The 121,896-nt window shown below is 34.7% G+C and overlaps 1 protein-coding gene across 1 annotated transcript; it reads right to left on the reverse strand.

Moving 5' to 3' along the window:
- Nucleotides 1–9,646: 9,646 nt before the first annotated feature.
- Nucleotides 9,647–121,465, reverse strand: dph1 (diphthamide biosynthesis 1). Its single transcript, XM_051128691.1, has 12 exons — nucleotides 121,331–121,465; nucleotides 118,840–118,989; nucleotides 101,901–101,964; nucleotides 60,392–60,513; nucleotides 51,799–51,953; nucleotides 47,908–48,029; nucleotides 42,519–42,587; nucleotides 41,016–41,172; nucleotides 36,523–36,623; nucleotides 23,414–23,492; nucleotides 12,821–12,955; nucleotides 9,647–10,342 (listed from the first exon to the last, which is right to left on the reverse strand). The coding sequence occupies exons 1-12, from the start codon at nucleotides 121,425–121,427 to the stop codon at nucleotides 10,262–10,264; spliced, it is 1,332 nt and encodes a 443-aa protein (XP_050984648.1). The 5' UTR covers nucleotides 121,428–121,465; the 3' UTR covers nucleotides 9,647–10,261.
- Between the last annotated feature and the right edge of the window lie 431 nt (nucleotides 121,466–121,896).

The following is a 121,896-nucleotide window of genomic DNA, read 5'->3' on the forward strand; positions in this document are numbered from 1 at the left end:
TCACAACATAGGCTTATAACTATTTTGAAGTGGTGAAAATCAACCCCTGTCAGCACCATGGACAGCACACACAACAACATGGTTTCAAGCAGAAAACCAACCATAATATTCACTTGAAATTTAAAGAGAAAGCTCACCCAAAAATGAAAATTCTGTGATCAATTACTCACAAATGACGTGTCATTTCAAACCTGTGAGACTTTCTTTCTTAGATAATTTGAAAAAAGATAATTTGAGATATGCCTTAGTAACTTTTTCATACAGTGGAAGTCAATGGTAACCAAAACAGTTCTTCACGATATCTTATTTTATGTTCTGCAAAATAAAGAATATCATACAGGTTTGAAATGACATGAAGGTAAATAAAAGATGACAGAATTTTCATTTTTGGGGTGAACTGTCCCCAAAAATGAGATTCTCATGTATTCTCAAAAATATTTACTTTCAGAATTATTTTGATTTTGTCATACAAATAAAAGTAAATGGTGATTGACTCATTCTGCCTCGAATCTGGCTTTGATCTGAAACAGCCTGATGATGAGTAGATTATGAAAAAAGCCAATGATTAGATTACTATTTCTTTAAAAACAGATTTAGTCAGCCTATCTAAAATAGCTATTGTTTTCTGTCAACTAGCAGTCATATTTGTGACTACAAAATCAGTCATAAGGGTACATTTTTTAAAATTGAGATTTATACGTTATCTGAAAGCTGAATAGATAAGCTTTCCACTGATGTATGGTTTGTTAGGATAGGACAATGTTTGAGATACAACTATTTGAAAATCTGGAATCTGAGGGTGCAAAAAATAAAAAATAATAATAATAAATTATATATATTGAGAAAATCACCTTCAAAGTTGTCCAAATGAAGTTCTTAGCAATGCATATTACTAATCAAAAATTAAGTTTTGATGTATTTACGGTAGAAAATTTACAAAATATCTTTATTGTACATGATATTTACTTAGTATCCTAATGATTTTTGGCGTAAAAGAAAAAAATTGACCCATACAATGCATTTTACAAATATACCCATGCTAGTTAAGACTGGTTTCGTTAGAACCACCATCTCTGAAATAAAGAAGTGCTCTATGATTTGACAGCACTTTAAATCCCTCGCCTATTTGAATGATGCAGATGAAGGCCACTTATAAAAGTAAGAGTTAGTCACTGAGCATTGCATAAACAGAAAAACTGAGTAACACAACGACAAAAAGGAAAAAAGACTACAGGGTCACACCAAGCGCCACCTCTAAGTGACACTTAAGTTTTTCCTCTCTGCTCCAGCGGCAGTCAGTTTATGATGTCACTACACACAACATCAACAGCATGGACGTCAGAGCACATTACTGAATTAGGCTTGCATAACCCTCTTCCATCACAACCACAAACAGCTAATATCCTGGCAGTGAGTCAGCCTGATAATCTCCACTGCAATCAATACAGAGTTGTGGAAGCGGGCCATGCCATTATGGACTCTGGTGGTGTCATTCCAGGATGGGAAAACTGCTTTCCTATTTATAGCAGCAATTTGAGATGCTAGCTTATTGTTTATAAAGACTTCCAGATAGTTATTTTGTGGATCAAAATACTAAAATTTAAAGATCTCACATTTAAAATGAACCTAAGTGCTTCTTATTTTAAAATTCTTTTATTTATTTTCAAGGCTCAGACTTACACAAGACTTGTACTAGTAAATGCATGGAAAAATTACATTCGAAAAGTGCCAATGCGTCCAAGGTCAGTGCATCAATACCTTGGCTCTAGACTGCTTACTGCTAAATGTGTCTGAAAGTACAGTAACAGTCTACAGTCATGGCTACTGACGTCTGGCAACCATCCACAGGCTATTCAACCGCTGAAAGAATATGGAGAACCTTGTAAAGTCCACATGGGGCCTGGTTAGTACAGCTTTAAGAATGCTGAGCAGGAATCTGTGTCATCTACCCTGGAAACCCCTGTGCTGAATATGTGGGCCGTGTCGTAGCCGGCCAGCCAATCAGGTTAGCTCGTCTACAGTTTCCATTGCAAACCCTTCTTTCCTCTCTTGCTGTCTCCATGGCGACCGTGGCATTAGATTGTTACTGTAGCAACAGCACTTCTGGTAACAGTCTACAGCCATGGTCGCTAGGGGGCAGAAACTTCAGCATCTCACACATCCTTTCTCTAAATGTGTTTTATTAGCCACAATTTGTCTCAGTCCTGATAGAAATATGTTTTTAATTAATGTTTTTTTTCTGTTTTTAGTACATTATTGAATTATTGCCAGGGAGAATTCTATATATATTTTTTTATTTATTTTAATTTTATTTATTTATTAACTAGCTCTGATCAGTGAAAATGCCTCTGTTTTTTGTTAATTTATTTTATTTTGTATTTAGTACATTCACCCCAGGGTGAATTATAAATTATTTTTAAATTTATTACTATATATATGTATATATATTATATAGCTTGATCAATGGAAATGTCTCTTTTGATGAACCAATTTGCATACACTACACACTAAAACAACACTTGTTGTTGTTTTTTCTGGTGATATGAAGGTATTTATTTCTGACTTCACTTGGTCCTTATGCTATTTGTATGAATTACTTTACAATCTATCAACTTTGGTATCTTATTTTCATCACACTTAGGGATGCCCTAAATTCATTTTGCATATTAATTAGGGTGGGTAGTGTGAGAATTGGGACACAGCCAGAGCAATCCTTCGAGCTTTCATCTTCTGCCTGTGTTAAGGTGCTATATTTTGCTGTAAACTTTGTTAGAAAGGTTAGTTACAGTAAAATATATGTTAACTCGAATGTCAAACCTTAATTCCTCAGATTTGGTCACATATTTGTTAAGTTCTGGAAGCCACAGTGCACAGCTGTTTACTATGAATTTAACACTATCTTTAAAGTATGTAAATAAAATGCTATGTGTTTGTCAGTTGTTAAATGGAAAAGTGCATGGGTAAAATGTGGGGCATGATTTGAAATATGTTTCTGAATTAAACTGCCTAGACTGTAATCAAATCTTAATCATTTTAATTAGCCAGTATTTTGTTACTTAGTTGATGTAACTTTTCATACTGAGACATAAAACATACTCCAACAGTCTTTGAAAAATCATTTTTACAGTGAATATGTTAACTATTTATCACAACTCTAAATTTATACTTAAAAGCAGGGACGGGCAACTTAACTCTTTCAGCTATCTAATCAAAGATGACAGAAAATGAAGTTGCTGGTGTTTGTTTAGGGCCGAAAGTAAAATCTGTGTGACGGTGGCCTTTCAGGAGCAGAGCTGAGTTGTCCGTTTCTGCTGTAAGGTGTGGAGTTAGTCAGAGATTACGGACGTAACTGTCTGATGTATTGAGATTTATGGATTTTGAGATCAAATCAGGCCTCTATCTCTGTTAAAACAATATTACACACTGTATATCGAGCACTGGGACATTAATATTGGCCATAGCCACATATCTGAATGTATATTGTCAATTGTTTTTTTCATATGAACGATGTATATAATATTTGTAATGCAATGCAATATTATTGGTTATATGTTTTTGTAAGAACTATACTGCAATGTATAAATTACATGGTTATAATAAAGTAATTTCATAATTCAATGACAATCTCTTTTGTTAATGCAAAAGTGATTAATTTGTACAGGCAGGTAAGTGTTTGGTAAATCATAATAACTCCCTGTGAAGCAAATGTCACACACACACTTGCATATGTTGTTTACAGGGACTCTTCATAGACTAATGATTTTCTATATTGAGCTTTTTTAAACTACGTATACACACACAGCTGTGAGTTGTTTTTAAATGTGCTTTATAAATACATGTGAATCATCTTACAAAATTCTTCCCGGGAAAGGGAATATTAAAAAGCAGTTATACTAAAAAAGAAGCATTTGGGTCTAATTCATTTCACTGATTTTCATTTAACTAAAGAATTGTAATTGGTTTTGATATGTAGCCTGTGTTTCTCTGTTAAGTCAATTAATTAAAGTCAATCTGTGAATCTGCATATTAACGCTGGAGTGAATGGCCATAGGCTTTTTCATGCATATATTTAATTAAGTAGACACAGCAAAGGCATTTTAGTAAATTAAACTATAAAAACATGGTTTGAGATTACAAAGTTTACATATTCTGTACCTTTGAAGGAACAATTAATTTAAGGAGAATTAGATGTGGTTATATTTACTCAGATGAGTTGATATAATTTAAAATAATTATATTTAAAAGTCACTAATCACTAATATATTTTATATTAAAAAAAGTCTCACAGGTGTTTTTCTACTAACATGAGTTATAATAAAGGTCATGCATTCTGACTGTATGGAATAGGCTACTTTTCCTCACTCAGATACACAGTCATCGTCACATGCCGATGAACAGATTTTCAAAGCATGTCCGAGAGAAAACAGCCAAATCATGACCAAACAGGGACCTTCTAATCGGACCGTCCTTCAAAATCAAAGAGCTTCAAGAAAGATTCCTAATAGAAATACAGTATGCATGATTCACCAAGCTGGTATATCCACCAGCCAGCAATAATGTAAAGGAAGATGCTAGAGGGAAAACAAAGCCAGCGGTGGTAAAACTCAATTGTAATAATACATGTTGGATATTGTAGAGGTGTTTTTGGCAGTATCATACAGGACAGACTGACCTCCCACACATAATTACTCATCTCCTTTCAACACTTGATATTTCTCCCTCGCATTCACAGTTAATTTTTTTATCCTTCTTCTCTTTTGTACATCTCCAACTCCCCTCATGCTCTATATGATTCACTTTAGCAGATTATAGTTTCTCTGAAACTATAACCTGAGGCTATAACCCAATCTCACATTTTATTAACTGGACTGTCATTTTGGTCACTTTTGGTTCTCTTACTATATTAATACTATTATATCAGATCTTACGAAATATAACCATAGTTTTACTGCAAATACCATAGTTAAATTATGATTAGTGTAGCAAGACCATGGTTAATTTGTGGTTAACACGATTTAACTATAGTAACCATATTTTTTTGTTTTATTTGTAGTAAAACCATGAATAATTTTTGTAAGGGATATTTTATGTTCTCTTTCTAGAATAAAAATAAGAAAGCAATGTTTTAGGTATAACAGCACCATGTCTTTTGTAGTTCATAAATGTATGTCTATCATTAAGTAATGTAATATAATATAAGTTATTAAGATTTAATATCCACCTTCTCAGGAAGTAACCGATGAACGCCACCAATGATGGATTCCAAACTTCCGTTTGGTTGCTCTCGTGTTTCTGTCTCCATAGAAATGGGGTAAGAAGATTGCCTTAATTAATTAAACTAACTTTTCCAATATAACTAAATATAAAAATGAAAGCAGGGCTAAGCTGTGCTGTTGCTTCCCGCCACAGTAACAGTTATAAGCTTAAGGAAATGCTGTAAAGTACTGTACTTGCTTTGCTTACGAGCAAATCTGTGTCCGTCGCTGTATGCCTTACATAAACAATGACAACAGAAAACGAGCATGGCTCAAGTTAAAATACTGTGTGTGAAACAATAAAACAATGTGTGCTCTTATTTTGTGGACAAACTTACTACAAAAAGACTGCTACTATGACAGTGTAAAGTGATAAAACTATGACGCCATGTGCTTTTTAAAACCATTTTCCTATATGTAACATTATATTGTCGGCTGAGAAAATACGTTAATTTGACTAGAAACACCAGAGACCGGATGTAACACACCATTCCAGTCAGGTGACACTTCCGCGTTCAGGAAAAAAGGTAAATAGGCCTACCAACGTCCTGAAACTAGGTCAGTAGTTATTAACATAACAGAACATAACTTACTATAATAAAAACACCATACTTTTTAAAAGAGTAATATAAAGTATTGTCATATTAAACGTAATATACATGATCATTTATAAACTAAAAGTAGTAATAGGTATATGCTATAGAAATGTAAACAATTCTTAGTGTGCCAGCTGCTTTTCTAAAAGCAGTGAAGATGTCTTACATTCAGATTTTCAATAACATCTTTCACTGAGATATTATGTACTTATACTATTATGCTTTACATGTAAGATGCAAATGTTTAAATAACACTGCAAATAATGATTCCCCTATATATTACCAAGGACATGGTTTCATCTGATTCCTGGAAGGTGGTCTTAATGGTTTAACTAATAATCTAATTAGTCTGGAATACAGATAAAATGAGATGAAGTGGGTGAATATGCAGCGAATATGGAGTGGTCCCGATGTTCAAAGAGTTCAGCTGGTAAAGAGTGTATCTCAGGGTCGCGAAAATAAACTCAGTGCTTCTGTTTCTCATGGCCGCTGCACCATATCTGCCAGGCCTGTTAATAGATCCATTTCATCCTTGTTTGTGGGTGGGTGAAGTGTGTGAAGATGAGTATACAATTAGGACGTAGACGTATACAGAAAAGGGAATTTGAGAAAATGGAAGTGAGCAAGAAAATAAAGCTCAGAAACATGATAGCGACAGAGGTGACTCAACGTTTCCTGTAGCAGGAAGATAAACACTTTGCCAGGCACTTGACGAAAGCGGCCCGCTCTTGCTCGAATTCGTTTAGAACGGAAACAAAAGCTCACAGATGCACACAAACACACACTGCACAATAAAACACACTGCCAAGATATATGGCTTTTCATAGGCTAAGCATAGGCTGGATTAAAAAAAAGAAAAAACAAAAAAAACTCATTTTATATGAGTCACAGCTTTTATAAAACCATCATTTCTCTATTGTTACACTTACTGTCACATTGTTGGCAAAGCACAATTGATAGTGTGACGTCTTCTTGGCCGCAGCTGTTTCAGATATAGAGCTCTAATTCTAGAGACTATTCTTATATCCTATATATATAATTTAAATTTAAAATATAATGAATGTAAAAACTAAATGCCTAGATATAGTTATTGGACATGTAACTTTGGAGTACATGTAAATTACATGATATATGAATATTAATACTATGGATTGTATCATGAACAATACATTTAAAAAAAACAAAACAAAAGAACTAAATGAAAAAGTAGATAATCTGTGCAAATTTACTCAAGAAGTCTGGTCTTCTGAGGAACAGATGCACATATGGTAAACATCATGAGATTCTTGATGAACTTTTGCTAGTCCTCATGAGCTCAGCGTGCATGCATTGGCAGACAGACAGAGAAATTCGAGCATCTCTCGGCTCTTCTTGTCAATTCTCGTGCCCTTCCCATGAGACAGGAAATGAGTGCCTACAGCCACAGAAATGTGTGAGTGTGTGTGGAGGAGAGACATCCTCATCACATCTGGAAGTGATCGGCACACCAGCAACTAAAGCACATTGGGTTCTCATACACTGCCATGCAAAATAAAGCTATAAATCAATCACCAACAGCAAACTGCATTGGCTGAACTATCAGGTAACGCTCGTTGTATGATCAGGCAGACAGCATCACCTAGTGGACACTGATGAATAGGAATGCCTAACCTGAAGAAATACTGATCACAAGTACATAAGTAATCAAATAAAATCCACTAACAGACATAAATTGATACAGAGAGACTCCACTGATGGAGAAAACCATTAATCACTGCAGAAATCTGAACATCAGGCAATCACAATGGTCTATGCCTTCCCCGCCTCTTGCATGTTTATTTATTATTTTGGCCAATTTCATTATGCTAAAATACTACTACTACTACTAAATTACTCCAGAATGTATGGAATAATAATCATTACTAATATAAATAAGAATTATTATTTTTCACAAGCAACAACAACAACAATATAGTAAAATAACAATTATTCCTATTAATTATGTTGGACTAATTTATAATATTTTATTCAATACATTATTTATATTTGACTGTTATTTTATTATTATTTTTGTTATTATTTAGAAATTAATAACTAATAAATAGTAAATAATTAATAATTACTCCTAATTATATTCCTAATAATTATTATTCCATAAATGTTGGACTGATTTATAGTAATGATGACAATAATGATTATTATTGTAAATAAATAAATGTTAAAACTAATAATTATTCCTAATTATATTCCTAATAATTATAATTACATAAAATAGGCCTAACTTTATAATAATAATAACAACAACAACAACAACAACAACAAAATATATTATGTAAAATAGTAAAAATGACAATTATTCCTATTAGTTGTTGTTATTTAGAAACTAATATTTAGAACTTATAAACAGTAAATAATAATTACTCCTAATTATATTGCTGATAATTATTATTCTATAAATGTTGGACTGATTATAGTAATAATCACTATTATTATTTAAAAATTAGCAACCAATAAATATTAAAACTATTAACTATTAAAATGATATATTCCTAATACATATAATTAAAGTGTGCCTAACTTAATAATAATAATAATAATAATAATAACAACAACAACAACAACAATTATTCCTATGAATGATTTTGGACGAATTCAAAATATTCATTTTAATATGATTTCATTATCATTGTTATTTTGAAATTAATAACTAATAAAAAGTAAATAATAAATAATTACTCCTAATTATATTCCTAACAATTAATATTCCATAAATGTTGGGCTGATTTATAGTAAGAATCCATATTATTATATATTCTTAATAATTATTATTCCATAAATGTTGGATTTATAGTAAAAATCACTTATTATTATTATTATAAAAATAGCAACCAATAAATATTAAAACTAATATTTATTCCTAATTATATTCCTAACAATTATAATAAAATTAAAATGTGTCTAACTTAATAATAATAATAGTAATAATAGCAATAATTAATAAAACGATAAAAATATATCAATTATACCAATAAATTATTTTGGACTAATTCATAATATATTATTCAGTAGATTATTTATATTTTACTATTATCTTATTATTGTTGTTGTTTTTATTTTGAAATGAATAATAAATATTAATTGAGAATTACTCCTAATTATATTCCTAATAATTATTATTTCGCAAATATTGGACTGATTTATAGTAATAATCACTATTATTATTATTATTATTATTATTGTAATGAAAATAGTACAACATTTATAGTTACATAAAAGTGGATCTAACTTACTGTAATAAATCCTATTATAATAATAAAAATACCTAAAAGAAAAAATAATAATAGTAAATTTGTCCAATTTTTTAAAAAAAACACACGCAGACTAGAAAATAGAAGTAAATCCTTCCATGTTTAATCTATTTACAAATATCTTATTGTGATTTAAAAAAGACAAGACGAAACAAAACCACTTGACTAATAAGAGAAGACAACAAAAAGGGTTAAACTAGTTTGACAGAGGCCTGTGCTGATAGTCTTACACAGAGTCAGCATCTTCAGTGCCAGATTCACAGGAACATGGCTGCTTTCCTGGACGCAAATCATGTTTAGTCTCAGACTATAAAAGATTTCACTATGAATAATCACTACTGACAGCCAAAGTTCGTCAAAGACTCTGCCTAATCCGCTTTAGGGAAATTGGCTCCATGTGTTTCAGTTGACCGCTGATCCATCCTGGATTTCATTGTTCGGTGATTACAAAAGACAAAATATATACTGGCATTCATACAGCGGCAGTTAATCAAAGTCTGACAGCAAATTGTAAACATTTAATTTTATTTTGCGCGTAACTAAAACATATCCTGTACAAAACATTCGAAGAGCTCCTTTTCTGTTGGAGAACCTCTCATCCCGGCATAATGAGAAATAAAAAAAGTCAGAGTTGGAATTCAGAATGAGTATTATCTTTCTCTGCAGAAGAATAATTCTGAACACGCTCTCATTTCCCGCTGTAATTTGAAAGGATGAAGGTCACTTATGCAAAGTGGCTGGCAGCTCCTTTCTAAGTGAGGGACAAGACAATTACGTTAAACTAAAGCCACCCACACGCTGCAAAACGAAACATTGTGCATTCAGGGTCAGCATTTTTTTTTTTTCCAATGGATTATCTCTGTCTCACACACACCAGTGACATGTCAGCACACAAAATACACACATATACAGACTTCCTCATATTTTGTCTCTCTCTCACACACAGACTTATTCTTTCTCGCTCACATGGGTTTTTTCCGTCTCTCACTCATAGTGCGTGTCAACCGAGGGCTGATTTGATGAAGTGTGTTGAGCTGAGGTGTCCATTGTGAGATCTGATTGGCTCGCTTGTCTCCTGCAGATGTCTATGATGATCTGTGGTTGGTCGTGCTGTGGGTTGTGTTTATTCCGGCTGGCAGCAACAGGAGGCGCTCTGCTCGCGGCCACAGCTCCTCACCTGCTGACCGGCATCTGAACCCGCCTTCTGTGAGAAAAGGAAGAGGGATCAATGGAAGTGTAAGCGAACTAGAAAACAGAAGGTCATCACCCTATGCGGATTTAAACTCTGACAGTTTCTTGTTTCTGTTGTATTAGTGTATTTTACACATATAATCACACAGCTCTTTCCGCTTTCTGACTAAAGCTATACAATCCTGAAATAATTCTGGGTAATGAAGTGAAACAACCTCAAGAATGAGTTTGTGGTTATTTTTAGGAAATTAAATGTCATCTGTCACTAATTATGGCAAAACACACATACACTCACATTACATACAGTTGAAGTCAAAAGTTTACATACACCTTGCAGAATCTGCAAAATGTTTATTATTTTACCAAAATAAGAGGGATCATACAAAATGCATGTTATTTCTATTTAGTACTGACCTGAATAAGATATTTTCCATAAAAGATGTTTATATAGTCCACAAGAGAATATAATAGTTGAATTTATAAAAATGACCCCGTTCAAAAGTTTACATAGGCTTGATTCTGAATACTTATTACGTGAATGATTCACAGCTGTGTTTTTTTGTTTAGTGATAGTTGTTCATGAGTCCCTTGTTTGTCCTGAACAGTTAAACTGCCCGCTGTTCTTCAGAAAAATCAATCAGGTCCCACAAATTCTTTGCTTTTCCAGCATTTTCTTGTATTTGAACCCTTTCCAACAATGACTGTATGATTTTAAAATCCATCTTTTCACACCGAGGGACTCATATGCAACTATTACAGAAGGTTCAAACGCTCACTGATGCTTTAGAGGGAAACACAATGCATTAAGCCCAGGGGGTGAAAACTTTTGAACAGAATGATGATTTGACTTATTTTGCCTAAATATCTTTTTTTTTTTTTTCATTTAGTACTGTGCATTAAAAGCTACAAATTGTATGTTTCCCATAAGACAAAATAAGTTAAACCTACCCTGATCTTCAAATTCAAAAAGTTTTGTGAAATATCTTATTCATACCCTAAATTGGTCAAAAGTGACATTCAAGATTTTATGATGTTACAAAAGATTTTCATTTCAAACAAATGCTGTTTTTTTTTAATAAGCAAATAAATGCAGCCTTGGTGAGCATAAGAGACTTCTTTCAAACATTACAAAAATCCTACTGACCACAAACTCTTTTAACAGTACTAAAATAAATAAATTAATAGTTCTTTAACATTATTTACACATTTAAAAACAAATTATCAATGGACGTGAGATTTATCATTGGTAATAGTCTTATGAATAGCCTCTCGTGTGAGACAAGATGTATTTGAAATATCAACTGCAATGAGTTTCAGTCCTGTCTGCTTGGCTTAAAGGGATAGTTCACCCAAAAATTGTCATTAAAATTCTGTTATTCATTACCCTAATGTTGCTCCGAACCCGTAAGACCTTCGTTCATCTTCAGAACACAAATTAGGATATTTTTGATGAAATCCAAGAGCTTTCTGACCCTGCATAGACAGCAACGCAACTCGTTCAAGGCCCAAAGGGTAAGAAAACAAAAAGATTTCTTCTTTTCTGTGTCAGTCTCCGCCACCATTCACGAGAGTACATGGCAATCTTGGAGAATTCGACAGAGAGGATAACCTGCAATTTTTTGCCCAGCCTTACTTATTTGAACCAGAATATAGAGATGATGAACTACGAGAGATGGGCGTTATACATCAGAACGCCGGTTCCTGCATCAGCAGCATCACACATATGCGTCGTGATACTCTTGTGAACGCACGTTGAAGACTGACACAAAAGAGAAGAAATTGTTTTTTTTTTTGTCTTTGCACACAAAAAGTATTCTTGTACCTTCATAACATTACAGTTGAACTCCTGATGCCACATTGACTATTTTATCAATGTCCTTTCTAGGCCTTGAACATGGTAGTTCCATTGCTGTCCATGCAGGGTCAGAAAGCTTTTCATCAAAAAATATCTGACTTTGTGTTCCAAAGATGACATGAGGATGAGTAATTAGTGACAAAATTGTCATTTTTGGATGAACTATCCCTTTAAGGACTACATCAGACTATCAAATAAAGAAAATATCAACACTGACATCAGCTTTTGCAACATGAAGCATATTAACAAACCAGCAGGATGCTGAATAGCCCTATTAACCCTGACCCTTCAATATTTTACGACAGAAATATTTCACACATGCTGCTGCTTTTCACTGATGAGCCATACAGGTCTTGAGAAACTAATAACACCAAACACTCAGTAAGTACACAAGATAACAGTGCCTTTTAATGCTCAAAACAGATGCCCAGATTCAGTTAGAGCTTCATCACTAGATGGCACTGTGATATAATTTTCACCACAGTACAGATCAATGTCAGGGACTATATCTTAAGCTCAATGTTCTCTAATTCCACATTGCTTCAACATTATACAAAGTGAATTTTAATGTAAATGTTTGTGAATATGCATATATTACACTATTTCCGGCCCCCAAAAAACTCAAAAAACACACACCTGCATGGGTTTGCGTGAAGGCCTTTTCGGTTGGTTGTCCTGGTGATTAGGAGTCCATGCCCCCAGGCTCTGATTGGAATAGAAATCCATAGGATACACCTCCTGCCATTCCACCTGCTGCAGCGCTACTGCTGCCTGAAAGAGAGAGGGATTTTTAATTAAAGCCATCAGACTGCAGCATCAAACACTGTAGCTGCAAGCCAGAGAAACAGCGAGAATCTTGAGAAAACAACATGGCAGGGCTGCCAACAGCTGACGGGTCGATACACACATCAGCGCAATCGGATATCAAGGGAGCTGTAGTCAAACACAGCGCTTCTAGTCTAAGAAGGCGAGTCACCTGACTCTCACACCGCATACGATATCTCAGATGACTTTATGTTTAACCGACACGCAAAGATCTTCCCCACTGGCGAAATGCACCGAGCGGAGCCTCCGAGTCGAGGTGAGATCCGTGCTGTTCCATGTGACCTACAAATGCAGACGAACACATTAGCGGGCCTCTAGAGGAATGCACGAGTTGCTCGTGCATGTGGCTACATTACATAAACTCCGGCAGGATCTCACCCGTCAGACTGAGCTGCTTATATGAATAATCAATGCGCCGTGTTCGTCTCCGCCCGTGGGCACGTATATACCCACTTCACAAGGGAGACGCGCTGTAACGTACGGCTCTAATACCGCGGGAAAAATGACAAACGCCCCCACCTCCGGTGAAGGACTGTCTCTCTCCGCTGACAATACCACAATACCTCACAAACAAACGCTTCTTCATAAATCTCTCTTAAATACCCTTCAAAGCCTAATACTACAGTCACTCGCTTTTATTGACTGGAAAAGCGACAGTCGAGAAGTTCTCGCCTGAATGTTTTTCTGTGAAAATCGAGGCTTCTGAAATACAGCAGGCTTTGTATTTAATAATGTACACTCTTATAAGCCCTACACAGAAATTTTATAAAATAAAAATATGGTAATATTCTTTGGTCAGAGTCGTGACTAAACCATAAGTCAGAAACCTGGACAGACTTACTCACACTTTATTATTAAAGCTTTAGAATAACAGTTAACACCAAAAATAACACAAGTGGAAGTAAAGGAATTATTTAGAGACCAAAAAGTAAAGACATTTATACGTAGGCACTACTATTTATTTTGTGAGCAACTAAATGTATGTTAATAATTTTAATCTTTTTATTATTATTATTTTTTTTTTAATATATAGTATTCCATATAACTACACACACTCACACACACACACATACAACATTATAATACTAATACTAATAAACAATACTAATGAAATAGTCATTAAATTATAATAAACGAATAAAGTATGGACCAAAAACTCAAGACATTTATAAATAAGCACTATTTTTTTTTTACATTCGTTTATGAAACTAACAAACTGTAATAATTTTAACTATAATTAAAAAATGATTATTAAAATAAAATATTATTAATTGTATTAAAAATAAAATAAGCATTGTGCTGTAAATGATATATTAACATAGATCTTAGTAATTTAAACAATAATCAAAATAATAATAATAAATCAATATTCAAACAAGGAAATGACACAAATGAAAGAAAATGAATTATGCAGGGACCATAAAGTCAAGAAATGTATAAATAAGCACGATTTAACTACTTGCATTTGTTTATAAAAATAACTAAAAAAAATAGTAATAATTTTAACTATAATTTTAATATGTAAAATATTGAATATTATTAAAATATATTATTTATATTATTAAAAAAAACAAAAAAGCATGGTGCGGTAAATGATATATTATCATTGATGTTAGTAATTTGAACAATAATACTAATACTAATACGCTGTATTAGAGACTAATAATAAAAAAAAAATCAATAATCAAACTAAGAAATGAAACTAATGAAAGAAAATGAATTATGTAGGGAGCAAAAAGTCAAGAAATCTATAAATAAGCACTGTTTAACTGCTTACATTAGTTTATGAAACTAACAAATGTTAATAATTTTAACTATAATTTAAACAATATATTGTTTACATTTTTAAAATAATATATAAATATATATATATATAAATAATAAATTAAAATAAAAGCATTGAGCTGTAAATGATATATTAACATTGATGTTAGTAATTTGAATAATAATAATAATAATAAGCAATAATCAAACTAGGAAATGAAAAAAAAAAAAGAAGAAAATGAATTATGTAGGGAACAAAAAGTCAAGAAATTTATAAATAAGCTACTTAAATTAGTTTATGAAACTAACAGATTGTGATAATTTTAACTATAATTAAAAAATATAATATACTTTAAAAATATTTGTTATTAAAAATAAAATAAAATAAAATAAGCATGGTGCTGCACATGATATTGATGTCAGTAATTTGAACAATAATAATAATAATAATAATAATAATAATAATAAAATCAATAATTAAACTAGGAAATGAAACAAATGAAAGGAATTATGTAGGAATTAAAGAGTCAAGAAAAAATTATAAATGAGCACTATTTAACTATTTAAATTTGTTTAAGAAATTAACAATTGTAATAATTTTAACTACAACTTTAAAAATATGTAATATTATTAAAATATAATATGATTTATATTGTTAAAAAACAAATACAATAAGCGTGACGATATAAATGATACATTAACATGAATATATAATCATTTTAATAATATTACATACATATATATGAATTTCTGTGTGAATACAGTCAATTAGCGATGAAGAAAATGAAGAAAAAATGTCTTTCTATGAGATAAAAAGATCTTGGATGAGCATTCTATTTGCTTTGGACTTGCTGCCAACCCCAGTCTTTGGTTCTTTCTTCTTCCATCCATCCTGTTCTTATTAACCCTGGCACATCCATCTCTCTTTCACTGGCTTTTCATCAGAGCTGTGCATAAGCTACCTGCTAATCCCCGCACTGACATGAGAGGCAAGTGTGTCATATTGACTATAAATATATCATGAGACACACTGAAAATGACTGCCTTCTCTCTCTTTCTTCGTACTTCACTTTCACACTCCCTCACGTCCTCTAATTTCTTGACTTCACAGAGTAAGCAAACACAAGCAGAGATGCATTAAGGTGACAGTTTCTGAGAAGACTTTCACTGTGAACTCCATGTTTAAGCAAACCGGCTGGGCAGGAACACCGTTACTCCTTTTATTACGGCCTGAGACTTCACAAAACATCAGCGTGTTATTGCTGCATTCTAATGTATTCTCATAATGCCATATTTGCTCTACGCTTCTACGACACCAAATGCGCCGAGCTCCGGCGTGGGCCAAGCGGCAATGAAAATGGATTACGGCGACGTGTAGAATATGAGAGCCACATATGATTATGCAGTGCTTCAATATGGCTCTACTGAGCATTATCATTATTCACTAAGAGATATGATGCCATAAAAACTCAACATGAATGAGCTTCTCCTGGTACAGTGGGTACATTGTCGCTATAGACCGATATATTGAGCAGGATGATTAATAGGCTGATATTTAGTCATTTTGAGAGGCATCGACAGATAACTATGCCTGCTTGGCCGATAAACAGAAGTGGAAGACTCCCCTCATGGCAGTACTGTAAGTCAACAGCACTGGCAATGGATAGTGCATTTTGTGAACTTTGAGTAAGAACTGCAAAAATAAGTTTTTGCTGTGAGCAATTATGTTTTAGACTGTGGACCTAATGATGTACATACACAAATAATAATAGTCGCTTCGAAGTGTGTTACGTACCTCTAATTCACTCGGACCTAATCAAACTCCAGTTAACGTGAAAATTCAGGTTTTGTATTTAGGATCTTAAAAAAACAAACAAAAAAAAAGGTAACTGCGACATTTTATCTCACAATTCGGACCTTTCGAAACTTGCAATTATGAATTATTAAGTCAGAATTGTGAAATATAAACTTGCAATTTTGAGGAATTAAGTCAGATTTGCACGATATAAATTCACAATTGTGAGTTACAAAGTCAGGATTGTGAGACAAACTCACAATTTTGAGAAATAAATTCACAGTTCTGAAAAATAAAGTCAGGATTGCAAGATATTAACTCCCAATTTTGACTTTTTTTCTCAGAATTGCGCAATTGCAAGTTATTAATCAGAACTGAGAAATAAACTCACAATTGCAAAAACAAAACAAACAAACAAAAAAAATTGCAATTGAGTTTATATCTCAGTTAAGAAAAAAGTCAGAATTGCGAGATATAAATTTGCAATTGCGAGAAAAAACGTCAGAATTGTGAGATACAAACTCACATTTGCAAAAAAAAAAAATTGCAATTGAGTTTATATCTCACAGTTAAGAAAAAGTCAGAATTGTGAGATGTAAATGAGAAAAAAAAGTGAGAATTTTTTTTTAAATTTTCACAATTGTGAGTTTATATTTCACAATTGAGAAAAAGTCAAAATTCGAGAAGAGAGTCAGAATTGCGAAATACAAACTCACATTTGCAAAAAAAAAAAAAAAAAAAATTGCAATTGAGTTTATATCTCACAGTTAAGAAAAGTCTGAATTGCAAGATGTAAACGAGAAAAAAAAGTGAGATTTTTTTTTTTTCAAAATTTTCACAATTGTGAGTTTATATTTCACAATTGAGAAAAAGTCAAAATAGCGAGAAAAAGGTCAGAATTGTGAGATATAAACTCGCAATTGCGAGAAAAAAACATCAGAATTGCGAGATACAAACTCACATTTGCAGAAAATAAAAAAATAAAAAAATTGCAATTGAGTATATTAGAATTTTTTTTTAATTTTCACAATTCAAAATTGAAACAATTCAAAAAGAAAAAGTCAAAATTGCGAGAAAAAAGTCAGAATTGCGAGATATAAACTCGCAATTGCATGAAAAAAACGTCAGAGTTTTGAGTTACTTGCAATTGTGAGAAAAAGGTCAGAATTACAAGATACAAACTCACATCTGCAAGAAAATTTTTTCGCAATTGTGAATTTATATTTCACAGTTGAGAACAAAGTCAGAATTGCGAGAAAAAGGTCAAAATTGCGAGATATGAACTCGCATTTGCAAAAAAAAAAAAAAAAATTGCAATTGAGTTTATATCTCAGTTAAGAAAAAAGTCGGAATTGCAAGATATAAACTCAATTGTGAGATACAAAAACCTTTGCAAGAATTTTTTTTTGAGTTAATATCACAATTCTGAGAAAAAAAGTCATAATTGCGAGATATAAACTTGCAATTGCAAGAAAAAGTCAGAATTGCGAGATACAAACTCGCATTTGCAAGAATATTTTTTTGCAATTTTGAGTTTATATAACAAGTCTGAGAAAAAAGTAATTTTGACATATAAACTCGTATTTGAAGAAAAAAAATTGTTTATATCTTGCTATCCTGACTTTACAACTCACAATTGCAAGCTTATATTACGTAATTCTGAGAAAAAAAAAAAGTCAGAATTGTGAGATAAAAAGTCGCAATAACCTTTTTTTATATTCTGTGGAGGAAATGAGCTTCCACACTTTTAAGCTAATTAATGAGCCCTTGCTGAATAAAAATATTAATTTATTTTTCTAAATATGACTAAACCCAAACTTTCAAACTTTTATAACATAACACATGAATTATAAAACAAATTTTTCAAATCTAATACCGAAAAGTAATATTAGAAATTACTAATGTTTGAAATAACATGTTATGTATTAATTTATTATATAATATAAACAGAAATATATGTATTTTAAAATATATAAGCCCCATTTTTACAGCCATCACTCTAGTCTACTAAGAGAATCCTTCTAATGTGCTGATTGGTACTCAAGAAACATTTTATTAGACATTAGATGAAAATGGTTGTCCTGCTTAATGAACTGGAAAGCCAAACACGGTCTCGTTTCTTTCAAGTCACTGTACAATTTTACATTTTGGTTATAAAACTGACCAAACACAAACACATTTCAGAAAACTCATCAGTCTGTTGTTCGTTTAAGAGATGAAGGTGATTTCATGCACAACTGTCTTGAAAAAAGACAGCAAACTGGATCAAACCAGAACAGACAGAGAAGAAAACGGCCCAGATGCACAACAACAAGAGGACAAGCACATCACAGCCTCAAGTAGAGTCTCAGCTGGCAGCTTCATTCAACAGTACACACTAAACACCAGCTTCTGGCCTTTAGGCAGACTTTCAAAGAAAAAGCCACATCTGACACTGGCAAATAAGCAGAAAAGGGTAGACGGGCTAAAGAACATAAAAATAACACATGGCAAACTATTATTATGGATGGGTGAATGTAACTTTGAGATGTTGTGGAAACTGTTTGAACTATTATTATGGATGGCTGAATTCTAAGTTTGAGATGTTTTAGAAATTGTGTGATTATACAGTAATTCAGTCACACTTGAAAGTGTCTCATGTCTGCAAAACTGCCATTGCTATGAGCTAACAATTCACTGTCAAAAAAAGTTTGAAGAATACAGTACTTATTTTTATTTTTTTATGTAATGCAATATACGGTCTTATTTTTTTTCGACAAATATAATGCACACTCAGTAAATAAAAGCAAAGAAAATAAGACAAAAATAGTGATTTTCAAGATTATATTTATAATTATTATTTTGAGAAATTTAAGGGTAAACAAATGTTATTTCAATTTACAATTGAATGTATTTTTGCTCACTTTTTAATTTATTCTAAATATAATTTTATTTATAACTCATTTGATAATTTATACATTATAATGTATATTTTATATTTGTTATTTTGCATGAATAAAACATTTTTAAAAATCATTAATATATTAATAAAATAAAATTTTTATATTACTTGTAAAGCAATAAAGTGTCATTTTTTTGACAAATATAATTCATACTCAGTAAAAAAAATAAATAATAAAAATAGTGATTTTCAAAATTTTATAATTATTACTTTTGAAATTTAAGGCAAATTTTGAGAGTTAATTCAGTTAACACATTAATGTATTTTTATTTTTTTAATGTATTGTAAATATTTATAATTTTATTTATAACTCTTTTTAAAATTGCTTTATAATGTATAATTAAATTTTTTTCATTTTGCATAAATAAAAACATTTTTATCACCACGTAAAATATAATACTAAAATTTATTAAACATTTTTTTTATTAAAAATTAATAATAAACAACTAAACAAATAATGTTTAATTACATTTAAAAAAAAATTATACTGTATTTTTTTTTGTCATTGTCATTTTTTCAAATATAATCCATACAAAAATTGTGATTTTCAAGACCATTTTCATAATTACTATTTTTGAAATTTAAGGCTAATTTTGATAAATATAAAGCAAAACAAATGTTTTTGTAAATGTATTTTTATTTAATTTTTAAATGTATTTAAAATATTTATTAATTTTTAATTCATTTATTTTGCATGAATAAAAACATTTAACACCACATGTATAACATATTATTAAAATTATTTTTTTTTATATATTATTTGTAATGCAATTTATTATCATTTTTAACAAATATAATACATACTCCATAAAAAAAATGGTGATTTAAGATAATTTTTATAATTATTATTTTTGTATTTGAAAGAAAATACTGATAAATATAAAACAAAACAAGTGTTATTTCAATTTACAATTGAATTCTTTTTTCTATATTTATAACTCATTTTATATTTATTTAGTCTTATAATTTATAATTTTATATTTGTTTATTTTGCATGAATAAAAACATTTTTAACGTCACATGTATAATATATTATTAAAATATACCTTTTAATTACATTTACTTTTTTATTTTATTAAAAATTACAGCAAAGAATCCATAATAAAAAGAATAAAAGCATCAGTTTCTTTCAAAATCTCACACATGTAAGGATTATATCAGCTATCGGAGAACCTCATCTCAAGATAACAGTATAGATTTTTGTATCTGCCACAGAAAATCTAATATCAGTCAACCAATAGTACAAATTCCTGATAGACTAAGCGAGAGGAGTAACAGGCATCTTAATGAGGTCTATCTGCAGATAAAAATCCACCAGATGTTTCTGTTTTGCATCTGGGAATGGGGAATAGGGATTTAACCGAGACACCTATCCCAGGAAAAACGCTTGGTGTGTGATTCTGGCTAAGTCCTGTTTTGGCATGACATGAATCAAGATGCACGCTCGCTTCTGGTGATAAGAGAGAGAGAGACAGAAAGAAAGACGCATTTGGAAAGGCGCTGCAGTTAGTCAGCCATTGGGAGGAGCTACTGTTCCACCCTGAACTGGACGACTCGTCCCGTCTGTCTCTGAGGAGTAGAGACGGTGGGTAAACAAACCCCTCTCCTTCACTAGCATTAAGGTGTGCGCGTAGATGTTTGTTTACGAGCACAAACACCTACATGCGTTGTCCACACAAATGCATACACAGCCTTTATGTCCCAAAGGCACTCAGACATGCCCAGAAACACTCATGACAAACATGACTGGCAGCACATGGACTGACGGGGCAGAGGTGAACACCTGCAGTGGAAGTACAGCTGTGTGGCGTGAGTTAAGGGAGATGGGGATTCATAGGTTCTGTATCCATCATAGTTAAAGGGGTCATCGGACTTCACTTTCTCATGTTGTTTGAACATTAATGTGTGTTGGCAGTGTATGTACAAATCTGCCCTATAATGATAAAAATCCATGCAGTGGTTTTTAATTAATCTAAAAATAATATCCCCTTTTTCAAATCGAGCCATTCTCAGATGCCTGTCGTTGTGGCGTCACACCAACAGAGGCCGCTCCCACGATAGTTGATTGACATGAGCGTCTTACCTCAGATCAGCTGTAACAGTCCGCCCTCTTTGTTTCGATGCCGGAGCAGGGATGTAAGTTAGATAATAAGATAATAAGTTAAATATCTCCGACTGAGCGACTGAAGTGTTGTGTTGCTAGATGTAATAATGAACATAGTGGTCATTTACTCCCGACATCTGAGCCGCTGAAGATGCAGTGGATTATGTTTGTTTGTGAAGGGAATGCGCCTCCCGATCTACATGTATGCGTCTATGTTCGCGCAAATCATTTGTGATACAGCTTCACTTACAGCAGAAGTGAGTATAAGGTTTTTTTTTTATGAATCTCTGCAATCAACGTTCCTAATAACGTGCTAGTTAGCAAGTTTCGCGGCTAAACGTGCTAAATGCGGCTAAACACGCTAAAGTAAACAATCTCTCAGAGCAGCAGCGAGAAGAGAGGGGCGGGGTGAGCAGAGCTCATTTGCATTTAAAGTAGGGCTGCAACGATTAATCGAACGATGTCGTGAGGCGCGTTTAGTCAATGAAGCCGGTACTTTGATTAGTAGTAAAGCTCCATCACGTGCGTTCAGTACACAGAGCAAGTAATACACAGAGCCTTAAAGCACTGACAAGCTACGCCAAAATCGCGCTCAAAATCGAATTCGGCTTCATTGACTAAACGCGCCTCACGACATCGTTCGATTAATCGTTGCAGCCCTAATTTAAAGGAACAATTCCTCAGAATGGGATGATTTTTGCTGAGCTCATTTTGACAAGTTAAAAAGGGTGTTATTTTCCACAACCATTGAGAAATTTTATCCAAAGTATATTATAGAATTTTCATTAAGACCCTAAAGAATCATATCAACTTGTGGAAAATGGGTATCTGAGGACCCCTTTAAAGGAGAACTCCACTTCCAAAACAACAATTTACAAGTAATTTACTCACCCTCTTGTCATCCAAGATGTTCATGTCTTTCTGTCTTCAGTCGTGAAGAAATTATGGTTTTTGAGGAAAACATTTCAGGATTTTTCTTCATATAATGGACTTCATTTCCGAAATGTAGTTTAAATGCAGCTTCAAAGGGCTCTAAATGATCCCAGCCGAGGAAGAAGGGTCTTATCTAGTGAAACAATTGGTCATTTTTTTCGAAAAATAAAAAATTTGTATACTTTTTAAGCACAAAAGCTTGTGTAGCACAGGCTCTGGGATGCGTGTTCACGACGTACTATTGAATCATGTCGAATGGTCACGTGGAACTACAGACCCAGTGTTTACAAAATGTGTGACAGCCCCATAAGATAAACGAACGACTCGAAAAACCCGAAGACTCGAAACAGGTGAACTAATTCCAGTACAGAACCTAATAGGATGCTGCGCATGCGTGACTGAACAAATCACTCCCTGAGACGACTTGTTTTTCTCGAGTCACATTAAAGATTCGTTCAAAATGAACGAATCGTTCAAGAACGACCCTTGGACGTGCATCCGAGAGCCTGTGCTACACGAGCTTTTGTGCTTAAAAAGTATACAAATTTTTATTTTTCGGAAAAAATGACAGATCGTTTCGCTAGATAAGATCCTTCTTCCTCGGCTGGGATCATTTAGAGTCCTTTGAAGCTGCATTTAAACTACATTTCAGACGTTGAAAATCAGGGGCACAACTGAAGTCCATTATATGAAGAAAAATCCTGAAATGTTTTCCTTAAAAACCATAATTTCTTTACAACTGAAGACAGAAAGACATGAACATCTTGGATGACAAGGGGGTTGAGTAAATTACTTGTAAATTGTTGTTTTGGAAGTGGACTTCTCCTTTAAGTACAGTAGATAGAGGACTGTGCAAGACTCGTGTACCTCATACGGAGACAGCAAGGGTTTGGAGAAAGCCGTTCCCCAGTCAATGGAAAGGCGAGGACAAGCGATCTGCACCCACCTATAAAGGAAGATGAGAAGAGAGACCTAGTTAAACAAAATGAATCAAAGTGAAAATTAAAGTGTTTGCCAACCAGTTTACTTTATTGAGATATTTGATTATATCAGAGTGAGAATAAAATGTAGGGATTTTTATTCAAGAGGAGATGATTGGTTTGCTAAACGCTGATACAGACAGAGTGGGTGTTTTATAAAATGTTATCAAAAAATGAAATATAAAGTCTCCATGGGGAATGTTCCGATAACTAAAAATGGGTCTGATGTCCTCAATGTGATTGGTCGAGGACAAGGTTTTCAAAAATGACATCCGACAAATTAAAGTTGAATAAAGAGATTAAAGGACAAGTGTGAATCGTGCACATATGAATCTATCACAGTAAGACCAGGCATTTAAGTAAACAAAATTATGATTTTATGTTCACTAGAATCTGCATATTCTAACATTTAATTCAAAATTAGATTTTTTTTAAACAAATTAGTCTATATAAACATAAAAACTATACATAAAAAATAAATCTATTCAACCACTGTGACCCAACTGTGAATATTTAAAAATGAAATCAGATCAGCATTATTTTAGTATTATTTAGTTTATATTATTATATTATACTATTATTACTTTATATTACAGTAATTACCAATATTTTTAATTACCTTTTAAATAAATAATATAAATACTTATGCATATATATATTGTAAATCATCAGATATTTAAATTAACTTAATTTGTGCTTTTACAATTGTAATTTGAGTTTTAATAATTTTGTTATATACTTTTGTCATTTTTAGTTTTTTGTTTAACATTTCTGACCACTTTGACCCATCTGTGAATATTTAAAAATGAAATCAAATCAGCATTATTTTAGAATAATTTTATACTATCATTAGTTTATTATATTATAGTATTATTATATTACTATTTTTAATTAATTTTTAAATAAATAATAAAAAAGTATTAATATACATCATAATGTACATAAATATTTGATTTAACTTAATTTGCGCTTTTACAGTTGTAATTTTAGTTTGTTTTAGTAATTTTGTAATGTACTTTTGTCATTTTATGTATTTTTTTTTATTTTTTCTATGTAGATTGGAGCTTCATTTTTATTTTATTGTTAGTATTTATTTCACTTTGCTTCTAGATAATTTTCATAGCTTTTTTAAAGTTGAAGTTTTTCTATTTAATATTTATATTTTTATTCTATTTCAGCGTTAATTCAATTAATAATTATCATCGATTTTAATAGTATTAGTTACCAACAGGGTTTTGTTTTAGTTAACTAAAACCATAAAACACATTTTTACTAAATTAAATTAAATAAAGTAAATGTTAACTAAAATAAAATATAAAACTATAATAAAAACATTTTTTTCATTTAGTTGCCAAAGCAACATTTAGATGAGCTTGATGTACTAATAACTAAAACTGAAATAAAACAGAAAATATATACATGAAAAAGTCAAAATATAAATGCATATTATAATAGTATCTCGATACAACAATAACACTGGTTAAAAATAACAATTAATAACATTAATTGTCAGTAATCTGAACAATAACCAATATAATAATAATAAATAAACAATAATCAAACTAGGAAATTAAAAAAATGGACGAAAAGGAATTATGTAGATACTAAAACATAAAGAAAAATAAAATACGCACTATTTAATTACTAACATTTGTTTATGAAACAAATTTTTATGATTTGTAGTATAATTTTAAAAATATTGAATATTATTAAAATATAATATTATTTATATTATTAAAAATAAAATAAGAATGGTGATGTAAATGATATATTAACATTGATATGTAATCATTTTAATAATATTAAACACATAAAAGTGAAATAAAATATAAAAATTCATTTAGATCTGGATACAACACTAGCACTGGTTAACAATAACACTGAGCAAAATTTATCTTATAATATTTAAGACACGTGTGAAGGAAAAGCGAGCACACACACACACACACACACACACACACACACACACTTGAGGAAGCAGAGCACAGCTTGGCTCGCAGGAAGAATGTGAATGTGAATATGAACTGCATTGATGTGCAGTGCTGATGCTCTCTCCTGTAAATATGAGAGTAAATCTGCACTGGCCTAAAGCCTCCCTGCAAAGCATTATTATTTAGACAAGCGTGGAGTCAAATAAAATAAAGAAGGAGTGGGGAGAGAAGGAGGAAAAAGGAAAGAGAGCTGAGGTGAGAAAGAGGCAGCGATAAGAAAGGGTAGGTGAGCAAAAACAACTGCACTGCAATGCCCTAGTCTCCACGGAGCTACCCTACATAGCAGCCAGACTGGGCGGCAGAGAGAGAGAATAAGAAAGAGAGAGAAGGAGGGACAGAAAAGAATAACAGTGACATGAGAGGTGAGGGAGGGCTCAGAGAGTCACATGAGGAACACTATGAGTGATCGTTGGCAGGCAGAGCGAGAGAGTGTCTAGAGAAACTGCATTTGTCTTTCCAATGTGTGTTATGAATACAGAAGCACTGGAGGTGGAATTGTGGGTATTCGGATGCCTAATGTTAAGTAAGAGAACATTCACTGGGCTTTGCATACCTGCAGCTAAACGCCACACTTGGGAAACCAAAAAGACAATATAAATGTATTACAAGTGGGAGTTAAAGGGACAGTTCACCCAAAAATAAAAATTCTGTCATTAATTACTCACTTACTTATGACATTCCAATCCCGTAAGACCTTTGTTTATCTTTAGAACACAAATTAAGATATTTTTGATGAAATCCGAGAGCTTTCTGACCCAGCGTTGACAGCGGGGCTCTACGCTTACTTTCACAGTCGAAATTTTAATCAATAAGGAAAAAATCTGCCTTCCCATAACTCATGTTGAGATTAATGTTTTAAATATAACATTTTGAATATAGAAATATTAAATGATTTAAATAACTGAAAAGATACTTTAAAAATGAAACTAAAACTGCCACCTGGCTGCAAGTCACTGAGATAATTAGTGAATCATTCATTCATTTGATTCATTCGAACAGTTGATTCATTCAAGAATAAAGCAAGTGTCTTAATGAATGGGAAATTGAATCATTGACTCACTAGATTCGCTTAACAATACACATTCATTCATAAACAAAACACCACTGTGTTTAAATGGAGATGCGCAGCGGATCAGTGGTGACTTTTCAAACTATTTTTGATGCCAAAATAGAGCAAAATCAGGCAATAGTGTTATAGTCGGACAATGTAAGTCAAGTAATATTAACTTCTTGTTTATTTAACTTTTGTACTGAATCAATATCTCATTTACAAACTCCCTTAAAATCCTTAAAAGCTGTCACTCTTAGTTCATCACGATCTCACAAAGTTCCATTATAATCAATGAAGCTCTGCACTACACTGCACAATTAATCTCTTATTTACACTCTATACTTTATGTATGAAGGAACTGGTGAGATATGTCTGTGATACATTACTCAACGCTGATAAACATGTTGAAACCTTTGAAGCTTCCCTCAGCGCAAACATAAATATGCTGATTGGGTCAGTCGCAATGGCGCTTCTAAATATTTTTTCATAGTCGTACACAGTAGTTTTCAGTCGCGAATGCGACACATTGGAAAACTGCGTTTTCGTTTCAACACGCTCTCCGTCCACACTAGCATTTTTAATTGTTCTCCAAAAGTTTGAAATTTTCCAAATTGCATGGACGCTTTTGAGGCGTATATCGTGCGTTCTCAGCAATCACATCGTCCTGTGAAAATTCATGTCTATTTGCACCTTTGCATTGACTTTGTATGCAATATACTCGCGCAAAAAATTAAATCTGCTTTTGGTGAGTGCACACCATTAGGGTGGACAAGGCCTAAGGCATACGTTTTGTTTACATTTTACTTGGATTGAACAAAACACATCTTAATACCAGGTATACACAGTTTTTTTTTTTTTTTTTTTTACACTAAGTGTTTATAGAGGTTGAAGATGTGGCAATTTTTATTTTAATTGTCTGGCATGTCTGACTGTAGCTTTACTTGGAACACTTATAACTGGGTTAAGAATGTCTTAGTGAGTAATAGATCCATAAAGCAAATCATGGTGTTACTGATATAAATCTCTGTCAGTTGATCCAAGGATGTTTGCAAATGCAACTGGTCCTCATGACCCCTTTAATCTCGGCCTCGAGCGTGACTCTTAATCCTTATTTGCTCCAGGGGGTTGCATCATGGTACAGTATTCTTCTGTTGCCAAATGATCCACACACCCCTAAGGCAAATGAATAAATGACAGTCATTCAAACCCTTTCCCTGGATCAAGATTTTTTTTTTTTTTTTTTTTTAAAAAGGTGATTAAACGATGGACACATTTGTTTAAATTGGTCACAGACTCATGCAACAGCTGCCTTGCTTGAGTACTGTGTGTGGGAATTTGGTTAGTTTCACAGTGCCAGACGTTTGATCAGAATAAAGTCTGGCTCACTCTGGCCAAAAACCACCCACTGGAAGGGGCTGCCTGATGGACAGTTTTTGATGTGATGTTTGGCAGTGCACACAGATCCCAGCATAACAGGGCCATCTGACACTAGACACTAGTTTTAACTACTGTGTGCATTTGTGTGGGAACACCGATGGGTCAGAGTTTGGCTGGTTAGCGTGACCCTGTAACCCCTGCTGGTAGATGCTGTAACTACACCATCTGGACTCAAAAAGCTTTTTTCATTGACAGCGATTCAACAGCCATGGATTCTGACAGAACACAATTTACTTCATTATAATACATGGATAGGGAAAGCTTGTCAAGGCAAACTTTGATGTTGTCATGACAAAGTCTTGTCTGAAAGTTCATAATTTTAAAAGCTTAGGTTTTACAGCCTGTACTGTGAGTCAGACAAATAAAGACAGAAAAAAGATAGAAAAGATAAAAAAAAGGATAGAACGATAGATGGAATGACAATGATTGATGGACAGAAAGACAGACAGACAGGTAGACAGACAGGCAGGCAGGCAGGCAGGCAGACAGACAGACAGACAGAATGACTGACATATAGAACGACTGACTGACAGACAGAACAACAGAAAGACGGATGGAAGGACATACAGACAGACAGAGAATGACAGAACAATTGACGGACGGACGGACAGACAGACAGAAAAATAGACAGACTGACAGACAAAGAGATGGACAGACACTCAGACAGAATAATAGACAGATAGAACAACAGACAACATAGAAGGATAGAACGACAGACAGATAGACAGACAAACAGACAGAACAATAGAATGACTGATTCATGGGCGGACAGACAGACTGGCAGAGAGAATGATAGAATGATTGACAGATGGACAGACAGACAGAAAGATAGAATTATTGACAGACAGAATGACTGACAGACAGACAGACAAACCAATAGAATGACTGATGGACAGACAGACAGAGAGAATGATAATACAAAAAATAATGGACGGACGGACAGACAGAAATATAGAATGACTGACGGATGGACGGACTAATAGATAGGTAGATAGAATGAGAGACAGAGAGACAGACAGAACGATAGTACAACTGACAGACAGAATGATAAAACATCTGATGGACAGACAGACAGACAGACAGAGAGAACGACAGAACGACTGACAGACAGACAGATGGACAGACAAAAAGATAGAATGACTGATAAACAGACAAAATGACTGACCGACAAAGACTGATGGATGGACGGAAGGACAGACAGACAGACAGAGAGAACTACAGAACGACTGACAGACAGACAGATGGACAGACAAAAAGATAGAATGACTGATAAACAGACAAAATGACTGACCGACAAAGACTGATGGATGGACGGAAGGACAGACAGACAGAGAATGACAGAACAATTCACAGATGGATGGACAGACAGAAAGACAGATAGATGGATAGACAGACAGAAAAAGAGATGGACAGACAGTCCAGATAGAACAACAGATAGAAGGATAGAACGACAGACAGACAGACAGACAGACAGAACAATAGAATCACTGATTCATGGGGGGACACAAAGACAGGCAGAGAGAACAATAGAACGACTGACAGATGGACGGACAGACAGTTAGAATGACTGACAGACAGACAAAATGACAGAACGACTGATGGACAGAGAGACAGAGAGAACGATAGAACGAATAACGGACGGGCAGACAGACAGAAAGATAGAATGACTGACAGACAAAGAGACAGACAGACAGAATGATACTGAATGACTGACAGAGACAGACAGAATGATAGAAAGACTGACAGACAGACAGAACAACTGACAGACGGAACGATAGAACGACTAACAGATAGACAGAATGACTATGGTATGGACAGACAGACAGAACGATAGAATGATTGACAGAATGACTGACAGAGACAAACAGATGGAACAACAGAATGACTAACAGATAGACAGAATGACAGAACAACTATGGTACGGACAGACAGAATGACAGAATGATTGAAGGACACATGGACAGACAGAACAACAGAATGATTGACAGACAGAATGACAGACTGACACACAGACAGACAGACAAAGAGACAGAACAATAGACAGATAGGCAGACAGACAGACAGATCTATCTAAAACAGCTTCCTCCAGGTAATATAGACCACCTTGGATCACTCTGTGTGGTAACAACCTTGTCTAGTTTTAGAAAAATCCCAAGCAAAGATTATACAAAACACAGAGCAGCAGAAAGCAAAGGCAGAGAGCTGAAGGCAATGGGAGTCTTCCTCAGAAGTGTAGTTCCAGACACACACAGAGGGAAATAAGGAATGGGCGGTAAATGCAAATATGAACTTAGTATCTGTAACAGAATCGGATTTCTAATATGCAAGAGGGTTGAGGCTGCATCGGGAACCTCAGCACGCCACCAAATTCAATTTACAGGCTTATCAGAGCCAGCATCTGTCCCCTCGCCTGAGACAGCCCTCGCTGCAGGGAGCCATACGGGCAGAGACACACTCCTCCGTCTGGCCGCATCAAGCCCATTCTCCCAATCCACTTCTGCTTCGCGGAGAAGAGGAGAGGTCAAAGACGTGTAATGATGCCTGTTTTGCTTCCACTGAAATGGCCCCATCAGCATGTGAAGGCAGACCTGATGAGGCCACGTTCCTGCTGATCCTCTAACCGTCGCCTGAAGGTGGGGGGGCTACACTTCACACCAAAGAGTCTAATTGAAGGAGGAAGATGAACGGGAAGTCTGCAATGACTGCAGGGAGGGTTTTCCTCGTGCTGGTGGGAGCAACAGCCCCAGTCGGCTCTTCTCTCTCGGAGTGGAAATAATGGATTTTAATTAGCCACTCGACCTGCAGCATACAATAGCACAATTAACCTTTCCGATCCACAGGGAAGTAGGCACCGGTGCCTTCCATCACTTAAAGCCGACAGAGTTGTGTAATTACATTAGGCTTACAATACAGGGCACGTATATGTGACGGTGAACGCTGGAAGGAAACTTTCTGAAGTTTTCCCAAAGACAGCCGACTGGATTTGCTTCAGATGTGCGAGCAAGGAGACGCAGGTTAGCTAATAGCCTTTAAACATTCAATCTACTAACTGCTAAACTGCTTGTCTTAAATAGTCGCAATACTGTCTGACAAATTAAATCTTTGACTGGCTGATGGTTGGCAGGTCTTAGCTGGTTTAAGCTGGACCTAGCTGGTTTTAGCTGGTCTCCTAGCCTGGGTGAGCTGTGCTCAAAGCCTGACCAACAAAAGAAGTGGTCAAAACCCCTCTAAAACCAGGAAGACCAGCAAGGAAATCCTTAAAAACTGTAAAAACTGTGTAAAAGCTAATCCATTCTGATATGTTGTGAAAAATACTATTTCCTTGGAGCCTAAAATGTAGCTGCTAGTAACAAAATCCTGTCACACTACTCTGTAGTTTAGCTGTTTTTGTTAGCATTTTGCTAACATGCATTGCCTACTGTTTGTGGTTAGTTTGCTAACTGCAAGCTAAAACTAAGTTTAGAAATGTTTAGATTGACTATTAATAGGTTTGGTTACATAATGTGATATGTAATGTATAATTTTGATGTGGTCTCGTGTCTGTGCGTGTGTGGAACCACGATTTTTCAGTGTGGGCAGCCTCACACAAGCTCTCACAGTTTCTCAATATATCTGAAATCCACGTTCACAGAGAGTATACAGTATATGTGCTGTTTTACACTACTGATAAGATCAAACATCCAATGCAGGTATCTTGGCATGTCTGGAGTGAGATCGCAGGATGTATATGTCTGCCTGCCCGGGTTGCCTGCTCTCAAACAAAATGTTTTACGCAAGATGCTGAGAGGGTCGAGTTCAGAGCAAACGGGTCATTCTCCCCACATTTCTTTGTAGCACCTCTGTTGAACTCTAGTTTCAGGCTCCGGGGCCAATCCTGTTATGCAGTACATTTTCATGTCCACCAAAACGTACACTATGGTTCAAAAGTTTGAACTCAGTATTCCATTTATTTGTTTTTGAACTGGAACACACTGTTGTATACGCCGATCCAGAGCATCCCAAACATGCTCAATGGGTGACATGTCCGGTAAGTATGCTGGCCATGCAAGAACTGGGATGTTTTCAGCTTCCAGGAATTGTGTACAGATCCTTGCAACATGGGGCCATGCATTATCATGCTGCAACATGAGGTGATGGTCGTGGATGAATGGCACAACAATGGGCCTCAGGATCTCGTCACGGTATCTCTGTGCATTAAAATGCCATCAATAAAATGCACCTGTGTTCGTTGTCCGTAACATACGCCTGCCCATACCATAACCCCATCGCCACCACGGGCCACTCGATCCACAACGTTGACATCAGCAAACCGCTCACCCACACAACGCCATACACGCTGTCTGCCATCTACCATGTACAGTGAAAACGGGATTCATCCGTGAAGAGAACACTTCTCCAAAGTGCCAGATGCCATCGAATGTGAGCATTTGCCCACTCAAGTCGGTTACGACGACAAACCGATTGATGCAGCAGCTGTCCGGGTGGTTAGTCTCAGACGATCTTGGAGGTGAAGATGCTGGATGTGGAGGTCCTGGGCTGGTGTGGTTACATGTGGTCTGCGGTCGTGAGGCCGGTTGGATGTACTGCCAAATTCTCTGAAACACCTTTGGAGATGGCTTATAGTAAAGAAATGAACATTCAGTTCACGGGAAACAGCTCTAGTGGACATTCCTGCAGTCAGCATGCCAATGCATGCTCCGTCAAAACTTGCGACATCTGTGGCAATGTGCTGTGTGATAAGACTGCACATTTTAGAGTGGCCTTTTATTGTGGCCAGCCTAAGGCACACCTGTGCAATAATCATGCTGTCTAATCAGCATCTTGATATGCAACACCTGTGAGGTGGATGGATTATCTCGGCAAAGGAGAAGTGCTCACAAACAAAGATTTAGACAGATTTGTGAACAATATTTGAGAGAAATAGACCTTTTGTGTACATAGAAAAAGTCTTAGATCTTTGAGTTCAGCTGATGAAAAATGGGGGCAAAAACAAAAGTGTTGCGTTTATAATTTTGGTCAGTGTATTTATATTCATATAATTTATATTTTATACAATTATTTTTTAAGATATTCTTCTTAAATATATACATGCATGTGTGTGTGTATTTATATATCCATTATAAATATGCACAGTACACACACATATATTATGTAAACAAAAACTTTTATTTTGGATGCGATTAATCGCGATTAACCGCTTGACAGTGCTAACTTTATTCACTCTTATTTATTTCTTTTCACTATTTTATTTCCATCCTGTCAGGCATCCTGATAAATTCTTGCCATTGTGCAAACACTTAAAACATTTTAACTCCATCACTTCAACTCCATCAACTTTCCAAGAACATACTGTATTTTTGAACGTCTGGTCTACCCACCTCCATATATTACAACACGGGCATATTCATTTTTCAAAAGTTACACAGTTCAAAAGGCACTGCAAAACAGGAATGACCCTCCTAGCAGACATCAAACACTTCACACCAGCCAGAGGACCCACAAACACCTTACAGTATTAAAGTTGAATTGTATTTTCAAGTGCTGCGGTCCGTTGGTTTAGCCTCCACATTTCCAGGCCCGACACCAGCGCAAAAGGCCTCCTCCACGGTAGAAAACATCCAATTGAAGTATTACGGCTGCACAACCTGACAACAATCATAACCGACAATTATTTCCCTTGATACTGTATCTGTAATTACTAATTCCAATGAACAGAATTTGCATTAAAATGCTTATTTTATGTCCTGTTTTGATGCTCCCGTCTCATTGTAATCAACAATGCAGTCTAGTCAATGCTTTGTTGATAATAATCCGAGCATTTTGCTGCAAGCAAATAACATTTACAAATTACTGACGATGATTATCGCCTTGTTTTTGACTGTCTACCTCTCATTTTCAAAAAAGCGAAACCTCGCTCATTAGGACCGACTGTCATTACTATAGATTTTTACGCTTTGCCGTTGCACACAACGTACATGTGTGTGATTAATTAATTTGTCAATTAGTTGTGTAGCCCTACCAGGAATCATACTTGGGTCCACTCCTGTCTGGGCTGGTAATTCAACGCTGGACATTTCGATTAACCTTCTCATTACGGTGATGACCGCTGGCAGACTGCAGCTCCGTTCCTTATCTTACCGTCTCCGGGACGTCATATACATCATCAGTGCAGCATTAATCAATGCTCACGTTACGCTCTGAAATGTCTTCCTCTGCTCGGATCCTCATGTTTCTGCCAAGATGACATGAATCCGCAGCAGTTGCAGCACAAGCGACTGACATTAATGGAGAAAATGAGAGGAGGAGAGATTGAGGTGTAACTTTCCTCTGGTCATGGTTATGCTTCGATTACATATGCGGTGTCACTCACGTGGCGGGAGAGAGGCACGACTGATGGGGGCGGTTGATCTCTCTTGCGTGCTCACTTTGAGTTGTTTCACTCTCGTTCCCTATTTTAACAGCCTCCACGCCTTCCTCCTCCTCCTCATCATTTTCTCTCAGAGCTTTCTGTCCCGCGTTCACCCACTCGTTCATTTTAGGGGGGCCGTCGTGTCCGTCTACCGTCCACCGGATGCAGAGGGCAGGCAGTGGGGGAGTGTGTACAATGCAGGGTTCCCGTAAAATAAGAAGCAGTACGGGCGGGCGTGTTCTCTGTTTAACAGAGCTTTAATAGAAAACAGCGGACAGTTAAAAGTTTACAACACTTGAAAAGTGCCATAACAGTGGTCTAAAACAGGGGTTTGCGGACTGATTCCCTACGTTGTAAAAATGATTTTACGAACCATGTAACAAGATGTTTATAGGAAAATGCTATTACAGTCCTTCTACTCCAAAATTTTATGTGTTACTTGTCGATTTGGGAAATTTAGTAGCAATTTCTGAGTGTAAAAAAACAAAAACAATCTTACTGCAAGTAAAACAAAACTTAAGTTTTATAAATAATATTTAAAATGAATAAGTTAAATGAATTTAATATTTCGTATGAATTAAACTATACAGTATATATCAGAAACATATCAAAACTAAATATGTTTCTGATATATACTATGTAGTTTATATACTGTATAGTTTTTGAAAATGTCTTAGAAACTTATATAAACTATATATATAGAAACTTGTATATAGAAACTTAAATAAACTATATATATATATATATATATATATATATATATATATATATATATATTTAAATAGAAACATTTTTGAAAATGTCTTCTTTAGTGTTCCACAGAATAGATTTTATATAATATTAAATATTATATTTATATTTAAACATAAAATATTAACAATCTATAATTTAGTAAACAGTAAATTTCTTTAGTGTTCCACAGAACACATTTATATAATATTAAATATTATATTTATATTTAAACAAAATATTAACAATCAATAATTTTTGAATAGAAACTTTTTTGAAAATGTCTTCTTTACTTTTCCACAGAATATTTTGTATATAATATTAAATATTGTATTTATATTCATATTTAAACATAAAATATTAACAATTTAATTTTTTTGAACATAATCATATATCAAAAGTACATATATTCGAACAGAAACATTTCTGATAATGCCACAGAATATATTTTACATATTAAATATTTTATTTATTTAAACATAAAATATTAACGTTTTTAACAGAAAAACTATATATTTGAACATAAACATTTTTGAAAACATCTTCTTTAGTGTTCCACACAAAATATTTTGTACAATATTAAATATTTTATTTATATTTATATTTAAATATAAAATATTAACAATGAATTAATCAATATCAACAAATAATCAACAATCAATTTTTGAACAGAAACATTTTTGAAAATGACTTCTTTATTGTTCCAAAGAATATATTTTATATATTAAATATTTTATTTATATTCATATGTAAATATAACCTAATAATAATAATAATAATACATAATTTTTCAACAGAAACATTTTTAAAAATGCCTTTTTTGTGTTCCACAGAATATTTTATTTTTAAAAAATAAAATATTAATAATCTATATTATAAATAAAATAATTTATAAATCACAGAAATTACGTTTATATATATATAATAATAAAGATTTTATTATTTCCATTACTTTTCCAAGCCTTAAAACAACCATTTCAAACTTTCCTGATATTTCTAGGTTTTCCATGATCATAGGAGATCCCAATCACACTGCCCTGTGAAACATCAACAAAAATGACTTACTGCTTCCTGCAAATACACCGAAACAAAAAAAGCCCATTCCTTTGTTCCACTGAACTTCAATAATCTCAAAGCCCACCACAGCAATAACACACATGCCACACAGGAGCTGCTCACTAACAAAACCTGTGACCCCGTTTGACATACTCGTCACTGTCAGTGATATTTCTGTCGATCCTCACCTTGTCCTCAGGGTGTGCTGAGACTCAGATTAATGTACAACTTATGGAGGAGCTTCTTCACATGATGCACAGGAGTTGATGTTTAATTGTGAAATAGAGAGCGTGACTGTGCATGTAGATGGAGGAGAGACTCACGCGTCCACGTCTGCCAGGAGCTCCAGCTTGCCGGGAAAGATCTCAGACAGGAGCACACGAGTGAACGAACGCCCCAACGACTCCAACCGAGACTCTAAGTGCTAAAGAAAGAGAGAGAGGAGATAAAAACAGAGGAGCTGAATACTAAAAGTTACACATATTTACATAAAAACAACAAAATTTCATGCATAGTGCTCAAGGTCACCGAGAACAGCCTACATCAAACAGATCTGACAGTGTAGGAGGAAAAAGAACAGAAAATTATTACAACCAAGAATTTTCCAAATTTACTGAAGAACAAGAAACCCGCTTCCTATCGCCTAATGAGAAATCTTCACAGGACCGCTGAAGCTGAACGCATGTAAACAGCTTGTGTAAACCCTTTATGTTCTTCAAAGCTTTAGTAACCACCATCAGCTCTGTGTTTCTAACATGAATGGCCAGTTTAGCTAAATTTTTTCCATTAATGATGTTCGGCTTTGTTGTTGCCTTGATTTATTAGTTTCCCTAGAAACTGTCTAATTTGGAGGGACTTGCCTGGTCTGCACAAAGACCTGAACCCCACTTAACACCTTTGAAATGAATCACAACAAATATTTTGGTGGTTATACCAGTATTGGGTACTTTTTAATGTATCCCAAAACATCGAATTGTATACATATTTTACCTCTCATGCTCATTTTCTCTATTTATACATTTACAGTATGCCATCATCTAATGCTAACTTAATGTTTTATGCACTAATAATTAAAAGGGACCTATTATGCCCCTTTTTACAAAATGTGACATAAGTCTCAGGTGTCCCCAGAATATGTCTGTGAAGTTTCAGCTCAAAATATCCCATAGATCAGTTCTGAAAATGCGTATTTTGAGTGGAAGCAGAAACATGCTGTTTTCGTGCATGTCTCTTTAAACGCAAATGAGCTGCTGCTCCCCGCCCCCTTTTCCAGAATAGAGCTGCACCTTTACAGCTCATCGCTCAGAGACTATGTTTAAAAAAAAAAAACTTGATAATTTGATTATCATGTTTTCTTACAGGGTTTTCTGAGCGCACACAGAAACAGAGCTCTCCGCTTACTTTTCTTTTTAGGACCACTTGTGCTCCTAACTTCGAACACAATGAAAATTTCAGGAGCACCTTCTGATCAATAATCAAAAAATCTGATCAAAAATTAGACTTCCCATTACAAGGTGATATTTCTTAAAGTGATTTACCGGGGAATTTTGTTTTTACCTTTGTAATGGCATTTTCCTAACTTTATTAAAAGTATGCCATCATTTTTTTTTTACTTATATTTTATAAGCTTTTTATAAATTTCTAATTAAAACAACAGAATTTAAACAAGCAGAATAAGTTGCCAATCAAATGAAATCATTTGGTAGCACAGAGGTAGCACAGAAGAACACAAAAGTGGCTTGCAGGAGTATTTTCATGTTTAATGAGGCTCAGAGGTGGCATGAGTGCAATCAAATTCATAAATTCATGTTGAGAATAATGTTTTAAATATACAAATTTGAATGCAGAAATATGTAATGATTTAAATAACTGAAAAGATACTTTAAAAACAAAAACTGCCAGTAGGTGGCGGAAAGTCAGTGATTTAATTACTGAATCATTCATTCATTTGATTCATTCAAACGGCTGATTCATTCAGGAATAAAGCAAGTGACTGTCTTTATGAATGGGAAATTGAATCATTGCCTCACTAGATTCATTTAAAAACGCTTAAGTCACTTAATATTAGTTTCTTGTTTATTTAACTGTTGTATTAAATCAATATCTCATTTACAAACTCCCTTAAAAATCATTAAAAGCTGTTACTCATCTTAGTTCATCGCAATCTCACAAAGTTCCATTATAATCAATGAAGCTCTCTACGCTGTATAATGAATCTCTTATTTACACTCTCTCTATACTTTGTTTATGAAAGGATTTGTCAGATATGTCTGTGATCCAGTACTCAACATTGCAAAAACATGTAGAAACCTTTGAAGCTTCTCTCAGTGCAAACATAAATATGCTGAATGGGTCAGTGGCACTGGTGCTCCTAAATATGTTTTCGTAGTCGCACGCAGTAGTTTTCAGTCACAAATGCTGAAAAAGCAGCTGTAACACAGCATGTGAGTACTAAACTAAGTTCTCTTTCATGTCTTATTGCACTTAAACTGTCACACAAGTTTACGTTAAAAAGTGTAACCACAAAAACAGCTGGTTATGTATGTGAAGGTAAACAGCTGCGAAAGAAATTACATTTTTAATTGATAATTTAATTTTAGATTCATTTAGACTCATATTTGTATTTTTAAACAAAATAGTACAGAATTTTATCACCCATAACAAGAAAAAAAATAAAAGCTTATACAATGGGCCAAAATTCTAATATTGATGCATCCCAAATTTAAGTGTATTGTGAGAGTAAGAGTTGTCTTATTCCTTGTCAATACAAAATAGATGTTTTTGATATATCATGTACAACGGGACACTTTACAGTGATTTATCACTAAACATTTCCTACAGCTCATATCATCTCAGATCATAATCCAGCTCAATTTTAGCCTAAGCCTGTAAAGGACATTTCTGTCCTGTTTAGAAGATCTGTCTTATCTGACACTCTACTAAAAAAGATATTGAGATAATTCGCTGTCTTGCAGTTTGTCACACAAAGACATATTCTGATGTCAGTTCAGTTCCTACCGTGGCATCACTATGATAATGTCACAGCTGAACTAGAGATGGGAACAAGACGAACCACTTGAAAGAATATGAATAAGAAAACTTGTAATGCTTTATATAGTACATATATACATACACACAACTAGTCAAAAGTTTTTGAACAGTAGGATTTTAAATGTTTATCAAAGAAGTCTCTTATGCTCACTAAGCCTGCATTTATTTAATCCAAAGTACAGCAAAAACAGTATGAGTTTAAAATATTTTTACTATTTAAAATAACTGTTTTCTATTTTAATATATTTTAAAATATAATTTATTCTAGTGATTTCAAAGCTGAATTTTTAGAATACTTTTAGCTTTGTAAAAGTGTAAATCAAGCTGCATCCATAAGAAAAAAAGTGGCAGTATTTTAGTGTTTAGTCAAATAAGTTCTTGACACGCTTTCTTTGCAAGTTTGCAATATTTTTGGCCATATTTAAGAGAATAAAAAAAGTGTCAAGAGTAAGTGTGAAAAAAGGAAGTCCGAAGAATAGATATCACATCATTGTGTGGTAATAATTCACACTTTCACAGATCTCTTTATTTCACCTAGAACTTCTAAAATCTACAGCTTACTGCTAAATTGTGAAAATTATTGTCAAGCACGAAGAGTGCCGTTGTTAAAACTTACCCCACTAACAGTGATGCTAGTGGCACAAAAATTACACACTCCACCTTAAATTTAAAAACAACAGAAGTCATAGGAGGTCCCTATTACATCATGAAACAAGTGCAAGTGTGTGTAAATAAACACATTCTAATGCACTTTTCATTAGTTCATTAACCATCGATGCTAATTATTCATTCCCTAGTGATAGGCAGGAGGAAAGTGAATAATAACACAATTCTTGCTCACTTCAGGATAAAGTAATGCATTACCAGGCTCTCCCCACACACTTTGAAGTGTGAAACCCAGTGGACCACAAATATTACCAGCAAAAACCTCCAGACATCAGTGAGGAGGTGTTCAGGTGAATGGTCGGCTTCAAAGCACAACCATAAAAAAAACTGGAAGTGGGGGGGTGGTGGAGAAAGTAGAATCTGCTCTTCTCCTCCAACCAAAGTGTATTAAATAAGCTGGCTTAGTTAACCTCGAAAAAGGTTACAATTGCTCTTCACTGTTAAGCCTGTATGTTTTATATGACAAATATAACATGCAGGAATGTGTTACACAGACCCAAAGATGTTTCTTAAATAAATGCACTTGATTTAATACTCTTTTCCACTTATAAAATATTGATGACACTGTTAATGCTAAAATTTCAATTAATAAAAAAATAATAGTACACTGTGGTCATTTATTAGTATTCTTATTATTATCATTAACAGGGAAAAAAATAACCTCACTGACGGGAAAAGCAATTGACAAGCTAAAGAGATCTCGGACAGAATCACTGTCCACTGTTTGTCTAGGTGCTGAATTCATCTGGCTCGTCGTCTCTATGCATACCAATTAAAAAAGGATGAGATGAGAAAAGGGGAAAAATCTGCCAAAACAAAGTCCAGTCCAAATACATACAAATGAACAGATGAAAAGAGGCAGAGAACAAAGAGAGAAGGATTTGAATGAGAAGAAGTAGAAGAAGAAGAAGAAGGGAGACGACCTGCCCCTCCCCAAACAATCGATTAACGCTCCTGGTGATCTCTCCTCCCGGCCAAATGCCGCAGGGTGTGTGTGTGTCTTTCAGCTCAGGTGCAAGGCAGAAATGAGCAAAGAAGAAAGACATCTTTACACTAACTGAAAACATATTGAATGATGAAGGGTAGCAGACGGTCTTACCTCCAAGATTTTTGGGTTGCCCTGACGGCCAAGGGTGCCTAGAATGAGACCCCATCTCTGGGCAGAGCGGGCGCTCTCTATGGCCTGCAGTCTGGTTGCCCGCATTGCCTCATGGTCATAATACTCTCGAGAAAACACTTTATTGTATGGGTCATACCTGCAGATATGGAGGACAACAATTTAACAAACAATAAGATACTAACAAAACAGAAAGAAGAACATTCATAAACTAGACTATCGAATTTTTGCTTGGATCCATGTTTCCATGGGATTTACTGAGCAGGTTCAAATGCTCACTGATGCTTCAGAAGCAAAAACCATGCATTAAGAGCCGAGGGTGAAAACATTTGAGAATATGAGAATATGTTGCCTAAATATTGTATTTTTTCATTTAGTACTTCTCTTCAGAGGCTACAGAAGATAGTTACATGTTTCCCAGAAGACAGAATAGGTTAAATTTACCCTGACCTTCAAATTCCAAAAGTTTTCACCCCCCGCCTCTTAATGCATCGTGCTTCCTTCTGAAGCATCAGTGAGCGTTTGAACCTTCTGTAATAGTTGCATATGAGTCCCTCAGTTGTCCTGAGTGTGAAAAGATGGATCTCGAAATCATACAGTCATTGTTGGAAAGGGTTCAAATAGCCAAAAATGCTGGAAAACCAAAGAATTTGTGGACTTGAAGGATTTTTCTGAAGAACAAACTGTTCAGGACAAACAAGGGACTCATAAACAACTATCACAAAACAAAAAAACACAGCTGTGGATCATCATTTGGGTAAAAACAAGGGGATGTAAACTTTTGAACCAGGTAATTTTTATAAATTCAACTATTATTTTCTCTTGTGGACTATATGTAAAAATCTTTCATGTGAAATATATTATTTAGGTAAGTACTACATAAAAAGTAACATGCATTTTGTATGATCTCTCTTATTTTGGTAAAATAATTAACATTTTTAATTATTCTGAAAGGGGGATGTAAACTTTTGACCTCAATAATATAATATAATATAATATAATATAATATAATATAATATAATATAATATAATATAATATATTAGTCTCTCTCAAACTAAAACATTACAATAGAGTCAAAAAGGATAATCTGGTCTAAGAAAACTGACATCTACACCCTCAAACTTTTATTAAACTTTTTTGTAAGCATACTGCTTAGCTGTGCTTAAAGTGTCTAAATAAAAAAAAAACACAAAACATGTTTTAATTGCTTAATTTGTGATAACACAATGAAACCTGCAGAATTGTGGACATCATCTTGGCCAAGCTGTCATACAAAGCTTGCACTCATTATCCCCAGCCTATAATTCAATCAATCACTGTGGCAGGAGTTAGATATATTATTATATGTTATTTATTGAGCTTAATTTTAAAAAAAGGGCCAAGAGGAAGGAGCTATCCTCTGCAATCAAGAAGGATATGAGTAATAAAATGTCTGAAGACTATGAGCTATAGCAATAAAGATGCTTCACTTAGCAGTGGGTTACCTGTAGGCAGGTATATCTGGGTTAGCAATCATGATGGATTCCAAATGAAACCTTCCATCTCCAAGATATCTAGAGAAAAACACAACATTATCAGAGAGATAAAAGACAGTCCGAGTGGGCAGAAGGAATGAAATTCTGCTAACTAACTCTGGGATTCGTCTCTTTATAAGAAAACATAAAGGCCAATGGGTCTCGGCCTAGAAGACTCATAAACTAGATCACAGTCTTCCTAACACTGAACAAGCAATTAACGCAAGACCTACTCACTCCACAGTCAAGGCAACATTAACCAGCCAGAAAGCGAGTCATAGACACGCAGGCTGATGGGCTACAATCCAGCTACTCCATAAATAAACCTGCGTGATATGATTAGGTCATGACGCGGACAGCACGCAAACAGAACTCAACACGCTGATTATCCTCTGCCGTGCCGACAGGAGAAGACCTGCCATAGTTAATGGGAGTATAGATTAACCTGGCAAACCTGATGGATGCCCTGGGGAACACAGCCACAATTAGAAAGGCTAATTAAGACACGTTTATGAAACACTATGGAACATACTGTGGGTGGGATCCCCCTGGGCCCACCGGAGCAAAGGCTAAACCAGTCATGCTTCACTCTCACACACACACGGTGACAGAAAAACGCTCCTTATCATTCATGCTCTTTGTCCCTCCAACAAACTGGCTTTGTTAGAAAAAAACACTCATGTTTTGCTGCCTTGTACCTGCTAAGGAAACAGAAAGTAATGACACGTGCGTGTGGTGCTGCTGACGCAGGGGCGTTCTGACGTAGAACCTGGTTATCTGTTGTCTTCGTAAACGTATCTGAAGATTTCAATAGAGAGGATGACTTGCAATTTTTTGCCTAGCCTTACTTGTTTGAACCAGAATATACAGACGATGAACTAAGAGAGATGGATGTTCCACGTCAGAACACCAGCTCCTGCGTCAGTGAACAGCGGAGACTGACACAGAAGAGTAGAAATTGTTAAATAAAGTCTTTATTTTTGCTTTCTTTGCTCACAAAAAGTATTTTCATAGCTTCATAAAATTACGGTTGAACCACTGATGTCATATGGACTTTTTTAATGATGTTTTTACTGTGTTTCTGGGTCTGGGAACATTTCAATTACATTGCCATCTATGAAGGTCAGAAACCTACTGGCTTTAATCAAAAACACCTTGATTTGAGTTCTGAAGATGAACAAAGGTCTGATGGGTTTGGAACAACATGAGGGTGAGTAAACAAAAATTTACAGATAATGTACTCAGCCCCTTGTCATCCGAGATGTTCATGTCTTTCTTACTTCAGTCGTAATGAACTGATGTGTTTTAGGAAAACATTTCAGCATTTTTCTCCATATAATGGACTGATGTGGTGCCCCGAGTATGAATTTCCAAAATGCAGTTTAAATGCGGCATCAAACGATCCCAAATGCGGTTGTAAACAATCCCAGCTGAGGAAGAAGGGTGTTATCTAGCGAAACTATCGGTTATTTTCATAAAAATAATCCAACTTATATATGTCAAACGCTCGTCTTGTCTCACGCTGCCTGAAATAATAAGACCCTTCTTCCTCAGCTGGGATCGTTTACAACCGCATTTGGGATCGTTTGATGCCACATTTAAACTGCATTTTGGAAATTCATACTCAGGGCACCACATCAGTCCATTATAAGGAGAAAAATGCTGAAATGCTGAAAAATGCTGAAAAGATTCTTTTTTCTGACATGATCTTGGATGACAAGGGGATGAGATTATCTGTAAGTTATTGTTTTGGAAGTGGACTTCTTTAATGTCAGAATTTAAACTTTTGGGTAACTATCCCTTTAATGAGACTGTTAAATGCCAAGATTCAATTTGAGTACTTGATTTAAAAAAGATAATCGACTACATTATGCCTATGTTGAGTAACCCGGCAAAATACCGGATGTGGGGCATTCAAGGAATGAGAACCCATGAAACATATTATTTGACCGTTTTCCAAGGCTGCATGAGCTTCCATTTATAAGCTTTATTTATTTACAGGCATGTACGTGCGTGTCAGAGTGGCTTCCTTTACAGTAAATACTATTTCACACAAAGAGTTTTCATTTACATGTGTGGAGCGTCTTAAACTCCATCTCTGCATGTCGTTGTGAGTTCGGGTTTATTATAACGTTCATTTGGGAACGCAGCATTTACCACTTCATCAGATTTGTAATGCAAATTATTTATAAACCTACACAAACACAGGAAAATACATCATTACCTTTCTCAATATGCTAACAGTTCATAGCGATTTCAAATTGAGTTTACACGTTTTAATGTCTACATATTCAAGAAATTACAGTGGCTGCAGCATTTCAGAATATAACAGAATATTGTTAGCTTAGGTCTATTTTTATAACCTCCAAAAGATAATTACAATTATCTGATTACTCGATTCATCATCAGAATAATCATCTGATTACTCGATTACCAAAATAATCATTATTGACAGCCCTAGTTAAATGCAGTCTTATGCAAATCTCAAAATGAAAACCAGTTTTTCATCGTTTACATTGTAAAGATGCCTTAATTTAATTTAAATCCTCAATTTTTGCTTAATTTAAACATTAAAATCTAACTAAATATCATCAACCTGCTTTTTTTTTAACAAACAGCAATTCCTGTCCAAATAAATGTTTTAGAACTTGATATAACTAGAAAAAAAAATTATAATCATTATATAAAGTTTTTTTTTTTTTGTATTAAAACTACCCTATATACAGTAAAAATAAACAGCGTTAAAAGAACGAATTACAATAAAAACGTGACTTGATTTTTAGCCGTTTTAGCTTATTTCAAAACTTGTTTTGTCTTATTTTAAGTATTTTAAACCATTTTTTAGCCCCCCCTGGAAGTGTGCTGAGGCCTCCCATGGTGGGTCCTGTCAAGTAAACTGAGTATTTCATAACTACAATGCTTTTTTCTAGAAATGGAAACGTATGTTAAAAAGGCGAAACAATTGACTTCTTTGTTCAAGAGCTCTGTCAGATGGCATTTTAATTCTTTCCACCTACCACAGAAGCAAAATCACAGAACTATGGGATATCACATTGAAATACATATCAACGTCGCCTTCAAAAACTAACGCCTTCCTACCTCTTTATAATGCACTACCCACAAAGGTAGCTGTTGGACACAGTCATTCCCCCTCCACACAAATTTTTCATTTTCCTTTATATGTCGCCATAATAAAACACACCAATTTTCCCGGATTACTGCACTGTCTCTTTCAAGGGCCTCTATTGCAAATATTGCATTTACAGCGGAGGCATTAAATTCTCAGAGGTTTTCCGGTTCAGCTTTTAACAGTATAACTTAAACGGCCACAAATTGATGCATTTCGTAGAGATGGCACTATTGAGGATACAAGATTAGAAATGGTCCAATTTGCAGTTCTTAAAACCGCTTTTCACAGCACCAACCCATTCACCCACAGTTCAGTTCATTATGCCTTCGGCAATGAGACGGAGCTCCCTCTTGTTTCAGAAGAAATCACAAGTGATAACCGGAGGTCTGTGTGAAGACCTGTAGCGTTTGTCAAATTTTATTAAATACAGAGTGCTTTATGGTCCGCCCAACTCAAAAAAGACTTTAGGAAGGTGCCGAACGGCCATGAACCAGTGTAATTTTTCAGCACAAAGCTGCAATCATTTTCTCCGTGGGACTTTATTCAGACCCCCGGCCAACATATTACTTCTTATGAGAAAGTCAGGCTCTGTATAAGCTTAATTAGCTGTTAATTATATGGTGGCGATTTGGCTTTGCAATATAACATCACATTACTACACCGTAGGTGTCAGGGAAAGTTTTTAATTTGATCGCTGAGGGTGAGGGCAAAAGTAAATGATCTATGAAAAAGGCTATTTGCATAATAGCCGTGTCATTTTGGGGGTCAGTGACATGACCGCTTGTGTATGTCTAACGTTGACAGGCGCCCCGATGAAGAGGAGATGAGTGAAAATTAAAATAAACATGCATCAATTCTCCTCCTTCCTCTCTGCCCTAACACACACACACACACACACACAGAGTCTAACATTCATCACAGACTTTGCACGCTGGATTAAGAGGAAGAAAACACAAACACGCACACAGACACACACAGACGGGAGTTTTCCCTCTATCTCACAGGAGCAGAACTTGCTGCTCACAGCCGCTGTGTGATACAGAGAATAATAGATCACACACACATATATCTGCTGCCTAATGTCTCATCTCTGTGTTACAACAGCACTTGACACGCTTCTCATTAAAGACAGCTACAAACCGCATTCGCAACACATTTAACTTACGCAATGTGACATTTCAGAGAGAAACAATATTCCGCAGGTTATAATGTCAGGTGGGTCTTGATGTTATCCACTGGAATTTGATTGGATTGTGAAAAGTACCATATAATATTATTGGTTAGTATTATTTTTCCTACCCATGTGGCCTTGGTCACATCAACAGAAAAGTTGTTTCAAAGGAAGTGAAAGTTATTCTGATGATAGCATATGTTTTTTTTAATAACATGCAGTATTCAATTTGTGAATAATAAAACCAGTGATATGTATTAAGAAGGTAAACTGTCAATTTTGATTTCATATATAAAAGGCAATGGTTTGTTGTGAATACAGGGTGTACAGTATACGCCTGCAATGTTTTCAGCTGTAACTATATCCACAATAAAGTATAACCTTGAGCACCTTATTAATTTTGTTAAATGGTTTAAAAACATAATAAAACATTTTAATGCAATTTTTCTTTTAACTGAATCCTTAAGTAAACTCATTCAAGTGCAATTCTTCCACAAGAAGACATATAACATACACAAACAGTGTAAAAATAAAATAAAATAAAATAAAATAAAATAAAATATGCTGTATTGGTTAAAAAAAATTAGGGCTGTCAAATCAGTTAATTGCATATATTGCATATATTTCATAAATATGTGATCCAGGACCACAAAATCAGTCATAAGTAGCAAGGGTATATTTGTAGCAATAGCCAAACATACATTGTTTGGGTCAAAATGATTTTTCTTTTATGCCAAAAATCATTAGGATATTAAGTAAAGATCATGACATTATCCTGTAAATTTCTTACCGTACATTAATCAAAAATTAATTTTTGATTTTGAATATGCATTGTTAAGAACTTAGTTTGGCCAACTTTAAAGACAATTTTCTCAGTATTTTGATATTTTTTTGCACCCTCAGACTTTTCTAATAGTTAGTGTTAGTGTTAGAGTCTCGGTCAAATATTGTCCTATCCTAACAAACCATATAAACCATATATATGGAAAGCATATTTATTAATCATGATTAATCAATTTGACAGCCCTAAAAATACAGTCTTACTACTACTTCCTTACATGATCGCATTGACTTGCTTTTCCAGACGAGGTGAGGTGCATCCAAGGATCTCCCCAGGAGAAAGCGGCCGACACTGAGGTACCAACACTTCGTAATCTGGCTTCAGCTCTGCACTGGCTGCCTGAGAAGAGAAAGGAAAGGGACACTGAGACCAAGTAAACTTTCCCACCAAAACATTGTTGTGCAGGAGCCAGTGCCCAATCTGGAACCATGCCATATTTTTTCACCTTTCTTAAAAGGTGGCTCTGGGCTGAAAAATCTGGCTCCACGTCAACCCCCTAAACCTGAAGGTATTGAACCAAACAGTAATGTCAGAGGTCCGAGGGCAGGATAATGTTCATGCCGGATAAAGTTTTAATGAAAGGGCAGTTTTAACTTTGAAACTTCTTTTAGAACAATTTTCACTGACAAACAAACTGTCCAAATTTGGTCTGAAACTCAGGAACTTCTTGACTTTTTTGTTACTGTTGTATAATAGCAAACACCATAATCATGCTGAATACACTGCATAATACTGAATGTCAGAGCTGCTGTTATATTATACACACTACCATTCAAAATATTGGGACCAATGGGATTTTTAATGTTTCTGAGAAAAGTCTCACCAAGGCTGCATTTGTTTGATCAAAAACATTAAAAAAATATTTAAGTTTTCTTTTTGAATATATTTTAAAACATAATTTGTTCCAGTGATAAAGCTGATATTTTAGGAGCCATTACTCTTCAGTGTCACATGATCCTTCAGAAATCATTCTAATATGCTGACTTTGGTGCATATTGGCAAATCCAGGTAATTTACCATAGAATGTTACTTTTTTTAACATTTATGGCTGTTATAGTGGCAGCTGTGGTCTGATCTCCTTAAAACTTAGCATGCCTCTATAGAATCACCCGTCACATGTGTCCACCAGGTTTCGTGAAGTTTTGAGTTTTCCTTTAGGCTTTATAGGGTTTTGGGTAAATTTAGACATGCCCCTTTTCTAAACGACCCCGTTATAGCTTCCCAAAGGGTACATTTGAATGTTTTTGGATAATTATTGACCTAGAGAGTCCAGAGAATTGTACTGCAGTGTTTTTTCCCAGATTGAGCAAAAAACATAGGGCTAGTTCGCAATAGTAGTTTTTTTTTTTTTTATATATCTTCTCAATCATTTAACAAACGACTGATTGACAGCAGTGGTTCTAGAAGCAAAGTTGTCTGGAATGAAGAAATCATATGATACGAATATTGCGTATATGCACAAAAAACCATGCAATGTACAATCGTTTACACCCTTGAAAAAAGCAATATCGCCCTCCAGTGGCTGATTTCTTTCAAATTTCTCACAGACCCTTGGGGGCCGTGAGTCAAACAGGCCCACTGAGTTCAGTTCCAATCGACCTCCCTTAAACTTTTCTAACAGGTTCTCAAAATTCTTCGCCCAATGACAGCTGTTTATTTATTTATTTTTTTTTTAGATATGCATGTCCTTTTAGACACTTTGGACCACGATTGTGCGTACCGATTTTCATGTCGGTTGGACAAATGGTTGCATAGTTATGGCCATTTATACGTTTTTCCTCTCTTATAGTGGCATCAAGCGGCCAAAAAGCAGGTTTTCCAAAAAAAAAAAATCCATAATACCCGAAAATTTTGCCAGGTATGCGCTTGAACCCCTGATTAAAGCTTAAAACAGTACTGCTGCTTAGGGGTCAAACGATATGTTTTTCAGGGCCGATGCGATACAGATTATTATTCAGATAGAGTGTTAATTTTGACAGGCATTTTTGATTTAGTCTTAGTCTTTATCTTGAGACTAAAATGCTTAATAATCGTAGTCACATTTTAGTCATTTAAGTCTTTCATAGTTTTAGTCTAGTTTTAGTTGACGAAAAGTCATTTTTGTCAACTTTTAGTCATTACTTTTAGTCAAACTGCAGTTACCAACATTTATTTTGGTAGCTATTTTAGTCTTCAAACAAAAATAATCATGAATTCTTTAGACTAAATCAAAGCTTATGATAAATTTTAATCAAGGATTGAATTTGGAAAAACTTGAATAAATATGACAATTTTCATTTTTGTGTGAACTATCCCTTTAACAGTATGGAAAAAGGAGTACTTATTATTGCACTTGTACTTTTACTTATTATTATATAATTATAATAATTATAGTTGTTCATTATATATATCAGCATGATTCCGCCTTCACTAACTTTAAGTTAATCGACAATGAATTGTGACTACCGGGGAAAACGGGACATCTGGTCACCCTAACCCTTCAGGTGCTGAGGCCATTGTTTCAGATCGCAAATTCGCGTTTTGGTAACCTATCTTTCCATTGTGGCTGCCATGCTGAGACTAGACATGCAAATGTCCCTTATCCAATTGCAATCTAACGACAGAGATGCACATTTTGAAAGAGGACAGTTAGCCTATAGGATGTATTTTCAACTTCCGGTAGTCCTCAAATAACATTTTCGTCCCGTCTTTTCTTGATAGCGAAGAGGCGACATAAATTTCGCCATACTTTTTATCATCAGAAATTAATTTTAGCTTGTCAACGTCTCATCTTCGCCACAGAAAAAAAATTTGTTAACGAATATTTTTCGGCGTCGTCTTCGTTGATGGAATTAACACTGTTCAGATACAAGACCAATAACTGATATTTTGAACCGATATATATGTCTGGTGTCAAATTAATGTCAAAATTTAGAATAAAAAGGGCTCTGACAAAAGTTCTCTTTAAAAGCTATTAAATTATTTTATCGGCAAATCAGTTTTGAAAATGAACAATACCGATAACCATAAAAATACTTAATAGTGGTGCCGATAATCGGTCGACACCTGTCACTTCATGCTTTTATGGAAACTGATACATTTTTTCAGGATTCTTTGAGCAGAAAGTTAAAAAGAATACCGTCTTCACCGTCACTTCTGATCAACCGAATGCATACTTTCTGAAAAAGATATTTTTTCTTTTTCAAAACAGTGAACACTATGAACGCCACAGTATGTGAACTGACTATTATGAATTTTATTCATTATATACCTAATCAAACTCCTAAAAGCACCTGGCGCCATAATACTGCTGAATCAAATTACTCTTGATGTTAAAGTCTGTACTTAAACTCAAGACTTATAAACAAAGGCCATTTGTTTGTGTAGTAATATAGTCAGGTTCTGAGAAAAGGCTTGCAGATCTGGCTGAGCACTGGCTCTGGAACGTGCAACGACACCTTTTCAGTGCAAGGAAAGACAGATAAAATCAGAGAAACCGTCATCCAGCACATCTCCGAACACCTACAGGCTTTCCTTTCCAACGAAAGGGAGGGAAGAAACGGTGCCAAATAAATTAAGGCAAGAAAGCCGCAGTAATGCGACGGAGGCGGAGACATTACAGTTAAGTATTGTTTTTGACGAGCAGAGAAAATAACAAAAACACATAAACGTGTTTATTCACACACCTCTGACCCCCCCTCACCCACCCAGAGCATGGGAACGGGCCTACACACACACACACAATACATAGGATGTGCTATTTCCAGAAATAACATGGGTCATTTTTAGGCAGGAGGCTGAAACCGACAGTGAGGAGGAGAGAGCGAAACGGCAAAAAAAAAAAGAGAAAGAGAAGAAAATCTCACACTTATGTAAGGTGGAGTGCCGAGTGCAACATGACTTCTGATAATTCCTCCTCTTGTGCAGTTCAAAATAACTTTAACTGCATTTCACACCCACATACACAAACACACACTATTATACACACACACGGGCAGCCTTATGTGCTGTCAGAGACCTTGAAGCAAGAAGGTAAGTGATAGAGAGAGAGACAGTAAATGAATCAGAGAACATCTTTAACCGCAGGGAATAGTTATCATTGAGTAAGAAGCAGGGGGTCAAAGGTCACCTGTAAAGCAGCCACAAACTGGATTGTGCTGACGAGGGCGAGCGAGTGGCCACGGGGAAAGTTGAACCTGAGTGTGTCCAGGAAGTGGGCAGTGTCAATCTGGATGTCCACAAACACGTACAGCATCTTGATGCCCTCGGTTGAGTCTATGGGGACTGAAGACACAAACAACATTAGCATATTTCACTCAACACACATTCAAATGAATCGTAGGTTGGCTTCACATTTTTTTCCTCTAACCTGAAAAATCTAAATTTGGCATTCAACATCGTTTGTGCTACAGACACAAATGATCCCACAAATCAAATGGTGCAATCAAATCCTTTAGAGAAGTTTGCATCTATAATTTGGAAAGTTGTAATTAGGATGCCAGATGCGTTCAAATCACTCTGGTCCAAGCAAAATGGCATGTATCTTTTCTACAAAAAGAGTATTTTACAAGAGTTTTTAACTCCACCTCTTCAAAATTTTCAGCAGCCATTACTTTTCAGTGTCACATGATCCTTCAGAAATCATTCAAATATGCAGATTTTGGTGCTCAAGAAACATTTCCAATTATTATCAATGCTGAAAAGCGTAGTGCTGCTTAGGGGTTGACCGATATGTGTTTTTCAGGGCTGATGTCAATACCGATTACTGCAGATCAATTAGACCGATAACCGATATTTTGAACCGATATATAAATATGTCTGGTGTGACAAAGGAAAATTTATGTCAAAATTAAGAATAACAAGGGCTCTGACTAAAACTTTTTTTAAATGCTTTAAAATTATTTTATCGGGAAATCAGTTTTGAAAATGATCATTAGCAATACCGATAACCATAAAAATGCTTAATATCGAGGCCGATAATCGCTCAACCCCTGCTGCTTCATACTTTTATGGAAACTGTGATTATTTGAATTCTTTGAATAGAAAGTTCAAAATAACAGCATCTATTGAAAATAGAATTCTTTTTTTTTTTTTTTCAACATTTTGCAACAAATTTCTTCGCTGTCAATTCTGATTAAGAGTAAAACTGCACTTTTCAAAAATTTCAGCAGCTATTACTCTTCAGTGTCACATGATCATCTAGATATCGGCCTTTACCTAGTTGCATTGCTGTTAAAAAGGGTCAAAAAGCTCTCAGATTTCATCAAAAATATCTTCATTTGTGTTCAAGAGATTAACGATGGTCTTACAGGCTTGGAACATTATGAGGGTGAGTAATTCATAACAGAATTTTTATTTTTGGGTGAACTCTTCCTTTAAATATTATCTTTTTGACATTACATTAACATAACTATGAATTACAGTTTCACCTGGTGGATCAAGCAGGCACAAAAATCCCTTTCACGCAAAGATTCTGTCATCATTTACTCATCCTCATGTTATTCTCATGTTATTCCAAACCTGTATGACTGTATGACAACAGAAAATATTTTGAAGAATGTTTCAACTATTACCATTAAGTTTATATCACATAAAACCCTGGTATTCAGCTGTCCAATTTTGTAAAGTTGCTCATTCTACTCTGCATTAAGCATGAAAATTACCTCGAATATAAACACAATTTAACTAAACAATTTAACTAAAACTTATGTTTTGTTTATGAACATATATTTCTAAATATACCATATGCTTAGTAGTTCTAGGCTTCCATGTTGAGTATAGGCCCAAAACACTAAAAAATGTCAACTGTGTTACCCAGTAAAAGTAACATGGTGGACAGTAGCAAACAAAGATGGTATTTTATGCACATATTCCTACAGATCCCCTTTATTTATATAGCACTTTATACAACATAGATTGTTTCAAAGCGGCTATGCAAGATCATGTTTGGGTTTTTTGGAAAAAAGGAAAATTCTTTTCTTCACATTGTCAAATTCTAAATGTACCCCTAATTATAGAATGACCTTTCTACAAAATAAAGAATTCAGGATTGGAATGACACTGAATGAGTAAATGATACTAAATTATTAATTTGAGGATGAACTGTCCCTTTTAGATCCATTTGAAATCACATACTGTGAGAGTACTGCATTTCTTGAAAAACTTTGCTTTACTCAAACTTTGCTTTACTGTACAAGTATGCATGTACTATGAGTACAACTCGCACATACTATATCCACCATGCTGGTATTGTCATGCTAAGTTCATTGTTATAAACAGTATGTCACAACAAAGTAAACAAATGTCTTAGAAACTCTTAAAAAGTTTGTGTTCGTCAGCCTACCTTTGATTTACCGATGACAGTAACTCATGAAAAGAGAAAATCGTACAATTGCTATTAATGCCATTCATTTCACACTCCATTTAAAAGACAGCAGAGCTGAAAGAGGAAGGCGGGCTTCAGTCTTTTCCCATCTACATTATCATTTACTGCTGATGGTCATAATTGCTGCTCTTCTTGTAGCATTCTCTTTAAAGCCCCTGCTCTAATGGCCATTTCACTGCTATTAGGCAAATGCCACCTTCAGGGAGTGTTTTAAACATGGAGCCCATTTAACTATGTAAGAACAGACAGCAAGACAGTAAAGCATGTGGGAAGAGAGGAAGTAAATTTACCTTTCAAAGCAGGAAGATCAACAGAGGCTTCTCAGCCAGCAAACATGTTGCATAGACGTCTATGAAAAGTACATATTTTAAGGGATAGTTCAGTCAAAATATACTCATTCTTAAGTAGTTCCAAACCTGGGATGATCCCTTAGAAGTCAGCTGCCTTTTTAGGCAATAAGCAACAAGGCAGCTAACAAGGTTTTATAACCGAGCTACTGAATAGATGTCACAGACAAGGTTTACTGTAAGTTACTAGAAAAAGTGATATATATGACTGAGGGGAGTGAGAGAAAAAGAGGCTTCTGGGAGAGAGATTTTACTGACTGTGGCAATAAAGTTTTATACTTGCAAAGTTTTGCATTTAAGTGGGTCACTGTCAGAATGCACATATATGCAGGGCTATTTTCATACACACATGAAACACACAAGAGACAATAACCTCTTTCCGCAGGTGCTAAAAAACAAAAGAAAAAGACGTGGAGGGGCCGGGGGGTTGAAGTTAAGTGGAATCGATCCATTTCTCATATCCAATTAGCACGGCAGACTGAGAGCACTTACTCACTGCAATTACAACTGTTGTCAATAAGAGTCATGGATTCAGTCACTGTCTCCATAGCCTCGTTTCCTTCTCTCCTATTGTTTTCTTGAGGTAAAATTTAAGCAGATGTAATTAAGGAGCTTCATAAAATTGGGAAAAATTACAGATTGCTCAGATATGGGGGTGTTGGTTCATTATGAAACGGTGGCGAGACAGATTAGCCGCCAACATATACACACACTCACACACACATACACAGCTATTAAACTTTAAGCCTCAATGTCATTTTTTGTTACAGCAAATGTGATAAACTACTCACCATCGCTCTGATAGGATGTGAATATCCATAAAAGTATAAAAATAGACTTGGAGATTTAAAAAAAATCTATAAATGTCAATGAATCAATCTGTGGGTACTATAAATCACTGACACAATTTTCTTAGTGACAAAATGAACACTCTCTTTTTTTGCTGCTCCATCAGCTGTTTTTTCACTTGCCAAAAAAAGTCACCACACAAAAAAATAACCGCTTTTTGCACTTGCTTTCAGAACTGCTGCTAAAGTTAACCTTTAAGACTTGAACATTGTTGGTCTCAAGGATATTACGGAAAAGAAACCTCAAAAAGCCAAACAAAAAAGAGCTAAAAGAAGTGATATGTCAATGAATTCCTAACCAAAGAAAATAATTATATGTATATGTTAGAATTATTATAATTATTATATAATTATATATAATAATAATTATAATAAATAAGCAGTGTTTATATTTAAGCACATATGAAAAAATGACATTATTTAGCACGCAAGTAACCACCTAAATCAATAATTTAAAAAAACATTTTTGGCAAATCCAGGTAATTTATCATAGAAACATTTTTTGTGAAGTTTTGAGTTTTCCTTTAGGCTTCATAGGATTTTGGGTAAATCTGGACAGGCCCCTTTTCTAAACGACCCCGTTATAGCTTCTCAAAGGGTAAATTTCACAATTTTTCTGATAATTATTGACCTAAAGAGTCCAAAGAGTTGTACTGCAGTTGTTGTTTTTTTCCAGATCAAGCAAAAAACCTATGACTAGTTTGCAAAAGTAGTTTTTTTTTTTTTTTTTTTTACATCTTCTCAATCATTTACCAAATGATTTGATTAACAGCAGCGGTTCTAGAGGCAAAGTTGTCTGGAACGAGGAGTTCTATCATATGATACGAATATATCACATGTATGTACGAAAAACCACGCAATGTACAATAGTTTAAGCCCTTGAATAATGCGATATAGCCCCGCAGTGGCCGGTTTATTTCAAATTTCTCACAGACCTTTGGAGGTGAGTCAAGCAGGCCAAGCGAGTTTTGTTCTGATCGGCCTCCCTTAACTTTGTCTAATAGGTGCTCAAACTTCATTGGCCAATGGCGGCCATATTTTTTTGAGATACACAAACGTCCTTATAGATGCTTGTGGCACTTAGGAACAAGACAGTGTTTAGCGATTTTCATGTTGATAGGGCAAATGCTTACATATGTACAGTCATTTTTATTTTTTTTCCCCTCTTATAGCACCACCAAGTGGCCAAGCTCTATGTTTTCTGTCCTGTGACCTCTGATTGAGCTCCTACATAAGTGTTCTGATTTTGGTGAAGATATCTCATTCCGTTCAGGAGTTACAGGAATTTTACTAAAAGTGGCCCCACCACTTTCTGAGTCGAAAGTTCAAATTTTTTTTTTTTTTTTAATTATTACTTTTCACTCTCCAGAGAATCTTTCTGCACTGGTTTGGTTCCAATCTGCGAAAAAAAAGGACTAGTTCGCAAAAGTAGGTTTTTCAAAAAAAAACGAAATACCTGAATTCGCCAGGCTCACAATCAATTGGCTTCTGTCCGGCTTGAGCCAAGGATTCCAACAACATAAAACACTTAAACCTGCAAATGACGGTTTAGGATTTATGAGTGATTTTGTACTTTTGATTGCTGTAGCGCCCCCTTCAGGAAGACTGGGGCAAGACTTGGTGACGTAGTTGGCAGTGTGTGTGCCTAAACTATTCCAGGTTTCAAGTCTCTACAACTTACAGCTTGGTCTGCACGATCAGTTTTACTTGAAGGTTGCTGATCCTTGGCCATTTTAACAATTACAACAGGGTTTTAGCACTGAATGCTTGAACCCGCTAATCATGCCTAATTAAGCATATATGCAGGCCCGAATCCGAATACTGTATTCGGAAAGGAAATGTCATGTCTTATATTGCTGGGCAGTTATACTGTATATAAATTGCAGGCATCCGGGAGCAGCTATTAATATGCAGGGCATTGGAATCATTTTTGAATGCGCACTCTCTTTTCACTTTCACTTTCACGATTTGTGATTACACATACTCACACGTGATCACACGTTCCCACATGTACCCACCCATTTTTACAAGATTAGATGTTTGTCAATGGTGCTCAGGGACTGCAAATCTTTCACCATCATCATATCAGTCTCTGTTTATACGGTAAGTGAAATTTTACGTACATGTAATGTAACAGGCTACCGCTAACAAGCGGCTAACCACGTCCCTTTAGTAGCTCGGTAGAACGCATAATTCATTTAACGTGCCTCTCCGAATACAGATTCACTATTCAGGCACATCCCTACAAGCAGGAGGCTTCGGCCCTCAGATGCAGGATTAATATTCCCTTGGCCAGCTCTGGTATTTGGGAGAGGTGTGATTGTTCTGCTGGAGATATACTGGCCCTATTGATTTAGCATTTCCTCTACTGTATGTTGTGGTGCTGACAAGCAGTAGGGGGTAAAAGAGCGGCTTCCTCTAGGCTGGCACGTCTAGGCCTTTTAAAGGACACCCTTAATGCATGTTCACTATTGATCTGCTGAGCACACGTGCAGGCAGGCCCATTCAAAACATCTGCTATCCCTTACACATCACGGCTCGGACTGGCTACCATACTGAGCTATTGAGAGCAGCTTTGCAAAGCACTTCAAGAGTAAATCTATACATCTCCACTTCAGGCTGACTGTCTCCAACCTTTGCTCTTAGAAACTCCCACAGAGATTTCTTGGTCTCTTTCTCAAATAATTTTTTTAAACGTGCAGTTGCCCATCAATGAAAGACCATGAAACATGCTCACGAGAAACCGCAACAAAATAAAAAGATGATAGATGAGACGTCTTCCTTTATGAAAATTAATTTGCGGGTGTATGGTCTACAAATGTGTTAAAGGAATAGTAACCAAGCTCTGAAGAATCGAAACCTGTTTGAATTACTTTCTTCCATGGAACACAAGAAAATTCCATGTTTTTTTAGTATTATTTATTTACGGTTATGGTATTTATTAATATTTTGAGTTAGCTTTTATTTTTGTATTGTCAGTTTTGCTTAAATTTTTAATGTATAGCTTTAATTAATTATATCAGATTTAGTTTTAGTAATTTTTGTACTGAAGCTTATTTATTTCAGTTAGTCTTAATGCAACCATTCTAAGTTTTTTTCATTTAATTACGGTTTATTAATATATGTAATATTTTATTTTAGCTTTATTTACATTACCAACAAATTAATTTTTAATAATTTTAGTTTCAATTAAAGGGATAGTTCACCCAAAAATAAAATTTTTGTCATTAATTACTCACCCTTGTGTCGTTCCAAACCCGTAAGACCTTTGTTGACAGCAATGCAACTACCACCTTCAAGTAGGGTTGCACCTTTTGATCTGAAGGTCAGAAGCTATAGCTTACATAAACCAAAAAAAAAAAAAAATATATATAAAATATTCACAAACATGACACTTGTCAAGTAAATAATTTTATATATACTGATTTTTTCATTAATGTGTAATATGTTATATTTTTAAAGTTATGAACGATTTTCTGAATTTTTACAACTCTTTTGCTTTGGATCATCTACAAATGTTAAATCTTGAATTAAAATGTTAAGGTTACCACCGTATCTTTATGGGGGAAAAAAGCAGCGATTGATATATAGTTTATTTATAGTTATTTTCAAAGCTTCAGTGTACTGTCATTATAAAATAACTTCATTATTGTTTATTTAATTCTAAACTAATAAGTTCTTGTTAAAAACTAATCAAAATTAAAAATAATTTGCTTATAATTTCTGCACAGGAGAGACTTGGTGTCTCAACAAAAGGAAATATATCGGTATCAGCATCAGCTAATGGCCAAAATGGGTTGAAAAATATCGGCATATCGGATATCGGCAAACCCCCAACATCATGCATTTCTTCACTTCAGTGTCAGTCTTCGATGCGCATTCACAAGACTATCAGGATGCATATACGTGGTGCTGCTGACGCAGGAGCCGACATTGAATTGACCATATGCATGGAGCGTTTCTTAGACATCCACATAATAATAAGCCAGCTCCTAAAATTCCGGTGAAGCTCATTTTATATGTGCTATATTTAGGTGCAGACACTTGAGACTCGTCTCCTGCCTCATTCTTATCAGAAACTGAGAAAAAGAATAATGGCAACATTGTAAATAATGATAGCGGCATAAACATTCAGTTTCATATTAGTTAACAACATATAATTTAAATGCCAAGCCTGGTAATCCCAGGAGAGTACCTAGACATGAGGTGTACATTTAAATGCTGACAGCTAAACACTATCATAACTTTTTAGGCTAATGTTAGCTAGCTTGCGATGCTTCTCTTCAGTGATATCTTGATAATCAATAACTTGCCTTCATACTCATGAATACATTTTAAAAATCTTGGAATATTTTAAAGCCTTGATTATTTTTTATCTCGACAGCTGTGCAGTAAAATTCACTTCAAAGATTCACTTTTCATTCATAAAGATGACATGGAAAAAATGTCTTTTCACAGAAAACGACAACTTTTTAAGATAAAAATGACATGAAATTACCCCTATAACCAGAAGAAGGCAGCAGCATATCACTTATTGGCTACAGCTGCAATTTGAAGTCTTGCTTTTTTGATTTATTATAAAATTACTAGCATAACAAATTTCAGTACTTTTACTGCACTGAAGTATATAGTATAGCAAGTGCAGAAAGCCATTAAAATAAATAAATAAATAAGCTCAGACACAAACAGCCTATAAGGGTGAATTATTTAAATACTTACATATAGTTCACTACTAATTAAATAAGTTAAATATGAATGGTAGAAGAATTAAATTTCTTTGAATTGTGAATGGATTTTGTAGAGAAAACGAGCAAAGGACACTCAGCTGACCGGAAATGACTTGAGCTGGCTTGTCTAAAACAAGGACGTAATCTGTGCATATGGTCAATTAATAACCCTTCATAACAACAATAACAACAGAGTTGTTTGATGAGAGTGAATGGTTTCCAGGGGCCTGGCAAGCTTCAAAAATAACAAAAAAGGCACCAAAGAAGTATCAAATGTTTGAATTCCAAATAAGAAAGTAAGTCATACAGGTTTGGAATGACATGAGGGTGAGCAAATGATGTGAGAATGTTTAATTTGGGTAAACTGTCCCTTTAATTCATATTAACATTGTGTGTGTGTGTGTGTGTAACTCACTGAGACAACTGTGTCCATAATGCACCATGAAGTCAGCTCCCAAAGCGCGGGCTGTGAAGTCGTCCACGCAGCAGGCCCCGTATGTCACATCTCCCATCACCAGAGTGTCAGCCTCTGTGAATCTGACAAACAACACAATCAACCAATCAATGACCTTGATCACCACCCTATTGCAATTCAAATCAATCAGGCCGTAAATAAAATGACGGGTCCACACAGTTGGCAGATCAATCACTCTCAAGCGGAAATGTCACTCAGACATCCATGTCTCCAGTTAAGTGGGCTCCCGCTAACCGTAAACTGATGCACTCTGTGCAGTCTGGAAAAACATCTAGAATAACCTTCAGAAGCACTGGACAATTAACATTCACTGATGGGAAACGCTAAAGTACCACATCAAGGTTAATAGCTATGGATGCACACTGTCCTATGAAAAGCAGGTTTATCGAAAACTTAAAGGGAAATTCTGAAAATGAAAATTCTGTCATTCATTACTCTCCCTCATGTCGTTGCAAACCTGTAAGACTCTATTTAGTTTTGACGACCCAAAGGAAGACATTACTGAGCCACTGTCTCCAGTACGGCACACTATTAAGAGATGCTGCTACAAACTGTCCTTGGCTTCCTTCCTTCGCTTTGTAGGACAGTGACAAGCATTCCAGAGAGGTGGATCTCTGAGGACCTCTTTGAAGAACCAACGATCTGTTTTTGTTTGCTTCGGCAGGGGTCGTTAAGTGTTAGCACATCTATTGACTGGCGCACTGCTGCCGCTTCTCCTCTGTGTGAAATTTAAATGCAGGATAAACATGAGACAGGAGCACATAAATTATGAGTGAGAAAAAACGAGAGAGAATGAATATGCGAGGAGAAGAAAGGAAGAAAACGAGAGTAGAGGCTGTTGTATGGGAAGCTGGCTGTCTGGAAGCAGACATATTTAGGACAGGTATTATTAATAGAACACAGCCACATTTTCTCTGCTTTTATACACACATACACACACTAGCACTTCTAAACCCTTCCACCTGATTCACCTTCTAACCTCTCATTCAGATTGAGCTCACGAAAGTGGCCAGTACAACTGCACGACACACTGAACAGTCTGTACTGATCGCTCTGTCTGGGATATCTTCTTTTTCTACTTCCTGTCTGGCTCCTAGCCTTTCTTCTTCCCCAGTTTGTCATGATACTTCTGTTGCGAGCCCTCTCGAAAAAACTCCTGGTTATTGTATATTTCACCACAGAAGGCTGAACTGCACTTTATTTCTGTATTTGGAAGGATGTTTAGGCTTATATTCTCTGTGGTCCTCCGGTCTCTGAGTGCCTTGCGCCACTGTAGTCAAGCACATGATTGCCCGAGGAAAACATTTATGTGGATTTATAGGCCAATAAACATCTAATTAAATTAAGAAAACTCTTTGGTGGTCTTGTGTTGACAAATTACGTTTATACTACCTATACCCTCCATCCAAAAACACCCGGTTCTGCAAGAATCCCATAAATTAAAATTTTTTTGCAATCAAACTGACAAAGCTGGCCAAAAGGCAATATGTTTGCAGCAGATTACACAATTTTTAGGTCTACTTTTATGTATGTTAAAATTAAGGCTGTGAATTTAACACACACACACACACTAAAACATTAAAAAGTGTATAAATCACTTGTTTTTCTAAAGAAACATTGTCCAACAGCGACACCAGCAGGTAAAGTTTGCCTCCCCTGAGCCCATTGAGTTTTAACAGACCCATAAAGTGTGCGGTAAGTTTGGTGTAGGGGGTAATTGAGAATGAATGGGGGAAAGTCACTAGAGAGGAGGCAATGCTGATTGGATATGATTGGATATGACTGGTTATGTTTGGCTGTGATTGGTTCAAGTGATAAATCCCACCTCTCGTGATCACGCACATTCACGGATCAGTCTGAATGAACAATATAATGGCGTTAATGGGAAGACTAATTAAAAAAGCAAGTAAACAACTTGCACACTTAGACATAACCACATTGTTAAGTCAAAATACAACTTGAAATGGCATGAAAACATGATCTGTGGGAGTTTTTAGTGAGTAATCAGCCTGGTGAAATTTAAAGTAAATCTCCATGTCTGTGACCAATTTTTAGCAAGCTTTGATGACTGATGATCCGAAAAAAAATCCAAAATAGTTCAAAGTTAACTGTTAAAAAGAATAGCTGAACTTAAGCTCACAAATAAAATATATTGTTTAAGTTGTTACTGCCTTGAGCTATTTTGGAATAAATATAAAATGCTTAAAAACACTAACTTCATGAGATTTATACTTCGCTTTAATAAATAGAATATTGATGACATTGTTAGGGCAAAATTATAAAACAGAATATTTTTTTCCCCTGATAGTTTAATAATGTTTAACCAAGAAAATATGACTGGGACATGAATCTATATTTGACAAATAAAATAAAATAATAATAAAAAAATAAATAAAATAAAATAAAATAAAATAAAATAAAACAAAATAAAAACTCTGAGGACTTTGCTGCCTCATTTCAGAACACCACTGCACACCACTCATTGACTTTTTGGGATGAACTGAGATCTGGACATGTTTTCTTAAAATCTCATTGGTTTTCTCTTCATAACATACTCCCTGTGTTTGTGTCTCATGCATGGCTTACTTTTGTAACCCAGTGCCCTCAAACACACCCTCTCTCCCCACACACAGTTATTCTCATGTGAAGGACGCAGGCAGGCAGCCGTCGCTAGTAAAGCAGAATGAGATGGATGAGGAGAGCTCATCTGGTAAATAAATATTTGCTGTGGTAGATTTGATTCTCATCCTTTCTCTCATCAAGGTCCCCCTCTTTCTGCCCATCTGCTACACATTTGCGCATGCACAAACACGAGTGGGTGGCATCATCACCAGCCCAAAACGGTAAGACACACACTAACAAGACGATTCAAAACAATACATGTACAGTGGCCCCAAAAGTATTTGGGAACTCAAGTCACACTTAAAAATGTATGAATGTCATTGCATCACATAACAAAACAAGCACAGCCCACAGTAAAAACTCACAGTACCAAAATCCCACTCCTCATGTTGAGCATCAAACATAGATGAGCAGACGTTGATTGTGGAAGTGGAGAGGATGATATATTATGACAAATCCCCAGAGCTCCATGAAATTCACAATTTAAAGTGGTAGTATCCATCTCCGCTGAGATTTCCTGTTCATTAGCGCCACAGAGAAATAACGAGAAGAATAACAACGTGCAGTAAACAGTAAAACTGTTTGCACTACAAACCAGTGTGTTCATAATTAAGATAACACATTAAAATAATATGGTAAGACATACCAATTTGCAATATCAAGCTGCAAAACAAGCTGTTTTGTACAGCTAAAAATAGCTGGACGTGGATGAGACAGGAAGCCAGATCCATAAAATGTACAGTTGGCCTATAAAATCAGTCCAAAACAACATTACACCTTTGTGACTCATTATAGGGACAAATAAAAAATGGAGTAAGTTAAAAAAAAAAAAGTTATAAAGAAAGTATTGTGTGTACATTTACACGTTTACAGTAATGCATTTTGCAGATTTGTGACTTTAAAAACATTTTCAAATTCTATAATTAATATAGAAAGTTAATATACAAAGAATCAGTATGTGTGTGTGTATATATATATATATATATATATATATATATATTTATATATATATATATATATATATGTGACCCTGGACTACAAAACTACTCATAAGTTGCATGGGTATATTTGTAGCAGTAGCCAACAATACATTGTATGGGTCAAAATAATCGATTTTTCTTTTATGCCAAAAATTATTAGGATATTAAGAAAAGATCATGTTCCATGAAGATATTTTGTAAATTTCTTACCATAAATATATCAAAACTTAGTTTTTGATTAGTAATATGCATTGCTAAATATTTATTTATTTGGACAACTTTAAAGGCGAATATTTCGATTTTTTGCACCCTCAGATTCCAGATATTTAAATAGTTGTATCTCGGCCAAATATTGTCCTATTCTAGCAAGCCATACATTAATAAAAATTTTATTTATTCAGTTGTTAGATGATGTATAAATCTCAAACTCAAACTCAAAAAACTGACACTTAAGGCTGGTTTTTGGTCCAGAGTCACATATATAAAATATACATTTCTAGTCATTTTAAACATTTACTTTAATGCATTTGGCAGAAGATTTACTTGATCAGATTACTTTAGAGATTTAACTCAATATTCAATTTAAAAGTATTCATTTTATGAATGGAAAACGAAATTAAGACATTGGCATAGATAAACAGAAATTGTAAATAAAACATTTAAGGATTCCTCTCCATATAATGCACTTCTATGGTGCCTCTGAGTTTAAACTTCCAAAATGCAGTTTAAATGCAGCTTCAAAGGGCTCTAAATGATCCCAGCTTAACCTCAAATGCTCGTCTTCTCTAGGTTTGCGTGAATTCTGTTTTTCCGGTTCAAGACAGTTAGGGTGTGTCGAAAAAATTCCCGTCTCATTTTCTCCTCCAACCTCAAAATCGTCCTACATCGCTGCAGAAGTACCGACCCAATATTTACAAAGTGGTCAAAGCCCTTTACAAAAAAAAAAGGTAAAACAGCGATGTAGGATGATTTTGAAATTGGAGGAGAAAATGAGATGAGAGTTTTTCGACATACCCTAACATGGCAAAACCGGAATAAAGCTCACGCAAACCTAGACAAGACGAGCGCTTGAGGTTAAAAAGTATATAATTTGTAACAATTTTTTTTTAGAAAATACCTGATCATTTCGCTAGATAAGACCTTTCTTTTTTCGTCTAGGATCGTTTTGAGCCCTTTGAAGCTGCAATCAAACTCTGCTTTGGAAGTTCAAACTCAGGGGCACCACAGAAGTCCACTATATGGAGAGGAATCCTGAAATGTTTTCCTCAAAAAACAATTTCTTTACAACTGGAGAAAGAAAGACATGAATATTGTGGATGACAAAGAGGTGAGTACATTATATGAAAATTTTTGTTCTGGAAGCGAACTACTCCTTTAAATTAAAATTTGTATTAAAATTTTGAATCCTGTTTGCCATCTCAATTCAAATTCAAGGTCTTACACACAAGATCCATAAGCAGGATCCAAATATAAAGTAGCTGCAAATCTGTCGCCACTGCGGTGACAAAACACCTGCAAAACCTCATTGTCAGGCTTCCTTATTTGCACAGTATATCCGATTACCACCAACTAGAAGGGCTTGTGGATAAAAAAGCGGAAATACATTAATATAAACTCTGAGCGTCAGATTACCAAAGCTTGTGCGAGAGAGAGATAGTGCTCGCTACCTGGGAATGGTGCTGTAATTACGGAGCAGGAGTGTGGATCAAGTTCGTGCTCCCGCTGGGACAGAGGCTCAGAGCGAGTAAGATGAGGGGTTTTAGTCGTGATTAGCGCTTCACACGCCCCTCGAAATGTTGGCCACAGGATGGAAGAGTCAATGTCACATATGGCCTGGTCTGCTTGTTACTGTAGCTCTTCTCCCATCGAAATCAAACCCACCGTCTCTCTCTCTCTCTTTCTCTGTCATGGTATCTGGCTCCAGCTACAGCATCTGAGCTGAAATGTCATTAAGATGCAATTAAGATGTAGAAATGTCTGTGATCTCAATAACAGGGCTTGTTAATTAGTGCTCTGTAGCAGCCAGCTTGCACAAAACAAAGTCACACTCACACAGAGTGGATAATTATAAAATAAAAAATAAAATAAGATAAAAACAATTAAAAAATAAAATAAAATATTCTTCAAATATTGTTTGAGGTCTAAATCTTAGATTTTTAATGTGGTCTCAGGGATTTGGGACCTCACTAAAGTCAGCCAAGGCCTGGCACCCCCTGTCAGTGTGACGGTTGTTGGATGGTTTAGTGTCTCTCAAACCTCACAGACAGTTCATGTGTCTCTCTTCCTCTTTCAGAGCAGTGAGACAGAGTCACGCTCCTGCAGGACCGGTCAGCGTCTCTGCGTGTCTCTCACTCTTTCAGTTAATGAACATTAGGGTGTGCTGTGTCTGGAAGCGGATCCATCCGTTTCAAGCTATTCCTCCTGTCTCTCAGAGGTGAAATCTTTACTTGGCTTTGACAGGACTTTCATCAAAGCTCAGCGTGAGCGAGGGGCTGCTGGCTCAAAGCTCTCCTGTTTGCGAACGCTGGAAGAAAACAGATCTTTCTCTTTGGCCACTTAATCAAAGCCTTCAAAAGCAAATGGTTTCAAATAAAATGTGCTTTTTATGACTGCTAATTGTCTGGAATAGAGCAGCCAAGCAGAGTTAGAGAAGTGGTAATTATCATTATAAAAAGATATTTCAGAAGACATGAGAAATAGAGCCAGGTTATGATTTTATAACTTGCTCATGAAAGATTAAAGATCTAAATCTGTGACTATTAAACATGGAAAGCTCAAATATTTATTATTGATTTGTGTGCACAACGGGCTATATACATGATTGACAAGATGTGGCAGTGCTATTTGCCAGAACAGTTGCTTTTTTTGAGATATGAAGGAACACTTTCGGAACAGAGTTCCATTCTAGAACCGTGGAACTGCTTTGCTCTTATTTATATCACTGTCAAACATGACACAAATTTAATATGTGTTTTACATTTTACATTTCCAACACAAACTCACCATATTCCACCAGATTTACTACCAAAAACACTAGTCAGTTATTGGACAGATATCCTCTAACCTATCCTAATTAGAAGACAGTAGCCCCATATAGTATTTGGATACTTAAGACAATTTCAATTAGGAAAATATCAAACAAAGTGGTAAGTGTTTTGCTGAAAGATACATGTGTAAATTAATACAATTAAACAGCAACACAACACAACACAACAATAAAAAAAAAATAAAAAAAAACACAAAACAAAAACCCATACAAAACACATCACAACATAACAAAACCAATCCAAACAGAAAACAAGCAACAAAATGACACGACAAATCAAAACAAAACACAATCACAACACACAACAGAAAACAAAACAAGAAATGGCACAACATGACACGAAAAGACAAAACAAAACAAATAAACAAACAAAAAGCAAAACAAAACACAACAAAATACAAACCAAAATATGACACGACAATACAAAACACAAAAAACACACAAAACAACACAATAAAACACAAACCAAAACACGATACGAAGAAACCAAAAAACCAAACAAAAACAAAACAAAACACAAACTAGAACAAAATACAAACCGAAACACAACGCAAACAAAACAAAACATGACAAAACAAAAGTAAAAACAAAAACATGACAACTAAAAAACAAAACAAAATCCAAAACACGACACAACAAAAAAACAAAACACAGCAAAAAACAAAACACAACACAACAGAAAACAAGACAACAAATGGCACAACATGACACAACACGAAAAAGACAAAGCAAAACACATACAAAAAAGCAAAACACAACAAAATACAAACCATAACATGACACGACAATACAAAACACACACAAAAAAAACCCCAAACAAAATCAAAACGCAAACCAGGGGGGTGTTTCGTAAAACAAGTTTACCAAATAAGCCAGGCTTATTTTGAGGCAAATCAACTGACAATAAGTCAGACTAACTGAAATAAGCCTGGCTTATTTGGTAAACTTGTTTTATGAAACACCCCCCAGAACAAAACACAAACCAAAACCCAACAAAACATAACAAAACAAAACCCAGCAAACAAAATACAAACCGACTAAAAACAAAACAAAGCAACAAACTAAACAACAAAAGCACAACACAACATTCACATCACACAAAAAAAAAAAAAACAAAACATAAAACAAAACGCGACACGACACGATAAAACAAAACAAAAAAACAAAACACTGCAAAACAAGAAAACACAAACCAAAATACAACATGACAAAAACAAACCAAACCAAAACACAACAAAACAAAACAAAAAAACAACACATCAAAACAAAACAAAACACCAAAACAAAACACAAACAGAAACACAAGACTAAAAAAAACATAATACAAACCAAAACACAACACAACAAAAAATAAAACAAAAACCAAAACATGACAACACAACACAACACAACACAACACAACACAAAACAACATAACAAAACAAAACAAAACTAACATAAACTAAAAGGACCAAAACAAAAGAAAAAAAACAAACAAAAACACAACACAACAAGAACAACAAGGTCAAGCATTAAAGGGGTCATCGGATGCCCATTTTCCACAAGTTGATATGATTCTTTGGGGTCTTAATGAAAAGTCTATAATTCTCAGTGGTAGTGTAAAACAACACCCTTTTTACCTGACAAAATAAGCTCTGCAAAAATCATCCCATTCTGGTCGAGGCTGCTTTAAATGCAAATGAGCTCTGCTCGCCCCACCCCTCTCTTCTCTCTGTGGAGTGACGAGCCTGTTTACTTTAGCCGCATTTAGCCACTAAACTTGGTAACTAGCACATTATTAGGAAAGGCGATCGCAAAGATTCGTAAAAAAAACCTTATACTCACTTCTGCTGTAAGTGAAGCTGGATCACGAATGATTTGTGCGAACATAGACAGATATATGTAGATCGGGAGGCGCATTCCCTTCACAAACAAATGTAATCCACTGCATCTTCAGCAGCTTAGATGTCAGGAGTAAATGATGACCACCATGTTCATTATCCAGCAACACAACACCTCAATCGCTCAATTCTTGTCTAACTTACATCCCTGCTCCGGCATGGAGGCTGGACTGTTACAGCTTAGGTAAGATGCTCATGTCAATCAACTATCGTGACGCGACAATGACAGGCATCTGAGAACGGCTCGATTTGAAAAAGGGAGTATTATTTTTACAGATTGATTAAAAACCACTACATGGATTTTTATCATTATAGGGTAGATTTGTACATACACTGCCAACACACATTAATGTTCAAACAACATAAAAAAAGTCAACTTAGCATCCGATGACCCCTTTAATGGTTTGCGCATGCCACTTGTTATCTAATGCAGTGACATTGATAGAATTTTTAAGTGTCTAAATATTTTTTTATTCACATCTTCAAATACACACACAATAAGAACGAAGCCCTTTTGTTGTGTCAGGTTGCGGATGAAAGCCCAGGACACGAGCCTCTGAGTGATTCAATGCTGTACCCTCTGCCCTGTTTCAATAACTCTGATTGTGTGTGCGTGTGTGTTTAGCCTCACACTTCACTGAGCTCAGTTAACACAAAGACTAATATTAGATCAGCAACGAGGGCCTGTCACAGAAAAGCCGTCCCTTCGGACTTTCCACATCCCTGCCCTGTTTCCCAACAGTCTACAAACTACTACTGAACCACTTAGCAGAGCACAAAACACACCATCCCACACAAATCACATTACCTGTACCTTCTCAACCTACACAATAGAAAAACAGCCCTAAATCTGGTCTGCACAGCCAACGTCATCCTTATTAGCAAAGCTTCTCTTTTTCGCCATGATACGAAAGCACCGGCGTCAACGTGATTTATGAAAGGTGAAAATATTCTAATTGTCCAGCTGTGTGCCTCTGTGGATTGAGGTTTTCCCGCAGATTAGCTCAGGGGCTGATATAATGTGCAAGGGTGTGCGAGATGAGCGCGTATGTGTTTCGCTCATTTGACGAAAAGCCGGAAAAGCTGGCTTCGAAAAACGCTTAGTGGTTTTCTTCTTGTGTGAGCAGGTCTCAGTGTCTGGAGGGGATGCATCATTGGCTGTGTGACACCGTCTATGAAATCCTGTTAGTCCACTTCAGGGCAGAAATCAGCCCAGGAGAGAGAAAGAGAGACTCTATTGAGGATGCCAGGATGCCCGTCCCACAACACCCTCAGGACTCCCACACACTCTCCCGATATTGATGCGCGACCTGAAATGAACTGTGTCCGAGCAATTATTTAAGATTTCTTTGGTAGAGAGTTCAAGAATTGGTTCGTTTACCTGTGAAAACCAAAGAGAGTTCCCTTGATATTTGTAGGCTGTTTGAACGATTTTAGACATTCTCAGCTTATAATAATAATAATAATTCTAAAAGATATCTATACACACTATGAGTCAAAAGCTTTTGAACAGTGATATTTTTAAAGAAGTCTCTTCTGCTTATCAAGCCTGCATTTATTTGATTCAAAGCAAAAACAGTAAAATTTTGAAATATTTTTACTATTTAAAATAACTGTTTTTTATTTGAATACATTTTAAAACTGAAAACTGAAAAGCTGAATTTTTTTGCATCATTACTCTAGTTACATGATCCTTCAGAAAGCATTCTAATATTCTAATTTGCTGCTCAAAAAACATTATTATTATGTTGAAATTATTTATTTACCTTTTTAAAAATTACATTAAAGCATATAAAAGAATATTAAAATATAAAAAGAAAATGTTGCAGGCCAGATTCAAACTCATGGCACCCAATGAGCACTATGGCTCAATGCATTTGTGTAAACCTCTAGGCCACAACTCTGACCCTTTTTTATTTAATCAGACACAATCTCAGACTTTTAAATCTGATGTCCTGCAGCCAAGGCAGTGTGCATTTATATCACCTGAGGGCAGCAAAAGAATGTGGCGATGCGGTGTCATTTTTATCACATTTGCCTGTATTTTTTCTTCTTTACCCCAAACCTGTTGATAAGGTGAGCACACCCTCCTCCCGTTACCACTACAGGATTCCAGCCAGGTCTATGACACGCATCAGATATTTGAGCGCTCTGTCTCTCTCTTGCTTTCTCAGAGACAGTAAAAGTGATGCATCATCCCATGAGAGCAGTAAGAGAGAGGCAGGTGAGCAGAGTAGAATAGAAGTGCTCTGGTGCATCTGTACGCGAAGAGCTGTCACGACATTCTGTATAGCACACACACACACAGACACACAGACACACACAGACATCCCCACACATACAATCACATGCAAACAGACACGACAGATACACGGACATACATAAACAGCCATTACTTAACACACTCAGTGAAACGAACAATCTCTTAGAGAGCAATGCCAATTCTGCCATCATTTACTATCGTTTCAAATTTGCAAGATGTTCATTATTCCATAGAACATGACAGGAAAGATTCATCAAGAATAACCGACACACTTTTCCAAATAATTAAAATCAAAGTCTGGAACAACATGAGATGAGTAAATGCCAAAAAATGTAAAAATTCATAAGTATAACAAAATTCAAGCTAGCATGTAATTGTTCAGCAAAATATTTCAGCAATTGGTATTTTTAATGTGATACTAATATTACAATTTCTAATATCACAAATGTGCTTTTAGTTCCACCCTCATGTTACTTTACTAGGGGTGTAGCTATTGATTATTTTAGTAATCGAGTATTCTACCGATTATTCAATCAATTAATCGAGTAATCGGATAAGAAGTCATTTTTCTTTATTAAAGAGCAATACTAAATATACAAGAGAAAATAAGGTAGGCTTCTTCTGTACAAACAAACTAACAATTATTCAGACACAAGATATAATTTTTTATATTTTTACTAGTGGGTGCAGGACACTGCAGTTCATTTATGTAAGTGAAGACAGCAAAATAAAGTAAACTGTGACATATTACACCCAAAAATTCTTCATACAGTAGACTACCAGTAAAACTGATAATGATTTGGGACCAAAAATTTGATTGACACTGTGACCTGACCATTTTTTGTTACATACTTTGCTATCACAGTTATCTGACAAGATGAATTTGGTCTGACACAGTCTAACTCCTGAGTTTATGTCATATTTTATTACCATTTTCTAAACTATAGTGAATAAACTGTGATAATGTGAGAAATTTTGAAGGTGTCTGAATGAAATTTGGTTTGACTGTAGGTACTATTGTATATACACATACACACATACACACACATTCTGATGTGTTTTTGTAATTTTTATTAGTTATTCTTGTTTTTAAATATGTATATATTAAAATCATTTTTAGTTATTTTAGTACATCAAGCATTTTAACTAAATGAAACCTAGAAAAGTTTGGGATCAGTAAGATTTCTAATGTTTTTTAAAGATGTTTTTTTCTGATCATCAAGGCTGCATTTATTTGATTAAAAATACAGAAAAAAACGTAATATTGTGAAATATTTCAATTTAAAATAGTGTTTTTATTTTATTTTAATATACTTCAAAATGTAATTTATTCCTGTGATAAAAAGCTGAATTTTCAGCATAATTCAGTCTTCAGTGCCACATGATCCTTCAGAAATCATTCTAATATACTGATTTATTATCAATGTTATGTTTTGCTGCTTTATATATTTTTTGGAACCTGTGATATTTTTCAGGATTATTTGATGAATAAACATTAAAAACAAACAAACAAACAAACAAAAAAAACAGCATTTATTTAAAATATATTTTGTAACAATATACAGTACCATTTTAAGTTTGGAGTCAGTTAATTTTTTTTCTTTCTTTGAAAGAAATTAATTTTATCCAGCAAAGATGTGTTAAATTGATAAAAAGTGATAGTAAAGACTTAAACTGTTAGAAAAGATTGCCATTTTGAATAAATGCTGTTCTTTTAAACATTTTATTCAGCAAAAATCCTCACAGGTTCTAAAAAATATTAAGCGGCACAACTGTTTGATAATAATTCTGCATATTAGAATGATTTCTGAAGGATCGTGACACTGATAAAAATTCAACTTTGCATCACAGAAATAAATTCTATTTTTAAAGTATATTAAAATAGAAAACCACTATTTTAAATTGTAATAATATTTCACAATATTACTGTTTTTTCTGTATTTTTAAATCAAATAAATGCAGCCTTGATGATCAGAAAAAAGTCTTTAAAAAACATTTAAAATCTTTCTGATCCTAAATTTAAATGACTGTGTATATATATAAAATTTTGTTTCGGTTTTATTTCTGTTAAGGTTTATTTCATATCACATAACATTTTTATATGGTTTCAGTTTCAACAGTTTCAGTAAAACTATAATAACCCTTGCTTCATCCAGCATTGTGCTGTGGGCTCTTGCCTTCTTTTTTATTCTGCTCTCGAAGTGTAAAAACAACAACAGACACTGTGATCTGGTCATCCGATATAATGAACAATATCCCATGAATTATTCCACTGTGCTACAGCAGGAATCTCTAATTTCTCTGCCCAAATCCTCCCCACTCACTTCTCTTTCCCGCCCTCATCTGTTTCGGCAGGGGCGCTTTAAAACTTTATTTTCTCCTCTTCACTTCTAATCCCAATTAGCATCCTTAACCGTGGGAATGTTTCCAAAGTAGGAAGACAGATCTTTTGTGTGTCAAAATGACGGTAAGTATTTGAATTATCCCTCAACGTGTCCAAAAATTTGCTGAATGCTGAAAACATTCTGTAAACACAACCTCTGCCTTAAAGGTAAACAAACACACAGTTTACGCATACATAAAAACCACTTTTAGTGAAATCCCAAATACACATGCTCACTCACACAGGTCCCAGCGCATAACCCGCTACACAACAAATCAGGTTAGGGATGTGAAATATTTATATGCCGCACCTGCTGATGCCTCATATTTCATTTGGTTGTGTGGCGCGTGGGCTCATCCCTCCTCTCGCTGGCAGACGCGCCTGGCGTGAGGACACGGGGAGAGGAGAGATTACCTCCAAGATGGAGAGGCTCTTCCCTTGATATCTGAGCAACTCTACAGAGGGTCTGCCTCATTATTTCCTCTCTAAACGAATTGAGTTAGAGAGCGAAGACGACAGGAAAGATCGAGAGACAGAGCAAAAAGAATAAAATGAAAGCAGCAGTGGGAAAATCGAGAAAGACAGAGTTAAGGAGACAAGCTGTGTGCTGTGAGGTTTACTGTATTAACAAATCAAAACTTACCACGGTACATCATTTTACACATTTCTGCACCTGATCTGAATGGCAATGTGCTGCTATACAGTACAGTTTGGTTTTAAATTAGTGCGTTTACCGACTTCATAACTCATTATGTTTGACATTTTAGTCATAATGCCTCATTCTGTAATTTATCTATAAATTACATCCAGAAGGGATGACTAAGAAACGTCATATGCGCTCTTTGCATGATAGAATTAATTATCATTGATGCTCAACAAGTATGAAATATCCAGTTTTGTACAAACATTAAAGAGAAGACCATCATACAAGACATCTACAGTTGCAATCAAAATTATTCAACCCCCTTGACCTGCAAGACGTTTTGCAGCAGGGAACAAACCTTTGTGAAACCACTTAAACAAAGGCATCAGTACATTATTAGAGAAAGTATATTAATACTTGTGGTGTCAAAATTAGCGAGTTGATGCAAGCGATGTATTTTTTTTCAGATACCACGTTAAAAATATTTAACGCAGTTAATACGGGGCGGGGCTACCTTTGGCCACCCCACCCACAACTGCTAAAGAGTTGCGTTTATTTAGACACGGAACGTCTTCACGAACGTCTGCACGTCAAACGGGAGATGTTTCAGACGCGCGCTCCAACTTCACCTCAGCGGCAGGCTTGATTCAAACGGCGCGGAATAGGTACCGGTGATGAGGCGCTTCAGTAGAACATTAGTGAACTGCGGTTAAATGAGATGTTGTCAGGCCATATATCGATAAAAACAAATCTTTCTGTCCTGACAGCCGTTATACTGTGCTCGTAGCACTTGCTCTTGCAGTGCACGCGCAAATGTGCCGACGAACGCTATATTAGGCTATATTAAAGCGCTTTATCATATTCAAACCTAAATGAAATTATGACGAGTACGCAGTGTCGTAGTTATGTCGTCAGTTAAGCCATTAAGTTACAAAAAAAAGGTGATTAAAGCTGCCTTAAAACTGTGCATGTAAGTGTTTATTATGTAAGATTCACATTTGAAGCATTGTCTGTTCAGCAGTGGCAGCGTTTAAAGTAACAGCAGCCAAAATATCTCAATAACCAGCTTTATCTTTATTCAATTTAGAACTCAGTGTTTGATAACTTTATTAAATTAGGCTATGTTTTCTTGCTGAAGGGCACAGGTAAGCTATATGACATTTATTATAATGGGTTTATGTGAAGATTGTTTTAAGTTCACTTAATTAGAAGTTATTTTTTAAAGTCTAATAAATGTTAAATTGATAGCTCTCAATTATACTGTAATGTTGAATGGCTATAGTCAATGGTTAAATATTAGGAAAAAAAATCATAAAGGCATCAGTTGGTATCAGTGATACTTGCCTTCAGTCATAAAAAAGAAATACTAAATACTAAAAATATACTTTCTTTTTGTTGTTTCTACATTCATTTTAAGATTGAATGTGAAATTATTGTAATATAAAAGTATAATTAAAACTTTAATGTTAGGTGGTATTTATCACGATTAATTTCAGAAAAAATGTGTGATTAATTAATTTTAATCAATTGACACCACTAATTAATACACATTTATGTATTAATTCTGAGAACACAAGTTGATTAATAATGAAAAAAATAAATCTAATTGGCTCTAAACATTCAAGTTCAAAATTATTCAACCCCCAAAAGTAAAATTTGGTGCAGAATCTTTTATTCTTTAAAACCACCAATAAATGCTGCTTGGAAGTGTTTAAAAGCCTCTGTCACCTCTCTACTGCAATCTTTGCCCATTCCTCGCCTGAATAAGCTTTCAGATCACTGGTAATCTTTGGTTTTTAAATTGCCACTGCTTTATTCAAATTCAACCAAATATTTTCAATAAAAATTAAATCTGGAGACTGAACAAGCCACTTAAGAACATTCTGTGACTGAACCTTGAACAAAGCATAAGTAGATTTGGATGTATACTTTGGAATGATTGTCCTGCAGGAATGTCCACTGATCATTAGCTTCAGTCTTTGCACCAAAGGCATCACAATTCTTGGCAAAATGGCCTGAAACTTCAAAGAATCCATAATAGCCTTCATACAGTCACGTTTCCCACTTCCTGCTATAGTAAAACAACACCATAACAGGACTGGCTCACCTCCATGTTTGACGATGGAGATGGTGTTCTTCTGTTGATAAGCTTTGCCTTTTTTTAAACATCAGACAAACCGCTGATCCATAAGCCAAAAAAGTTCCAGTTTTGTCACATCACTCCATAAAACATTCTTCCAGAACTCCACAGGTCTATCCAAACTAATTTCAGTATGCTCATGTCAGCCTTTTTGTTCTTCTTGGTCAAGAGTGGTATTCGGCAAGATGACTCAACATGAAGGCCATACTTGTCTTTTGTTCATCTTATACTCTGCATTGAAACGTTGTTTCTCCTTTTGTCGGGTCATCTTGCAAGTCTTTGGCTGTACATTGCAGGTTTTTCTCAGTTACTCTGATCTAACATGTTATGATATTATGCTTTTTTGTTCAACATCCTCAAAGGTTTTCTGGTACAACATACTTTAAACTAAGGAATAAGGCTGCCAGCTGTGTCTCTAGGAACTTTTAATGTCTTGGAAATCTTCATGTAGCCTTAGACTTTCTAATATAATCTATAGCTTTATATGGCTTTTTTGAGAGCTCTGTTGACTTTACCATATTTGCTACTCAACTTTAGCACATGCATGGTCTAAATGTATGCATGTATGTATTTATGTGTTACACCCCAAGCTAATTCATTTTTTTTTTTTACAGAGTTTCTAAAGGCTTAATTGTGTTTTAAGACAACTTTGTATAACTGTAACAGCTGTAGCGACCACAATAATCTGATATTTAACCCCTGATTGAGCTTAAATATGATTGGGCTAGATTTGAGTAGCAATTGGGTGGGTTTTGTTGTGAAAACCCGGAAACCCTGGCTCTACACGATCCCAGCTGAGGAATAAGGGTCTTATCTAATAAAACAATCCGTCATTTTCTAAGAAAATATATATATACATATTTTTATATTTTATAACCACAAATGCTCATCTTGCACTAGCGGTCACACATGACATAGGCAGAAGTGCCGACCCAGTGTTTCCACACCGAATGTGCAAAGAAAGTCAAATGCCCGTTACAAATAAAGGTAATACAACATTGTCAGATGATTTTGTAGTTGGACATGTATTAATTTTTTGCTCTACCTTATCTTTTTTAACTGAAGTACGCAGAAGAAGAATTAACCACAGATGATCTTTCCAACATGAATACATAAAGCATGATGTCATAGACGTGCAACGTAGAACTAGTGCAAGACAAGCATTTAAGGTTAAAAAGTATATACTTCTTTTTTTAGAAAATGACCAATCGTTTCGCTAGATAAGACCCTTATTCCTTGTCTGGGATTGTGTAGAGTCCTTTGAAGCTGCATTGAAACTGAATTTTGGACCTTTAAATTTTGTTTCCCACTGTATGGAGAAAACTCCTGGAATGTTTACTTCAAAACCTTTAATTTCTTCATCTTGGATGACATGGGGGTGATTGAACTGTCAGGAAATTTTTATTCTAAAAGTGAGCCAATCCTTGAAGGACAGAAATTCATTGTATTATTTACTTAAATCTCAGTGCATTTTGTACATAAAAAGAAACATACATGTGTTTATATGTATGTATATTACCTTTAAAAAGTTTGGGGTAGGTAAAATAATATTTGATGGAAAAAATAATACAATAAAAATATTCTAAAATATTATTTCAACTTTTTCTATTTGATTACATTTTTGTACATTTTAAAATATCATTTATTCCTGTGACGGCAAAGCTGAACCCTTTACTCTAGTCCTCAGTGTCACATGATCATCTACAGAAATTATTCTAATATGCTGTTTTGTTGCTTAATAAACATTATTTATGATTATTAATGTTGAAAACAGTTTTGCAGATGAATATTTTAGTGGAAAGGGTGATACCCTTTTTTTCAGGATTTTTGATGAATAGAAAGTTCAAAAGAAAAGCATTTATTTGAGAAGTAAACTATAAAAATATTATTTGAAAACTTATATAAAAAAAAAAACAATTTTGGCTCATGGAGTCTCAAAAACGTGTTACTTACAGTGTTAAAAACAAGATAAGAAATAATAAAAAACTGCTGTGTACACAGATCAAAAAAACGATTGCTGTGGACAATAAATGTACTTCCGAAGTCAATTTTTAAATGTCTTATCTTCATTTCCAGGCCTTTCTTGGAAATTACAGATATTGGACTAATTAAAATGTGATTATAAATCTGATTTTTTTTTTCCAGAAACCAAAATTTTGTGTTAGTCTGACCATATTATGCACACACAGAGTACAAAAATGACCGAAATTACCTTATCTAAAAAAAAAATAGGGGAAAAAACCTTGCTTCTACAACAGCACAAAGAGAACCAGCAGGGGGTACGACACTGCCAAGATCAAACGACCTCCACTTCAGCCTCTGAGGTTTTTTTCTTTTTGTCCTATAAAAGCAGTCTCCCTGTCCCGATAGACCGAAAGGTCTCCGTACCCACACACCTTGTACAAACCGAGACGAAAGAGCATATGCAGCACGGCCTAGCGCCTCCGCTAATGACTGGTTGAGCGATGAGTCGCGCCGTAAGTAAAGTAAACAGAACCAGTTTCCAGGACATGCAGACAGATGTTTTCTCTAATGCTGTTGGATAATCCCTTAACCCCCTGAAAAACAAGATCATTACTGCTATTCCACATGCTGGATTTCAGCCATTGGTCCTGACATGCTTTTAGCCTCCAATGGGTTTGCCATTATGCAAATAGGGGTTCTCGCACGCACACCCACGTAAACACACAAGACAACACAGCTCAATCTGGTCATATATGTCTATATGCAACTATAAAGATATTATATGGACAGAAAGATGAACTGTAAGTGAGGTAAGCTGAATTTTCGGGGTTTATCTGAGGAGCTTATCGCAGCTGGACCTGGCATAAAGGCAGAAAAGGGATAACGTATGTCCAGTGGTGCGTGTAGGGCTTGAAAGGTCGGCCGTGAGATTTGAGGGGAGATTTGCATGACTTGTAATTCGTTCACCTTCATGTTGTTCCAAAGCTGTGGAACGCAAAAGATGATACTTTAAAGAGTGTTAACTTTGGACCCCATTGACTCTTATTGTTCGGACAAAAACACATTTTTCATAACATCTGTTGTGTTCATACATGTTGCACAGGTTTGGAATGACATGACCATTTCTAATACACACACACATTCAGTCTTTGGGTGTTTGTTACAAAAGGCATGCTGGATACAACGCTTAGCTTAAGATTCAAGACTCCACAAAGAAGTCTTGTATTTAGAGATATCAAAGAAATAATGAGGTTCAAGTTCATTCATTAAGCCGCCTGATTTCAAAGCTCTATCACAGTGGAAGTAAATGACCGTTTTTATCTACATTTCGGTTCACTCAGTAAGTCAGTCGTGTCATTCTGATCACAGAAATCTATTTATCTTTCTATTCACTGATACTCCTCTGTTCTGTAAAGTCATTTTGTTCCTTTCTTCTCGTTCCTTCTTTTGCCACATCTTTCACAAATATTCTCTAATTTGGTCACTTCTTCTTGCTCGCCACTCCCCCAAGCATCATTAAATACATATTTTTCCCTTTTTCACACTTTAAAGGCTTTTGCAAACTGAGCTTGATTAAAAAATAACTGCATGAAATTATATTCAAATAAACGTTTTCTACCAGCGAATGTCAAAACATGCCAATGGTTTCAATAAATTAATAAAACGTGAGAACAATTAGATTTTCAATGAACGGGCGGCCACACTACACTTTCGTTTCATCGACAGCCATTCATACGTAGGGCCGCATTAAGACCTCACTGGGCCCCGGGGCTATGATTTACTGCAGGGCCCCCCCATCACAATAATGATAGAATTTTACAATATATATATAATTTTTGTTACCAATTTTAATATCACAATAAATAAATAAATTAAATAGCCTAAGTAAAACAAACTCGGGCCTGTTTTAGGCTTCTCCTTATTTTTATATTTTAGACATCCACCAATTATACTGATGAAAAAAAAAATTCCACGCTGGGGGAAACAACACAAGACTTCACTTTCGTTTTAACTTTCGATCTGGCTCGGAAGGCGTTTAGTGTCTCCGTCAGCTGAAACAGTTCTGCGTTCAAGTGCACGCAATAGGCTAAAGCTTGCCGAAAAGCACGGGCAAAAGTTATTACCATAAATATGTCGGGGTGAAATAGTAAGGATATTTTTGACTTATTTATTAATAAACTAGTGTTTTCTGAATCAGTGTCGCAAGGATGAAGTTGCCGATCCTGACTCGCCATCTCCTCTTTGAACATGCCTTTAGAGAGAAAAGCATCTTTGCAGATTACGTAATAAAAGAGTTTTTGTTTTCAATTTGTTTTATTTCGTAAAGTAATAATTTAAAGCTTTCTATAGATATATTAATCATGTCTGTATGTATCATGTCTGTATGTATTCGAGTTTCTATTCATTTTTGTGAAGCGCTCCTGTTGAGACGACAGAAAGCGCATATTTGTTTTCTTTATTTTATAAAAGCACCCTTAACGTTTTGTTGATTTTGTGAGTGCACACAAATAAAAGTAGACCCTTTATTGTTCTGAATTATGTATTTTATTTATCTAGGTTTAACGTTTATAACATTGTTTTATACTTGAACTATTTTACATCTATTGATTTTACAGTATTTTAATTATAATTCTATAACTCTATTTTATTAAACTGACTTTTTTATTGCAAATGCAAGTTTGTATCTCACAATACTGACTGTTTTCTCAAAAAAATGGTATGTTCTCATAAATGCAAATTCATATCTCCCAATTCTAACATAACTCACTAATGTGTGTTATAAAGTCAGAATTGCAAGATATAAACTCAGTTCTGAGAAAGAAGTCAGAATTATGAGTTAATATCACAATTCTGACTATATTTCTCAGAAATGCAACTTTCTCCGAATTGTGAGTTTATGTCTTGCAATTCTGACTTTTTTTTTTCCTCAGAATTTCTTGCATATCTGAGAAATAAAGTCAGAATTGCAAGATACAAAGTCACACGTACCTTTTTTTTTTTCATTCAGTGGCAGAAACGGGCTTCCATACATTATAAAGCTTGGAAAAGCAAGGACATTTTTTAATATAACTCCGACTGTATTCATCTGAAAGAAGAAAATCATATACACCTAGGATGGCTTAAGGGTGAGTAAAACGTGGTAATTTTCATTTATGGGTGAACTATCCCTTTAAGTCTTGCTTTCCTTGTACAAGTTCACTCAGAAAATGCTGAAAATGCCTGTCTTTAACTGACTAGTGCTAGAGGGCATAGAAGCGACTGGCCCACACATCCAATTCCAAACCGGAGGCACCTTCTCACCCCCTTCAGACTCTGAGAGGTTCCTCACGGTTCTTTGATTTGAGGCGTCTCATGTGCTCTGCACCTCCATTACCGCCAGCGAGTCTGTGAGGCTAAGGCTGTAACAGCGAGTAGGGTTTTCTGAGGACAGTGTAAGGAAAGAAGGCTGCGTGGTGTAAAACCAAGTTTAGATGCTTCCTACAACAAATCAACACTTAACTTTGCTTTTAAAACCCTGCTAAATAATTTCATATCATTAGCGTGAAAATGAATCTGAAGACATTTGTTGTCAAGCACCACAGGCACAGAGATCATGGTGCTATGTGGATGAGGAGTATATGCAAATTGGATTTGCAAAGGCACAAACAGTACGGAAAATTATAGTTAGATACTTGTCTGGGCATTCGTTCCTCAATTAAACCAAATACGATTAGCAAGAAAGCGTAAGTAGATTGTAACCTTGAGGAGAGAAGGTGAGCTAAGAGCCCACGCTGTTTCATGATCACGATCCAGAAAACCAATTTGTACTCACAAGAAGTTCAAAAATATTTCAAAATATATATATTCACGTATAGAGCAGACTAGGATGGTTGTACAGTAACACTTTTTGCTTAACACCTGTAACTCACTGATTTACCTCAAACTTTGAAATGTACACATTATTCCTAAAGTTACAAAGATTGCTATTGTAACAAACAACCTCTCTACCAGAATGACTTACAGTTACAGTAACTTTTGTACATGTACACTACCAGTCAAAAGTTTTTGAACAGTAAGATTTTTCATGTTTTTTTAGAGAATTAAGATCTGCTCACCAAGCCTGCATTTATTTAATACAAAATACAAGCAAAAGCTGTTATATTTTTTTTACTTTTTAAAATAACTGCTTCCTATTTAAATATATATTAAAATGCAATTTATTTCTGTGATCAAAGCTACATTTTTAGCATCATTACTCCAGTCTTCAATGTCATATGATCCTTCAGAAACCACTGTAATATGCTAATTTGCTGTTCAAGAAACTTTTATTATTATTATTATTATTATTATTAATAATAATAATAATAATAAAATAATAATAATAATAACAATATTTAAAACAGTTTAGTTTTTGTCAAGATTCTTTGATTAATAGAAAGATCCAAAGATCAACATTTATCTGAAATAAAAAGCTTTTGTAAGATTATACTATACTATTCAAAAACTTGGAGTCAGTATAATTTATTTATTTAATTTATTTATTTATTTTTTTTTTGGAAAGAAAATATAGAAATTAATTTTGCAATTTGCTTTTATTTTGCAAGGATGCTTCAAATTGATCAAAATTAATGATAAAGACATTTATAATGATACAAAAGACAGACAAATGCTGTTCTTCTGAAATTTCTATTCATTAAAGAAACCTGAAAAAATTCTACTCAGCTGTTTTCAACATATTAATAAAAATAAATGTTTTTTAAGCAGCAAATCAGAGTATTAGAATGATTTCTGAAGGATCATGTGACTGGAGTAATGATGCTAAAAATTCAGCTTTGAAATCAGAGGAATAAATTGCATTTTAAAATATATTCAAATAGAAAACAGTTATTTTAAAAAGTAAAAATATTTCAAAATTTTACAGTTTTTGCTGTACTTTGGATCAAATAAATGAAGGCTTGGTGAGCAGAAGAGAAAAAAAAAAATCAACAAGGATGCACTAAAACGATCAGAAGTGATGGTAAAGACATTTATAATGTTACAAATAATTTTTATTTTGTTCTTTTGAACTTACTTGTTTTTTGTTTAACAGAAATTTTTATCAATCCTGAGAACGTATCACAGTTTCAACAAAATTTGTTTTTAATATTAATAATAATAGGAAATGTCTTTTGAGCAGCAAATCAGCATATAAGAATGATTTCTGAAGGATCATGTGACACTGAAGACTGGAGTAATATGCTGAAAATTCAGTTTTGCATCACAGTAATAAATTACATTTTAAAATATATTAAAACAGAAAACAGTTCATTTAAATTCTATTAATATTTTACTATCATATAGTTTTTCTGTATTTATTATAAATATATAAATATTGCCTTGGAGTGCATAAGAGCCTTATTTACATTTTTTTTTTCTCACTGACCCCAAATATTTGACAGAGAGTTTCTTTTCTACCCCCAAATTATGCATATAATATGTGTTAATACTAACATACATGAATAATTAAGCAATCAAAATCGAAGTTTCAACATGAATCAGACTAAATTTGCAACCATACCCTGTAACGCTGCTGAGCAAGGGCACAGGATGTTTTTTTTGTTTCATAAATAATAAAACCCAACACCGAGGACCATGCCGGTGAGCCGGTCTCCATGTCTAATTAGCTAGGTCTGAATGCTACACGGCACTATTATATTTCATAACCACGCACACTAAATAACACGACCATATGTGTTGACAAACTTCGGTAAAAGTCGGTCTGTCTCCAGGACGACAGTCATGTCAAGCAGACAGCTTATGAAATTCCCAACATACCTTCTGCTTGTGCAGTCTGCGCAACGGCTCTGTAACCCAACGAGTTGCAATTTGCCATACTGACAAGACCGATCAAATCAAACTTTTGCTGCTTTCACGAGGTTTCTGTCTTCATTATTTTAAGCTGTTTTTCCTCAACCGATATTGATTCTTGTGCCTTACACCTGTTTGCCACCAACACCTAGTCAGTGCAGTCCAGTCTTTTGTCTTTATTACGACAGATCCAGAGTTTCCTTTGACAGAACTGTGATCGCAGTCAGGTGCACTCGCGCTTGAGGCTTTATTTAGTAGATGTAGGCTTCAGTAGATAGAGGTTCCCTGGGACTTGCTGGAGGTAAGGTGATGTTCAGGTACAACCTGCAGGTGCGGGTTCTCCTCTTTGCACCTCAGTGTGATGTTCACAGCATGGATCTAAAGGGCTCCATTCCAGGTACCCGAAAAAAAAAAAAAGTATATAAAACAATTTGCCCACCTGCTATCGCCTCTTTTGATGGACCCAACAGAGTGGACGGCAAAAGGAATTGAGGAAAGTTTACAGAGAAAATCTTTCAGCCGAAAATGACATGACAGCTTCCCCGCTAACATCTGTAAGCGCTGTTATGGCCATCTGTAAAAGTGACTGTGACTGCAGAGGATCTCAGGCGAAAGGTCTTCAAGAAATCACACATCTTTCAAATCAAAACTGAGAGCAGATGACTGCTGGCCATCTGGTTTAAAGTCATCTCTAAAATGGCTGAAAGAAACTCTACTTATGAATTTAACAATGTTAATCAACAACAAGAAGAGCTGGGAGACGCAAATCCCTATGCCAGTGGCCCCAAAATATTTCTGGACAGTTTTGGTCACAAAAAAAAAAATCTCTAAATGTCATTGCATTTGACACAAAATATCAGACCAAGTGGCATTTGCGAACAAATTACGCTAGCTTTTGTCAAAACTAACACTTTTCTAATCCATTTTTGCAATTACTTTTAACCTTTAAATCTGAACACCCAGAGGACTCAAATACTTTGGTCTAATTTTGAATAATTTTATTGCTATTACTTTACAATAAGGCTCATTTTCTTAACAGCATTTATTAGAATAGGTTAGTTTCTATACACTACTTTTTAAAAAGAAATAGAAGCTCAAAAGAACAGCATTTATTTGAAAGAAATTTGCTGTAACATTATAAATACCTTTAATGTCACTTTTGATCAATTTAATGGATACTATCTGAATTAAAGTGTTAAATTGTTTGAAAACAAAAAAAAGCTGCAAGCAGCGTTGAAAGGGCCCTCGCACCTGGGCTCACCACCTAGTGGGTTTAGGAAAATAGAAAACGGTAAGCAATATGCATCTAAGGTGGTAAATATACAAGGGACGTGTCAACGTCTTTTTATATGTTCCAAGCTTCCTGATTCCAGCTGGTGGCACTATGACTATAACTGTATATTGCCATGTAGGCCAGCACTTTCATAAAACATGTGAAGTTTGGTGCAGATTGAACATGGAATGTTTGAAAGCATGCGAAGCATGACGTATCCTGTTGCCAACAGGTGGCGGTATAATTATAATCGAATACTGGCCTTTAGATGTCTTCAGGTCAGGACTCTTACCAAACACGTGAAGTTTGGTGCAGATTGGACATTGCGTGTTTAAGTTAGTGTAAAACAAGACATTTCCTTTTGCCAGCAATGGCGCTATGATTATAACAGAATATTGGCCTTTAGATTCAGGCCAGGATTCTTATTGAACGTGTGCAGTTTGGGGCAGATCGGACATTGTATGACTGCGTTACAACAACTTCTATTTCCATGGCGAAACATCGAAATTTATCAGGCCGCCACGGACAGGCCCTTTAACGAAAACTCAAGATGTTCACAATTTAACATCGCAAAGGCCTTTAGATTAGACTGACCAAATATAATGCTGACGTTATTAAATTCCTATAGGTAGTTTGTTACATAGATATTGGTGTTTTACATGCGTCTACCGAATTTCGTACATGTATGTGAAACACAGCTCGAGGTGCACTTCGTTGAAATTTTATAGGTGGCGTTATAGAGACATTTTGCCACACCCACTTCTGAAACCCATATCATATGTAAATTTTCACCACTTGTGTGTATGCAAAGTTTAGATGAGTTTTCGAGCATGTTTAGGCCCTCAAAATGTGACTCATTTTGGAGAATGAGAAGAAGAATCTGAGCAATTCCAACAGGGTCATACTTTTTTCATGTTGATTTACTATAAATATACTATATTTGTTCATAATAGGGATGGGCGATATTGTTTGCGATATACCGGTAAAAATATTCCACCATAAGAATTAGTCTTCCCGAGGTAATAACGATAAAGTCTAGTTGTTGACATATTTCTGTGTGCAACAGTGCGACATGCTAAAGGCGGACGTGAAACTAGTATATCGCTAAATTTAGGTCAACAAAGATATCATTTATTGACATGCTTTTTCTCCAAATTAACTTCATAACAGTCACGTGTTTGAAATAGCCTTTGGCGATCAGACATGGCTTCATATCACAGAATGAGGCTGAAATCATACTATGCAATAGTATTATAAAGGCTTTGTTGATTAGCATTGCATTATAAATATACTTTATCACTATAAAAATACCCAAGATTGCTTGAAAAACACAGACAAACCATATGTTGTATCAATCGTATGTTTATTGTCTTTCCTCAGTTAAAATTCCTCTATCTGTGTTTTATTCAGCTACAGCGATAACTGAATTAGAGATTCCTGGAGCGTCGTCAGTACCATTACTTCTACTATAAAACAAATGTGGAGTTGCTGTGCAAGGCCGCCCTCCGGCTTCCGAATCAGAAAAACCTTTATTGCCAAGTGTGTTTCACACACAAGGAATTCTTCGAATTTATCGTCACTGATATTATCGCAATAAATACCAACAATCATGATGAATTTTTGAACCCATATCGCCCATGCCTAGTTCATAATACACTAATGTTAATTTATACAACCAGAAACGTTGAAATAAACACATAAATTGAATATTACTTTCATTATTTTATCATTTAAAGCCAGATTTTGTCAAATGTTGTGCTTGAAGTATGTCTGTGCTTGAACTATAGTAGGAATCATCAATACTTCTGGTCCATTTAGCCAATATAGAAGTACTGTATATTTAAAAATTAAAGTTTCTTTCTGCTCAAAAGTCAGTCAACTTTTAAAAGAACATTATCAGTGACCTCAACGCTAACTGACATGAACTAAAAGCCACAATTTAAGCTGTCCTTAAGGATTCCATCCATTAAGGGTAAAAAATAAATAAATTCATCTCATAAAAAATGAAACAGCCTTGAACAGTCCAACTGATGGGCATTTACCAAACAAATGCTTTCAGATCGAGTATAAAAACAGGAACACGGTACCCAGCAGAGTCCGACAGTTTTGAATTGAACTGTTCAAGGCAGTAAATTTGTTCGGCAAGCCGTTTTTGATGGCTCAAGCGCAGCACGCTCTCTGAGAAGCTGCTGTACTGAATGCATCGCCTTTAAAGCGCTCCAGCTAAAACATTAAACCTAAAATAACATCTAGGTAAACTAGATGGCTTGAAATTCTCTCACACTGAGCCCCGAGACCTCCTCAACATCAACTACTCAACTAGTCGTCCATCCACTCCATATCCCTCTCTATTTCCTTCACCCTTTCCCCCGCAGTACTTCATGCCAGCGAGACAAGGCAACACACTGGGCGTGTAGGCAGGTAACTCATTACACAGAATGGCACGGCAGCTCATTAGTCATCGACACAGACCGAGCAAGAAAGACACGGCGAGTGAAAGCGAGAAAAGGGAGAGAGAGAATTGGCTTGTTCTTCCAGTGGCTGCGGGCCTGGTGATCTCTCCTCCCAGTACGAGCTCCTTATGTAAGAACTGAGGAAGACAGACAGCTGGGACTCACGAATACACACACACACACACACACACAATCATAGCCCCGCTCCTGCCACCTACAGCTCAGCTGTGCAGTGCGAGTCGGGAATGGGGATTGTCGGCCCCATGCCAGGATCTTTCCTCCACACTAACTCTGACATTTCCCCTACAGGGGCCGTGGGCCGCGGGCCGCAGCCTGGAGATATGAATCAAAGAAAGCGAAAATGGGGCCAGGCGTCAGATAGGAGGCTCTAACAGCGGAGCGAAACTCACAACATTGTCGGATAAAGAGCGCGAGGAGGTATCTGTCCCCATCTTCATCGACCGGCCGCAGGAGCACGCTGTGTTGATGGGACTGATTCACAGGCTTTTAAAAGGAAGAGTTCACCCTAAAATGAGAATTCTGTCATCGTGTCTTCACCCTCATGTCAATCCAAACCTGTATGATTTTTTTTGGTCTTTAAAAAGAATATATTTAGGAGAATACAGAGGATGGTGATCTCAGATGTCAAGCTACAAAAGGTAGCATAAAAAGCCCTAAATATTTTTTATACAAACCTTAGTCTAGGTAGACACCAAGTCCAATTCAGAGCAAATAAAGAGAGCCTGTGAGTGACAGATGGACAGTTTTTTATAGACTGAATTGACTTTACATCCTAAGTGACATCTCGTTGTTTATAAGAATGCATTTTCAATGTTTGTCAGCTGAATGATTGACACCAAGGTCAATCCTATCTTTCACAGTCTTGTTTGCATACATATCAAACTAAATACAGCATCTACCCTGTCTAAGGTCCATTACAGGTCTTTTAAAGTCATACAACAAATGTGTGGGAGGAAAAGAGCAAAATCTCAGTCAACAGCCATCAGAAATGTAGTTATATACACTACCAGATATTAGAGGTCGACCGGTATTGGATTTTGCCGATACCGATAACTAGGTTGGACCGCACTTAATCAACCGACAGTTTTTAAAATTGCTATTGAGTGGAAAATAAATAGTGCTCTACTATTTAAAAAAAAGTAGCCTGAACCATACTTTACAAATGAATAAAAATATATGAATTATATAGCCTATTGATCATTACAGTCAGTTTGTTGTTTATTAATGTTAACAAAAGCAAATAAAATTTTAAAATATTTCAGTAAATGTTTAAATTAACTCTAACAAGGAGCAAAACTTCTATTCTACAGCTTTTATCAAACTTAATGTTACAAATGGACTAAAGATGCTAAACAGTCTAGATGCTAATGATGGTCATCTTTAAACATTTACACAAAGACCACAGTATTGAAATTACATACATATGGATATTGTGTACTTTCACAATTTAAATGCTTCTATTCTAGAACATTTGTGGTTATCTAATCACAATATCAAAATATGTTAGTCACACAACGTGTAAAAGTGCAGCACTGCATCTATAAGAACTGGCAGCTATCCGGTATCACACACACCGGGCGCGTCGTGTTCAATTCAAGCGGCTGTCTACAACACTTTATTTAATCACCAAATGGGCAAAAGTTTACTGCTGTCCTTTCTCCACTAATGCAGCATCTACTCAACAAATTCATCACTTAGTAATGATATGAAAACATGCACTACAGTATACTATACACACCGTTTTGTTGTCCATGTTTTAAATCCGCTTTTGAAGTGTCCCGCTCTGTGCAGCACGCAGTGTCACGTGTCTAAACAAACTGCACGTGCTGTCAGTGATTTCCACCACTAGAGGCTGCTGTCCTGGTGTATAACAAAGACTGTAGGGACTTTGCAGTATAATTGAGGACCTTATCAGCCGCTCCAGCAATGGACCCAACCTGGAAAAACTATCGGCATTGATTTTTGCCGATAACCGATAGTTCCGACAATCAACTATCGGTGCCGATTAATCGGCAAAACCGATACATCGGTCGACCTCTACCAGATATATACAAAAGGTTGAGGACATTGAGGTCTTTTTTTTTTTTTTTTTTTTCTTTTTTTTCATTAAGCAAGGATTAGTGTTAATTTCATCAACGAAATCTATAATGAAAAATGTGTGTTGACAAGTTTGTTTTTCCCCATAACTAAAATGCAAACTATGACTATATCAACATGAAGTTTCGTTGACGAAAAAGATGAGTCAAAAATACAATTTGATGCCAGAATCGGAATATTGTCTTCAAACTGTTGTCAAAGATGCCATCTGATGTTAAAAGCAGATGTTTAAACAGACAGACTATGGATGAAAACTGCAATGGTTTCTCTACTTTTAAAGCATAAATTTGACTTAAAACAATATGTCTTCATAATATTCACATACGCTGTTCACAGGGGACACATTGTATTAGCCCTACAGTTACAGCATGACATAATATTTAAACCTATTACTACTAACATTTTACATTATTTATTTTATCTTACAATTCTGACTTTTTCCTCACAAATGCAAGTTTATATCTGCTAGTTCGGACTTCATAACTTTTTATAACGATTTAACTCAACAATAGCGAGTTTGTCAATTCTCAGGTAAAAAAGATTTTTCAGGTAAAAAAAAATTAGAATTGTGAGATTTAATCTCGGAATTGCGAAAATAAAATCAGAATTTTAAAATATAATCTTAAATTTACTATTTTTTATTATTTTATTCCATGGCTTCATAGACTGCTACTTGAATACTATTCTTACTGGTGAAAGTGCAATATCTAAAATGCAAGAGCAAATTTCTCAAATGACAACAATCATTACAATTATCATTTTGATAAAACATTTTTTTTTTTTCAGTTTAACTATTATACAGCATGATGAAAATATGATTTCATTGCCTAAAACCTGACTAAAATGCTCATACATGTCTTTGACTTAAATTTGACTAAACAAAAAAAGTACAAAGGTTTACTAAATATGATCATTAGAATGTAAATTTAAATAAGACTAAGACGAAATAAAAAATGGCTGCCAAAATTAATTAACTAACGATTAATTAATAATGATCTTTTCGCTAAAATGTCTAATTTTCTTTGACTAAAACTAGACTAAAAAATTGAGCAACCAAATCATTTTAGAATGATTTCTAATCGATCAAGTGGAACTGAAGTAAGTAATGGCTGCTGGAAATTCAGCATTGCCATCACAGAAATAAATTACATTTGAAAGTATTTTAAAATGTAAAATTTTAAACATTTTAAAACGTAAAAATATTGTACAAATGTCGGCGCCAATACCCTATTGGTTAGTGCGTAGACATATAGCACAACTACAAAATAATAATAATGGTACAAATTATTCATTTTTTTATTAAATAAATCTAGCCTTGTTGAGAGGTTCCTTTCAAAATTATTCAAAAATCTTACTCTAACTTTATTCAGTGTCAAGGCTTCAATGTTGCTACAATGATATAGTTCACAGATGTAAAAATCAAAAGAAAAATGAGGCCGAAATGCAATAATAATGTCAAAACGAAGCTTATGTATAAAGATCAAAACATTTATTAGTATCCTCAATGTTTTAATGTGTGTTAATAACGCCATAATTAACTTTTGGCTCGAAATGAGTCACTTTTTTCTAATTTTAGGAGCCAGCGATGAAAATATTTGTACGTGGATGAGACTCAGAATCACACATGACTTCTCAGACATATTTTTGGACTGGAAATAATAAATATTTCCGTGGGACTGAAAAAAACATGAGAATGTTAGAATCTAAATGAAATATTTACAGGTTTAAGTCCCAAATACCACATAAGTGTGAACAAAATCAGTGCAGCAAAACACTTTTTTAGGCCTGTCTGATTTGACATGGACAGACCCAGTTGGTTCCCGTGTGTATTGTCAACACACTAAGGTTAAATATGCAGAAGTGTGAATAAAATATAACAGAAGCAGCCAGGATATTCTTCTAAACATATCCTTTTGAATTCTGTGGAAGAAACAGGAGAGATGTGAGGATGAGAAAACTTTCATTTTTGGGTAAACTATTCCCTCAATTCAATTATGCTGATGCACTCCGATGAACTCGGTGAAGACATTCTCTTAAACTTGCAGTCATGCATCGCCCCGTATAGAAAAACATCAGGCATATTAGCTTAATACTTAGAGTAGCACAAACTCATTTGCATAAATGTTAAAGGCTACACGGATTGAAAATCACCTTGCTCAACAGGACTGTGCCGAAAGGCTACGGTTGCGACTATATGCCAGCATTTTTATGAAACATTATGAGTGGCGATCGATACAATAAAAAGCCTAGACCTTTAAACAGGAAACTCAATGAAAAGCCTGTTGCTATTCTGAGATGTCTTAGCTGTGAAGGCAGCATTATCAAGAACATAACACTTAGCGACAGACAGCACAGGAGGAGGTTTCTCCACACTCCTTATGGGCCTCAAACATGACTGAAACTGCAGGAGTCTTGGCCCAGTGCTGCGTGCATGTTCAATGGGGTTCACATGAGATCCTTTCACGCTTTCCGAATCGGCTGTCGGTGCATCAAAGTCAGACCGACGTATGCTCGGCTCTCGTGGTTTGTCGCAGCGTCTCTTAACAAGCCAGAACTCAAAGCTGAACACCAGAAGATGTTCTTCTAAACGAGTTAAACAGCAACTCGCTACTATAGAACTCAGTGATTTTTTATTAAACACCATATCCTGTTAGCATGACTATATTTAGCTGTGTATCATGTTTTTTTCATTGGGGGTGGAGATGGTTTACTCTGTGTAGTGTCTACTTGGAGATCTCAAAGATCTGTGAAACTAAATCAAACAAAAATTTGTCAAACAAGCAAGCAAGTTTTGGGACATGCTACCACGTTACAACTGTTGTCGCATAGCTACGTATATTGTTTTACTGTAAGCTGGCCTTTACAAAATATGTTGTTGCAAATAAAATACATGTTTTCATCAGGTTAAATAGATTATTATTAATCACTCAAACCTCTCAGTCTCACACATCCACCACATCTGTAGTAACACTTTTTATTCATGTTTGTAGATCTGAACCGAATTCGCCTGGGTTGTGGGGAATATTAGCCATCAGTGTGTGCTTGGATCTACACTTTGAATTTCAACCAGAAAAAAGCAGACCATTCAAGTACCTTTCAAGTACTATTGCAATATATAATTCTAGTTATGAACACAAGTTTAGTTGACTACTGTCAGTAGGGGCTTTTGCACCAGAGGGACCTTTTCATAGTTCCTAGAACTAATGGCGGAAGATCCTGCTCTTTGTCATGTTTGGACTGCTGGAACTGGGAACGAATTTAGTTCCAGAAATGCTTTTTGGGGGAACTAAATTAGCTCCTACTTTTGAGACCACTGCGAGTTATAAAGTCAGAATTTTGAGATGTGAACTCAAAATTTTGAAGAAATTAAGTCAGAATTGTGTGATATAAACTCGCAATTGCAAAATATAAACTCGCAAATCTGACTTTTCTCCTCAGAACTGTATTATATGAACTCGCAATTCCGAGTTAAAGTCAGAACTGCGATACATAAACGCGTTATACCTCGCAATTGACCCTTCGCAAAAACCAACCCTCCTTAGTAACTCTTGCTATGTCCAACAAACAATGGCGCTCTCACACAGTTAAAAATACATTGCGGAGCAATGAGGAAATTGAAAACACGCTGACAGACAAGACAGCAGGTTTCTTCTAGTATGAAACAATGTCTCAGCTTTAAAATATGGTCATTTTTTAAGAAATTCAAACAAATACTGTTTTGTGGCTCTTTGATGTGTTGTGACGGATCACTGTATTGCCTTATTAGATCAATTATTACACATGAACCAATTGCCTATTCTTCTTTACTGAAAGCATGAGAAACAAATGAAAATCCAAACGTATTTTATTTCAACAGAGAAAAGACATCAATACGCACAATTTTTCAAGTTTAAGTCCATCGAAGTTAATCTACTTTCCTGTATGATTTGTTTTTTCGGACAAAATGGCGGATTCAGCGTTATGATTGGTCAGATCGCCTATTAATCAAGCTGTTTGGGTACGGTCTTTTTTCTCAGAATTGCAAGCTGCAAATCTGACTTTATAATAATTGCAATTTAAGTCAGAATTGCGAGATATAACCTCAAAATTCCCCCTCAAAATTGGACTTTATAACTTGCAACTGCGAGTTTATCTCATAATTGTGAGAAATAGTGAGAAAAAGTCAGAAAAAGTCAAACTTGCATTTGCATGAAAAACCTCAAAGAGGGCCATAATATTATGTAAGATTGTTTCATTTTAGACAAAACAAGCATTAAAGGAGAACTCCACTTCCAGAACAACAATTTACAAATAATTTACTCACCCCCTTGTCATCCAAGATGTTCATGTCTTTCGGTCTTCAATCGAAAAGAAGTTATTTTTGAGGAAAGCATTTCAGGATTTTTCTTCATATAATGGACTTGATTGGTGCCCCGATTTTGAACTTTTCAAAAATGTTTAAATGCAGCTTCAAAAGGCTCTAAACGATCCCAGCCATAAAGAAGGGTCTTATCTAGTGAAACGATCGGTAATTTTTTTTTTTTTTTTTTTAAATAAAAATTTGTATACATTTTAAGCACAAAAGCTTGTGTAGCACAGGCTCTGGGATGCACGTTCATGATGCTACGAATTAGTGATGGGTCATTCTTGAACGATCATAGACTAAAGACCCAGGTAAACAATGAATTAATATTTTCTGTTTCTTGTAGCATGTATAGTCTTGTTTGTAGTGTGATCAACGTTTGTGTAAGCAGTAGATGTGTTAGAGAAGTAACACGTAACATTTTAATTATATTTTGCTAAAATGAACGAAATAACTTGAAAAAAAATAGTCGTTCATTTATTGAACGAGACTCAAAGGTCCGAGTCGGTAAAATGATCCGAACTTCCCATCAATACTACGAATCACATCTAAGTTCATCGTCTGTGTACTCCGGCTAAAAAAGGTAGATTATGGCAATAAACTCCATCTTATTTTCTCCTACAACTTCAGAATCGTCCGACATTATTGTACCTTTTTGTGTGTAAACAGCGCCTGACTTGCTTGCACTTTCTTAGACTTTGCGCATTCACTTTGTAAACACTGGGTCTGTGGTTCCGCCCACGTTCGGCGTGACCTTTCGATATGATTCAACAGTACGTGAACGCACATCCCAGAGCCTGTGCTACATAAGCTGTTGTGCTTAAAAAGTATACAAATTTTTATTTTCCGAAAAAATGACCGATCGTTTCGCTAGATAAGACCCTTCTTCCTCGGCTGGGATCATTTAGAGCCCTTTGAAGTTGCATTTAAACTACATTTTGGAAGTTCAAAATCGGGGGGAACCAATCAAGTCCATTATATGAAGAAAAATCCTGAAATGTTTTCCTCAAAAACCCTAATTTCTTTACGACTGAAGACAGAAAGACATGAACATCTTGGATGACAAGGGGATGACTAAATTATTTGTGAATTGTTGAAAAATGTGAAAAAATCACAATTTTTCTAGCCATGCCAAACTAAAATATTTGTGGGAGTTTCACATGAGGGCGAAAAAGCTCCCAATGCAGATGTTGGTCAGGTCAATCATGTGAATTTGCCACGTTGAACATTAGAAACCAGATTGGTTTGAAAGTGACTTTTATATGAGCAGTGCTCCATACATTGCTACATTATTGACAATGAAAAACAGACCACAAAATTTCCCCACAAAATTTTGCCAACATAAATAAAAACGCACCTTTAGTTCTAGGATAGGCACACCTTTAGTCCTAGAATAAATACACCATCCATATTTCAATTCCATAAGAAGTTTGTAGTAGTGAGTGCACAAGCGACATATGTGATAAATTATAGCATGAAGTGTGTGGGAATCTACTTCTAAGAAGGTATACACACCTTTACCCTGCGTAGGTGTTTGCAGCAGCGTTCGAGGAAATGCAAAGACACTGCGTGAGAATACCTACAAAATTTACTGCACGTCAGATGTGGATATATACAATGTGGAAGTGTGGCTGATTGTGAGTGCGTGTGTGTGAATCAACTGCAGCTTTTGCTGTAATGCACAGCAGCTTGCTCTCATTAGAGCTTAAAACCTCATCTTGTTTAATCAGCTTATATTCTGACTAGATTTATACAACCTCTTTTCCCCACACTGACATGGAGCTCAGTCTATCACAGATCACCTGACAGTCACATCCTGTGCAGTCTCCAATCTCTAGTGTGCTTCTCAGTCCCATGAAGACCATTCTAGCCAATTCCAATACGCATTGTCATTTCTAATCCATTCTAGTTCTATTTCTTAGTCTTTTTCTAAAATGATCTTTGTGCCTGTTGCTGTCTGCAGTGTCATTTAAAAACTAATCCTTTGCACAACATGCACATAAAACATCTGGCACTGTTTACCTGGTGTTAATCTGTGGTCTCTTGCCCAGGTTTTGTCTCATCACTCTGTAACGTGCAGAACAGCACCACAGATGAGCATTTTTTTTCCAACAAGTGCTTTATGTCTAAACTGCTTGAGCCCTAAATACCAACAAGGAATAAATGTCCTATGCAAGCCAAGCTAAAGGCCCTCAGAGAAACTGCAGATCGAAGAAATCCTGCTGGCAGAAATCCAAAGCTGTGGCTGCGGAAGGAGGGGGAGAACATGCAGAAGAGGGATGGAAAGCTGTGGCTGATGTCAGGAGGAGACGGGAGCTTTCGCAAAGTTAATTAACGGACATTAATTGCTCTCATTAAACACTGACTGGTTTCATTGGGTTTCCGAACGTCTGGACATTTGTGATGCTAAGCTCTGCTACGATGAGAAAGAGGCAGCTCTTTAGCCGAGAGCACTATGGGCGTCTGATAAGAAGGGTAGAGTACACATTACATGACACACACTCAAAGCACTTCTCACACACTTAAGTGGACATAGAAAACTGAGAGAGGGGTCAAAATCCTCACATCATGATATTTCTATGGTTTATCTGAAAATATATTGATGGTAAATATCATGGAAATGATTAACATACGTTTGGAGTACCATGTTTTTAGAACGACAGACAAAATGTAAATGTCTTTTAAATGTAGTAAAAATTTTCTTTTTTATTTATTTATTTATTTTTTAATGAAAATGATGGAAGCCGGTTTTCGACACCGAATTAAAAAAAAAAAAAAAAAAAATGATGGAAGCCGGTTTTCGACACCGAATTAAAAAAAAAAAAAAAAAGGGCATGGCAACTTTTTCTCTCACAATTTTGACTTTTTTTCTCAAAATTGCATGATGCAAACCCGCAATTCTGACATTTTCTTCTCAGAATTGTGAGATATAAACTTGCAGTTCTGACTTTTTTCTTAGAACTGCATGATATTAAACTCGCAGTTGTAAGTTATAAAGTCTGAACTGTGAGATATAAACTTGCATTGCGAGTTATAAAGTCAGAATTGCGCATTTCTGACCTTTTTTCTTGCAATTGCGAGTTTATATCTTGCAATTCTGACTTTCCTTTCGCAATTCTGATATATATATATATATATATATATTTCTTTTTTTTTTTTTTTGCAGAATTGTACGATACTCAAAATTGCGAGTTATAAAGTCCAATTCCGAGGGGAAAAAAATACTAATATTTTCTCAGATTTGCGAGTTAAGGTTATAAAGTCAGAATTGTGAGATATAAACTCACAATTCTTAGGAAAAAAAAAAACAAAAAAAAACAAATCACAATGACTTTATTTCCGAGAACTGCAACTTTTTTTTTTCTCAGTATTGCGTAGTTTAAATTTTTTTTCTCGCAATTTCAAGTTTATATCTCACAACTCTGACTTTCTTCTTGCAATTCTGACTTTTTTCTCAGAATTGTCAGATATAAACTCAAAATTGCGAATTATAAGGTCCAATTCCGAGGGGGAAAAAATGTTATATTTTCTCAGATTTGCGAGTTAGGGTTATAAAGTCAGAAAATTAAGATATAAATTGCCAATTCTGAGGAAAAAAATAAATTAAATTAAATTAAATTAAATTAAATTAAATTAATTATTTTTTTCCCATTGGGTGGTTAAATCTCGCAATTCTGTTTTTTTTTTTCTTTCAATTTTAAGTTTATATCTCGCAATTCCTACTTTAAAACTTGAAATTTCAAGTTCATATCATGCAATTCTGTGAAAAAAGTCAGAATTGTAAGATAAAAAGTCGCAATTACCTTTTTTTTTATTCAGTTTTTATACAGAAATTGGCTTCCATATAAAATGGCTTTTAAATGTAGTCAATATTTTATCATGTCATATTCATTTATTTTAGTCAATTTTACTTTAAATGTCATTTGGCGGAAATAACATTTCACAAATATTTCAAACATTTGTAAATTCATTAATTTAAATGTACATTAGCATTCAAAAGTTTTAAAGTAATTTTTATTTTGCAAGGACACTTTACATTAAACAAAACAGACAGTAAAAAAGACATTTATAATGTTACAAAATATAAATAAAATACTAAATATTAAGCAGCACAACTGCTTTCAGCATCAATAATAAATAAGAAATGTTTCTTGAGCAGCAAGTCAGATTATTAGCATTTACATAACATCATGTGACACTGAAGACTGTAGCATTGACTGCTGAAAATTCAGATTTGCCATCATAGGATTAAATTACATTTGAAAATGTACTAAAATAGAAAACAGTTATTTTAAACCATAATAATATTTCACAATATTTTAATGCATTTTTGAGCAAATAAACACAGCTTTTGTGAGCATAAGAGACTTTAAAAACTTTCAAAAAAATCTTAATAACCCCAAACTTTGAATTGTAGTGTATCAACATTTAAAAGAAATTCTTTTGGGGTTATTTATTTATTCTTTTGTTGTTTTTTGTCAACATTATGTTTTAATCAAAAATGTATTCTTGTCTTCATTATCTTTGATGGAAACGCTAAAAAAACTTGTTGATGATTATTTCAGTTGAGCTTAACATTGAGCATGTCGCTAAAAGAACAACAGCAAAAAGTAGATGGGTTAGAGAAACAGGAAGCTGATGAATACAGGATGTATTTGCAAAAGCGCTGACAGCAGAACTACATCAAACAGAGGGATTTGTGTTAACCAGGAGAAGTCATCAAACAGCGAGACTTGCACACGACCCAATCAAAATATCCAAAGCCGTTCGCTTCAACTCACTGACTCTACGCTCACCTCCAAATCGAACCGGCGGCCCTGAGTGAGATGGGACCATTACAGTCCCATAATGTTTTTGTAATACAGATGAATCCTCTGGGAATGTGACACTTAGAGTGCAGTTCCCGAGGCTAAACATATCCCTCAATGGAAACGCTCACCCATCTCTCCACAGCCGAGAATGTCCCTCATTAGTATTGAGCAGACATCCGGAATACGACTCTGCTTATTCAGAGGAAAGTAGGAACATACTTTAAAGAAACAGGTGGAACATTCATCCCAGGAGATGGTGGAGGAGAAGTGCAATGTTTAGTGTAAAAGGAGGCGAGGCTCTTAATGGAGTAGCTGAGCCAAAACTGAAATTTATATCATTATTTAAGCATCCTCATGTTGTTCCAAACCTGTATGACATTCTTTCTATCCATGCAATTACAATGAATGTGGATTTTACTCAGGTTTTAATAAGGATTCAAAAGGACCATGTCATGTCATAAAAGTGGTCATTACGACTCTACATCTTCTGAAGTAGTTTTGTGTGAGAAACAAAGCAAATCTGTCAATATTCACTTAAAATCTTGACATCAATCTTTGGTTAAAGGAATAGTTGACTCAAAAATTAAAATTCTGTCATTAAGGAGCAGGTCAAATGGGTTTCAAAAAATAACTTTGCAGTTTGTAACATAGCTATCCTTCAATGTAAACAGTCTGCAAAGTTGTTAATCAAAAAAAGTGCATTATGCATAAAGATACTGTCTCTCAAAAGAAATAGTCGACTCAGATTCGCCTTAACGAGTCGTCAAATTTTCGAATCTTCTGCCTGTTACAGATCTACGTCACTTGGTAACACATTACCATAAGTCCAGCCTGCCCACGAAATACAAACACTATGACCTGCCCACAAAAACTTCCACTAGTTAGTGTGTTTACATCATGTTGAGAAGATTCTGTGTTCTACGCTGTGAAAGCAAGTTTACTTTGTTTTCATTGCCGAGAGTTGATGATATGAAGAATCAGAGGTTAAAATTAATTTTTTCCACGATACCACAGTAGCACAACTCGATCCTTTTGTTGTGTGCTTGTCATTTTATCGAGGACTGCTTCTCTAATCAGCTTTTATCTTCTTTGGATTCTAATCTTCTTTGAACCAACAAGCATCTCCGAACTACAAACTGTACGTACGATCGATACGTTATGTGTACATTTTCAAGCGAATGCTCAAAACATCTAGCTTTTTGTGCTAATATGTGATGTATACCTACTGTAGCTTTAGGTCTTTCTGAAATCATTCTCATAATTTGTTGTAAACCCAATATTTCCTAAGGCTGTATTGATTAACGTAGACTGTTGTTGTTCTAATTACTTCGTTTAATAATAAAGAATGTAACTTAGACATATTTTGGTTTACAAACTGTCTTGTTTCATCAGTTAGTCACGTTAGCACACGGCTAACGTATCCACTGTTGTTGTTTTGTGTGTTTATGCAGCTAAAATTTAGCTGTGGGCACGATTCGCTTGCATAAGTGTTAAACAGACTGTTTTAATGTCTTTATTTTAAGAACAGATTGGAGCACTATATTAATGTTTTATGTAAAGGTGCATCAAGGTTGCCAGATTTTCACAACAAAGCCCGCCTAATTGCTACTCAAAACTAGCCCAATCGCGTTTCAAGGGGCGTCCCCGTTAAAGAAAAAAAATCACGTTCCTAGGTGTAAAATACATGCTTTTTGTCAGGGTTCCTCTGGTCAATTATGACGTTATTGGGGTCACTTCAATCCACGGAGATCACAAACAACCGCAGTGTCACATGGACTTTTTTAATAATGTCCTTACTACCTTTCTGGGCCTTGAACGTGTCAGTTACATTATTGTCTATGCAGGGTCAAAAACCTCTCAGATTTCATCAAAAATATCTTAATTTGTGTTCCAAAGATGAACGAGGGTCTTACAGGTTTGGAACGACATGAAGGGGAGTAATTTTTTGGTGTACTAAGAGAAGAGGGTGTATGAAAAGAAACAGAAATGTCCAATTTACGAGCAAATCATTCGTTTGAGTCAAATATTGTCAAAGAATCAAATGATTTGGTTCACAAAATCCCCCAATTCTTCATCAGCCTTTTATGGTCACTGACTCAGTCCAAATGATTCAGGCTTGTAATTGTATGGAAAAGAAAGACAAATATATTCAATAGAATTTAGAAATCAAACAGGTTTAAAAAGACATGAGGTTTAGTATACACCGACAAAATTTTCACTTTTGAAGACACTTTTCTGTTAACACCTGTGAATGGCATGTGCCTTGTAAACATGAACATCTTTTTGTCATCACAGCACATTGTTTGTCATTAAGCGGAGCTACCAGTGTTCAGTAGCATTAAACCCAACTGAAGTGAGAGGCGTGACCATACTCTTTTTTTTACCTACACTGAACCACAATTTGTACTTTCGTATGCTGCTAGCTCTGTGGAAACTGTAACAAGATGTAATTGAGAAGAATAATGGTTTTGTCCACTTCATGTCGTTAACTAGCGAAACCTGATAGCTAGTTTGTGTCTGCAATTGTGTCTAATTTTCTGCTGAGCCCCAGATACAGCTACGGCGGGGAATGATGATAAGCGCAGAGTTTTTAATGAGCACAGGTCTTCTGCAGGCTCAAATGCTCTTCCTGTTTAACCAAGGACGTGCTTCCAGGCCGGACCACAGCCCTGAGGTGCGCTGCGTGACTGTATGCGGTACCCACCTCTCAATGATGTCGGCGATCACACAGGCAAACATCTGCAGACCCTCGGGCAACTGCAAGGCCACTGCAGGTCAAAGACAGAGAGTCCAGTCAGTGCAATATAATACAATATGAATGACAGCTGCTGTGGCCTCATATATATTAGTCTGGCGATGCAGGCAGTCTGATGCGCAAGATATAAGCTAGTGATGCACCAATATGAAAGCTTTGGCAAAACAAACAAAAAGTCCAGATCACAAGGTTTTAAATGAGAAAACTGCTTTTCTTTTATGCCACAACCATTTAACAAATGTAAGCCTACTATGAATTGAATAATAAAAATAATACAACAGAGAAGTTTCTTTTATAAAAAGCCTCAAAGGCATCAAGGAGAGAACGGAAAGAACAAGACACAGGTCTTTAGGAAGTTTTCTTCGTCCACAGGCATCTTCACATTCTTTTCTCTTCTTCTTATCGCTAGGAAAACAGTGAACAGTGCCCTTCGACTGAAAATTACAACCCCAAATTGTACAATGTGGCATTTTATTAGTATTTTATCTAGTTGTGTTATGGTAAAAATAGCAACAGGTACCACCAGTAGCTCAGAGTGCAACCATTTGACGTCATTGAAATAATGGTGCCCCCCATAGTCCAAAATATATATAAAACAATGTGGATTTTTAACATAACGCAGCTCATTAATAGGTTTTCTACTACATATTTTAGTATAAGACATCATTTGTTATTTTTCCCGAGTTGTTTTGCAGTAAAAATAGCAATAGGTAGCGCCAGTAGCTCAGAGTGCAACCATCTGACACCACTGAAATAATGGCGACTTCCATAGTCCAAAATATGTATAAAACAATGTGGATTTTTTTTAAATAACGTAAATCTTTTGTGAGTTTTCTGCTACATATTTCAGTAAGAGACATAATTTGTGTAATATTAAACCACACAGGTCTTAATACACAGGGTTCCCTTCGAATTTACTGAAAAAGTGGTGTTTGTGCGTCTCTAAACTTGGATTAAGCCTTCCTTTAAACAGTAGGTAAGTTTATTTGCATATCAAATGAGATGAGGCAAGATAAATACCTTCTGTTCAGCATCAATAATGATTTTATGTACTGAGCTTTATTACAGAAACAATTGAGCACAACTACAGCAGCTTATTTAAGGACAGCACAGCACAAAACTTTAGACAGGGTTGCCAACTCTCACGCATTTGGTGTGAGAAATGCCATTGGCCTCTGTCTTGCATTTTCACAATGCCATAACACAAAAGTCTTGCCTCATTATGAGACACTACTTACAATAAGAAATGCGGCCAAAAAACTGTATTGAAAAATTAATTGGTTCAAAGACACAGAGCACTGGCTATTTCAATCTGGCGCATTGTTGAGGTTGAACACAAACCCCAAAATTTCCATTGTCTCTGTGGAAAAACAATATTCTGCAATATTGCAGCAATGGAAAATAAGGAAATACTGGAGCATCTGCATTCTTACTGTGTCGTTCTCTACACGGAATATTGTTATTTTAATCTGCATTTTAATTATTTCAAGCAACTAGTATTTTCTGGTTTCTATCCACTGCCAGCTTGACAGTTACAGCACTAAAATGTTAAAAAAGGCAAAAGAACAACAAAAATGTTAATCTTAACTGATTTGAGGCAGTAAACAAGGAGGTCTGTGACAATTAATATAATATAATATATTAATGTGTTATATTATGCCATTCTTCACATGACCCTTCAGAAATCATTTTAATATGTTGATTTGCTGCTTAAGAAACATTTCTTGTTATTAACAATGTTGTGTTGCTTTTTCTTTTTTTCCTTTTCCTTTTTTTTGGATTGATACATGATAATTTTTTTCTTGATTATTTGATTGATAGACAGCGCAAAAGAACATTTAAAAAAATAAACAACATTTATTTAAAATAGAAATTTTAGTAACATTCTAAAAGTCTTTGTATGGAAGCCTGTTTTATGGCACTAAATAAAAAAAAAAAAATAATAAAAAAAACAAAAAGGTAATTGCCACTTTTTATTTCACAATTCTGATTTTACATCTTGCAAAACAGTTTTTTTTCTCAGAACTGCATAACACAAACTCACAATTCTGACTTTTTTTCTTCGAATTGCGTGAAATAAACTCACAATTGTGAAATATAAAGTCAAAAATGCGGGATATAAATTGCAGTTCTGACATTTTTCTCACAAATGTGAGTTTGTATCACACAATTCTGACTGATTTCTTGGAATTCTGACTTTTTTTCTTAGAATTGTGAGATATAAATCACAATTGTGAGTTACAAAGTCAAATTCTGAGATAAAAAAAGACATGTTCTCAGAATTGTGAGTTTATTTCTCATGATTTTGACTTAACTCGCAATTGCACATTGCAAAACTGCAAGACATAAACTTAAGATTTAAGGTTTAAATTCACAATTCTGAGAAAAAAAGTCACAATTGCGAGATATAAACTTGCAATTCTGAGAAAAAAGAAAAGTTTAAACCTCACAATTCTGAGAAAAATGTCAGAACTGCGAGATATACCTTAATTCTTACTTTATATCTTGCAATTGCAAGTTTATGTGTCATAAATGAGAAAAAAAAGTCAAAATTGCAAGATAAGTTGTAATTTTTTATTCAGTGGCGGAAACAGGCTTCCATATTACTGACATACATTTCTCATTTAATATATTTCTTATTTCATACTACTGGCATATTTCTTTTAAAAAAATATATTACTGACCAGAAAACTTTTGTACAATAATATAATAAACAGTAATATCATACAGTTATATATAATATAATATAATATAATATAATTAAATTCTGTGCATGTTCTGAGATAAGTGGTATTTTGGCAAATTTATATACACACATTTATATGCACACAAGATTTATTGCATATAAATCACTCTAGGCATCTGGTAAAGTTGGCATGAAGCAGAAATGCAAAGTTGGCACAGTTTGAGACAAGCTAACCATTTTAACAGCTGCAATAACTTGCTTGTCACACTAAATTTACACCATACCTAAATAATGACAAAGATGCACTTTCTATTTCTCTCGAGAGCTCAAATAGTGCAAAACAAAAAAACGTCTCTCAGGGTGGAAATGCATGTGCAGTTAAATGCTGTGAAAGAGGACTGCATTAAATCAGTGTGAAATGAATGCGCACAGAACAACAGAGAGATGATAATAGGTACAAGGATGATATCAAAGCGTGGTATACCATGGATGTTGGATCCATTACAACATCTTAATCCAAGAAAAATCAATACATTATCCCTTACTGAGGTCAATGACTTTTCGACACAGCCATGCAAACCATACCTGCACTGTTAAATTCAATTAAACGATAATAATTCAATAAGTGACTACATTAAACACGCAAACCTTTAACTTCAATGTATTAACAGTAATGAAAATATTAACATGTTACTTTGCACAATTAAAACACATATATGCTCATTTCTAGATATATTTATCCCATCTTGCATGAAATTAACTTTACCTGGACACTTAATATTGAAAAACATCCAAAAGAGCTGCTACAACAAGATCAGTCTATTCCAGTCTAAATAATAACGTATCGGCAGACATTTTCTATTATTTAGGATAATTTCATTTTATTAGTATGATGCTAAGAAGTTATTACTTTCCATGAATAGAATAATAACCCATTAGGCGAAACAGCACCAGTCTAATGAGATCATGCTTTTGCGCCGTGCTTGTTTTTAAACCATTCAAACTCTATAAATAATGTGGACGATGAACTTAATGACACTAGACATGTCTAAAGAATGCATTTTTTTTCCTCTTCCTTATTGTACGTCAGCATCATGCTTAGATATGGTGCTGTTGTCTTGGAAACAGACTCATGACCTAAAATTGGATCTGTTACATGTACGATACAGCCTAACAAGTGAACAATGAAAAAAAAGGAACAGTGAAATTTCCAATTATCACCATTCTGCATGCCTATCAGGTCATGATGATGTCATACAAGTGTGACCTATCCAGCTAGGAGCCTTTTCATCAGTCAATAAACGAGCATGAAACAAATCACAATTTCTATCCCATCAAAAAGGCTGTAGCAACATCTTGTCTCATTTAATTTTCATCATTTTTTTAATCAACTGATGCTTTCAACTTCTGACTCTGTTACACTAATTATAATATATTTAAAATCTAGCCAATGTTTGAATATTTTCATCATTTTACATTACAAATGCCATATTTTTGGGCTCTCCTCATTAGTGAAATACATGGGGCCTACAGTCTGCTGTATGAATTATTAAAATATGCTGGATCACTGCAGAAAAATCAATTACAACCATAATTATTCCATCAAAACATGGCATTCCTTTTATCGTGAGAGAGTTTTTGGCCAGTTTCTGACACATCTGGCCAGTGATGCATTTTCACGTTTTGAAAACATTTCGTTTTCTGTGAGGTTCAGCATGTTGTTGGATTTTCTGCTTGCCTAAATATATATTCTCAAAGTAATGTTGTACATCTGGTTAACTGTATATAACAGAAGCAGCGCTGTGCAATTTGTGAAAATTACTGTGATAGTCTTGTGAGCATCAGTTAAAACGGTTTTAACTGAAGTCATCTTTGTGGCATAATGAGCAGCGTTTTGCACCGCATGTCATCATTTTCCAGCAAAATGGTGTTTATGTATTTATAGCGGACATGGAATTACATGAATATTCAGCTTTCAGCTATTATTGCAATTTAGAAACCTGATACATTATTTTTTGCATAAGTTCTGTTTAAAAAAAAAAATGAAGAAAAACCTGGAAAAAATGAAAAATATATTATTATTATTATTTATTTATTTATTTTTGTATAAAATGCAGGGTCCCTGAACCATGAACATGTCATAACAAAAAAAAAAAAATAAAAGAGAAAGAGAAACCTGGAAAATATAAAAAACATGCACATATATATATACATATATATATATATATATATATATATATATATATATATATATATATATATATATATATATATATATACACACACACACACACACACACACACAGAAATGAAAAACCTGAAAAATAATACAAAAAAATATTAATTTAATAATATGAAAATTCTGATACATAAAACACAAAATTTATATTTTATATTATTAGCATTTTCAATATTATTGAAAACAATTTTATTTTGGCTGAGAGGCCAGTACAACTAAATTTGCATGAACATGTTATAAAAGAAAGAAAGAAAGAAAGAAAGAAAGAAAGAAAGAAAGAAAGAAAGAAAGAAAGAAAGAAAAAAAAAAAAAACCAGACAGACAAACAAACAAACAAACAAACAATGCAAAAACTGGAAAATATGAAAATGATATTAAGTGAATATAGTTATTTTTATACAACTTAAATATATGTTAAACTGGAATGAAAAATATGAAAAATATTTTTTTTTAAATGTAAATAATATAATATGAATATTCTGACAAAATACTAAATGTTATATTTTATAGCATTATCATGTTCATATGAAATATGAAATATTAATTAAATATTTAAAATAATTGTATAAAAGTAATTTTATATATTTTTAAACTGGAATAAAAATATGAAAGTAATAAATTAAAAATATATATATCTATATAATATAAAAATTCTGACACACAAAACATTATTTTCATTTTTTTTATTATTATTATTTTGCCAGAGAGATCTGTACAACAAACTGGCATTTTTATCCAAGTTTTTATATATATATATATGTATATATACACATACACGCACATATACATATACATATATATATACACACAGACACTTACATATTAAACTGAAATTAAAAATCTGGAAAAAATACAATTCTGACACATATTTCATATTTTTACAAATTATTTTATTTCAGCTGAGAGACCAGTATAACATAATATTTTATAGCATTATCATTTTCATATTACATATGAAATATTAATTAAATATTACAAATATTTTTTATCAAAAATAATATTTTATATTTTATATATTTTTAAACAGGAATGAAAAATCTGAAAAATAATATAACAAAATAAAATAATATAATATGAAAATTCTGACAAACAAAATTAAATGTTTTATATCATGATCATTTTCATGTTATTAAACACAATTTTATTTTGACTGAGAGACCAGTATAACATATAATGTTTTACAGCATTACCATTTTCATATTACATATGAAATATTAATTAAATATTAAACGATTTTATAAAAAATAATATTTTATATTCTACACACATTTTAAACTGGAATGAAAAATCTGAAAAATAATATTAAAGAGCCTGAACATGTCACTTTTTTTCTTGAACCTTCCTTTAAAGATGCACAGGCTACTTCAGAGTGAGCTCAGGATGTGCCCTACTTAGGATTCACACCCTCTTTTAAGAAATGGTGAAATTACATGAATATGGCTCAGCTGGGAAGAAATGAGCAATAAATGAGAGGCAAAAAAAAAAAAAAAGAACATAAGCAATTTGTTCTGAGAGCAGACGAGCTAAAGAGCGGCCAGGAAGAGTGATGGATGAAAGGAAGAAGAGGGAATACAGCTGGGCTGAGCAACACTCTGATGAAAGGTTAAAAGACTGGCCCCCTTCAGTCCGGACAGACACAGACAGGTCATTACCTGGGAAAGGGCGAGTTTATTAACAGTAAAAGGTTATTCAGCTCAGTACAGCCTTGCCTGACAAATCTCTCCATCCATCCATCCTCGACCAGCCGCTGACGAGCTGCTTCTCGCTAAGGAGGCCCAGCGCCGGCCCAGGGCTAAGTGAGCACACATTTGTACACCGCACATCCAGAAATGTCATAGAAGCTCAAGGAAATGCCAAAATGCCAGAACCCCCGACTGACGTGGAGTGGGCAAACGCGCTCACAGATAAATGTGCTTAGTGTGTTCAGCTACACCTGTTTCAAGCCACAACGACTGACAAACAAAATGTTAGCCTTCATCAAACTATCTGAATGACTGAAAGAGCACAGCTGCAACAATAAAAGCTAAACAGATGGGATGAGGTATGATATAATTAGCTAAATTATTATAAATTAGGAATACGAATATGATGCGACAAAGTCGGGGGTGGGGCTACCGGTTTGGCTAACCAATCACAGAAAGGGAAATGTTCTAGGAAACCTATTTAGAACAGTCATTACTGCCACAGAAAACACATTTTACCTTTAAAACAAAACTTTTTAGCCATTTATGTTCGCAATACAGAGCAACTCCTTGTACCTTGTCCACACGTCGTTTTTGTAGATGGTTCTAGATTGAAGTTTAGCACTGAACAAACATTTCATCTTCACTTCTGTAGTTTCATCGGTTTGTGAGTAAACAGAAACTGGCAGCCCTGCAGACAGAGTATGCATTATGATCACATTCATTTCAAAACACAGTGGACTAATTATTCAAAGACAAGAATGAATTAATCTGGGAGGTAAGTCATTTCTACTATTGTCTGCATTCATCATCGGCATCCTTAGGCCAGAAAGCTCACAAATAATCAGTCAGGCAACCAATGCATCCTCATTATGTGAAATGAACATAGAAATAGATATTTGTGCAGCTCTGATGAAGCCTACTGAGCCACAGAGGTACAATAAGGTGACAGGAGAGACTAGAATGAACCAGAAGTGACACTAGACCTGGGCAGAAGGGGCTGTAGCTCTGGCTTATTCAGCTCTAAACAGATGTTCAAAAGTCTGGGATTGGTACGATTTTTAAATGTTTTTGAAAAAAGTCTCTTATGCTCACCAAGACAGCATTAGTTTTATTAAAACACAGTAAAAGTTATTACAATTTAAAATAACTTCTAAATTTTGAATATATATTATAATATGCAGCTAATTCTCTTGATTGACCTTCAGAAATCATTATAATATGCTGATTTAGTGCTTTATTTATTTTTTTTTTTTTTTTTTTTTTTTACATTTTTTTTCAGGATTCTCTGTCCAAAAGAACAGCATTTATTTATAACAGAAATATTTCTAAATGTCTTTACTGCCAATTTTGATAAATTTAAAGTGTTCTTTATGAATGAAAGTAATAATTTAAACTTTTTACCTTAAACTTTTGAACAGTAGTGTAGGTTGTGGCAACTAGTATTTTGGGTAGAAAAGTATCAAAGTATCAAAGCTTAAAGTATTATATGGTATCTGTGAAACATTTCACAATAGTTCAGTTTTTTTCCTCTGTAAATTTGTGATTCATCAGTATCAATTATCTTTGTAATAAAAAGCTGTAAGACATATATCAAATACAGCATATTGCATGATTTTAACTAAAGCTTGGGTCCTGGGCAGAGAAAGTAAAAAAAAAAAAAAAAAAAAGCTAATTTAAATAAGTAAATTCATTTAAATAGGTAAATGATTTATAAAATTATTATTAATTCATTATTATTAATGTTATTATTTACAGCAGGGGGTTGACAGATGTGTTTTTCAAAGCAGATGCCGATATCCATTATTATAGGTAAAGTAGGCCAATAACCGATATTTTGAACCGATAATATATGTCTGGTGTAAAAATTGAAATTAATGTCAAAATTAAAAATAACAAGGGCTCTGACAAAAACTCTCTTTAAATGTTTTTAAATTATTTTATCAGCAAATTGGTTTTGAAAATGAATGATACCCATAATAATGCTTAATATCGGCAACAATAATCGACCATAGTCGGCCCCTAATTTTTTAAGCATTAACAGACAAGTTAAAACTGAACAGCAAAAAAGCCAATATTAGTCAATTATAGCCCTAAATAAAACATACAATTAAAAAAAATAATAATAATTATCTGCATATCGGTTTTGAAAATGATCAATACCGATAACCATAAAAATACTTAATATCGGCCAGGCTGATAATCGGTCACCTCTAATTTAAAGCATTAACAGATAAGTTAAAATTGAACAGCAAAAAAGCTGGTTAGTCAATTATAGCTTTAAATAAAACATAAAAAAAAGAACAATTATTGGCAGATCAGTTTTGAAAATGACGATACCAATATCAGTCAGGCTGATAATCGTCCAGCCCCTAATTTTAAGCATTAACAGACAAGTTAAAACTGAACAGCAAAAAAGGCAATATTAGTCAATTATAGCCCTAAATAAAACATAAAAATCAAAAAACATTTTATCGGCAAATCGGTTTTAAAATTGACCGACACCGATAACCATAATAATGCTTAATATCGGCCAGGCCGATAATCGGTCGCCTCTAATTTAGAGCTTTAACAGACGAGTTAAAATAGAACTGCAAAAAAGCCAATATTAGTCAATTATAGCTCTAAATAAAACATAAAAAAGAAAAACTATCAGCAGATCGGTTTTGAGAATGACCGATAACGATATCAGTCAGGCTGATAATCATCCAGCCTCTAATTTTAAGCACTAACAGACAAGTTAAAACTGAACAGCAAAAACAGCCAATATTAGTCCTAAATAATATATTATAGCCCTAAATAAAACATACAAATAAAAAAAATCGGTTTTGAAAATGACTGATTCTGATAAACATAAAAATGCTTAATATCAGCTAGGACGATAATCAGTCAGGCCCTAATTTAAAGCATTAACAGGCAGGTTAAAACTGAACAACAAAAAAAAAAGCAATATTAGTCAATAATAGCCCAAAATAAAACATCTTGAAAAAAAATTACACAACATTTTTTGTAAAATCATTGTGACCACTGATCAGAGGTGAATCCTGGTATTAGCTACAAAGGCTAGGCAAGGCTATGTGCCTGCTTTCTGTTTGGCCCAAAACACCATTGAAAATTAAATTTGACCTTTTAGAAGCCATGCTACTGCCATATAGTTCAAGTAAAGTTCATTTAATGACAGAATAAAATGCACCTTGGCACATTTTAAGTTGCGATTTTACCCGGTATATTAAAAAATGTGGATATTTAAGCTCCAGACCTTTAGCAAAATAATGGGCTGTGCAACATCACATTTTTTTTATTTATATAATCATTTAATGGCATCTTTTAGATAACAAATTATGATATTTGTGGACTACTCTCATGTGGTTTATGTCTACCGTTGCACTATGAATGAATCATAATGATTCATTCTCAAAATTTACACACAACCAGTATAGGTCGGAAGGCACCTCTCATTACACACAGGAAATGCTGGTCTCTAGGGCAATGACTACATCATGTGCAATGATCATCAATGTTATATATATATATATATATATATAAGTGTGGAAAAGTTGTGTGGAACTTATCAGACGTGACTCACTGGTCTCATCCTGTACACTAAGTCAAGTGAACATAACAGCATAACACATTACATTTGAAAGAACATCTGTTACACAAGCATCCTTATCATTACATAAAGTTCTCCTTGTTAAAGCAGGAAATGAAAGTAGATGAAGTGTGTGCTGATGCCACAGTACAAGAATATTTGATACAGATCTAATATGACACAGAATACACAGTGACCAGGCAAAGGTAATATATACAAATTCAATTTGGCCTACAATAAATATATCAATTGAACTACATACAAGTGAAATAGACAAGACCCTGCAGCTCTCAACAAGAAAGGTTTTAACAATCAATTTTATATATATAGCTTGCCAAGTAAAGGTTGGTGTTGTGCAAATTCTTACTTTATAATGCGGTCAATACATCACACTAACCAAATGTTTACATTTGGAAGACGCATGTATACAATCAATGGAAAAGAATAATGTGTATGTGCGTTTCTTTTTTTTTTTATCTTACGCAAATATTTATTAACTATTTATTTATTTACTAATTAATTTATAACATAGATTTATTCTGTTTCTTCTTCTTTGACGATTTCGATTTCTCTTTCTACTTCAGCTTCTTAGCCTTCTTCTGATTTCAGCTTCTTCTGCAACTTCTGACTTCAGCTTCAGCTTCTACTTCTGCTTCTTCGACTTTTTCTTCAGCTTTTGCTTCTTCGACTTATTTGTCTTCTGCTTCTTTGACTGCTTCTTCTGATTTCTGCTTCTTCGACTTTTTCTTCTAACTTCAGCTTCAGCTTCTTCTGCTTTTTCTTCCACTTTGGCTTCTTCGACTTTTTCTTCAACTTTTGCTTCTTCGACTTATTTGACTTCTGATTTCTGCTTCTGTGACCTTTTCTTCTACTTCTGCTTCTTTGACTTTTTGTTCTACTTATGTCTTCTTCTACTTCTTCTACTTTTTAAGAAATTCAGCTTCATCGACTTCGACTTCAGCTTCGACTTCAGCTTTTTTGACTTTTTCTTCTACTTCTGCTTCTTTGATATTTTCGTCATCTTCATCTTCTTCTAATTCTTCTATGACTTTCTTCGACTTCAGCTTCTTCGACTTCAGCTTCTTCGACTTCAGCTTCTTCGACTTCAGCTTCTTCGACTTCAGCTTCTTCGACTTCAGCTTCTTCGACTTCAGCTTCTTCGACTTTTTTCTCCAACTTTTGCTACTTCGACTTATTCATTTTCTGCTTCTTTGACTGCTGCTTCTGATTTCAGCTTCTGCTTTTTCTTCCACTTCGAACTTCTTCAAGCCCTATGATTTCCCCAATGCAGAAAATGCAAAGGTAATCGTGGGATTTAGTCATACAAATGGAATTTACTGTAGAACATGGAATGTCATGGAGTTTGGAATAAATCAAAAAGTAGGTCAGTACACCTAAATCAAAATGCGATATAAACGACTGTCTGTGAATATATCAGCCGTCTCTGAATGAATGGCCCAGTGGGTGTTGTTTTCAGCATCTGTCGTGTCAATATATCAGTACAGGAACAAATAAACATTATTTACAGAACTGCTCTGAGACTCGCTTCATGAGGATTTTATCGTTGCTTTTGAGAAAAACTATATAAAAACAAACCTAAAGGTCTTCACAGCAACCAATCAAAACAAAAATTTGGTTTAACTTGAAGAAACTGTGACTGAAATATATTACGTAAGGATAGCACTACTATTAATAAAAAAAAAAAAATTAAAACATTATTGTTTAAGGAATATTTACTAGATTTTTTACCAGAATTTATTTACCGGAAAAATGTAAATACACAGCATTTCTGAAAAAATAAATATATAAATAAAATAATAATAAATTAAGTCTGTATAGAATCAATTAATCCAATAAATTAATGGAAAAATGTTAAATTGTGTATGTTTCATGATTTCAATTAATTGGACATGCTTTTTAATAATTAGTTTTTAATTTAACCATTAAAACAGAGTCTAGGAAATTTAAAACAGAAAAAAAAAAAGAATTTGGAAAAAAATAGAACAGATTTCATAGGACCCTATCCAATACTGAGTCATGACAAACTTGTAAGATTTAGAGCAATTGCTTCATTATGATATTTCAGAAAAATAATGGTGGAAAAGACAAAAAAAAAAAAAAAAAAAAGAGGAAAAGTTAGAAAAAGAAAGCTAGAGAGAATCTGGTCAAAATGATCTTTGCCCACTGAGTCCAGAAATAGTGGGAGCTTTTAAAATGAAAACCCTCTACAACAAAGAGCCCAGCAGACTGTAGCATTCTGTCCAATCCCCATGAAAGTACTCAGCACAAGCCACCTGCTAACACATTCAGCACATCAAACACTTGTCTGTTGTCATTCACATCAATAGGGGCTTGAAATTGGGCATTTCTGCGGCTGCGGTGCATTATTAGGACTTTTTGTGATTAAAGATTGGGCATCGCTGTAGGTCTGAACTCTACAGACAGATTCCTTATGCTGAACATGTACCTAAATATACTGAAACCAACCTCTTGCCTGGTTCTCCTTCATCTTACTGTGTAATGACGCATCCTGAAGGCTCTTTGACACCTGCACTAGAATGATGGAGGACATGCTTCAACAGGCCCTTGGGACGTATTGCCATCAGACAGTGATGCATGACCAAAGCGAAAGGATACGAGGTCAGTCAGGTGAAATTTAAAGTGACAAATCGCAACTTCGAAGCCTAAAAAGGTCACATATCAATGGCATTTCTTTGGGTGTTCATACAACTGCACTACTGGCCTGTTTTGACTCAGCTGTTCTGAAATGTTAGGGACAGTGTCACTACTATAACATGTTTGGCTTGCGGTTCATAGCCATCACAACGGTTATGACAGATTAAGAACACAGGCTAAACAAGAAAACCCAAATAAACAGCCAAAGGGTTGCTGGATCAAGACCCACAAGTCTAAGCCACGGCACTCATGACAAGGCCTTCAAGTTGAGTCAATTCATCATCAACGCCGAGATAAACAGCTCTTGATTGGATGCATCAAACTAAATGAGGATTAAATTTGCATAACGATAAATTATACGCCAAATAATAGGATTAGTGAGCTGCTAGCTGTGATTTCACCATCGTTTTATGCCATGATGAAATTCTCAGAGGTTATCTTAAGGAGGTAAAGCACAAGCGTTAGAACAAGATTTAATTTCTTCCATTAAAGTAGAGATTCTACAGTAAAATGGTATAGTGAGTTGGCGTAGGGCGACCCTGGGAAAGTCTTGACCACTTATAATTGCTAAAATCTCACTAAGAAACTGTATGACATCTCATTAGAGCCTTTTCAAACAAGCCATAAGTGTTGTTTCCCGGAGGGAATAATTTCACACCAATCTGACAGGATCTTTGCAAAAATCGCTTATTGAAGTCACTACAGAGAATATAACATATTTTGATGCAAAACAACTCACAGTACTTCAAAAATCACAACAAAACAACAAGAAATGTTGTTTATCAAATAGTTCTCCAAAAAATAAATTACTGAGACTTTAATATTCGTTACAACTTTGTTAGAAATCAAGGTAACACTTTACAAGTTTCAATTACTCAACCTCATGCATTAGACATCATAAGCTAATGATGAACAACAATTTTTAAACAGCATTTATTAACCTAGGCGTTCATTCATAATACATTAACTATTTACACAGCTTAAAATGCAAAAAATTAGTGCTGGACAACGATTAATTGTGATTTATTGCATCCTACATAAATGTTTTTGTGTACGTGTGTGTACTGTGTATATTTATTTATGCATATTTCTAAATACACAATCATGCACATATTTAAGAAATACATGTTATGTTTATATATTAAATATAATAATATATTATATAAATTATATGAATACAAATATATACATGTAAATACATGTAAACATTTTCAAAATATATACTGGGTCATTCCGTGTCAAATCAACCAAATTTTATGGTTTTGATTTTGCTAATATTTTTTCTGCAGAAAGATACACATGCATAGTAATGAACACGAAAATATTAAATCTCATTGATGAATATTTAGAGTAATCCACTATTTTGTAACGGGAGATCAAAATGGCAACTTTCATCTGAAATTCAGAGTCAAGTTACAGGAGGGTAAAAATGACTTCAGAAAGATGGCAGCATCATAATCTTATTTTTACACAGAGATTAGTAGTTCAATTAGTAAAATCTGTTGACTTTAGCAATTTTTGTAGCATTATGTGTCAATGGTAACTATTCAAAAACAGGGAAACAGCACTTTTCCAAGTTTGCATGCCTGTAACTCAAGAAGTATTAAAGATATTTGAATGCCCTTTTAGATATTGGGTCTTAACCAACATTTTTAGTGCCCTCTGAGATTCAGTTCCAGAGATATCGGAATTTCAATATGGCTCCAGGTGTAAATTGTTAAAATTTACACATTCTCAGTGGTCAAAAAACAAATGTGGGTCAGTTTGCAATAATACGCAATAATATGAGACTTCTTTTCTATTAAAGAGGAATGTCTGAAAAACAAATAATGTTAAAACTAGAGATGTATCTTGTTTCTTTCTGTTAAGGCAACTGCATTGAATATACCAGTCTGAGTGAAATAAATATTCTTTTTCCAAAGTTTGCATGCCTATAACTCAAGAAGTTATCAAGAAGATATCGCAATATGATTTCATTATTTTAATTTTACATTGTATTTTCCAAATATACCTGAAACTGATTAAAATATAGAATCTTATGAATAGACTACAGACAGCAATGTAATGTGCCTCAACTTCACCATTTCAGTGCATTTTCAGCAGTCAGACATGTATGTTCTATGCAATTGTTTTGATAATTTCAACATTATTTCTTCTTCAGACATTGTTCTTTAAATACCACTGAAACGGGTAACATTCAACAATCTGGACATGGAGCCTAACTGAGATCCCCATATCTCTGGGACTGAATGATGCTGGGCCTTGAAAATTAAGATCCCAAAAGAAAAGTTTATTAACAACTAGAATCTAAAATCATATGGCGAGATCTTTAATACTTCTTTAGTTATAGACACCCAAACCTCAGAAAAAGAATATTTATGGCACTCAGACTTATGTTCAATGCAGTTGTCTTGACAGAAAGAAACAAGACACATCTCCAGTTCTAAGATAATTTGTTCTTCAGACATTCCTCTTTTAAAGAAAAGAAGTATCATATTTTTTCAAACCGACCCAGTAGTTTTTGACTACTGAAAATGTGTACATTTTAATGATTTACTCCTGGAGGCATATTGAAATTCCATTATCTCTGGAACCGAATCTCATAGGGCCTTAAAAATGAAGATGCCAAAAGGAAAGTTTGTTAAGACCCAACAAAGGGCATTAAGATATCTTGAGTTACAGGCATGCAAACTTTGGAGAAAAACTTGAAAACTGACATTTCCCCATTTTTGAATGGTCACCACTGGCACATACTGCAACAAAGATTGATAAAGTCAACAGATTTTACTAATAGAACTAACAATCTCTGTGTAAAAATAAGATAATGTGTAAAGATAAGATAAACTTTCTGAAGTCATTTTTACCCCCCTGTGACTTGACTCTGACTCTAAGTTGAAAATTGCCATTTTGACCTCTCTCTGCAAAATACTGGATTACTCAGTAAATATTCATCCATGACATTTAATATTTTGGCTTTCATCACTATACATGTGTATCTTTCTTCAGAAAAATTATTAGCAAAATCAAAAATTTGAGCCAGGGACCTCTGGTTGAGTTGACGCGGAATGACCCTACTGTATGTGTGTTATATATACACAATAAATATACACAGTACACATGTACTGGATGTGATTAATCGTTGCCCAGCACTACTAAAAATGTATCATAATATGTAGAAATTACCATTAACCAAGGTAAATTCTGTAATGCACTTAATGCATAATGAATGAACAAAGTTAACAAATTTAACCTTCTTGTAAAGCATTACCAAAATCCCAAGATAATATTTTAAGCTGCAGTGCTCTGAAGAATAAAAGTCCATCTGTGCTGTGGCAAACACGTCCTTGTTATTCAGCAAAATCAGTTAATGGTTAATAAGCTAATGACCATATCTTGTACATTTTGCAGAAGCAAAGTCCTGACAAAATTAGGTCATTAAGCCTCTAAATGTCATCGTGAATTTCACCAATTTTCCCAGCTGATTTTAGCCAGCCCTTTGCAGTAATTTTGAAGCTTGCACTTTGTTCTAGGGAACAGCAAAAAGACCACATCTTAATTTATGCCTGTGGAAACCTCCAAGGCAATTTTGCTTTTCAGTTTTCTTGACTCCATCCATATAACTAAAATAACACAATGGTGAAGAACATTAATCTATATAATGCAGCCTGTATGCTCTCATAAAAACAATGAGCTCAAGACATACATTATGTAATGCTACTGCATTATCCAGCAAACAGAGATGAACTTTAAGGCAATTTAATTCTCTATAGACAGACAATCAGAATGACTAATGTCCTGGAACTGAAACTGTAAGCCCAATAACAAAAAACACATAACAATTTTGCAGCACTCCAGCTACCTACAATATATAGCACCATTGACCCTTTTGTTAAAGTTTATTCGCACACAGTGAAAAAATTACATCTGAAGTAAATAGCTCAATATAACCTTAAATGCACATCAAAGCACTTTGGTTTTATCGTTTTATTAACTGTTTTCAACAATGTACTCACCTCTCTTGGCTTTGGCTTGTCGCACTCTCCATATTGTTTTGTGGATCTCAAAATTGTAGTTAGCTGGCAAAGCTTTAATGGCCTCACTGAGCTCTGGATCTTTGAGGATCTCGTCAGGAATCTGATTGGCTACTCGCCTTGGGCCTCGCACTACATTAAAAAGACAATTAGAAAGTTAGTTCACTTTATTTAAGTTTGGTGTAAGCATTACTGAACTCATGTTTCCCTAAAGACAATATTGTACAATACAGCTTGTGCAATTACAAACTGCCTTACCAAGTTCCACTAAAAGTCATTTTTTATAAGAAATTGATTGGGCTACAGCCTATATAATATGAGAAGAAAAGCCCATGCAATCATTTCTCAGATCCAAAATTAATCATCACACAATCAATCAGCGCGCCGTCAGGACAGCTGCTGAACTGAGAGGTCAGTCATCAGCAGAATGAATCTGTCAGAGGCGTCCATTTATTTTTGAAGTCTATGACAGATAGACCATCTGTATTGCAAGTCCTGGCTGTAGTTTAGTGAATAGCTATATTCCTACACTACCTGTCAAAAGTTTGGAATAATTACGATTATTTTGAATGTTTAATGTTGAAAATTGAAAATTCTCAGCAGCTATTATTACAGTCTTCTTCAAAATGATTTCTGAAGGATCTTTTGACACCGAAGACTGGAGTAACGGCTGCTGAAATATCAGCTTTGCCATCACAATAAATGACATTCTAAAATATATTCAAATATAAAATAGTTATTTTAAATTGTAATAATAGTTTACAGTATTACTGTTTTCAATTTATTGTTGATCAAATTAATGCAGACTTGGTAAGCATAAAAGACTAACATATTAATTTTTAGTTTATTCTAATCTATACAGTACTCATACAAAAGTCTCACAGGCTGTGCTGAATCAAAGTAGTCTTTTTTTCCCGCTGATTAAAGTGAAAAGGCATTTTAAGTATATGTATTATAATTCTCCCAGATGAACACCAGTTGTTGTCACACAAATAGTTAAATGAAGTAATATGCGTGTAGACAAGGGCTTTCAATTTATTGTAGTATAAGTACTTAAAGGTGCAATTAGTGGAGAGCCAGTTTTATGGCAGCAAGACGAAGAAAAACACCACTATAAACAGCTCCAAGAAAAGGTAATTGAAAAGCACAAGGCAGGGGATGGATGGAATATTTCCAACTCAATGTAATAGCACTGAGAGTATTGCTAAATCAATAATTCAAAAGTAGAAAATGTATGGCACAGTTGTAAATTTACTTCGAGCAAGCTAGCTTTAAAAACCTAATGACTATGCAAAGACGGACACTGGTTAGGGAGGCCACCAAGCTTTCCGAGATGGCAAACTGGCAAAGAGAAAGTCACTATTTATTTAAAAAAATAAATAACTAAATAAAATGTCAAACAGTTTTACGAAGACTAATCTTCAAAATTTATGGGGATACTTCAGCAAAAATAATAATTTAACAAATGCAACCCATTATGATCAATTATGTACATATTTATTGAAAACAATATTACTGTGCCAATGAGAGCCAAAATAAATAAAGGTTCAAAGTTGTAAGACAAATTGTAAAAAAAAAAAAAAAATCTATAGATGACACAAAACATTTCTGTTTCACAAAAGGTTCTTTGTGACGAAAGAAGGTTCTTCAGATTATAAAAAGTTAAGAAAGAGATGATTCTTTAAAGAACCTTTGACTGAACGGTTCTTTGTGGAATCAAAAATGGTTCTTCTATGACATCGCTGTGAAGAACATTTTAAAGCACCTTTATTTTAAAGAGTGTACCATCAGTGTACATACATGTGCATAGAACAACTCCATTACAATTGTTACAACTGTATATCATTTAAATATGATATATGATTTCAAACAAATGTTTTAAGTAAGATTAGTTCATAATCTGTTGAAAAAAACATGGTACTTAATATTCAGAACCCACATAATTACACATTAAATGCATTTATTACACATATATGAGGACTAGGTCTATGTGTCACACCTTTTATTTTTGACAGTTATAATGCAACTATATTTTCCGTATACTATACTATACAGGGGAAAAAAAAAAATCTTTGTTGCTCAATAGAAACTACGGTTTATACAATGATTTTTTTGAGGTACTCAACCAAACTACAAAACTACTGCAAAATAAACACACATTTGGGCATTTGCACTTTTTAGCAACTTAGTCACAGATATCCTAATGTTTGTCACGACGTCGGTGTGACAGCTAGCCCCGGTGTTAATATGAAACTTAAGCGTCACATACTGTAGTTTAGATCACGTAAGAACACATCTGACAGAGCACTAACATAATGACAGCAACATATCTCATATATTTCACACAGCATAAAACAGAATTAGCGCCTGCAGATTTACCGCGATGTTATTTTAAAAGACCGATCTGGATTTTATAGCTGACAGACATCGCAAACACGACTAAGTATTAAGAAATCAAAATATCAATACTCACCATTAGGTTTTTTCGCAGTGACCACTTCTATCTCGCTCGTGGGAGCCGCCATCTTTCCCCAAACAAGTGCACGTGGAGTGAAACAGGCATTACTCATCGAACACAGAACTGATGTGAGCAAATCAACTGTCGATGCCATCGATATGAGCGATGTAGTGAGACGCAAAGGGAAAAGTTTTCAAACGTTTTACAAGGAACCAAGAAGAAAATTTGATCACTTAGAGATCCCTTTCTAAAATAAAAAGTAAATATATTTACAACTATCAAACACCAGTTTGAGTGAGAAAAACGCTGAGTGAGAAAAAGTTAAAGGTTTAAATGTTGTTTTCCAAATTAAATAATGGCTTTTTTTATGGTCATTGTACAAATTAAAACAAGTAATTTCAGTAGTATCTGAAAAGCTGACATTGTTGACTTTTCCATGATTAGAGACAGAGTTCAGTTTTAAAAATGTTTGTTTTGGTCCCACTTTCATATTAAGTGGCCTTAACTACTATGTACTTACATCAAAAAACAAGTACGATATATTAATATTGTCATACTGTATTGCAAAACACTTTTGCTGC

The sequence above is a fragment of the Labeo rohita genome, chromosome 15 (assembly GCF_022985175.1).
Source record: "Labeo rohita strain BAU-BD-2019 chromosome 15, IGBB_LRoh.1.0, whole genome shotgun sequence".
NCBI classification, from domain to species: Eukaryota; Metazoa; Chordata; class Actinopteri; order Cypriniformes; family Cyprinidae; genus Labeo; species Labeo rohita.

Excerpts from the sequence above, each read along its gene's own strand:
- dph1 (XM_051128691.1), bottom strand. The coding sequence starts at position 121,427 with ATGAGTAATGCCTGTTTCACTCCACGTGCACTTGTTTGGGGAAAGATG. Across the intron at positions 60,514-101,900 it reads ATCGCCGACATCATTGAGAG|ATTCACAGAGGCTGACACTC; the intron begins GTGGGTACCGCA and ends GTTGTTTGTCAG. Across the intron at positions 41,173-42,518 it reads CCAGATATACCTGCCTACAG|GTATGACCCATACAATAAAG; the intron begins GTAACCCACTGC and ends CCATATCTGCAG.